Here is a 121,896-nt window from a genome sequence, read left to right on the forward strand (position 1 = left end):
ATATATATATATATATACACACACACATACATACACACACATACACACCTATATATATGTATGTGTATATATATATATGTATACATACACACACACATATATATAATTTTTGGCAATTTCATTCCTGTATAAAATAAGTTGAGTCATTTTTATGCCCCTCCCCCTGCCCCCCAACATTTCCTCTCTCTTACACCAAAGAAACTGGTCTGGCTGCCTTTTGTGTGTGTGTGTGTGTGTGTGTGTGTGTGTTTCCTGCCTCTAGACATGGTTTGTAGACCAAGCTGGCCTTGAACTTAAAGAGATACACCTGCCTCTGCTTTCAGAGTCCTGGCTTGTATCACCACATCCAGCGAGACTGAGACTTTAAAGCTTCAATTTCTTTCCTCACTTTTCCCTTTTCTGTTTTAAATCTTCCCCTTAAACCTTTTGCTTTCAGGCCTCAAGTGTGCCAGACCTAGCGCCCTACCACTGTGCGACATCCACAGTCCTATCCTACGTATTTTAATCCTGGATTTGAAAACTTGTTTCCTTTCACTTCTCCAAACCCCAGTACGTGCACACACCCTAGAATGGGGACAGATTTGTGTTTTGCTCTCTGTTGTATGCTCCCAGCATATGGCACTGAACTGGGTACCAAGGAGCTCAGCACTTATATGAATAGGTGAAGAATATAGGCAATAAACAGAATCGACCGCTCCAGGAGCGCCACTTACACCAGAGTTCTGGGAGGCAACCCGGGAAGTCCAGTAAATTGATTTTGTAATTTAGGATTTCTCGGTGCTCGAACCGGCTGCGGTTGTATTATGTCTCTTGAGACGTGTTTATTTGTGCAGTTTGCGAACCTGACGCACACTTCTGTGCAGGCTGGAAGAGTTCTGTGCAGCCAGCAAGAATGCAGGTAAGTCCACATGCTTTCACTTCATCAGCAACTCATGCTACTCTTACTGTCCGCGTTCTCTTGAGAAATGTGCACATGGCAATTCAGGTATTTCTTCACTGGCGATTTTCCTGTAAGGAGGATGAGCTCAGCTGTACTGGTGGTAAAGGACGTGCAAAGACCGGGAAACGAATTAACGCTCACTTTTCCAAAAGTATCAACTTCCCACTCTAGATCAAATCCCGCGCTCTTGCAATGCTCAACCTGATTCTACCACCATACCGCCCCCGTCAGATACCTATCTATGGAGGGCGGGGCAGAAAAGACACGTCCTAGCTTCCTCCGAATCAGTTAAGTTTCGTAGAATTTTGGTTTCCTACATTTCAGCTAACATTAGTGAAAACCGCCGACCACATGACACAGTAGCCACACACGCGGGCAGAAGAGGAAGCAAAACAAGAAGAAAGCCGGCGCTCCAGTAGCCACGTGAGGAACGAGTTCCCGAGCGCCTTCTCTAGTGATGACTTCAATTCCCGGCCTGCCCCGGGGCGGTTACTATCGGAGGACTACAACTCCCAAGGTGCAGCGGACCAGTCCGCCGCAACCTCCCACTCGCCCGCCTGCCGCTTGTCCCGCCCCTCCCCCGCCCCGCCCAGCCGGATCGGCATGCGCCTGCGCAGCGGAGGCCGGAGGAGTCTTACCCTAATGTAAGATGGTGGCCCGTCTAGCCGTGGAACCCACCGAAAGCTGAGAGTCTCTCTCTCAGCCGTAAAGGTCGGACTCACTGAAGCAGTCAGGCCCGGTTCTGAAGAGTTTTTTCGCCGACTCTCGTTCATTGGTCTCCTGTGAGGACTCGGCAACGCGTGGAGTCGGCTGAGAGAAAAGCGAGGCAAGGCAGGCGGGTGAGTGTCTGCGGGGCTGGGCTTAGGGGAAACCCGGCGCTGACCGGCTACGAGAGAGCGGAGGCTTCGCTGGGACTGTGCAGGCCGCACCCCCCTTTCTCCCCACCCCCCCACCCCCGCCCGCCTCGTCTTCACCCTCCTCCTCCTCCTCTGGCTGCCTCCTCCTCCTCTTCTTCCTCCCTCTCCCCTCTACGCCACAGCAGTTACCACCAGGAAAAGGCAGCCGGGTTGGAGGCAGCGCGGCGGCGAGCGCCGGCTCTCCTTGGAGAATTTCTTCAATTGAGGACCCAAGAGGGCTTCTCATCACCAGTTTTCCCCGCATTTTTCTGGCAACAGTATCCTTAGGTCTTGGTCCTCCTGTTTCCCCAGCCTCCTTTCCCCTCTGACGTCCTTTCCTACTGGCCCCGGTCTCCCAAGCCAGAGCCATCATTTCCACTCTGACGGGTGTTGCTGCTCACTGCCCACCCGTCCTGCTTGGTGGGTTTTTTGCCCCTTTTTGCCCCATCCCTTCCAGAAAGGCTGCTCTGGATCTAGCCTCTGCCCCCCTCTGGTGCTTGCAGTCAGCCCCCAGTCTGTCTGCCAGACCCGAGTTGATTCCGATGTGCAAGTCTCCTTTAACCACATCTGTCATCTTAAAGCCACCTCGTGAGTATCTAAATCATGTTGCCGCTCCGTTGCTCCGTATAACCCACCTGTTTCTTAACCTACTTGAGAATTGTCGGTTCCTTCCGTCTTTCCAATGCAGATTCTTTGAGCACACACTCCCAGGATAGGGGAGATGATGCCCGTGTTGTTCCTTGAAAAGTAAAGGAAGTTAGGAAGTGAATGAAGTGAGTGGGAGACTATTAACGTTAAGAGAAAAGAGCTTTCTTCGGGCTACTCGGGAAAGGAATGTTTTGCTTTTTTGATCTTTTTGTTGCTCATTCGCTATCCTTTTTTACCCCTCTTTTCATTTTCGACCTTCTCCATGCTACTCAGCATTCTCCTGAATTGCCATTCTTCAGGATACTTTATGTTGTCTCTGATTATACCCATAAAGATCAGCTTAGCATTTCAAAACCAGGCGAATCTATCGCACGCGCGCGCACACACACACACCACTTCATCCCTGAACACCACATGCAAATACAGATGGTATTTTGATTAAATGTGGGTTACAGATTCCTTTTGTATCAATTATTGGCTGCGTTATATTGATGTTTATGTTAATTGATAACATTTATTTGTGATGGGTGTAAATTTGACTTTTTTTCCCCTCTCTTTTGATCTGGGAAATTCCCTCTTTTGACATTTCTAGGATAGGAGTTATCAGAATAAGTTGTATGGAAAAACACATTGGGTATGTATGAAGAGAAGTTGATATTTTGGGGTAAACTTAAATTCCTTTTTTTCCATAGAAACTATGGGGGCTGAGAAAAGAAGTCACAAAGCTGAGCATACGCATGCTTTCAATGGCACTTAGCTGTTACTACCTGTAGTAAGTAAGAGCTAGAAACTGAAGAGCAAGGGGTGGCTTATGGTCTCTACAGTAGAGTGAAAGCAGAATTGAAATGCACTAGTTTGTGTAATCAGAAGTTAGAGTCTTTGCTATAATACACCACAGTGACATAAAGAATTACCAGAACAGCAAATAAGATTATATAGGTCAGATAAACACATGTCAAGCTTGAACATAAGACATTGTGTTATTAATATGTATGTGAAAATATTTAAAGTCACAGTAACCGTCTCATAATGAAGTAGGTCGCTTATTGGGGGGAAAATAGTAACCACTTAAGCGTAAATACAAATGCAGATCGTCTAGTTACTTTCACACATTACTAAGTTATTGTAAATCTTACATATTTCATCTATAAAGCTTGAATAGTCTTATATTTGATGTTACATTAAGTTACTGTGAAGTTTTTAAAAATGTAAACGAAGGTTAGAAAAGCTGCTCATAAAACTCCTCTCCTTCCTCCTCTTTTCTCCTCCTCTCCCTCCTCCCCTCGGCTGGCTTGTCTTCTCTCTTCTTTTTTCCTTTCTTCCTTTCTCTCTTTCTTTTTTTTTTAAGACAGGGTCTTTATGTAGCTCTGACTGACCAGCAATGTAGATCAGGCTAGCCTTGAACTTGAGGACAGGTCACCTGACTCTTCATCTTGTCACTCATGGCCAAAGCTCTTTATTTCAACCACTTAAGCCCCAATTTGGCAAAACGGAATAAATCCCTATTCTTCTAAAAATTGGAAGCATTTTATATAAGCATCCATTGTTTTTAGTTATACCTTGAAGTTAAAAAGAAAATAATACTTTTCGTTTAGTTTACCAATAACTTGTCTTTAACTCCAAGTAAAAAGTAGATACTGGTGGAAAAGCCTGCCACTTTGAACAGTCTTGTCTAGATACTCTTGGCAGTCATACTTGGCTGGATTGAAAGCAGTATGTTCTAAGGAGAAGACTGTCTGGTAGAAGTGGGTGAGTGATCTTTTTAATACATCTTTTCTTTTGTAAAGCTATTTGGCTCACTAAATATCCTAAATAATTTCTCTTCCTCCTCTGGGGTCATCAAATTCTTGCTTCTAGCGTAGAGAAGATGTAAAAAAAGTTCTTTGACACATTGACAGGAGGAAGTAAGCTGAAGTTTATAAATATTTTTGTGTAGTCTTTATTTGTAACATTTAACATGGAGGCTTCATACTTGATGATTTTCTTTGATACTTTGTAGTTCTTTCTGCAAATTGAATAGCCAAAGTCTTCAAATGAATAGATTGTTTGTATAAGGTTTTTAAACATGAGTTAAAGTTGGTTTACCATATAATTTTTTTGAAACTTGCATCTACAAACCTTTAATTTGATTAGGATGAGAGATATAATCAAACACCAAAATACAAAATAAAATTGTTTTGTGACACTTGTCAACTTCCTTCTAAATGGAAATACTAGAGGTAGCTTGCAGCCCATTACTTTGTTTTTGTTGTTCTGAAAGAAGGTCTTAACTATAGCTCAGGCTATCCTGGAACTGGCTGGGTAAAAGAAGTTGTCTTCAAGCACAGGGCAGTCATCCTGCTTCAGCTTCCTTAGGCTGGAATCACATGTGTGAGCTACCATGTAACCAGTACTGGATAACTCACTATTTTGTAAAAGACAGAGGACATTGCCAAAAGATGAGCTCTTAGCATTAGGAGAATTTTACTTACTTGTTAGGTACTAGGCTAGACTATGGACGTTAAGTGGCCTCCTGCATATTAGACAGTGGCTTTCAGGAGACTGTTTCTGTATAAAGGATTTTGTGTCTTAAGAGAATGAAAAATAATTCATTTAATCAGTTTAGTTTTAGAAGCTTTTCTTTGCTTCCTTCCCTCTCCCTGGTTTAAAGTGAGGCAGCACTTTTCACATTCATGATTTTTTTTTTAATGTGACTGCAGTGATTCTTGACTCAACTCTGTTATTGTCTTTGTAGACAGTGTGAGATAGGGTAAATTTGTGAAAGCTTTAGTTTTTGCTAAAAATTCACATAGTTTTGTCATTACCTATATTATCACCTTGACTTTTTGTAAAGGAAGTGTAGTGAGCTAAGTTGGTTTTGAAACATAAACTGTAGGGAAATAGGTTATAGAGGTTTTTGCTGTTCTAGAAACAGTATAACTAGAATGTACTACATACATTCCCCAAAGGATTTTTTAATCTAAATGGAACTTGTAAATGGTTTTCATCCCACTGGAATAGCATGTATCAGATAAAACTTGGTAACACATTCTAACATTTTATAAACTTTATGTTCCCATAGAGTTAGTAGGAAAAGTCTACAAATAACCATTCTTGAAAAAAAGTTGCATGAAACCTGGTAATTTAGAGATTTAATGTATTTTTGTTTCTCAGAAGTTGAGAGTTCACTAGTTATGGTAGCATAATCTATTACTTTGATCAGGTTGTGGGTATTTACACAGTTTATTTCAAAATAATTTTTAATCTCATTTTGTAGACTTCTTTAGTTGAAAGATTGTGAAGTATTCTTTCACAATTTAAAAAAAAATGTGTGTTTCTGTATGTGTGCATTTGTGTGTTCATACAGATTCATGTGTGGGTGGGCCAGACAACAATTCAGGTGTCAACTTTAGGAAGGTGAACAGAGTCTCCCATTGCCTCTAGACTCACCAATTAGGCTAGACTGGCTCACCATTAAACTCCAGGGTTCCTTTTGTCTTTGCCTAGCCAGGGCTGGGATTGCAAGTCCACACCATGCCCAGTGAGTGAGTTTTGAGGTCCTCATACTTATAAAAGAAATGCTGTATGAGCCATCCTCTCCCATCCTGGTTCTTTAAATTTGATGGGCTTGTTTGCTTGTTTTGTCTTTGTTCCCTCCAAAGTTGTTTATGGACAATTTTAGCACGTTTTTTTGGGTCCCTTATAGTTTAGTTTGTTTAAGTATTTCCATGCTAAGGAACGTATTTCAGGCCTGTGCACATGAAGCAAGTATATTACCACTTGGCCTCATCATTGTAATTTACTAGCATGATTTTCTTTAATTGGAAGAGGAAAACCCAGAGTAAAGATGTCCAAGTATCAGGCAGTCTGAGATGTTTTTCCTTTTTGTCTCAGTATATTCAGTATATGAGGATGGCTTCTTCGGCTTCTTCATTATTAAGCTGTTTGTGTAGGAAGATTCTCCTGTTTCAAGCTTTGCTTGCCTTACTTGGGTAAGCCTTGCTATTCTCAAAGCATATGTGTTATATATCTGTTCAAAACTTTTTATTTATTTATTTATTTATTTATTTATTTATTTAATGTAAGTACACTGTTGCTGTCTTCAGACACTCCAGAAAAGGGAGTCAGATTTCGTTAGGGATGGTTGTGAGCCACCATGTGGTTGCTGGGATTTGAACTCCGGACCTTCGGAAGAGCAGTCGGGTGCCCTTACCCACTGAGCCATTTCACCAGCCCCTGTTCAAAACTTTTTGTTTATTATGGTCACTAAAAAATCTTTTAAGAAGTTAAGCAGTTATGGAATAGAATTAGAAATCAAAATGACCAAATTGGCTTGTGTGCAAAACAATGTGTAAAATGTTGTGTAAAAATAATGGTTAAATACCAGGCATAGTGGCGTATACCTTCAGTCCCAGCACTTAGGAGGCAGAGGCAGTATAGGTCTCTGAGTTTGAGGTCAGCCTGGTCTGGATAGTAAGTTCCAGGATGACCAGGACTACACAGTGAGACCCTGTCTCAAACAAACCAAACCAAACCACACCAAAAAAAAACCAAGGTGGAGGGGAAAAAGCTCAAACCCAAACTTCAAAAACCCAATGTAATTGAAAAAAAATTGCTTAAAACTAGTAGGTTTGTATTACTGTTTGTAGAAGGAATTAGCAAAATATGACATGGACAAAGCAGTGACTGAATTTGAATGGTAGCTATATCCAAGGGACATAATATCCCCTAATAGTAACAGATACCTTGTCTAAGCCAAATATCTAGAAATTCCTGAGCATGGTTTTCCTTCTCTCCATAAGATGTTACTTTCTGATAATTTAGAAACCTGTTTCATTCATTCCCTGTAGGGCACCAGGTGTCTTTAGATTTTGAGTTAACTGACATTGGCTGACTTAGGTTATTTAAACAGAGATTATTTAGTGAGCCTTGGTTTTAGCAGTATTTTCTCCACCAAAACAAAAAAAAACAACAACAAAAAACCCCCAAAACTTAAAAAACTTTTCTGCCTTCCATATTTTATGTATGACTTTTTTTTTTTTTTTTTTTATGTATGACTTTTTTTCTGATTTTTTTTTGAAGATTTACTCATTTTATGTATGTGGATACATTGATATATCTCCAATTTACTGTTCATTAACTTGTAGAAAAAAATAAAAGTGCTGCAAGTTCCCTGTTAGACTTGATCTTTCTAGAAACCTTTCTTTTATGGTCAGTGGAGAGCTAGATATTTGCTGGGTGAAGAAGTTAGTTACAATCTAGGCCTGGTGTACAGATCTGTAGTCCTAGCTACTTTGGAGTGAGGCAGCATGATCTTGGAATTCAAGAATGACTCTGTGTGTGTGTGTGTGTGTGTGTGTGTGTGTCTGTCTGTCTGTCTCGCCTTGCTCTCACTCTCTTGCTCTCTCAACTGTAGCTAGGCATGGTACTATAGATCTGTAATGTCAATCTGTAATGTCAGAATTTAGAAGCTGATTTGAGCCTCAACAGTGAGACCCTGTTTCAAAAAGCCAAACCAAACCTTTTAATGTGCCCCAGACCCATTTCTGTGCACCAGGATCCACAACAGCAATCACCCTTTGAAAAAAGGTATTACAATGTGTTTTATGTATATTTAAAATGAACTTACGACAATATTAAGCTTTTTTTTTCTTTTTAATGGGGGCAGGGAGCTGGGATTTGAATTTAGAAGTTATGTACTAGGAAAGCCTTCTACAAGTCAGCTACAGTCCAAGCCCAAGTCTTTTTAAAAATTGAAACTTTGTGAACACTTTCCACAAATACAAAGTAACTGTGGATTATGGTGTAGCTGTCACTGAGCCTCAAAGATTATCAGCTCCCAGCAGTGTGGTCTCATCTCTGGCCCACTCACTTTACCTTTCTCCCTGCTACTCTGCCCTGCACCACTTTGAATCAGTCCTGGCCATCACATTATTTTCTTTTGTACTAGAACTCTTTCAACAATAAAATACTTTGAATTTTAATCAGGATCATGCAGACGGCTTTTCAGATAGCTGAGTGCATATTATATATAGACCCACATGCTGGAAAGTGACAGTTTGCATTTATCTTGACAAGAATACTTTATAACAGTACAACCTGCACTGCCCAGAGAAGTGTTCAAATAATGTATACAATACATAAACTCCAGGCCATTGCACTTCACATCAGAGCTGTAGGGGTGAGGCTTCCTGAGAGAGTGGATAGAGATAACAACGAATCTGAACTCTGTGTCTTCAGAGCATCTCCAGAGGAGCACTTTGCACACTTCCTGAGGGGCATACAAGCACGAGGGGATGCTTGGAGATGGGGATCAGCATGTTCTGAGGGGAAGAAGTCTGGTTTGTGGAAGAACATGTTAACCTGAGGGAATTGTAGCAGATCGTTTTATATAAGTAAAGTAAGGTTGGTTTTTGGAGTATATGTTTAGAATAAGCTTGAATTCAATGTGTGAAGCAGTTAAGAAGCCCCTCACTCTCACCCCCCCAAAAAAATTGGTAAGGGTCGGGAGTTACATATTGGTATGTTTTAGAAAGATTAATTCTTTCAGTACAGTGCTAAATAACACAGCACAATACTGTGTTTGGAGTTAACAGCCATTTTTTTTTTTTTTTAAAATATTAAAGACCAGTTGAAAAGCATTGAGGTGGAAATTCTGCAGGGTTTGGTGGTAATTTTTTTTAAAGATCTATTTTTATGTATATATGTGTATGTGCTAAGTGTGTATAGGTGCCTCTGGAGGCCAGAGAGGGTGTTGGAATTCTTAGAGCTGGAGTTATGGGTAGTCATGGCCTCCTGATGTTGGTATTAGGAACTGAGTTTAGGTCCTCTGCAAGTGCAGTAAACAGCCAAGTCCTGAGTCTCTTCTCTTCAGCTTCTTACGTCTCAGAGTGACACTGTACTTAGATTAGAGCATAAGACTAAGAAATTGTGTTGTGCTTGTCTTTTGTAGTATATACAAGGCCACTCCCTTATCTGCCCATAGCTAGAATCTCATGTTACTGAGGCTGGCATGCACTAGCTGCCACTATAGGGCAGTAATTGTGGCTAATATAGAAGCAGGTTTTCAGAAAGGAAGTGATAGATACATGATTACTCAAATAATCTAAACAAAGAAATTCAGTTTTTTAAAAAAGATTTATTTATTTTATATATATGAGTACACTGTAGTTGTACAGATGGTTCTGAGCCTTCATGTGGTTGATGGGAATTGAATTTAGGACTTCTGCTTGCTCCGACCCAAAGATTTTATTTATTATAAATAAGTACACTGTTGCTGTCTTCAGACATACTAGAAGAGGGCGTCAGATCTCATTACAGATGGTTGTGAGACACCATGTGGTTGCTGGGATTTGAACTTAGGATCTTCGGAAGAGCAGTCAGTGCTCTTACCCGCTGAGCCATCTTGCCAGCTGAACTTATGATGATGTTTCTACCTGTACTTCCTACGAAGGTGCTGAGATTACAAGTGTGTGACACAATGCTTGCACTACAATGAGAAATTTTATCTCATCTGATTCGATGTGTTTATTAGTACAGATAAGATATATCATGCCTTTATTTGGATAATTGCACAAAAGAAGTATTATTGGGTATCTTTAAGGTTCAGTGATGGTTTGATGAGGCAGAAAGAATGGCCGAAAATTCTGATGAATAAGGGCATTAAATATTGAAGGCTCAACGTCCCTTAAGAATGAATAGGATTTTAAGGTCAGCAGGATAACATATTAGATAAAGACATGTGAAATGAAAATTTATTCTTTGATTTACTTTGATATGCTTCATTTTACCAAAGTAATATTGGAGGCTGGAGAGATGACTCAATTGGTAAAGTGCTTGCTGTATAATCATTAAGGACTTTAGTTTCTTCAGCACCTACATGAAACAAAACCAACCAAACAAAAGAGTGAACGTGTTGGGCACCTTAACCCAGCTCTGAGTGGCTTGAGACCGGAGCATCCCTGGGGTTTGCTGAATCCGTAAACTCCAAGTTCAGTGAGAAACTGTGTCTCAGTGGGTAAGTTAGCGAGTGACTGAAGAAGATGCCCGATGTCTATCTATGGCATCTGTATGTACCTGCACACATACACATATACATGAACACAAGCCAGTGCTCACAGACTTTTAAAAATCTGGTTGAACATCAACTTTTTTTTTGGTGGTGGTAGTGGTAGTGGGTATGGTTGCTGTTCTGAGACCCTTGTACCTTTTATTTAATTTGTTGACCCTCATTAAACCAACTTCAAATACTGTGTCTTTCTAGACACATTGAACTACATCTCCCAACCCCATGCTAGCGAGTGCTGTAACATTGAACTACATCCCCCGGCCCTTTGCATTTGCTTTCTTTCTGGAGGGAGTATCTTATGGAAGTCGGGCTAGCCTGAAAAGCACTTTTATCTTTTTAGAAAACACTTTGTTTATTTATTGTATACTCGTGTGAGCATATGGATTCCATGGGGGTGCATGTGGATTTCAGAGAACAGCTTTTGAGAGTCAGTTCTTTCCTTCTACCATTTGGATTCCAGGGGTCCAACTCAGGTCATCAGATTTGGTAGCAAGTACCTTTATCTACTGAGTCATCTTACCAGCTAGGGCTGGGGGGATGGGGGGGAGGTATTTTGTAGTAGAGGATAACCCTTGAACCCCTGATCCTCCTGCCTCCACCCCTACATACCCCTCCCCCCAAGTATTGGGATTAAGGTATGTGCCACCATGCTCAGCTCATTTTGTGTTTATTTATTTTATATCTTTATTTTGTTGTATGAATGTTTTGCTTTGTGTGTATGTCTGTTTGCCATATGTGTGCCTGGACCCTGTGGAGGTCAGAATAGGATATCAGATCCCCTGGAACTGGAGTTCCAGGTGGCTGTGATCTGTTGTGTAGGTGCTGGAAATCAGATCTGAGACCTCTGCAAGACCAGCCAATACTCTTAATATCTGAGCCATCTCTCTAGCTCTCTTACTTTGTGTTTTAGAATGTGTTTATGTTCTTTTAGCTTTGTAAATGGTAGATGAATATTAAATATATTTACTTTTATTTCTTGCTTCCTTTAATATCTAAGGTATTATATTCTTATGCTGAATTTAACTTGTAGATCTCAAAGATTCTTACAGTCAGGCTGAAACTCTCTGAAGCCCAAGGTGCTTAGAATTTTAAATTTATACTTACTTTTACCAGTAATTTTCTTTCTTGTGTTATAAATATTAGGGCCTGTCTTAATGCCATGACTGTTGTAGCATTTGTATAATATTAATAATGATAGAAACCAAGATGTAATGTAGTACATTATTGAGAAGTACAAATTGATCATCACTGACTTCAGTTTACAAAATACTCCCAAATCTGAAGCTGGAGCACTAATCTGAGAGCCAGAGTTCCACAGTGCCCTCCCATTACAGAGCACAGTCAAAGGCAGGTAGACACACTGAAACCAAAAGCTTTTCCTATGATATCATCAAGTCTGTTCGTTTAAGGTCTATATGAAATAAAATGCATTTTATGTTTATAGTTGTACTAGTCTTGATTTTTGACCTGTCTCATTATGTGTACATAATGTCTATATTCTCTAGACTCTCCCTAAAATCTGAACTCTGAAACACATCTTCTCTAGGCATCTTAGGGACATGAAGCCTATGATATCTGCTTGACACGTCCCCTATCCTTCGAGCTCCTTCATTTTGGTAATGTGTAGAGCTAATTATCTTGTATTGTTTCAGTTTTGCTCTTTGTGACAGGTTCTTGCTGTATAGTCCAGGCTGGCTTTAAACATGCTGCTTCAGTTTCCATAGTGCTGGGATTATGGACATGTGCTATCATGTCTAGCTGAACTATTTTGGCCTTTTAAAAAAACCCCTTTTTCTCTATTTGGTCATGGTTGTTAAATATAAATGCTACTTGCCTTCTCTTTGGGAATGTTTTTAAAAGCAGGGCTTTTAATGTGTTAATTTTGTATTTTAAGATTGAGTCTGAGAAGGAAAATCTTTTTCTTTTTTTTTTTTTTTGGTTGGTTTTTCGAGACAGGGTTTCTCTGTTTAGCCCTGGCTGTCCTGGAACTCACTTTGTAGACCAGGCTGGCCTCGAACTCAGAAATCCGCCTGCCTCTGCCTCCCAAGTGCTGGGATTAAAGGCATGCGCCACCATGCCCGGTGGAAAATCTTTTTCTTTGTGTATATTTGTGTATGCTTTTCTGAATGTATGCCATATAAGTGGATGTCTGCACAGGCTGGGGGCGGGGGCACAGGATGGAGCTGGAGTTACAGATGGTTGTGAAACACCTGACATGTGCATGGTAAAAGTCAAACTTGGCTCCTCTGAAAGAATAGGACGTCCTCTTAACCACCTAGCCATCTTTGCAGCCCCTTGATTTTCCTCTTATTTTCAAGTATATAGGTGTTGGGCAAATTGCTACACACACAGGTGTTTTGCATGGCAGGTAGGTTGGTTTAGACATTTGTCTGTTCATATTACAGTGAGGACTCAGGCATTCTTCTTCTTCTTACTAATAACTCTAAGGCAACAAGAGAATCTTAAGGATTATTACTGTTTCCTTTCTTTTTTCATTTTGATATTGGGGATTCCCCATATGTACTGATCATGTGTTCTGCCAGTGAGCTACATCCCCAGTCCTAGACTCTGCTTTTTATTATATATTGCTGAAGTCTAGAACTGTGAGTGGTAAGTCATGCTCATTTTTTTGTTTTGTTTTGTTTTTCAAGACAGGGTTTCTCTGTGTAGCCCTGGCTGTCCTGGAACTCAGAAATCCACCTGCCTCTGCCTCCCAAGTAATCATGCTCATTTTAATCCAGCCATCAAGAGGCAGAGGCAGGAGGATTGTCAGAAGGTTGAGACCCAGCCTGATTTACATACTGAGTTCCAAATCTATAGAGTGAGACCCTGTATCAAAAAAGAAAGAAAAAGGTGATTTTAAAAACTTGGAATGTGGAGTTTGAGATAGATGGCTCAACAGATAAAGCATTTCCTGTTCTTCCAGAGGAGCTGTTAGATTCCCAGTACCTATATCAGATGGCTTACAACTGCCTGGAACTTCTGGTGTCTGTCTGTGTATCTGACTGACTGTGCATGAATCTATTTCTCTTCTCTCTGAACTCTCTCTCTCTTTCTCTCTCTCCTTTTTCTCTTTCACACACACACACACACACACACACACACACAAAGAAAATATCTAAAATAATAAAAAACCTTGTCATGATACTAAAATAAATATGCTCTTAAGTATTTGGGATAAAGGACTAACATAGATGATTTTTTATTATGTTTTTGTTTTGAAGCAAGGTTCTCATTATCTAGCCTAGAATTAGAACATCATCTAGCTTAGAACTCATTATATAGACGAGGGTAGTCTTGAACTCACAGAGATCCATATGCTTTGCCTCCCCAATGCTGGAAATAAAGGTGTGTATTACCATGCCCAGTCTTAGATGATGTATTGGTATTTACCTATATGTATATTTAAGGATTGTGTGGGTGCTGCTGCCAGAAGAGGTATCACATTTTCTGTGACTGGAGTTACATACGGCTATGAGCTGCTTCGTGGGTGCTGTGAATTGAACTCGTGTCCTCTTACAAGAACACTTAGTATTCCTAACTGCTGAGCGGTCTTTCCATCCCTGAGGTAAATTTTTAATAGTTGAATATTGTATTCAGTTAGCCTGTAGTTTTCAGTATGAGTCCTTTGAACCCTTTGGTTTTATTCATTATTTCTGTAGGCAGGTGCAGTTTTGAATGAATCAGACAGGGTGAGTTGGCTCTACCACTTACAATCATTTCCTAACCTAGGACAGATACTTAACTAAGTCTCAGTTTTATCATTTATATAAAATATCTAGGATTGTTTTGTACAATAAATGAGCTAATTTATTAGAATGGTATTTCTAGTAAGATATTCTATCCAGGGCACAAAGTAAGCCCTCGATAAAGGTTTGCTGTTAGAATACATTTGAAAGAAACAAGAAACTTTCAACTTTGAAGTTAAGTCTTTATATTCAATACACTTGTTTTTGTTTCTGTTTTTGTTGTTTGTTTGTCTTGTTTTCGTAGGAAATGGATGTATGTTTCCAGTAGTTATTTGGGCAAATGGAAATACAAGCAGTGTGTTTGAGGAATGATCATAGGACTGGCTTGCAGGGATTCTTTGGAATCAGGGAGTAATAGAAAACAAAATTAAATAGATAAGATAAAAGATGCTTATCAAGTTTTGAACTAAGGCTGCAGTATGTACTAATGGCTGATAGAAGGAATCACTACTCTTTGTTGATGGAGGTTTTAAGTCAGGAGTGTGTAAAATATTCAGTGGAAAGTTTTGGTTTGTTTACTTTCTCCAATTCTGGATATTGAACGAAGGGTCTCACGAATGCTAGGCAAGTCCCAGTCCTACAAGACCATTCTGAGTGTCCTTGTGGCACACAGTAAGCCCTCAATTTATATCAGATAAAAGAGCTTTAAGAGAGACTGAGGGCCGGTAAAGTGGCGCAGGCTTGTTATATAAGCGCTGACGAGGCTTGGGCAGGAAGGGGAGAAATTAATGTTCTATGGGTTACTCCTGTGAGAGAAATCAGAGATCTGAAATCGGAAGACTCAGAATAGAGAACCGGGGTAGTTTCAGAAGGAAGGAGGTTGGCATAATCCAGTACTATTCAAGGAGAGTGAGGCTACAGAAGGACTCCTTTGATTTGGTAATACAGTGACCACAGATCATTGGACACTTGAGCAGACTGGGATGGAGAGTTAGATCTAATTGTCGGGAAGTTAAGGAGATAGTAATGGAGACCAACTGTGGAAAAGGTACTCAGTTATGAAAATGGTAAGAAAGCAACTTAGAAAAGCGCTCCTAGCTCTATATACCTGGAAAGTTTCTATTTATTGAAGAAGAGAATGGGAAGCAGTTTGTACTGAATGTTCTTAGGTTTCTTAGCACAGAAGTGTTCATAGTACACATGCTGGTCCAGTGCTCTGCTTCTTGGTAATTATGTGATCTTGGGGAAATTTGTTTAATCTCTTTGTGTCTTTATTTTCCCATTTTTACAAATGGAGATGGGCCATCAAGATGACCCAGTGGGTAAAGATACTTGCTACCAAGCATGGTGAACTGAGTTCAGTTTTTGGAACCTATATGGTAAGAGGAAAGAACTAACTTCTGCAAGTTGAATTGTTGCTTCCACATGTTTATCATGTCACACATTCACTTATCCTACAAATTAATAAATGTATATTTTTTAAAAGAAGCACCTCAGGAATGGAGAGGTATGCCAGTGGTTAAGAGCACTTAATGCTCTTACAGAGGACCAGGGTTTGTTCCCAGCATTATACAGCTTTCTATACCTCCAGGTCCAGGGTGTCTAGTGCTCTCTTTTGACCTCCTCTGGTACCAGACACACATGTGGCACACATACACATGTTGAACCAAAATATTCGTAGCGTTAAAAAAAAATAGGCAGCCGGGTGTGGTGGCGCATGCCTTTAATCCCAGCACTTGGGAGGCAGAGGCAGGCGGATTTCTGAGTTCGAGGCCAGCCTGGTCTACAAAGAGAGTTCCAGGACAGCCAGGGCTACACAGAGAAACCCTGTCTCGAAAAACCAAAAAAAAAAAAAAAAAAAAAAAAGGCAACTCTAAAAACCAATTTTTAAAGAGGCATTTATTTTACAGACCTGTTGTGAGGCCTAAATTATTTTTTTTTTAAAAATGCATAAAACATTGTGCCATTCGTGATACATAGCTGGTAAGTACTAGCTATTATTATCATCTACTGTTGAAAAGAGGTTAAGGCACTGAAGAATTACAGAAAGGCCTACAGCCTTCTCCGGCTATTGCCTGTCTGGAAAACACTTATTTTCTTCTTCTTTCTTTTCTTTCTTCTACTTTTCTTTCTTTTTGTTTGTCTTTCTAGACAGGATTTGTGTGTGTGTGTGTGTGTATGTGTGTAGTTATGACTGCACTGGCAGGCTCTCTGTTGATCAGGGTGGACTTGAACTCAGAGGTCCACCTGCTTGTCCTTTTTCTAAAATATATTTGAGCTCAGAAGTTAGTATCCTTGGGTCTAGTATTAAGGCAAGAAAAGGTTGAAAATTTTAATCTTAAATTTCTTTACCAAAATTCTTCCAGGTATGGCTGGAGAGATGGCTCAGCTCTTAAAAGTACATGAGGCTTTGCAGAGAACCTGAATTCAGTTCTCAGTACCCACTTCAGTTTTAATCCCAGGTCTGGGACTAAAAACATGTGCCATCACTGCCCAGCTTTACTCTTTTTTTTAATTCCTTTTCGAGACAGGGTTTCTCTGTGTAGCTCTGGCTGTCCTGGAATTCACTCTGTAGACCAGGCTGGTTGGTCTTGAACTCAGAAATCCGCCTGCCTCTGCCTTCCAAGTGCTGGGATCAAAGGTGTGTACCACCACTGCCTGGCCTAGCTTTACTCTTTTTTTTTTTTTTTTTTTTAAAGATTTATTTATTATATGTAAGTACACTGTAGCTGTCTTCAGACACTCCAGAAGAGGGTGCCAGATCTCGATACAGATGGTTGTGAGCCACCATGTGGTTGCTGGGATTTGAACTCTGGACCTTCGGAAGAGCAGTCGGGTGCTCTTACCCACTGAGCCATCTCACCAGCCCCTAGCTTTACTCTTAAAATACATTTGTTTGTTTGTTTTAGTGTGTAGGTGCCTGTGGAGGCCAGGAAGAGGGTGCTGGAGCTGAAGTTAGATGCAGGTGATTAAGAGCTGACCTTCTATAGCTATAGCTAATATAGATTTGAGGAACGAAGAAGATGGGGAGATCATATAATTTCATATTCTTAGATGCTCAATGGGAGGATAACTTCAGTAGGTTAAAACAAAGATCTTGTTATTTACTGGACTTCAGTACTCTTTATTTTGTGTGTGTGTTGGAAATTCTTTAGTTTGAAGCTAGGCCTAATTTCTACTGGCTCTGCTTACCTAGATTTTTATTAATCCATAGGAATAACTTTTCAGCCTACATATCACATTGATCAGTCTTACAAAGAGTCTGTCTCTTTTAATTACTAATTAGTATTTTGTGGTAAAGATGAACCACTGTGTAACCGTGCAACAGTGTATCTGATATGGGACAGTTGAATTGTATTCAGTGTTTAGCTCTTACTAGAAAAGTTGTTATAAACATTCATGTTCAAATTTTTACATGAACTTAAGTTTTCATTTTAGGATATATGCCCCAAAGTAAAATTGCTGGGACATCTGTTAATTACATGTCTAGTTTGATGATAATGATGATTGATGGTGACATGGTCACCTGTATCCCAAGTTTACCTGGAACTTGATATGTAGTTGAAGTTGACCTTGAAATTGTGGTCATTCTGCTTCCACCTCATGGGTACTGGGATTATATGCACATACCAACAGACCTGGTTTCATATGGTTAAGGATTGAACCCAGGGATTTGTGCATGGTGGACAAACACTACCAACTAAGCTATGCACCCCACTCTGTAATTAATGATATTATTTACCATGTCTCTTGTTGATTTTAATTAATTTTTTATCTTGAGTTCCTTATATATTCTACATATAGAATCATCTAGGAGAAGGGCCTTTGGGAATGATTTTTAGTTGAGGTGGATAGACCCATCTATTTTGTTTGGGTGGCGGTGCCATTCCCTGGCTAGGGTCCTGGACTGTAAGGGAGCTGAGCAGCATGTCTGTGTTCCTCCTTTCCCTAGCAATAGACGAAGTGTGACCTGCTGCTTAAGCTCTGCTGTCTTGACTACCCCACCATAAGGGGCTGCATATAAAACTGAGTTAGACAAACCCTGTCTCCCTGAAATTACTTTTGTCAGGGTATTTTATCACAGTAATAGGACAAGACACTGAGACATTTCATCAGCATTCTTACTGTGGTCATGTTGATAGGTATGTCATTATGTTTTACTCTGGTTTGAGATCCCGCATAGCTAAAAATACTGAAATATTTTGTTTGTTTTGTTTGGAAGTCTGGGTTCTCAATCAGGCTAGCTTTGAATTCACAGTCCTCTTACCTCTGGAGTGCTAGGATTATAGACATGTCCCCAAAACCCAAGAGACATTGGCCTTTTGTGATTTTTTTTTTTTTTTTGCCTGTTTTTCAATTGGATTGACTTTCTTCTCTTGAGTTTTGAACATTCTTTGTTTTTTGTTTTGTTTTGTTTTGTTTGTTTTTTGTTTGTTTTTTTGAGACAGGGTTTCTCTATAGCCCTGGCTGTCCTGGAACTCACTCTGTAGACCAGGCTGGCCTCGAACTCAGAAATCCACCTGTGCTCTGCCTCCCAAGTGCTGGGATTAAAGGCATGTGCCACCATGCCTGGCCCCATTCTTTGTATATTGTAGGTACAAAATCTTTGTCAAAAATTTAGTTTGCAGGCTGTCTGTGGTACTCATGTCTGTAATCCTACTACTCAGGAGATTTCAGAAAAAAAAGAAAAGAAAAAAAAAGCTTCAAATTTGAGGCCAGCCTGGGCTGTATAGTTAGTTCCAGATCAGCCTAGGCTACAGAGTGAGACCTTGTATCACACACAAAAGAGTAGTTTGCAAGTGTTTTACCACACTTTCTAATATATCTGCATCATCTTTAGTGCTATTCACAGAGCAGGTCTTGCTTCCTTCCTTTTTTTTTTTTTTTTTTTTTTTTTAAACAGCCCTTTCCCCACCTTCAGTAACCCTGGCTGTCCTGGAACTTACTCTGTAGATCAATCAGGCTGGCCTCAAATTCATTGATATGACATCCTCTGCCTCCTGAGTGCTAGGATTAAAGTTGTGAACTACCATACCCAGCAAGAGTTATTTTAGTTCTTATTTTTGTTGTTTCTTTATTTATGTGAGTACACTGTTGCTGTCTTCAGACACACCAGAAGAGGGTATTAAATCCCATTATAGATGGTTGTGAGCCGCCATGTGGTTGCTGGGGCTTGACCTCTGGAAGAGCAGTCAGTGCTCTTAACCACTGAGCCATCTCTCCAGCCCCCTATTTTTTTTCTTTTGAATGTGGTGTAGTGGTGACTAAACCCAGGGCCTGGAATATCTAGACAAACAGTTTATTCCCAGCCCCAGTCTACACTTTAATCTGGGAACTGTGTGGCTTCTATCTCGTGTAGTACAGATTGATTAATTCTTTTCATGAAAATTTTAAGTTTTGATGAGGCTTTAAGTTTGTAGATAAGACTTTTCCTCCAAGTAACTTTGACTACTGCTGCGTTTCTGAGTTTTCCTTTAAGTTAAAGGGCATTAGGGCTGAGGTGACGATGTACTTATCTTGTGTGTGGTGGTGGGAAGGGTGATGGGGTTTTGAGACAGAGTCTTATGTTACACTTTCTGGCCTTGAACTTCTAGTCTTTCTTCCTGCTTCCTAGGTGTTAAGATTATAGGAATGCCTCATCACTATACTTTAGGTTTAAATGTGCGGTCCATTTCAAGTTGATTTAATTGAATGCTTTCTGCATAGTAAGATTACACACTCCATATCAGTGCTCCAGCATCATTTGTTATAAAGCCTTTCTTTCCTCCATTGAATTTCTTGTGTCAAGGTGAGAAACATCAGTTGAGCATATTTGAGCAGCCTTTTTTTCTGGGGTCTCTACTCTGTTATCAGTCTGTGTATCTCTCTCTCTATTGGTACCACATTGTGTGGAATAATTCTTCCCACTTGGCTGACTATACAAAACTGCTTTAGGTCTCCTAGGATTTTCCCCTTACCATATAATGTTTATGATAAACTCCATCTGTATCTGCAGACGCTTTTCTGTTTTATTTATTTATTTATTTATTTATTTATTTTCTACGAATTGCATTATCCCTGTAGCAGAGTTTGATGACTGGTATCTACTGTATTAGGCCTTCCAGTCAATAAGCATGCTAAGGCTCTTGAGTTATTTAAATCTTTTATTTCTTTTATCAGTTTGTAGCTAAGGACCTCAAAGGTAATGGGAATACACTCTGCCATTGAGCCAATATCCAAAGCTTTTCTTTCACTTTCATTCTTACTTAATTTTCAAGATGGGTTCTTGGTAAGATGTTTGGACTCCCTTAATCCTCCTCATGAAACTTCTACCTTCGCTTCCCCAAGTCTCTGGACTGTAGGCCTCTACCACACTAGGTGGACTGGTTGCCTTGTTGTGACAAAACTCCTGACAAGAGCAACTTCAGGAAGGAGGGTTTATTTCCGTTCACAGTTTGAGGGTATATTGTTAATGATTCAGGGAAGGCACAGTAGCATGATGTGGCTGGTCATATTGTGGGCATTAGGAAGCAGACTGATAAATGCTGGTACTCAATTTGCTTTCTTTTCTCGCTTTTTTAATTACGTTGGGGATGCTAACCCAGGTGATGCTGCTGCTCACATGCAGGGTGACTGTCTCTTCTTTAGTAAGACCTCTCTGGTAACACTATTATAAATATAACCAGGGATGTGTTTCATAAGGGATTACAAATGCAGTCAAGCTGACACGAATAACCACTGCACAGAGTTTAGTTTGTTTGAACAATATAAAACATGTGGTTTTGTTTGTGATTAGGGTATAGAAATGTGTTTAATTTTTGTATATTGATCTTGCATCTTGTGACCTCCCTGAACTTATTTAATAACTAAATAGTTATACCATCTGCACATAAAGACTTTGCAACAACAACAAAAAAATGCTCACCAGTTTGGTGTAGTTTTTTATTTTCTGTTCTTTATTGTGTAGCATTCCATAACTGTTGAGTAAGATTGGTGAGAACAGCTGTTTTTGCTTTGGACTTGAGTTTACTAGGAAAGATACTGTTTTTATCATTAAGTGTGATGTTAGCTTCTTAGCTGTGACTATTGGGTGTATTTTTTCCCATTCTTTGTCAGGCTGAGAGGAAGTTACCCTCCTTTTTCTAGTTTGCTCAGAAGTGTGTACTGCTTCCTTCCCCAAACCTGGGCATCACATATGCTAGGCAAGTGCTCTTTACTAGGGTAGGCCTGTGCCCCAGGCCATGGTGAGATTTGTTAAAATGATTTTTTAAATATTATTCTTGTTTTATACTGTGTGTCTGTGTTTCATGGGCAGTGCTTCTGGAGCCCAGAAGACAGTGTCAGGTCACCTGAAGCTTCATTTGAAGGTGGCTGTGAGCTGTGTTCTACGTGAGTCCTGTGAACGAGATTCAGGTCTCTGAAGAGCAGCAAGTACTTTTGACCATAGACACATTTCTCTTGATCCATCGTGGACTTTTTGTTTTTGTTTTTCTTGTTTTCAAGAGTTGAGACAGTGATTAAGAGTGCTGCTCTTCCAGAGGACCTGGGTTTGATGTTCAGGTCATTCATGGTACCTCACAACTGTTCATAACTCCAGAGCAGGGAATCCAACATCCTCTTCTAGCTTTGCAGGTACCAGGCATGCATTTGGCACACAGACACACATGCAGCCAAAACACCCATTACATACAATTTTTTTTTTTTAATAAAATAAAAGTTGAGTCAGCCTTGTATAACTGGAACAAATCCCATTTTGTTATGGTTTACAGTCTTCTCTTTACATTCCTGGGTTTTAATCTCATAATATTTTGTTCAAGATTTCTATATATAAGTCCATGAGGGATGTTTGTTCTGAAGTTCTTTCCCTTCCTTCCTTTCTTCTGTTTACAGTGTCTTTGTCGTCATCATTATAATATTATTGTTATTTTCTTTTGCACTACAGGGGACCAGACCCTGAGCTTTGCACATGCCAGGCAAGCACATTACCATTGAGTTATATTCCCAGCTAAGTTAGCAAAAATGAATTTGACTGGGCCAAGAGATCTTTGTTTGGGAAACTTGTTAATTATGGCTTCTACATCTTTAGTGGTTATAGGAGTAACCAGATTATCTGTTTTATCCTGGTTAAGTTTTGGTAGCTTGTTTTTTTTTAAACCTCCCCCCACCGTCTGTGTGTGTGTATGTGTGTGTGTGTGTGTGTGTGTGTGTGTGTGTGTGTGTGTGTGCTGAGGGTGGTTGGGTTGGTTTTGATTTAGTTTGCTCTGGTTTGGGTAGTACCTGGGATTGAGCCCATGCCAGGCAAATGCTGCATCACTGGCTTAGATGCCCATCCCTGAATAATTACATGTTTGTTTGTTCGTTTATCTGTTTGTTTTTGAGATAGGGTATCATTATATGACCTTGACTGGCCTGGAACTTGCTGTATAAGCCAGGCTGGCCTCAAACTCATAGAGATCCACTTGCCACTGCCTCCCCAGTGCTTATATTAAGCATAAGCATATTGTTGGGAATAAGTGAGAGAGAAATCTGTATCCCTAAGGTATGGAGTACAAGAGGAATGCTTTGTGCAGTGGTTTAATAGTGTAAAGCAGCACAGTGCAGTGGCAGTCTACACCTTTAATCCCAGCACTTGGGAGGCAGAGGCAGGCGGATTTCTGAGTTCAAGGCCAGCCTGGTCTACACAGAGAAACACTGTTTCGGAAAAAAAAAAAAAAACCCAAAACAACAACAAAATAGTGTAAACCAGCAGGCACCAGAACCACAGTGGATAATATTATGGGAATTCAGAAAAACAGTAGTCAAAGAATGGGAGTGAGATCCATTTGTTTAGAGTTGTGAAAGGTAATACTTGAATGAGTGGTAAAGGAAGGTTAAGCAAATCCAAGGAACACATCTGAACAAGACAGAGCCAAAAGGAACATGAACAGCAGCAGTGAGAAGATGTTCTTTGAGTCAGTGGGATTAGGCAGTATAAGAAAGATACTTTCCTAAAACCCCAAGGAAGGATTTAAGTTTGAGCAGAATAAATTTTTTGTCTCATTTGTTGATGTTATATGTGGGGGCGTTTTCTGCATGTATCTGTGCATTATCTGTATACCTAGTGCCACCAGAGGGCAGAAAAGCGTTGGATCGGATAGGGCTAGAATAACAGCGGTTGTCAGGCTCTATGCGGGTGCTTAGAATTGAACCCTGGCCACTAGAAGAGCAGCCAGTGCTCTTTAACTGTGGAACCATCTCCAGCCCCAGTTTAAAGGTTCTTAATCTGAAGAGTAACTTGAATGTATTTTTAAGGCAGGGACATCACCTTTCATTAGAAATACACCACCATTCATTAGAAGTACAAAATTCCATAGTCATAGTAAGAAGGATTTTTTGACAGAATAGTTAAGCAATTAATATGTATGATCTTTTGACAAGCTTTTATTTGAAGAGAATTAGACAACTGTACAATATGTGAATTATAGAACAGAGATCATCAGAGTCAATGCAAATTCCATTTGTTTGTATATTAGTAATACAGTTGAAATGGAGACCAAAAGGAGATTTCTTGAAGAAATAAGAAATAAAGTCAGTGGATGTAATGGCCAGATATAGAGGATGATGGAGAATGCTGAATCAAAGATTATGATCAAATTTTGGCACTGGGCAACAGAAAACTGGGTTTTCCATTGACAGGAAATCAAAAGCCTGGGTGTTGTAAAGAACTGTGATTCTTTATTCTTAGATTACTAGAACTTTTGGTCACAGAAAATTACCATAATAATAACTGGAGAAAATCTCAAAAAAAGAAGTGGAAAAAGAATTCTTATAATTCAAAAACCCTAAAGTAAATGTTTATTATTTTCATGTTATTTTGATTTTTTAAAAAATGTGTGAGCTTGTATTTAGATCATTCTTAGTAGTTTAAAGATATTTTTATACTTTGGACATTTATTTGTATATATATCTTTTATATTTTTTATAACTTGTAAAGAAATTTTCCCATTATAAGTATATTCACTCTCAAATTGTAAATATTCAAACATTCAAAATAATTACAGTCCTTGCACATTAGATTACAAAGGATTAAATTGTTTGGCTTTACTGAGAATGTAGATTGTTATAATTTTTTTTAAATACTCCGACATTGTTGAAACAAAAAAGTTTTTTACTTATTGCATATTTTTGATAAAACAGTTTCATTATTAATGATTGGTTCTGTAGATGCTCTAGCTTTATGTCAATTATTCCACAGACCAGTTGTCAGATTTGCCAGTTGTGTTGGTATTTTCAGAAAACAATTTTTCTAATAAATTTGGCCAAAATTTGATCATTTTGTGAGAGAAATTTTAAGTTTGTATTCTTTTTACTACTTTAAAGGTTACTTTCTATTTCTCACCCAGTATTCTTATTACTGGGATCCTTCTGTCCATTTCAAAATGCAGATAATGGGCTGGTGAGATGGTTCAGTGGGTAAAGGCTCCAGCCAGCTGTCAAACCTGTCTGAGTTGAATCTTTGCGATTGACGTGGTAGAAGGAGAGAATCTGCTCTGAAAGTTGTCCTCTAACCTCCATGCATGCACTGTGGCACACAGACACACACACACACACACACACACACAGAGACAAATGCAATTTAAAAGTTAAGAAAAAACAAAACAAAACAGGAACTGGAGAGGTGGCTCAGTGGTTGTGGATATTGGGTGCTCTTGCAAATTCAGTTCCCAACACCTATATGGCAGCTCACAACCCTGTAACTCCAGTTCCAGGGACTCCAGTGCCTTCTTCTGACCTCTGAGGGCCCCTGCTTGCATGAGGAGCACAGACACACACTCAGGTGCATACACATTAAAATACAATAGTTAACTAAATAAAGTACATATATTAACTTTCCATTTAGACTAAAGTTTAGCCTTAGCCTTTTATATCTGATGGGATGCTTTTTATTAGCTATTGAAGATAATCAAAGACATTTGGTTGGCAGTTCATCTCAACATTATTTTAACGAATTCTTGCCTTAAAAACTCAGGTTCATGAGCCATTTAAGTTTATTAATATATATAATTTTCAGAAAACATTTCATAGTGACTGGGGGGATGGCTCAATGTATAAAATGCTTGCCACGCAATCTGTGAGGTTGGAGGGTTGAAAAAGCTGGGTGTAGTGTGCCAATCTGAAATGTTAGGCAGGGGAGGTGGATCCAGGAAGATTCTTGGGCTTGCTGGTCAGCTCTTTTTGCTGAATTGGTTTTCCAGGGTTAGTGAAAGTGATGGGAAATATTTGATCTCAACTTCTGGACTTTGCATACACATGCACAGACATGCATGCATATACCACAAATAAAATTTCAAAATCAATACAATTTTCACTAACAATCTAACATACAGGGATGAAGAAATGGCTCAAGAGTTAAGAGCACTGGCTGTTCTTCTAGAACCCCCAGGTTCAATTCCTAGTACCTACATCATGGTTCATAACTGTCTGTAGCATTCCTTTGGTGCAGATATGAATACATGCAGGCAAAACAGCCGGATACATAAAATGAAATTAAACAAAAAAGCAAGCTAATATACATGTGTATTAAAATTTTTATATAGCAACCACATCATTAAGAAATATTCCTATATTAAAGTTGAAAGTATTTTAGTTGACACTCTGGAGAATAACAATATTACCTAATTACTGAAATGATGAAATAATTCATTCAAATATGAATGGGAAAGCTGAACATTGTGGTACATTATAAACTCAGTGGTGTACACACATGCAATACTAGCACTTAGAAGCTAAGTCAGGAAGATCAGAAGATTTGAGGCCAGCCACCCTCTCTCAAAAAGATAGCAAGGGGTCAGTGAGATGGCGCAGCAGATGTTGTCATTTGTTGCCAAGCCTGCTGATCTGAGTGTAGTCTCTGGAACCCATGTGGTAGAATTCAAAAACTCATTTTTCCACAGCTTGTCCTCTGACTTCCACATAGGCTGTATAGACAAGCACATTGTGCTTGCATACACACATACACTTATTTTTAAATTTAGATTTACTTATTTTATTCTATGTATGTGGATGCTTTGCCTGCATGTATGTTTGTATATCATGCATGTGTCCAGGACCTGGAGAGGTTAGAAGAAGGCATTAGATACTCTGGAGCTAGAGTTAGGGATATTTGTGCTGGGAACTGAACCCTAGGTTCTCTGCAAGAACATTAAGTGCCATTAACTGCTGAGCCATTTTTCCAGCCCCATATAAGTAAATTAACAAAGCAAAACAAAACAAAACTTGAACATTTGAAAACACTCAGAAAGTGTTTTAGGAACTAAAGATATGACTTAGAAGTTAGGAGCACCAGCTGTTGTTTCACAGGAGTAGAGAGTTTGGTTTCCTGCATTTACATGTGATGGCTCACAACTACCTGCAGCTCCAACTCTAGGGGATCTTTTGGCCTCCTTGGGCATCTGCACACACATGGAGACACAAACACCACAATCTAAATCTTACTGTGAATAGTGTTAAGTAAGGGCTAGCAAGATGGCTTAGCAGCTAAAGGTGCTTATAGCTTTAGCTTGGTTGCTAGAACCCAAGTGGTACAAGAAGAAAGCTTGACCATAGGGTGAGTGTGTTTCAGCAAGTAAAATAGTTAAAAAATAAAAAAGTTATGCCCCTGGCCCTACTGGACACAGGTGGGAAAGCTGGCTTGGTCCTGAAGGTGTGAGAGCTGGAGAGTGTGCCTTGGATCTTGCCTGGGCAACACAGTGGAGCTGGCCTTGATGGCAAAGGCACCAGTGAGCCAGCCCCTCACAGGTTGCAGCACTTGGGAGTAGGTCCCTTGACAGGGCAGCACAGTGGAGCTGGCTATGGAAGCATCAGTGTGGTTGAGTCAGCCCAGTCCTGAGGGCATGAGAGCAGGAAAGCTGACCCTGCCTCCTACCATTTGTTGGAGAAGGGGGGAGGGGATAGGAAGATGCCTTGGGATGACAGCTAAGTGATCAATTTCTTTCTCTTAGAGCTTAGGGAAAACCCATGGAAGATGGGTGTCCTAGCCAGAGCAGTGCTGGAGAGCTTAACCTAGTGGTGCAGATAAAGGAGAGCCAGCATGCTGACAAGCTTGGCTACCACCTCGACCCAGATCCAGGGCTCTGAGTTGGCCCATCCCAAAATCTATGCAATCTGTAAACAGTTGGGAGGAGTGAAAGGGCCTTTCCTGCTGATCCAAAGCTACAGGATCTCCATGACCCTGTCCTGTTGATCCAAAGCTGCAGGATCTCCATGACACAAGGTGACAACAGGATAACCGGGAGGAGTTGCAATGAGGATCCAATATTGATGGTGTTGAAGAAGCCAGAGATCTCCAACCAAACCAATGACACATTGCATTGAATATTTGTAATTGAAAATGTGTGGCAACCCACATACACATGGAAACTGAACATCACTACTCAATGATAACTTGGTCAAAAAAGATAAAGAATTTAATGAACTTAATGAAAATGAAGGCACAACATAACCAAACTTATGGGACACAATGAAAGCAGTGCTAAGAGGCAAATTCATAGCTCTGAGCGCCTCCAAAAAGAAACTGAAGAGAGCATACACTAGCAGCTTAACAGCACACCTGAAAGCTCTAGAACAAAAAGAAACAAATACACCCAAGAGGAGTAGAAGACAAATAATCAAACTGAGGGCTGAAATTAACCAAGTAGAAACAAAAAGAACTATATAAAGAATCAACAAAACCAGGAGTTGGTTCTTTGAGAAAATCAACAAGATAGATAAACCCCTTAGCCAGACTAGCCAGAGGGCACAGAGACAGTATCCAAATTAACAAAATCAGAAATGAAAAGGAAGACATAACAACAGAAACTGAGGAAATCCAAAAAATTAATCAGATCGTACTACAAAAGCCTATACTCAACAAAACTGGAAAATCTGGATGAAATGGACAATTTTCTAGACAGATACCAGGTACCAAAGTTAAATCAGAATCAGATAAACCATTTAAACAGTCCCATAATCCCTAAAGAAACAGCAGCAGTCATTAAAAGTCTCCCAACCAAAAAGAGCCCAGGACCAGATGGGTTTAGTGCAGAATTGTATCAGATCTTCAAAGAAGACCTAATACCAATACTCTTCAAGCTATTCCACGAAATAGAAACAGAAGAAACACTATCCAATTCCTTCTATGAAACCACTGTTACACTGATACCAAAACCACACAAAGACCCAACAGAGAAAGAAAACTTCAGACCAATTTCCCTTATGAATATCAGTGCAAAAATACTCAATAAAATTCTCACAAACTGAATCCAAGAACACATCAAAACAATCATCCATGGAGATCAAGTAGGCTTCATCCCAGGGATGCAAGGATGGTTCACTATCCGGAAATCCATCAATGAAATCCACTACATAAACAAACTCGAAGGAAAAAAAACCCCACATGATCATTTCATCAGATGCTGAAAAAAACAGCATCCCTTCATGTTAAAAGTCTTGGAAAGATCAGGAATTCAAGGCCCATACCTAAACAGAAAAAGCAATAAACAGCAAACCAGTAGCCAACATCAAACTAAATAGAGAGAAACTTGAAGAAAGCAATCCCACTAAAATCAGGGAATAGAAAAGGCTGCCCATTCTCTCCCTATCTATTCAGTTTAGTACTTGAAGTTCTAGCTAGAGCAATTAGACATTAAAAGGAGGTCAAAGGGATACAAATTGGAAAGGAAGAAGTCAAAATATCACTATTTGCAGATGATATGATAAGTGACCCCCAAAATTGCACCAGAGAACTCCTTCAGCAAAGTGGTTGGATATAAAATTAACTCAAACAAATCAGTAGCCTTCCTCTACTCAAAGGATAAACAGGCTGAGAAAGAAATTAGGGAAACAACACCCTTCACAATAGTCACAAATAATATATACCTTGGTGTGACTAAGGAAGTGAAAGATCTGTATGACAAGAACTTCAAGTCTCTGAAGAAAGAAATGGAAGATCTCAGAAGATGGAAAGATCTCCCATGCTTATGGATTGGCAGGATTAATATAGTAAAAATGGCCACCTTGTCAAAAGCAATCTGCAGATTCAGTGCAATCCTCATCAAAATTCCAAAACAATTCTTCATAGAGTTAGAAGGAACAATTTGCAAATTCATTTGGAATAACAAAAAACCCAAGATAGTGAAAACTATTCTTAACAATAAAAGAACTTCTGGGGGGAATCAACCATCCAAGACATCAAGCTGTATTACAGAGCAATAGTGGTAAAAACTGTATGGTATTGATACAGACAGGCAGGAAGATCAGTGGAATAGAATTGAAGACCCAGAAATGAACCCACACACCTATGGTCACTTGATCTTCGACAAAGGAGCTAAAACCATCAGTGGAAAAAAGACAGCATTTTCAACAAATGGTTCTCATTCAACTGGAGGTCAGCATGTAGAAGAATGCAAATCTATCCATTCTTATCTCCTTGTACAAAGCTCAAGTCCAAATAGATCAAGGACCTCCACATAAAACCAGATACACTGAAACTAATAGAGAAGGGGGAAGAGCCTCAAACACATAAGCACAGGGGAAATTTTCCTGAACAGAAGACCAGTGGCTTATGCTCTAAGATCAACAATAGACAAATGGGCCTGATAAAATTACAAAACTTCTATAAGGCAAAGGACACTGTCAATAGGACAAAACAGCAACTAACAAATTGGGGAAAAGATTGTTAATCCTACATTGGATAGAGGGCTAATATCCAATATATATAAAGAACTCAAGAAGTTAGACTCCAGAGAACCAAATAACCCTATTTTAAAAATGGGATGCAGAGCTAAACAAAGAATTCTTAACTCAGGAATATCGAATGGCCAAGAGCACCTAAAGAAATGTTCAGCATCCTTAGTCATCAGGGAAATACAAGTCAAAATGACCCTGAGATTCCACCACATACCATTCAGAATGACTAAGATCAAAAACTCAGGTGACAGCAGATGCTGGTGAGGATGTGGAGAAAGAGGAACACTCCTTCATTGCTGGTGGGATTGCAAGCTGGTACAACCACTTTGGAAATCAGTTTGGCAGTTCCTCAGAAAATTGGACATAGTACTACTAGAGGATCCAGCTATACCATTCCTGGGCATATACCCAAAAGATGCTCCAATGTGTAACACAGACACATGCTCCACTGTGTTCATAACAACCTTATTTATAATAGCCAGAAGCTGGAAAGAACCCAGATGTCCCTCAACAGAAGAATGGATATAGAAAATGTGGTACATTTATATAATGGAGTACTATTCAGCTACTAAAATCAATGATTTCATGAAATACTTAGGCAAATGATAGATCTAGAAAATATCATCTTGCGTGAGATAACTCAGTCACAAAAGAACACACATGGTATGCACTCACTGATAAGTGGATATTAGCCCAAAAGCTTGGAATAACCAAGATACAATTCACAGACCACATGAAGCTCAAGAAGAAGGAAGATCAAAGTGTGGCTGCTTCAGTCCTTAGAAGGGGAAACAAAATAATCATGAGAGAAAATACAGAGACAAAGTGTGGAACAGAGACTGAAGGAAAGGCCATCCAGAGATTGGCACACCTGGAGATCCATCTCATATACAGACACCAATCCCAGGCACTATTGTGGATACCAACAAGTGCTTGCTGGCAGGGGCCTGATAAAGCTGTTTCCTGAGAGGCTTTGCTAGAGCCTGACAAATACAGAGGCTCGCAGCCAACCATTGGACTGAGCATGGGGTCCCCAATTGAGGAGTTAGAGAAAGGACTGAAGGGGTTTGTAATCCCATAGGAAGAACAACAATATCAACCAGTCAGACACCCCAGAGCTCCCAGGGTCTAAACAACCAACCAAAGAGTACACATGGAGCGACCCATGGTTCCAGTTGCATATGTAGCAGAGGTTGGCCTTGTTGGGCATCAATGGGAGAAGAGGCCCTTGGTCCTGTGAAGGCTCAGTGTAGGGTAATGCTAGGGCAGGGAGGCAGGAGTGGGTGGGTGGGAGAGCACCTTCACAGAAGCAGGGGAAAGAGGGATAGGATAGGGGGTTTCCAGAGGGGAAACCGGGAAAGGGGATAACATTTGAAATGTAAATAAACAAAATACCAAATAAATAAATAAATAAATACATAAATAAAATGCACGGCCGAGGGTTATACTGTGGGTCACTGTGATGTACTGCAACTTCCAAGATGAGATGTTTTTCTGAATGCTTTTTGTTTTTGTCTTTTTGTGTGTGTTTTTATTTGTGGGTGGAGAGGTTGCAAGAGTGAAGGGTAGATATGAGGGAACAGGAACATGAGTCGGACTGGGGTGCATGATATGAAACTCAAAGAATCATTAGACGGTTTTAGAAATAAAAGTTCAAAGTGTTGATCAATTGTGTTAAGTCATATTTATACTCAAACACCTAGAAATTACAGACAGGAAGGTTTGGAGTTTGAGGTTAGTCTGTGGTACAAAGGAAGTTTTAGGCCATGAGCTGTATAATTAGACCCTGTCTCAAATAAAAAATTATAATGACTAAAAAAAATTGGCAAACATGTTTGTTAGTGTATTAATAAATACAGGCATGCCTATAGAGGAATGTATATCTTATCTATTTATAAAAATAGTCAGACATGTTAATAAAACATTTGATTATTATAAATACATGTAATAATTTTGATATGTTAAGATAACATACTGATATAAAATATCAAGCTCTTGTCTCTATGCTCTCAGATAAACATGTAAGTTTGATAATTTCAGTAGTTTTTATTGTTTAGCAAAATACGTTTTAGAAAATACATAAATATATGTGTTAAAGGGTATGAGTCAGAGGATTGAAAACAGAAGGATTTGTTAAATTCTTTGTAATTGGTGCAGATAAGGGAGAGCCAGCATGCTGACCAGTGCAGCTACCACCCAGGCCCAGATCTGCACTTCCAGAGGTCCTGAGTTCAATTCCCAACAACCACGTGGTAACTCAAAATCATCTGTAATGGATCTGGTGCCCTCTTCTGGTGTGTCTGAAGACAGTGACAGTATACTTACATAAAACAAACAAATCTTAAAAAAAAATTTTGTGTGACCATGTAATGGAATATGTTATGCCAAGAAAAGAATGAAGTAGGAGTATCCCGCAGGATAGAACTTCCAATGTGTGTTAAATATAAAAGAGAACAGTGTGCCAGTTCTTAAGGTTTTTAGTGACACAGAGATGAGTTCTCGAGTGTGTTTACATGTAGTTCTGTGCATGTCTGGAAGAGTGCACTGCAGCCTTCATAGCAATTGCCACCAGAGTTCCGAAATACAGAATGTAAGGTCAGAGGGCATCTTGTTTTTGTGTGTTTGTTTTCATCATCCAGTTAGTAAAAGGAAAAATACTTTTGTAGGACGAGAAATTAAATAGGTGTAAGAAAAAGTGAAAAAGAAATGAAAAGTGATGAAGTCAAAGACTCTTCTGTTGTTAAAACTTCATTTTCTTGTTTTCTGTCAGTTTTCTTATTTTGTCTTTTGTTTGTAATTGTTTATATTGTTTGAGACATGCTTTGAATGTGTGGGCTTTAAATGTGAAGGCTGGCTTTAACACTCCTCAGACTACAGATGTGGACCACCACTCCTGGCTGCATTTTTAAAACATTAACTTTAAAGTTACCATAGCATTAGTGTTTTTTGCTTGTCACATACTGTATTATATACATTAAGAAGTGAAATGGAGGCCAGAGGTACATTTACAGCAGCTTTTTTAGCAGCCACTTAATACCCTTTATAATTATGAGGAGGCAGTATGGTTATGTATATTAATTACTATGTTCGTTGTCTGGTCTGATGGCTGATTTGTGGGTTTCCTGGTGACTTCTTCCCTCTGCAGTTGTTGATCTCTTTCAGGTTTCTATAACTATAGAGATTGATGACAGTCTACTGTTTTAGAAAACCTTTCTGCACTGACTTCTGCTTTGTTTTGAGACATGTCCCCCACTGAGATATTTTCAACTGTTTTTTGGTCTCCCTCTTCTCTCACCTCCAAAATAGACTTGGTGAGCAGATGAACTTTTTAAAAAGTTACTTTAAACTCATTTATTAGTCAGTATAGCAACATAAGCTTTCTCCCATTCTTTATTTTTAGATCTATTTATCTACCTACCTACCTACCTACCTACCTACCTACCTATTGTGTATAAGTGTTTTGCCAGTATGTATGTATGGCACCACGTGTGTACCTGGTGCCCACAGAGGCCAGAAGAGGGCATGAAACTGAGAAAGTAAACATACACATGGTCATGAGCTGTCATGTGGGTGCTAGGAATTAAACCTAGTTTCTCTGCAATAAGTTCCCTTAATTTTTGAGCCTTTCCTCCAGCTTTTACTCTTTTTTTTTTTTTTTTTTTAACATTTGCTATATGTGTGTGGCTGAATGTATGTATGTGTATGCAATGCCCTCAGCTGTCAGAAAAGGGCATCCTCTGGTAGGTGTAGCTACCCAGTATGGGTGGGAAAAGAACACAAGTTGTCAGCAAGAGCAGCAAATTCTTTTACCTACTTAGCTATCTCTCCGGCAGCTCTTCCCAATTTTTTTGTTTTGTTTGCTTGTTTGTTTGTGTTTTGTTTTTTTGAGACAGGGTCTCTCTGTTGGCTGCCTTGGAACTTGGTCTGTAGATCAGGCTGGCCCCAGAGATTGCCTGCCGAGTGCTGGGATTAAAGGTGTACAACACCACTGACAGGCTTCTCCATTCTTATTACAACAGTTTCGTTGGGAATCTTTTTTTTATACTATAAAATGAACATTTAATATGTTGATTCAGTTTTTAACATTTCTTTTTCTTTCACAGTACACACACACACACAGTGTATTTTGATTTTTCCCCCCACTATCCTCTCATTTCTCCCTCCTTTTCCCACAGTGCCTTTTCTTCCCAGGTCAGATCTTCCTTACAGTTTTCTGTGTCCCCCAAACCCAACCCCCTGTACATGTGCTCTTGTGCACACCCCATGGGACTTAATTGGGGCTGCTTGCATGAAAGTGGGAGGGGAAATACCAGTTGTTACCTGTTACATTTCTAAGGGACGTGCTTTCCCTTCCCCCATCACAACCATTAACTAGTTACCTATCTCTTCTGGGAAGGATGAGCTGGCTGTCCATGATGAAGTGTTGCTGGGCTCATTCTTCTGAAGGCCTTGTGCAGATCTCATGTGGGTAACCGCTACTGTGAGTTCATGGTTGTAGCAGCTATGTTATGTCCTAAAAACAGCATCTCACAACGTTCCTTACCATCCTTTGACTTTGATACTCATGTTTTCCCCTTCTTCAGCAGTGTTCCTGAGCGTGGCAGAGAGGGTAGTAGTACAGATGTTCCATTATGGCTAAACACTCAAGTGTCCATTATTTACTCAGCATTGGACCACTTAGTAGTCTGCAGTAAGCTTCACCCTCCTCCAACTGAAGCTCCTCATGTTTCTTCCTGAGAGCTTTATTTTGCTTACTTTATTCTTTTTTTTTTTTTTTTTTTTGGTTTTTACGAGACAGGGTTTCTCTGTATAGCCCTGGCTGTCCTGGAGCTCACTTTGTAGACCAGGCTGGCCTCGAACTCAGAAATCCGCCTGCCTCTGCCTCCCGAGTGCTGGGATTAAAGGCGTGCGCCACCACGCCCGGCGTGCTTACTTTATTCTTTTGCTAACGTGGTCTCACTAAGTAGCCTACTTGCTATGTAGACCAAGCTGGTCTCAAACTTGCAGTCATCTTCCTGCTGCTCTCCCCCACGTTCTGGGGTTATAGGCCTCAACCGCTGTGGCTGGCTTGTGTGTTACTTTATAAAGAGACAGCTATAGCTGGAATCACAGGCATGTGCTAGCATGTCTGATATGTATGCTAGTTTTGAATTTTATGAAATTCTTTTTTAACCTCACATATTACACCAAGACAGCCATATTTTTTACCCTGTGTAATTTTAATTTCCAGCTTGTAATTTTTGTGAATTAGATGAAAGACTAAATGAAGCTTTATTGCTTAGGTGTTCTATAACAAATTGTAAGGTAGTTCTCTTTGCTGTGTAGGATTGTTAACTCTGAATCCCAGAATTTCTTCCATCATTTTACATTTTGATGTCTCTTATTGAAACCTCTATTTCAGTGATGAGATTCTTTTTGTTTGTTTCTGTTTTTGGATTTTTGCGACAGCATCTCTCAATATTATCCAATGATGAGATTTCAAAATACAAAATTATTTGCTTTTGACTTTCCTTTTGCTTTGATAAAGCTTAATTTTATAGATTCCATTTATCTATCTATCTATTTATTTATTTATTTCTAACCACCCAGAAAATATCTGGGAAATATAGCAAGTCAGTTCAGATGCTCCAAATTCAGGTCTTTGTACGGACTTAACCCAGATTTTAACTCTGTTAAATTGAAATATGAAAGTGCAATAACTGCTAGGCAAAGTTGAAGCAACCAGTATTTCTTTTAGTTAAACTATTAACTTAGGCTAAATTTCCAGACATGAAGTTATTTGACTGGAGGATATTATCACTGGTGTGGACTTTTTGCATGGTGTTGATTCTCAGATACTTATGATGCCATTGGCAGTATGTAATTTTAATGTGTTCTTTAGAATTATATATCACTTTTAAAATGTTTTAGAGTAGCAGTTTCTTAGAGGTTTTGATGTGAAAGTTGCTTATGTTTGTGTATTACTATATTTTTGCAATTTAATAGGAGTAAGGCTTCAGAAGTAAGTCACAAACATGTTAGCTTTTCTTCCCCTTGTGGTTCTAGGGATGGAACCCAAGGTCCTTGGGCATATTAGGCAGGTACTCAAAACTGTTAACTCATAACCAGAGCGTTTATTAATAATGCAGCCTTCTGTGCTATGCACTAATGTGTTGAGTCAGAACCAGTTTAAATAATTATGATAGGTTATTAGCATAATGAAATAAAGTGTTCTTGGAAGGAAAGCCTTGAAGAGTATTACTATCCTACTCTTAGAACAGAAGACATTGTTCTTTTGTCTTATGTCCTTCTAGAGTCTGAATAGAATAATAGCCTATTTTTATCTTCAGTTTCACACACTGCTTAAGTCTATCTTTGATTGAGACAGTTTAGAAAATTGCTTTTTAATTATTTGCCAGGTTAGTAATATATTTTTCTGGGAAGTGACTAAAAAAAGATTTTTGTTCAGTGTATTAGTTTTTATTTATTTTTATTTAGCCAAGAACATTAATAGAGCTCTACTTTTCATTATTGCTATTTTAAAAAATTTATTCTTATTTTAAATTATTTGTATATATGTGTGTGGGAGGGGAGGTATGCACATGAGTGCGGGTGATTGTGGAGTTCAAAAGCAAGGGTCAAGGCTCCTGGGCTGGTTCTGAGCTGCCCAATATGAGTGCTAGGAACTGAACTCAAGTCACTGTAAGAGCAATATGTGTGTCCTTAACCACTGAGCAGCTCTGTAGTCCTTCTCATTATTACTATTGTTGTTGTTATTGTGTGAGTGGTTGTCTGTGTTGCGGCTCACTCATATGACGCTCAGAGAACAACTTTGTGGAGTTGGTTTTCTCCGTTTATCTCAATGTATGCTCTTAGCATTGGACTCAAACAGTAAGTAGGAGCCAGAGAGATGACTTGCCTTGTAGGTTCTCAGCATTGAACTCAGGATGCCAGATTTGCAAGGCAAGTCATCTCTCTGGCTCCTACACTGTTTCTAAAATGGCTTTTGACTGTGAGAGTTTTAAAAATACCCCTTTAAGTGAAGATATCACTAGCTCATTTATCAGAAAATAAGAAACACCTAAATGAGAAGTTAATTAATATTTTTATTTTCCTATTCATGACACCTTTAGGACTTGTATTCAAATTTTAAGTTAATCACTTCATTAAAGCTTGATTCTGTAGCAAGCTAATTATCTTTTTTTTTTTTTCATGTCCAAAAGAAAATATACTATGCCAGACATGATGCTGTGTGTATTTAGTCCAAACACTGAGGAGGCAGAGGCAGGTGGATCTCTTGAGTTTGAGGCCAGTCTGTTCTGAATAATGACTTTCAGGCCAGAAAGGTCTACATAGTAAGACCACGTCTAAAAAAATTGCATTCTTGTCTTTCGAGATACTCATTTTAACTTTTTTCAGTTGCTTTCATAATTTATCAATTACATATTTGTTTTTCTTTATAATATCTTGTAGAACCAACTGTATATTATAGGTTTAATTTAAAAGGGTTCAGTGCTGTGGGACATTTTCTGCTATTATATGTTAGTACTGAGGGTCACTGAAGAGGTTTTACATAGACATAGTCTCTTTTGGCTAGGTGTAGGGACACTGTCTGCAAGGCACTAACTAGTACACACTAGGTTAGTGACATTAGACAGTTTAGAAGAAAATGAAGCACCTAAATTGTACCCAGGGCAGTATAAAGATCAGAGAAGCGAAAGAAATACTTGTTACCAATTTTGAAGGCTACTATACTTTAATCTCTTTATAATTTTGTTTCTCAAAATGTCATTTTATCTGGGCTGGCAGTCTTGGTGAGTAGTAGAGCTTGTGCTTAGCATGCACAAGGCCTGGGTTTAGTCCCCACCATTAAACTTCCCACATGCACACACGCATGCACGCGTGGATGCACAGATACACACACACACACCAGTTTATGCCCTAAATTTTTTTTTTTTTTCACAGTGATTCTACCACCGTAATTTCTTTTCTGGTACTTATTTCCAATTTTAGTTCTAGTTGTGAAAATGCTGCTTTTAGTCATTTCACAATTTTTATGAAAATAAAAATTTGCCAAATGGTTCAATTTAACAGTATTTGTAGACTCTCAGGTTTGATTAAAAAGCAGTGTCTTAAAAGGCAGTTTGAGGGGGACTCTGAATTGTTTGGACAAGTATACTTGCTTTTTAAAAACGTGTCTTAAACTTATTTCTATATGTGATTAGTGCAAGTGTGCAATGGTGTGCACGTGCAGGCCAGAGGGCAGTTTAGTTTGTAGGAGTGGGTTTTCCTTCTACCACTCCTCCATCAGGGTCCTCAGGGATCAAACCTCCATCATGAGGCTTGGCAGGCAGTGGCTCATCTCCTGAGCCATCTTGTAGCCCTACTGACTTTTAGTCAACCAGAATCCCTTCACTGTTTCTACATGTACCTTTGCTGAAGACTAGCTGTGTAGGAGACTGACTCAAGTGCTTGGGCTGGTGGTAAGGTATGTCCCAGAAGACTATCCTCCCTCCTCATGGTGTAGTTTCCTTCAAATCTCCATGGCCAAATCGTACAACCAAATTCTAATGGAGAAGGCTTAAGCCTATAGAGATTTTGTAGCTTAATCTTATTTAAAATTGAGGTCTTACATACAGTGAAACAAGCTTTGTGTTAACTATGTTGTGATAGTGTGTACACCTGCAGAGCACACACCTCTGTGAAGATTTAGAACATTTCTGTCACCTAGGATGCTCTGCACACTGCTTCCTGCTCAGTAATATCACCTGGATCCTTCTGCTTCTGCCTTCGGAGCTTAGTTCTGCCTGTTTATGTAAATAGGATAATTTTGTGACTGGCTTCTTGTACCAATCATAATACATTTCACACCTGTTCATACATTGTTTATCAGTTTCTTTCTGAGGAGTTTTTTTTTAATATTCTTTTGAAAGATGTTTATTGATTTACATGGTGGATTTTCCCCCCTTTTTGACTATTATAAAAAAGATATTTATGGACATTTGTATATACTAAGCCCTTTGTGGATCATATTTTTATATTTTATTTTATTTTATTGGCTAATATCTAGAATTAGTATTGTAGGTCTTGAGTTAAAAGGCATACCGGGGTTGGAGAGATGGTTCAGCAGTTAAGAACACTGGCTACTTTCCAGAGGACCCAGGTTCGGTTCCCAGTACCCACATGAAAGCTTACAACTGTCTGTAATTCCAGTTCCAGGACATCTGACACCCTCACACAAGACATAAATGCAGACAAACACTGATACACATTTTCAAAAAGTATGTTTGAAAACTATTTTCATAAAACTAGTATTTGGAGCATTGTGATAGAAGTGATGGAAATGAGCAATGAATCTAAAGGCTATGATGGTGCTTAGGAGATGAATTCTTAGGTAAAACTGTTTTCTTGTGGACCTGAGTTTCCATCCTCAGTACAGACATAAAAAGCTGAGCATGACCATGTGTGCTTTTCCAACCTCAGCCACTTGCAGTGCAGAGACAGGCTGATCACTGGGACTTGGGCTCCAGGTTCTGTGAGAACTCTGTCTTAAGTGAATAAGGCAGAGAGTCAGAGAACAGGACACCCGGCCTTCTCCTCTGGTTTCTGTATGTGGATGGGTCACATGCCTACACATGCACTTTTTTCCAAGTACAAAATAAATCCATGGAATAACTTAAGATAGGAAAATAAAAATCACCAAATTCACATTTTTATTCTTACTACTTCTAAAGAATATATTAAAGATCCAATGAAGAGGCTGTGTCAGCAAAGACTCTTTATAAATGGCAGAAGATATGATCTAAACTAGTTTAGACAAAATTTGGAGGGAATTACATGAATCAGAAAATCTAGGCAGTATCATTCATTCTGAAAGCTTTAAAATATTGTGAGGGCATCTTTGAATAAATGAAGTATCTGGAGTATGTCTGGAGTTTTTGGCTCTTCCTTTCTTCATCATGTGGTCTGTCCTACTGAAGCAGTTGTCAGACTTACCTATTTCTTTTCTGTCTCCATTGCCATGATACTGCTTATTTCGCTCTGTGTTTTTCCGAGTGTCATTTAGAAGTTTATATACTTCCTTTCCATTGGAACGCTGAAAGTGTGGAATTACTTCAGCTGTGGTTATATATGCTCTTAGCTTTTTACCTTAATCTGTGTAGGTTTAATATCTAAGATGCTAATAGATACAATATTAGACGTAAGTCTTCCCACTCCTGTGCTAGGATTCAAGCCCAGGGCCTCACACATATGAGGCAGATACTCTAGTGCTAATCTAGATTCTTAGCCTAGGCATTGGGTTTTAAAGTGGTATTATTGCAACATACAGTGAACTCCATACTAATTTGCTACGAGGAAAAGTAGAACATTTCTACTTTTCTTCTATAAGTTAAAAGTCAAGGGACGAATATATGAAAATTGAGGCAAATTTCTAGTCATATTTGAGAGTGGGGAAAAGTTTATTCCTTTGTCCAGAGTCTATAGATTGCTTCTAAATTGGAGGAAACACGTTATTTTTTTATTTACTGTTCTATTGCTGTGAAGACACCATGACCAAGGCAACTTATAACAGAATAAATTTAATTCGGGCAACTTATAACAGAATAAACTTAATTCAGGCAACTTATAACAGAATAAATTTAATTCAGGGCTTGCTTTCAGTTTCAGGGGATGAGTTTATGACCCTTGTGATAGGGAATGTGGCAGCAGGCAGGCAGGCAGGCAGGCAGGCAGGCGTGGTGGTGCTGAAACATCTGATCCACAGATCGGAGCCAGAGAGAACAAGACTAGGCCATGCATGGACTTTTAAAATCTCAAAGCCCACCCAAAGAGACACTTGGTCCAACATGGCCACACCTCCTAATCATTCCCCAGTTTACCAACTAGGAATCTAGCTTTGGAATAATGAGACTGTGGGGGCCTCAAAATCTCTTATCTATGCATCCCTCCCTCCATTTGTCTATCTATGATTATTTTTGATTGTGCATATGTATATGTGGGTATTTGCATGTAAGTACAGTTGGCCTTGGAGTTCAGAGAAGAGAGCATTGAATCCTCTGGAGCTGGAGTTATAGGCTGTTGGAAGCATCCATTTGGGTGTTGAGAACTGAACTCAGGTCCTTTGCAAGAGCAGCAAGCTTTTCTGACTGCTTCTAGATCTGTATTTTATTTGTCTGAGTTAACAGTTGACTTTAAATCTTGACAAGAAAGTGTATAAAAGTGTTGGATAATTTAGTTAAAGTACCAACATTTTTCTCCTTTCCCTTTTCTTCATTCTTAAAAATTCCACCTTGTTTTTTCCTGTGATGTTTAGATTTTTTTTTTTTGAAGATTTTTACATATGGGCTGTTGACTAATGAAAGTTGATTCAGTGTGATGAGAAACTTGTGGCATCATGGAGTAGATAGAGTACTACAGTAATTTGTATAGCGTTGTTTAGATTATGGCTAATAAGGTTGAAATTTCAAACAACCTGAAATTTGCCTGTGTAAATAGAATGAGGATACAGTCAGTATTAACTATTAACATTGTCCACAAACATTACTTGCTAGCATCATTATAAATGTCTGCTATGTCACTATTGCATACACCAGCAAGATTTTGCTGAAGGGACCCTGATATAGCTGTCTCTTGTGAGACTATGCCGGGGCCTAGCAAACACATAAGTGGATGCTCACAGTCATCTATAGGATGGAACACAGGGCTCTCAATGGAGAAGTTAGAGAAAGTACCCAAGGAACTGAAGGGGTCTGCAACTCTATAGGTGGAACAACAATATGAACTAACCAGTACCCCGGAGCTTGTGCCTCTAGCTGCATATGTAGCAGAAGATGGCCCAGTCGGCCATCATTGGGAAGAAAGGGCTCTAGGTCTTGCAAACTTTATATGCCCCAGTACAGGGGAACACCAGAGCCAAGAAGTGGGAGTGCGTGGGTAGGGGAGCAGGGCGGGGGGAAGGTATAGGGGGCTTTCAGGATAGCATTTGAAATGTAAATAAAGAAAATATCTAAGAAAAGAAAAGAAGAGAAAAGAAGAGAAAAGAAAAGAAAGTCTGCTATTAAATCTGACATTGTAGATGTGCTTCATATTCCTTGTTAAGCTTAGCCCTAAACGTTTAGCACTGTATTTGATACCTTTGGAAATGATACTTTGGATTTGTTTCCCAGTGTGTATTAATAATTTCAAAATATTATATTTGTTTTATATATCCAGTGATTATAGTAGATTTTCTGTGGTTGTTACTTTTTTTTTTAACTCAAGGAATACTACTTTTAGATTACATTTTTACTTATTTTATTGCACTAAGACTGTTCACAATGTTGGATATATAAAGAACAGACATCTTTTTAAAAAACAACTATTTGCTTGTTTTGAGATAGGCTCATATATTCCAGGCTGGCCGCAAAACTGGTTGCATAGCTGAGGATTACTTTAAACTTCGTGTTGTTTCTGCTGCCCAAGTTTTGGGATTACAGTTTGTGTCAGCAGCTGGTTGTATGCAAGGCTGGAGATTAAGCATAGGACTTTTAAGCATGCTAGGCAAAACACTACCACCTGAACAACATCTCTATTCTTTTTAACCTGAAGAGCTTAAGTTTTAACTAGGAAGTTAACAATATAACAATATAACCAATTCATTTTCCTTAATTGATTTTCAGAAAATTAGAATTCTTAAGTTGTTTGTTAATATCCTGTGACTTATTTACCCTTCAAGTCTGAAGAAAATGCTTAATTAATTTCCATAGATATTTTTTAGTATAAGACAATTCAAGATTTTTTTTATTGGCTATTTTCTTTATTTACATTTCAAATGTTTTCCCCTTTCCAGATCTCCCCTTTGGAAACCCTCTATCCCATCCTCCATCCCCCGCCTCTATGAGGGTGCTCCCCCCCCCCCCCACTCCCATCTTCCTGCATTCCCCTACACTGGGGCATTGAACACCCTCATGACCAAGGGCCTCTCCTCCCCCTGATGTCCAATAAGGCCATCCTCTGCTATGTGTACTCTTTGGTTGGTGATCCAGTCTCTGGGAGCTCTGGGGGGTCTGGCTTGTTGACACTGTTGCTCCCTTCATGGGACTACAAAACCCCTCAGCTCCTTCAGTCCCTTCTCCAACTCCTCCATCAGGAACCCCACACTTAGTCCAATATTAAAAGCAGTAAGGGGGCTGGTGAGATGGCTCAGCGGGTAAGAGCACCCGACTGCTCTTCCGAAGGTCCAGAGTTCAAATCCCAGCAACCACATGGTGGCTTACAACCATCCATAAGGAGATCTGACTCCCTCTTCTGGAGTGTCTGAAGACAGCTACAGTGTACTTACACATAATAAATAATAATAATAAAAAAAATAGCTTTAAAAGCAGTAAGGGAAAAAGGTCAAGTAACATATAAAGGCAGACCTATCAGAATTACACCAGACTTCTCCACAGAGACTATGAAAGCTAGAAGATTCTGGGCAGATCTCATATAGATCCTAAGAGAACACAAATGCCAGCCCAGGCTACTATACCCAGCAAAACTCTCAGTTACCATAGATGGAAAAACTGACAAAACCAAATTTACACAATATCTTTCTACAAATCCAGCCCTACAAAGAATAATAGATGGAAAACACCAACACAAGGAGGGAAACTATACCCTAGAAAAAGCAAGAAAATAATCTTCTTTCAACAAACCCAAAAGAAGATAGTTACACAAACATAAAAATATCATCAACAATCACTATTCTTTAATATCTCTTAACATCAGTGAACTTAATTCCCCAATAAAAAGACATAGACTGACAGACTGGATACATAAACAGGACCCAGCATTTTGCTGCACACAGGAAATGCACCTCAGTGTCAAAGACAGGCACTACCTCAGAGTAAAGGGCTGGAAAACAGTTTTCCAAGCTGTTCCCAAGAAACAAGCTGGAGTAGCTTCCATAGATTTTTATAACATCACTGACATACTATTTAGTCTAAAATCCTACATTTGAAAGAATTAAGAATAGTTAATGCTGGAAACTAGAGAGTCTGTTCAGTGGCTGCTCTTACAGAGGACCTGAGTTCAGTTACCAGCATCCATATGGTGCTAAGGGATCCAACATCTGCTTCTGATTGTGTTCCTAAATACAGGGTATCTGCAGTAACTTTGTAAGTCCACAATAAGACACATAATTTATTAGGGTATGTACACACACACACACACACACACACACACACACACACACAATGTAATCCTATGGCAGATTAAAACTTAAGAATAAAAGTTTAACAAATTTCAACTTTATTATTATATTTTATTGAATTAAGATTTCCAAATATCTGTTAAGCTTCTCTAGCTTTTTGGAATGGCAACAGGATTAGCCTAATGTTTTTAATGTAGACATTGTTGACTTTAGGGAAATATTTGGTACATAGACTTGTTATTATTTTTATCAGACTGAGGGAATTTTCTTTTTTTCTTTTAATTTACTCAAAATTTAATATGTTTGTGTTTTGGAGATGGGATCTTATGTAAAACACGGATGACTTTGAACTCCTGATCTTTCTGCATCTGCCCCCAACTCCCTTCTTCTTCTTTTTTTTCCCCTTCAAGACAGGGTTTCTCTATGTAGCCCTAGCTGTATTGGAACTCACTTTCTAGACCAGGTTGGCCTTTAACTCAGTGATTCCCCAGCCTCTGCCTCTGCATCTGCCTCTAGGCCTCTGCTTCTGGAGTGGTGGAATTAAAGGCATAGAGGGACCACCACTAGCAGGCCTCTTAAGTGCTGCTGGATTGGAAATATCACCTACTACGCTCATTTGTGATGGTTCTTGCTGAATAGTTTCCTCTTCCCCTGTTGTTTGGAAGAGCTTGTCTAAGTTTGATACGTTTTAAAAATATTTATTTAATGAACATGCATGCCTGTATGTGCATAGGCATGCAGGTGTCCTCAGAGGCTAGAAAAGGTTGTTGAAGTTCTTGAAGCTGGAGATAAAGGTGGTTTTAAGGTGTCTGGTGTAGGGTGCTAGGAACTGAATTCCAGTCCTCTGCAAGAATACCTAGTTCTCTTAAGCTGTCTCTCCAACCCTGATAGTTGACATTTTAGAGCAAATTAAGTTACATTACATATAAAGGATAACTGTTTGCCTTTCTTTTCCCTCCCTTCCTCTTTTCCTTTTTCCCCCTTTCTTTCTTTTTTGGAGATAGGGTTTCTGTGTGTAGCCCCGACCGTTCTAGAACTCATGCTGACTTCTAACTCAGAGATCCACTTGTCTCTGCCTCTTGAGTGCTGGGATTAAAGGTGTGTGTCACTATTATCTAGCTTCCTCTGTCCATTTTAGAAAATTACTTTCCTGGTATCTAGGCATTTTCTTTTTAATGTTAAATCTACTAACATGCAGTTTCTTTAGTATTTATTGATACTTTAAAATATTTGTTATATCTGTAATAATGTAATTTCTCTAGTCCTCCTCTCCATGGTCATAGTTCTGAAATAACGTTAATGATAGAATTTGTAATTGTCATAACTTTAGGTTGTATTAGAGTACATATCAGTTACCATGTGAAAAGGGTTGTCTTTTTATCCTTGGGTTATGAAGAGTTTTATAAGTTTTTTGTGTGTGTTTGTATGAGGCTGCGTGTACCCATGCATGGCATGTGATAGCCAGAGGAGAATGTTAGGTGTGTTTATTATTCTCCATCCTATTCCCTTGAGGCTGGTACCCTGACTCAATCTCAGCTTCTTCATTTTCACTACACCAGCTGTCTAAGGAGCCTCTGGGACCTGCTTGTCTGTGTCTACCACTGATGAAGTTAAAGGCATGAGAGTTAAGTCTGGTATTTCTTGAGATAGAAACAATTTATTATGATTTATTGAGGTTATACATAATTTTGACTTAAGAAAAGCCTTGCACTTCTGAGAGTTCTATAACGCGATCATATTTGGTTTTGCTAGTATTGTGTTTAGAATCTGTGTTTAAGTCTGTTAAGTTTCTTTATTAGGATTTTTGTATTAGATTTACTGTCTAGTTTCCTCTAGCTTTATTTTCTTCTGCTTCTCTATTCTTGTCCCTCTTCCACTTCTGTCATTTTAACTACTAAGTACAAAGTACAGCATGTTTATGGTTGTTCAATATAATAAGATTTTAGCCCTTTAAGGAACATAATTCTTATAAATCTAATTTTCTAACTAGAGCAAGTTTTCATACTAGGGTTGTCATCTGGGTTATTAGAAACATCAGGGAAATCCTGATTCTCAGCAATGTGGATCTGTGCTTAGCTAATGTATTTTTATATATTGCTCTGCTGAAGTAGGATTTTCTTTTATAGATTTATTTTTATTTTTTAAATTATATATGTCTGTGCCATGGTCTTTGTTAATGTGAGCACAGTGCCTACAGGGTCTAGAAGAGGGCATTATCCTCAAACTGGAGTTACAGGTAGTTTTGAGCTACCCAACTTGCATGCATTCTGGGAAAGAAACTGGGTCCTTTGCAAGAGCATCATGCCCTCTTAACTGCTGGTCATGTCTTTGTCCTACCCCCACATTTTGTTCACTAATGCTCCTAGAAGTGTGGCGGGTCTTACCAATAATTACATAATTTCCCTAATCTTCCAACATTGGTGAGGTAATAGTACTAATGTTCTAGTCACTATGAAAGTCTTAGTTCTTCTTAATATTTATATTTTTATTTCTTATTTTTTAAGTGTAGTAGCATAGCTTACAACTATTTAAAGCTTGTTTTGTTTTGTTTTGTTTTTTGGCTTTTCAAGACAGGGTTTCTCTGTGTAGCTCTAATTGTCCTGGAACTCACTCTGTACACCAAGCTGGTCTTCAACTCAGAGATTTGCCTGCCTTTGCCTCCTGAGTGCATCCCATTAAAGGCGTGCGCCACGATCACCTGGCTATCTAAAGCTTTTTATTGTAATTGTTTATAGCACTGGTTTTAATTTTTAATTATCTTTATTAGTTCACTGTAGTTTTATAGTAATGTAATGAAATAGAATGGTTTTTAACATGAGAAGATTATAATTATTTTACTAATGTAATAGTATTAATATTAGTACTAATATTACTTTATTAATTTACTACTAATAAATAAGTAAATTTTATTAATTTGCTATAATAGTACAGGTATTACATGTATCATAAATACTTGTAACTAAATATCAGCTTAAATTTCAGTGTTCGCTTTGGGTATTTGCTCTTCATTCTTGTCTTCCTATTTTTCTCCACTCTTGTCATGTAAACCGTTTTCTTTTTAGTTACACCTAGTATTTTCCTTTATTATTTCAAACTCACCACTGTTTAACTTTTTTTGTTAAAACTTGTTTTCCAGACCTTCATTTTTCTGAACTCTCATTTCTCACTGTTTATATTTTATTTTTAATTTTACTTTTCTTTGTACCACCAAAATTTTTTAGCTGTTGTATTTTGAGTCAAGATCTCCCAAGCCATCCTTGAAATCCCAATGTAGCTGAGGTTGAGCTCCTGAGAACGTCTGATCTTCCTGCCCACATCTCCTGAGGGCTGGAATTACAGCAGGGTACTCACTATACCTGGTCAGTGTAGTGCTGGAAATTGAACACAAGGCCTCATGTGATTGATTTATAAGCAAGCATTCTACCAACCACCCCATACCCTAGGCCTTAGTTTTTCTATATTTTACTAGTTTATTTTTTTCTACAAAATACTGGGCTTCATTTTGACAAATTTTTCTGCTTCTTTAACATATGAAACTTCACCCAATTCTAAATTTAGTGTTAATTTTTTCTCATTCGTAGTTTTATATGAGTAGTATGGTTTTTAAATGTTTACTGAGAGTGATGGTTTATATATGCTTGGCCCAGGGAGAATTAGGAGATGTAGCCTTGTTAGAGTAGGTGTGTCACTGTGGATGTGGGCCTTAACACCCTTGTCCTAGCAGGCTGGAAGCCAGTCTTCTGTAGGCTGCCTTCAGAACAAGAGGTGGAGCTCTCAGCTCCTCCCACATTATGTCTGTCTGGACACTGTCATGCTCCTGCCTTGATAATAATGGTCTGAATTTCTGAACCTGTAAGCCAGCCCCAATTAAATGTCATCCTTATAAGAGTTGCCTTGGACATGGTGTCTGTTCACAGAAATAAAACCCTAACTAAGACACCGAGACTCCAACATTAACATTTTGAAAATATTTAACTAGTATTTATGAATATTTTGGGATATAGTGGTACCCGATATTTGAACCATGTGGAATTCAGAAGGGTCTTGTTTTTATTGTATGTGTTAGGTAAGTTGTACTGTAATTTCTTGATATTTGTCTAATCATCAAATTTCTTCCAAGTTTATGAAAATTTTTTGTTTATGTGAGACAAGATCTGGCTATTTAGCCTAGATTGGTTTTGAAATCTTAGTAATTCTACCTTAGTGTCCTGAATGCTAGGAATACAAGTGTGTGCTTCTACATTGAGCTTTTCATGGAATTTGCTTCTCCGCCCTCCTTTCCTCCCCCCTTCCATTTATTTTCTCTAGGTATCCTGGGCTGTATTGGAACTCACTCTGTTGTCCAGGATAGCCTTGAGCTCAGATATCCACCTGCCTCTGCCTACTGAGTACTAGGGTTAAAGGCATGTACCACCCAACTTTTTCCCCCCTCCTTCTCCACCTCTTCCTTTTTTTTTTTTTTTTTTCTTTTTCTTTTTAGATCTAGTTTTGTGTGTAGGTTTGGAACTCTTATTTAGGTCAGGATGGCACTTTCCTTCCCAAGTACACCAAGGTACATGTCGCCAAGACTGGCAAAAAGATTTATTACTTATTTGTGTGTATGTGAACATGTGTGTGGCTACTCATGGAGACCAGAGGAGAGTAATGGATCTCTTAGAGGTATAGTACAGAAGTCTGTGAGCCAATCAGTTGGATGCTGTTTCTCAGTGGTGCTACTTGAAAAAAATATTAGAAGCCATGTATTGACTATTCCTTTATACATTTGAGCTGATTGGTTTGCATTGCCATGAATTTACAGCATTCTCCCCACTTCTTTTATTTGGGGATGGTAGTTGATAGACAAATGTGTCTCCCAGTTAGAATCCATCTATTTTTATGGTATAAGTAGCCCTGATTTTTCTATTTGTTTGGTTAGTTTTTGTTGTGTTTTGCTTTGCTTTAATTTGCTGTGTTATGCTGGAGTAAAACCCAGGGTCTTGGGTATGTATGTTAGGCAAATCCTGAACTTCTGTGTAGGGTTTTGCTTTTGAGACTATCTTGCTGTGTATAGCCCAGCCTGGTCTCTGCCTCTCAGGTGCTGGCATTATAGGAGTGTACACAACTCCTGGCTATTATGTTTAGAGAAAAGGTTTCTTTTGGTGTTGAGACTTTTAGATATTGTAGCCCAGGTAGGCCTTATTCTTTCAACAATTCTTCTGCCTTTGCCTCAGGAGTACCTCAAGCATCGATATGTATGTACCTAGATACTGCTGGAAATGTGCTGACGTATTCATTCTCTTCTGAGACTTTGAGACTTTGCATGTGAATACAAATTTGGTAAACAACCTTTTCTCCTCCCATTTTAATCTATTCTTCATAAATTTTACACCAGGCACCCCAATTCCACTCTCTTTATCCCTCCATATCCTCCCACCACCCTTGCAAACTCCTCCAAAAGAAAACAAAAAAACATACAAAAATCTTGTCATGGAAGCTGTGGTGAGTTACAAGGTATACCCTTTTGCCCAAACAGTTTATTTACAAATGTTCATTGAACTGAGTCATTGGTTTGGTTTGAGGCCTCTGGCTTCTGCTACACTATCAATACTGGGTTCTCATTTACCTGTGTCATTTCCTGCAACTTTAGTTTTGCAGGACCGGCCCCCAGCTATTCATAGATGGGATAAATAGATGTTGGGGTGAGATAACTCAAAGCCCTGGATCTGGATCTGGATGGTAGCTGAGTTGTTCAGCTGGCCAGCTCTCCTGGGCCTGTGCCACCAGGGTCAGCTCTCCCACCCCTATGCCAGGGAAGAGCAGGCCCAGCACTCCCTCTCTCACCCTCTTAGGGCCAGCTCTCCCATGATGCCAATTGAGGGGCGTGGAGCTCATGAGGTGAAGTATGGGCCTACCTTGCTGAGTAGTGTAGTAGTCAATTTCTTCTGGGCCTACACCACCATAGATGCAGGGTGGGGCCATCCCTCCTGAATATTGTAGCTTTTGAGGGGCAGGGCCAGCTCTTCCATATCCATGCTACCAAGGCTAGTTCTCCTGCACTGCCTAGATTTGGGAAGAGCCCAGCTATGCATATACCTTGGACATCAACATTGCCCTAGATGGTGGCCCAACTAGGGACATACGCTTGGTCTTTGGTGGTAGTAGACCTCTGCTGCTGTAGGGCCCCAGACTCAGACATGACCCTTGGCAGCAGCATGGGCCAGAACATCACCATGTCCTCAGCTCAGGCTACTCACAGGGTGTTCCTCTCCACCCTCACATCTCCACTTCTGCCTCCCTTCATAGTACACAAACCATTCCACTTCTCTTTCTTACCTCTCTCTCCCCCACATACTAGCTCATCCCCATGGTTTCTGCTCACTTGAGTCATATCTATTGGCAGTACAATGAATTAGTCCTCCATAGAACAGAAGGTTTTATAATTTTTTATTTTGTACTTTGATGTATGCCTGCACGTGTGTCTGGAACTGGAGTTAAAAAGAGTTGTGAACTGTCATGTAAGTGCTGGAAATTGAACCCTGGTCCACTAGAAGAGCAGCCAGTGCTCTTAGCCACTGAGACATCTCTTCAGTCCTACAATTTTAGTTTAATGCTATAAAACTTAACATTCTAGATTTTACTGAGTCACAATAGAAAGATGAGAAAAATAAAAACATTTTCCTTATTTTTAAAGGATTAATATCTTTTCTGTGTTTTAGGTCTCTTAAATATTTTATTATTTAATTTTATCCTGAATGACTGCCTAACAGTAAGAAATCTAATAAAACTGAACATTCCATCAAATTTCGATATATAAACTTGATTCTGTATGTTTGTTTATGAAATTTTAAAGCCTATTTTCAGGTCTATATTAAATATCACAAGTAGATAACCTTATTTTTGCTGTATATGAATTCTGTCTCAAGGTTACATTTCTTCATTCCCCCTTCCTGTGCTTCACTCAGCCAAAATAGTTGAAAAGGTAGACTTTCCTATGAAACAGTGTTCACTCTTACGTCACTGAAGTGGAGGCAGGATGTCAATCATAAGACTAAACCACCAACCAAAGAGTACACATGGAGGGACCCATGGCTTCAGCTGCATATGTAGCAGAGGATGGCCTTGTTGGACATGAATGGGAGAAGAGGTCCTGAGAAGGCTCCATGCCTCAGTATAGGGGAACGCAAGGACAGGAAAACAGGAGTGGGTGTTTGGTGAGCAGGGGGAGGGAGGATGGAATAGGGGGTTTTCGGAGGGAAAACCAGGAAAGGGGATAACATTTGAAATGTAAATAAAGAAAATATCTATTAAAAAAAAAAGAAAAAATATTTTGATTAAAAAAAAGGGATGGATCTACAGTAATAGCTTACTAAAAAGAAAAAGCGCTTAATTAATTGGCAGCATACTCTGTGATCAGAATGGTTTAAAACAAACAAAAACTGCTTGGAGGTTCAGGCTAGAGTTATTGATACCCTGATGTGAGGCAGGATCAATCCTTGTATGTAGCCTTGCTGTCCTGGAACTCAGCGCAGCCCTCCTGCTTTACCCTTTTGAAGGCCTGAGGGTGTGTGCCAGCATATCATGGTGTGGGTTCTCATTGCCACCCCAGGCCTCACTAGTTGCTTCTTTTGACCTCTTGGTCTCAGAAAATCCTCTGGGCTTCAGGTTCTCAAGTCTTTGTGACCACAGACATGCGCTATATTTAGTGTTTCTTGAATTAATATTTTCCATTTTGTTCATCGCTACTGATAAACCATAAATTGATATAAGCAACAATACTTATAAGAACAAATTTCTAAGTTCAGGAAAAAGGAAAAATTGTCATTACCTGGACACAGTTCTTTCAAGTACAGAGTTGGTTCCATTCTTACAGACTTTTAAACAGGGATGCCCTTCTTTTATGTTGTTTCTCTGGAATCCACGTGTTATTTTTTTCTGAATTGAAAATAACTGATACAAGCAGTTTTCTCTTTTAACTTGCACAATTGTGGTAGAAAGCTAATTAGTACTACACTTATTAGTCTTTGCTTTAATTCTGTGCAGATTTGATTTTATCTTATCAATAATACTTTCATCAAGCTTAGCCTTTAATTTCTTAAACTCCTAGCTGCCTTCTGAGAGGACATTAATAGGGACTTGTTGATTGTCAATTATATGTTTGCTTTTTTGGTTTGATTTGATTTGGTTTGGTTTGGTTTGGTTTTGGTCTCATCAATCATTTTATTCTTTTTTGTTTTTTAGTTATAAAGTTCTAATGTTTTTCCTATTAGAAAAGCATGTATTCATTTCTACAAGTTCAAAAATAGAAGAACACTTAAAGAGGAAGCAAACTATCTCTGACCCTGTGAATAAGTAACACATACTATTTGCATGCATTTCTTGTGAGTCACTTCTTTAGGATTTTCATTCCTTCATACATAGTTCTAGAAAGCTGTAATTTGCAGTATGTGTCTGTAGTGCAATATAAATAGATGCAGTCTTTTAATTCAAGCCAAGTTTATATATACAGGGCTTATTATATAGCGAAAGAGTTGGATAGTAATTCTCCAGCTTGTTCTTTTTAAAGCCTTAATAAAGAATAGATCTCTAAGTCAGCTTAAACAAACTTACTAAATTGTTGTGTCTTTCTTTCTTTTCTTTCTTTTTTTTTTTTTTAAAGCCTGGTTTTCACACTATAGCCCTAGAGCAGCATTCCTGTATCATCCCTGCCTCTACTTACTCATGCTGGAATTATAAGCATTCTCAGCTTTATTGTTTCATCTAATTATCTATTAATCATCTCCCCTTTGGTAGATGCTATGTTGGCAGTATTTTGCTCTGATATAATGATTGCTGGCTATAATGTAATGTTTGGTATATGTAAGTGTTTATGTAGAAGAGCTTCTTTCATAGGCAGTATATTAAATTTAAAAAGGCCTTTATCTACTTGCTGTCCTTCTGTCTGTCTGTCTGTCTGTCTGTTTGTCTACTTTTAAAGATTTCATATGTGCTTGGTGCCCTCAAAGCCAGAAGAAGGTATTGGATCCTCTGGAACTGGAGTTATGGATGTTTAAGAGCTACTATGTGGGCGCTATGAACCTAACCTAGGTTACTTGTCTTTAATTTTGTTCATGTTAGTAAGTCAACTGTATCTTTTTATGGGATCTCATTTTGGATGAACTGGGCTTAAGTTGGGGGGAAAAACTGACCTATTTTTCTAACATTTTAGTAGTTTACTATACCAGATAAGTGTCCAGTCAGCTTTGAGTATTACTTTATTTTATTTATTTATTTTGGCTTTTTGAGACATGTTTCTCTATGTAGTTTCTCTATGTTGTCCTGGTTGTCCTTGGAACTCTCTTGTAGACAAGACTGGCCTCAAACTCAGACCTGAGTGCTGCAATAAAGACTTGTGCCACTACTGCACAGAGGTTTACTTTATTATAATGTAAGTTAGAAATGTACCAGTGTTTCTTACTATTTATAAAATGATTCATCCTATCTGTATCAATTAGTAGTGTGATTTCTGTTTGAAATTAAAATTTTACTATTTATTCATGAGCCTATTTTCTTAGTTTTTAGGTTTTTTTGATGTTTTCTCTACTTTTGTGTAGTAAGAAGTTACAGCTTCTTTTTTTGTTGTTGGTTTTTTTTTTTTGTTTGTTTGTTTTTTTGGTTTTTCGAGACAGGGTTTCTCTGTATAGCCCTGGCTGACCTGGAACTCGCTCTGTAGACCAAGCTGGCCTCGATCTCAGAAATCCACCTGCCTCTGCCTCCCTAGTGCTGGGATTAAAGGCGTGCACCACCAAGACAGATGAGTATCTGATAAGGCTAATCATCATATTTTCCCTCAAAAATGACAGTTATTCTCAAGTACTCTTCACTGTAACCTTTAGAAGCGCTTTGTCATGTTATGTGTGTTGTTAAAACCATTATGATGTGATTTTGATGAGGAATTACATCAAGATGTAGATTAGTTTATAGCTTTTCCAGTTTGACCTGCAAATAGTGATTTTAACATACTTTTAGCATAGAATTGTTAACTGTGGTTCCATAACTTAAAGAGAATTCACATTTCACAAAGCATGATTTGAATAGAAAGATCCATTTGTTCTCTGTCTTGATTTCTTACAGGCTTTTTATAGCACTTACTATAGGAATGTTTTATAAATCTATTTCCTTAGCAGTTTCTTTTTACTTGCATAGTATTACATAGTTGTAAACAGTTATGCTATGCGTGTTTAGTTTCAAACTATATTTTTCTGCTAATACCAGATGATATTAGTATGTAACTGTGATTAAATCCCATTTTTATTGGTCCCCTTTATAAATTGTGATACATTTTGGCATATCATAGTTATGTTTCTTTACATAGGTGGGTGTATTAGCTTTTAAATGAAAGATAGTTCAGTCTGCATGGTTGTAAACTTTTTTTTATTATTATGAAAGAGCATGAGTATGCTGGCTTGCACATGTCATGGTGTGTGTGTAGAGGTCAAAGGAAAACCTTACGGAGTTGCCTTTCCCCGGTGTGCTCTGAGGACTGCGCTCAGGTCAGCAGGCTCTCACAGCAAGCAGTTTTACCTACAGAGCCATCCCATTGATGTCAGGGTTATTTTAAAGCTGAAGCTGCATCTTATTTTACTTATTTTTCCTAAAATGTGTTATAAACAGTGATCAGCATTAAATGTCTTAGCTGGAAAAAGAACAGAACAGAGAACCTTTTACATCTCTCTTGCATCTGAAACTTAATAATGCCAGTTCTTTTTTTTTTTTTGATATGCAGAAAATTTCTGAAATCTATCCATGATTTTAGCAAAAAGTTAGTATTTTTCCTGTAGTAAATGGTATGTTTTTAAATTTCTCTTTTTGCAGGTCTTCAGAGTTCTATATTTTAGCTCTCAGTGCTGAATTACCTTCTCCCTTAAATTATTATAAACTTTTGCTGCTGTCATATAAACGTGAAGATGTCTCGCAGTCCTGATGCAAAGGAAGACCCTGTGGAATGCCCTCTTTGCATGGAGCCCTTGGAAATAGATGATATTAACTTTTTCCCTTGCACCTGTGGCTACCAGATATGCCGATTTTGTTGGCATCGAATTCGCACTGATGAGAATGGGCTTTGTCCTGCATGTAGAAAGGTAAGTGCTTCAAACCCACTGTATTCTGCTTCATAGGTTTGTACTGTCCAGTATGAACTATATAATTCCACCCCCTCCTCCCCCCACCGTGAGTATGAGTGATTGGTTTTAAAACAAACATCGTGCGATCTTTAAGAGCAGTGGATTGAGAGCCAAGGCCAGATGTTGCCTTTGTTGTGTTAACTAGCTATTTGGCATCAATAAAGTCATAAAATCTCTCTGACTAAGGAGATAGACACAGTCTTGAAGCTTACTGATTGAGATGATTGGTAAAGAGCTACTGAGTTTGGATATGATAATATGGAACTAGAAAACCATGGTCTGTATTCATGTGTGGGGTGACTGTGCTTTAGTTTTCTAGTACTAAATAAGAGAGGTGTTTACTAGGGTTAGGAAGCAGAGAAGGGCATTCTGGCACTCAGTAGAGTAGACCTTTACCCTTTTTTTATTTAGTTGTGCACCCCAGTCCATGGGACGGCGCCATCCACATTAGGATAGGCCTTCCCTCCTCAGTCCTTTTTGGAAACACTATTAGAAGCATGCCCAGAGGTGTATCAGATTGGCATTGAAAATTAATCATCATATCACCCCTGGGATCTTTACTTCCTTTTAAGTAACTGCCTTTCATTTATTGCATTATTAGTAGTACTGATAACTGATTCTTTATTACTTACTTGTGTGGGGCATATTTTAACTTTTTACTTCCACAGAAACCCTCTGGCTAAATGTGATTCTCATTTTACAAATGAGAAGGCTAGGTCAGAATGGTCATAAGGTTTTAGAGCAGGTTGGCTGGAATTGAAAGCCTGGCACTGTGATTCCATATTCTTGTTCCCCCAGTGACTCTGATATTAGCTGTAAGAAGGAAAATACTTCGTGAGAAGAAAAAGACAAAAACATAAAGAGATTGCTCGTATTTTTTTGAGGGTACAATGATGATTGTTTTATGAGTATTATTTAATCTTTATATCAATATTAGGATTATTTGTAATTTATACATGAGAATAGTGAGGTTTAGGGACTGAGTTGTTTAAGGGCTTATGACCAGATAATAATAGAACTAAATTTGAACTCTCGAGCCAGAGTCTAAATATTTATGTTCTGTGTTTCTTCCTATTAGACTAGGAGTATATTTAAAAACAGAAAACAGGGCCAAAAAGGATATGGGCTGAAGATGTGGTTTAGTAGGTCAAGTACCTGCGATGCATTCCTGAGGACCAGAGTTGGATCCCTAGCATCCGTGTAAAAGACAGGAATGTTTCTATGACCCTGCACCTGAGAGTGAGGGAGGATCCTAGAGCTTGCTGGCCTGCTAGGAGCTTCAGATTCACTGAGAAACCCTGCCCCAAAGAAATGCTTCCACACATGTATACATACCTGCACATACAGACAAGTAGGTAGCTTAATATTGTAGCACATAGAAGGATGTCCTTAAATATTTGTTGATTATAATATACAAAAATCCATATTTTGTTGAAAGAATTATTTTGTTTGCCTTTTTATACAGGATCTTAGTAACATAATTATCAAAGAACTGTGCAAGGTGTTATGAGAATACCAAGACTGAGTAGTTGGTTTTGTTGCTGAGACATGTGTGTGAAATGTGGTCTCTGTTAAGCTTTAGCACTTTCAAGTTTTACTAAATAAAAATATAGTTTAAACAGTTGAACCTGTCAGAAGAAGGGAAACTAACAATCACACACCTGCTATTCAGAATTGGATATTTATCATTTATTCAGTTTTCTATTTATTTAATGTTGACTTTATCTTGTTTATTTATAGCCATATCCAGAAGACCCAGCAGTTTACAAACCACTTTCCCAGGAAGAATTACAAAGGATAAAGAATGAGAAAAAACAGAAACAAAATGAAAGAAAACAGAAAATCTCAGAAAATCGAAAACATTTGGCTAGTGTACGTGTTGTACAAAAAAACCTTGTGTTTGTTGTAGGTCTGTCACAGCGCCTAGCAGACCCAGAAGTAAGTCCTCTTCTGCCTTCACTGTCAGTCATAGTCTTACTGTGTCTGCCCGGCTTATCTGAGAGTAATAGTTTGCCCTGGTAAAGTCTAAGACTCTTCTGAAAACAATAAAGTTTTGGAGAAAGTATGAATAATAATAATAATGTTTATAAACCAGTTTACAAAGCTAGGTGGTGCACTCATAATCCCAGCACTCAGGAGGCAGAGGCAGGTAAATCTCTGTGAGTTCGAGGCCAGCCTGGTCTACAGAGCGAGTTCCAGGACAGCCAGGGCTATACAAAGAAACCCTGTCTCAAAACAACAAGAAAAATCCAATGACCAGTTGTGATCTTAGGCGTGTCTTAATCTTCCTGTGTTTCAGTTTCCTCGTGAAACTAAGGGCTTGAACTAAAAATCCTTTTAGTGATGTTAGCTTGTGACATGGTAATGATCCTGTCACCCTTAAGGCTAATATGAGCTGTGACTAGGTTTGGGCTTTTTTGGTTTTTGTTTTGTTTTGTTTCCCCTTTATCCCTTTCCTGTGGCTGTGTGGACCAATTAATTGAAGACAAAGTTTCTTGACCCTAATAGGAAATCTTAACCAGCTGTCCAAGTTGGTGTGTGTGTGTGTGTGTGTGTGTGTGTGTGTGTGTGTGTGTGTGTATGTGTGTGGTCAGAAGAAGAGTTTGTAGGACTCAGTTCTCCTTCCACTGTGTGGGTTCTGGGGTCATATTCAGGTCAGCAGGTCCAAGAGTGAGTGCCTTTAGTAGCTGAGCGATCTCAATGCTCCCCAAGTAGTAACTCTTGTTCATTCAGAACTGCTGTTCTGTATTATCATTCTTTACTGTTGTCATTCTAAGCAAAATTTAGGGAAAGAAGGAGAATTTGACTAAGTGAAATGAGAGACCAAGTCCTTTGTGGTTCAGTCCCTGATTAGTGGCTCTTAACCTTTCTTTCCTCCTCAGTTAGGCTAATCAAAGTTACTCTGAGCTCATGCTTTCTTGTAGGCTTTAAATATTCATCTGTTAATTTTTAATTCCACTATACCCTGAAAGACTTACAAGATTGTTGGGAAAGAAAATTGAAGCTTGTGTCAGCTAGAATGTTTGCTTCAGTAGGAGAGAGCTGAATTTGAGGTCTTATAAAATGAGTCCTTGAAGTGAGTTTGAGGTCATGCTCCTCAGGATGTGAAGGATTGGCTCTGCAGTAGAGCACTGTGGCACATACCTGGCTGAGTAGTGGAGTGCACTTAACACAAGGGTTATTTTGGTTTACAGTTTCTGTCTGAGGTTTTAGTCCATTGTTAGCTAGCTCCATTGCTATGGGCCTAAGGTTAGATAGGTCATCCTGCCAGAGACTGAGTATGACAGAGGGGGCTACTCATCTCATGCAGCGAAAAGGCAGAAAGGCGGACAAAGTAAGGCTGGGAACAAGATACCTTTCAAAGGTACACCTCAGAGACCCACTTCATCTGCATGGGACCCACTTCAAATAGCTTGCACTGCCTTCCAGGTCATAGTTTTCATATCTACTGAGACCAGGCCTTCAGTATATGATCTTCTAGGGGATAACTTAATATCTAACCATAACTGAACCTATTGTCTCTTTTTGTAAAGACTAGAAAAATATATGTTCACTAATTGATGAGTTTATACTAAGGCTTTAAAATTCCTCTGACTCAATAGAGAATCTTAGGGAGCTGTTACTTGGAACAGCCTCATGAGCATTAGAACTGGATGCAGCTCAGTAATTCCTAGGGTCTGGATCAGCATGATGCCCCAAGAGTAAGAGTGGTTGCCGTGGAAGTCTTATGACCTGGCCTCAGTCCCTGGAGCCCATGGAGTTGTAGAAGGAGAGCATTAACTCTGTCAAGCTGTCCTCTGACCTCCACACGTGCCATGGTTCCTGCTCTCTGCCGTTACCACACACCTAGGATTCTAGGTCCAGGGAATGTGCTAGTGTTTTATATCATCATCAAGAGACCTGCTTCTTTGCAAAGCGGTTGGTCAAGTACTCATACCTGTAATCGGACGTTCAGGATACTAAAGCAGGAGGGTCGTGGGTTTGAGTCTAACCGGGCTACTTAATGAGTGCCAGGACATCCTGAGCTAAAGAAGTAAGATCCTGCCTGTCACAAGAAACAAAACTACAAGATTTTAAACAGAAAAGGAAATATTAAGGAAAGAGTTCATTTTAGACTCACAATAACACTTCAGCAGTCACTTCTTCCCTTTTGTTTGTAAGCTTCCATTTTTCTGCTTTCTTCAGGCAGACAGAATCCTACCTCTTCTGTGACCACTTCCCTTGAACACGGCTAAAACTTTGCTCTAATTTGTCTCTTTGTCCCATTCAATACTGCCTTTAGGAAAATGTTTTATTACTCTGTGTGTGTGTGAGCATGTGAGCGTGTGTGTGTTTGTGTGTGTGTGAGTATGTGTGTGTGTGTGCACACGCTTTTGAGGGCATACACACTCACAATGTGGAGGTCATAGATAACTCTGGAGCTGGTTCTCTCTTGCCTTTGCTCAGCTTGGCCAGTGTGCACAGCGAGAGCTCTCACCTGGGGAGCCAGTGCTCCAGGGCCCACTCGCACCCTTTGTTATTTTTCCCTAACTTCCTGATTACTTTGTCTTTCTGAAATTGCTACTTCAGTAACTTCCTGGGACCTCGATTTTGACATGAGAGCTTTTGGGTGTGAATTTACCTTTTGTTTATATATCTTTAGCTTAACTAGTTCTAGTATTGTAAACAATGTGGAGCCACATCTAGAAGTAGATTGATTACCACATGTAGTCTTTTCTTAGTCAATAGAAAAGAATTTAGGAGCTATGGTGATTTGATGACAATTAAAAGGTAATTATATATCTTAAAAGTCCTAACATTTCAGGTTTGTGGAGATATTTATTCCTAATTAAATTTTGAATTTTGTGAATGCATACAATGTTTGATACTGAAGATAAATTAGGTAGCAAGCCAGACTATACTCAATAGCAAGTTTACAGGCTAGTGGAGAAGACAGAATTCAAGTGCTCACCCATTCCTGAGAATTTATGAGAAGAGGAGTTGGAGCTGGAGCGATGGGTTAGCAACTAAGAGCACTAACTGCTCTTGCAGAGGACCTGAGTTTGGTTCCCAGCACCTACATGGTGGCTCACAGCCATCTGTAACTCGACTTCCAAGGAATCCGACTCCTCTTCTGGCTCTGAAGGCACTGCATGTACATGGTGAGCGTACATATATGCAGAGAAAACACACATACAGAAACAAGCAAAAACAAAAATCCTCTCCAAGAAAAGGATAATTCAGATCAGCTTTGAGAATTAATAGTATGAGCTCGGCAGCAAATACGGTCAAGCAGTGTCCCTCCCAGGTATGAGGTAGCTTCAGAGAGCATTCAAGAGTCTGCACAGCCGTTTCATTTCTAAGCTGGTAATGGAGTGCCTTGTTTGTTATGGCAGGTTGGTCTTCTCCTATTTGGGTATGTTCTGTCCTGATGGCTGCTTTGTTAATCCATTCCTTATTCACTTGTGCAGCATCTGATTGCCATCTTTTATTCTTCTTTGTAGTGTCCATGAATATTTAAGTTCGTCCCCAAAGAATACTGCTGCCTTCGTTTTATCAGTTGTTTAGCCAAACTTGCGTGTTTGTGTTAATATGGAATGTTTAAATTTTTTGCATTTCCTTTGCTGTAAAAGCCTATTTTATGTTATTGATGTACACATCCATGTTTTTGTCATTTAAGACCAGAGTCTATTGTTGAATACTTGCCTTGAACTCTTGAAAATTCCCGTCTCAGCCTTCTGTTTTGTGAGCCACCACACCTAGATTTTTATGTAATTCTTTTCACTTGATACTAACACAATTAAGTTTTTTATTTAAAAATGTACTGATTACCTATACCGTGCAGGCACTGTGTAAGACACTAAGCATGCAGAGTATACAAAACAGTGCCTGCTTATCTGCAGAGGTTAACAGTGTTGTGTGAGGAGCACTATGTTGCTTTAGTGGCACACAGGGACAGCAGCAGACCGTTGCTGGGAAGGTATACTGGTCTTCACTGTCTTTCGGTAAAGGGCTCCTGCCCAAGTGTTTTTGAATGAGAAAGACCTCTTTTGAATTCTTTGGGAGCTTAGAGTTAGTTCAGTGGTTGAAGTAAGTGGAGTGGCCCTTAGTTAGTATGACGGCTTTGCCAACAGTGCTGAGGAGTGTACATTTTATTCTAAAGGCAGTAAAAAGCTGTTGGAGTTTTTCAATAATAGAATGACATGTACCATTTTGGCTATCAGATGGGCGTATCAAATGTGATTTTATATCTTTCTTATTTGCCATGAAAGTGTTATATCCAGTTCTTTGCCAGAGACTATTTCCCTAAACCAGTGGTCTTCAACTCCAAAAGTGGTTCATTATCCACAAGCTAATATTGTATATAACATCTTTTTTTGTTGTTAGATCACATTCATTTGCATTTTACTATGCATTTTTGTGTGGTATAGAGTAGTTGAATTGGAGTATTTTGGGGAAAGACTTGTATTGATAATTTCCCAAAGCCCCCAAATAACTTCTATTGTACAAGCAGAAACCACTGCTCTTGAGTGAAATATTACCCATCTTTTTCTTAATGACCTCAGTTAACCCAACCCATCAAGAACATTTGACACAGATACCACTGCTTCCTGAACAATGGTCCCCTGTGTTTGCCCTTGCCTGTACTCTTATGAGACTATATACTCTTATTCCATAGCCAAACAGATTCCACATTTTAATCAGAGTAAATCTCAAATCCCTTTGAAGGACCTACATGACTTTATGACAGACTACCTCCCCGGCCATATACGCCACTGAATTTTTTTTTTTAGATTGATTTATTTATTTTATGTATGTGGGTACACTATCACTGTCTTCAGACACACCAGAAGAGGGCGTCAGATCCCATTACAGATGGTTGTGAACCACCATGTGGTTGCTGGGAATTGAACTCAGGACAGCTGAAAGAGCAATCAGTGCTCTTAAGCGCTGAGCCATTTCTCTAGCCCCCTGAATTTTTTGTCTTAATGAAAATAACACAGGTTTCCTTGCACTAGCCTAAGCCCTTGAACTCCCTTGTGCTCTAAATGCTCTTGTACCAGGTGGGATGTCTGTATCCCAGTTTCAAGAGACAGCATATGTTTCATAAAAGAGAAAAATAAAAACATCTATGCATATAATACCTTCAAAAGACAAGAATGAAGAACTCCTTGAGACAAGAAGTATACATATGACTAGGACACAGATTAAAAACTAAAACTATGAACAAAATCTCAAAAAGAAATTCCACTTTCCTTGAAAAGACTTACTAACTGGAAACAATTCAGTGTTTTAAATAATCATTAATACACTTAGAAATAAGTTTTTGATGGAATAATCTCTCTCCCTATATATTTCAAAACATATATATATCCAGGAAACAATGATGAAAGGACCTTTTCTGCATGTAAGTGCTTGGGCGTAGGCACTCTTGAGCTTACCTGTGATCTGTGGCCTTTTCAGCCAGAAGCGTCAGTTATACTCTGGAATTGACTATGTCAGTTCTTAGGCCCCGCCTTAGACCTATTGAATCTGAATTTCTTTTTAAACTTGTCTCTCAAATGATTTGTGTTAATATTACATTTCTTGGAGTAGTGTTTTTACACTTCAAACCACCTTCCATCTAGTTGGTAGAATCACTAAATGCAGCAGTTAAAAGTACAAATTGGTACAGTATATGTTTTGGCAACCTAAGTACCATAAGGTGATAGGATTTCTGTAAAACTACTAGTAAAATTTCCAAGTATGTATAGTAACCTCTTAATTACATATTATCTGTAAATTCAATCTATGTCAAAACTGGGGAAATACTTTAGATATAATAGGAACTTGCTCACTTCCCTTAGCGTGTCTTATGGGACATTCAGAAGGTATATAGGAACCACTGTTGGGTAGGCCTAGTTTGAGCCATGGAAGAATCCCTGGCTTTCATCTTCTGGATGCTAGGGCTGTTTCCTTCTTTCTTTAAAGTCTCCCCCCCAAATAAAACTTCCACAGATCTCTAAAGTGGCCCCTTCAAGGCTTCCTTCATTGAGAATGGCTGCTATAAGCTCACTTATGGTAAGAGCTGCTGACGCAGAACAGCTGTGTGCTGCCAGCCTTGGGGAGCAGGTATTTTAGCTACGAGGCTGTTAGCTGAACTGGCATTCTTCCAGCTGGAATACTGAATTCAGTTTCAAATTCTACTGGCCAGAAAACCCCCTCTCAGACAATTTTCTTCTCCATGTTTTAACTCTGAAACAGTATGGGGACGAAGTGCCGTTTCATTGGCTATTAGTATTGTTCTGTCAGTCAAGAGGGGGAAAAAAGTGGAAACTCAGTGTAGTCACTTTTTGATCCATTAAAAGTGGCTGTACATAACCTTATATTTGTAAACACCCAAACTATAGTGAGATTAGTGTGCATTAAGTTGAATACTGCTAAGAATTAATGGCACAACACAGACTGTTCATTGAGAAAGTGGTTGCTGTGTGTAAAGTTCTAGGAAAAGAACAAAATTTAATGTTGAGGTAATTATTAATCATGGGAGAGATTTTGTATCATGTAAAATTCTGATCATATTAACCAAAACCAAGGTTATGTAAGTTTGTAAGAAAATCTAAAGAATACTGTAGTAATCAAATTTTGTTATAGCAGAGGTGAGAGAGATACGAGGGAAGTACACATTAAGAAGTAACTTAGGTAATTAGACGAAGAAATGTAAGTTTTCCAAATGTAACTTAGCAGTAAAGATTGCGGGGAACAACCTATGAGACAATTATAAAATAAAATTTACTGACATAGAAAATTATATACACAGTGATAAATTGTAAAGCATAGAAAGTTGAGGGGACACTGTTAACAGGTTTGGAATTTATAAACAGTGCCTTAGTATAATATGCAATAGATTTATGAGACATAAATGTCATTGCTTATGCCTGTTCTTTGTATTTCTGTCCTTAAATATAATTTTGATCATTACTACCTCATAAAAATCATCTCTTAGTGAAAATATAGTTGAATTCTATGAAGGTAGTATCCCATAGATTACTAACACAAATATTAGAACATAATAATGCAAAACTTCATAAGTCTTAGTTCCTATAGAGTGCTTCAAAAAGAATAACTCTTAGATTTAAAAAAAAAATCCTGTAATTTAGCTACATAAATGCTCTTAGGAGGTAGTTACATTAATCGGAAACTTTAAAAATTATCATTGTGTTTTTCATTTAAAAGGGATGGTGGTGTCCCCATTATAAGGCTAAAAATGATGAAAGCAGAGACAGTTTATGCCTTATTTCTTCTTCTTTTATAGGTTTTAAAACGACCAGAGTATTTTGGGAAGTTTGGTAAAATACATAAAGTTGTCATCAATAATAGCACATCCTATGCAGGCTCACAGGTAACGCATTACAGGGTCTTCTGCCTTTCCTGCCTAGGTCTGGGCTTGACATGGACTGTCAGAAGGAAAATTCGCTTTCTGCAGTCAGAAAGCTTGAGGGTCAAAGGAGTTAAACAGTATAGTAACCGCTCTTGGTGAATTTTTATGTTTATTTGATCCCTCAGGACTTACAGTGAATTACTTGACAGAATGAGAGGGAAATAGAAAAAAAAATTATCTCTTGGGATTAAAGGGTGTGTGGTGGGGAGTTAGTCTACTACCAGGCAACCTGATCATTAGATAATGATTAGTAATCAGAAAGAAGTTTTAGATATTAAAAACTTAATAGAGCAACTTTGTCATACTGGCATTAGTTAACAACTTGTCCAGATTGTATTTATTTTTTAGAGTATTTACTTTGATATGCAGCATGTTTAAAATTTAAAGTTTCACTTCTAAACTTTTTTGTAACTTTGATAAGCCAGTCAAGCTACTTTAAAAAAAAATAGGGAGGAAAGAAAAAAAAAAAGGGAAGATACTATTTTTAAGAAAAATTAGTGTTATAATCCACTTACAGCTTTTAATGAGCTAGAAAAAGAAACATCAAAAACTACTACTTCTAGTTTTTGCCACTATCATGAACAAGAGTAGTAGTAACGAAATGCCCTTAGAATTTTGTAGGCAGGTTGTAAAATACTTTTCTTTTTCAGTATTAATTTGAAACTAATAACAGTGTAATGGGATATGTTTTGCTTTAGGGTCCGAGTGCCAGTGCTTATGTAACGTATATCCGGTCAGAAGATGCTCTCAGAGCAATACAGTGTGTCAACAATGTGGTAGTAGATGGCAGGACACTAAAGGTAATACATTTCTCTTGATTTTTTTTTTTTTTTCCTATCTTTTAAGAGGAAGGGATAAGATTGGAAAGCAGAGAAGTATCTGGCATTTAAACAGTAACTTTGAAGACATATACTTTAAAGATTTGTCTTTTAGGTTTCCATACTAACCTGTAATACACAAATTATTTACTACTAACTTAGTAGGGTCCTATTTTATTTACTGGGAATACACATTATTTAGGAGATAATCCTTTAAAAATTTGGTTTTCATGTCTTTCTTATTTTATGAAAACACAACTGTTCTCATCAGAAAAAGATAATAGTTCTGACTTGGTTTGTGTTTGGGCAATTAATCCCAATCAAAGTAAATGAAGAGGGATGACAGAGTGAGAAAAAGGAATCCCTCTTCTTCTGTATTGAACAACTTAAATTTGGAACAGGTGCCTAGAGAAGATTTGAATTTGTAAAATCTGGAAACCGTATCTGCTTTCTTTAGATGTTCTAAGTAAACGTCTACAACATCTCCACTAGTAATAGTTCAGCTTCCTAGTGCTCTTAGTCATGTTTTATTCTGTGTCTCGTTTTAGGTGAAGTAAAAACATTAATCATGGAAATTCACATTGTGGTATCAATTCATATTTTGAGTCTTCTTTCTCCTGCTCTCTCTTCTTCCTACAGGCATCTTTAGGTACAACAAAGTACTGCAGTTATTTCTTAAAGAACATGCAGTGCCCAAAGCCTGACTGCATGTATCTTCATGAATTGGGAGATGAGGCAGCCAGCTTCACAAAAGAGGAAATGCAGGTAGTAAACACATTTGAATAACCAATTTAGTACAAAACGACGTTTCAAGTTAAAATTATGAAGACAAAGACAAAGATTGGGGTTTTGAAAACCCAATATTTCTTTAAAGTAGCATTTTTCCAGTGTATCTGTGGACATGGTTACAATAAAATGAGTCTGTGGTCAGCTAAGTTAGAAAACTACCCTAGTAAATTAGCAGATTCATTTGCTGCAATATGTTCCAGAGGCTTTACTGTGCTAGCATATATTCAAAAGGGAACTTAGCTGACCACAGGAAACCCTTCCAGGAGTCTACTTTTAGGAGAAGGTCAATAGTATGAGGGCCAAGGAATTAAAGTAATTTGTTGGGGTGTTTGTTTGTTTGTTTGTTTTTGATACAGGGTTTCCCTCTGTATCTTTGGCTGTCCTGGAAATCACTCTGTAGACCAGGCCATCTTGGAACTCACAGAGACCTTCCTGCCTCTGTTTCCTGAGTGCTGGGATTAAAGCCGCTATCGTGCCCAACTGTAGTTGTGTTGTTGTTGTTGTTGTTGTTGTTGCTGCTGCTGCTGTTGCTTTTGTTTGTTTTGGTTTACTTCTATTCTCTATAGAGTGTTCTAGAAAATAATAATCTGTCCAGTGATGCTGATATTATTTTCAAGCAGTGAGTCTCCTTTGAAAGTGTCCATAGAGTAGTCATTGTCCTGTAAAAGGTGACTTGAAGGCTTAATATCCTATCTTCTGTTTTACGTTTCCTCTTCTCCTGTCTCCTTTTAATTTGTAGTATAAACATGCTTTTACAAGTAAAAAGGTTGACCATACGGCATATTAAAATGAGGAGGATACCAAAGCACAATGCTGCGGTTCCCTTTTGTAGATGAGGACTTCAGATTGTTGCTGAATCTTTTGCTGGACTTTTGCAGAAATACTTCTCATTTAGAAGGTGGGGGGCATTCATTGCTACTTTTTATTCTAGGTCAATCTAGAAAATATATGAGCTCCTTTAAATGCAGATTGTAAACAGCATGAAGTTATGTCTCTTTTGACTTGGAGTTAGTGCAGATTAAGTCCCATTATAATAAACAGCTTGATGATTCTTGACAGTATTGTCTTTGAAATTCAAAAACAGTGTTAAAAATAATGGTACTCAAGAGGGAAGACAAAGTACATATTTTTCAGTTAGTACTTTAAAGTTTTGTTTTGTTTGTTTATGGGTGATTTTTTTTTTTCAAAATGAAATGTTTTCTGAGTATGTGTGTGTGGTGTGTTTTGGGTATATGAAGGTACATGTACCTGTGGAAACTAGAGGTACACACGGAGTATCTTTCTGGATGGCTCAGGGTCTGTTTGGTTGATCTGAGACTGGCTGCCCAAGAAGTCCCTAGTATCCTACTATTTTTTCCACTCTGTTTTGTTTACATACAGAGACCTGAACTCAGTTTCTTATGTTCGCACAGCAGCACTTTGCCCACTGAGTCAGCTCTCTACCTCCTGAGTTAACCTTGAATCTAGATAGCTTTTCAACCTGGATTTTAAGGAGCATGTACTTAACACCCACATGCTGTTACAGTGAACATTTGCCTAAGGATTTCTAAATCCAGATTGATCTCCATGTAAATTTGTCATTGAACAGTAGGAGAAAATGCATGTGGTGGGATGTTAACTGCCTGTATGAACTGCACCATAATCACTTATGAATCAGGCCAAGCCATAATAACTCCTGAAGTATTGATTACAGAAAGAGTTTTAAGGTGGTTCAAGGTTTAAAGATGAAAAATTTATCCCCCCAATCTTAAAACATTTTACGTGAGTTTAAAATTTATTCTGATAGTTTTTTTGCTGAAATATCTCTCAGCATGGACAGAAACTTTGAGTAAGCTGTGTCATAACAAATCACCAAACCCATCTTCCCTGTTACTATACAGCTCAAAACTGAATAGCTACCGTGCGTGGCAGAGGAAGAAGCAGTGCCCTGTGTGCTGTAAATGATGCAGTTGCTTGTGCTCACTTAGATGATTCTATCCTCCCTCATCACTTGATTTATTCTGTTGTATTTTTATTTTGCCACAAGATATACTTAAGTCACAGTTTTCAAATCATTAATATTCCCATAGTAAATGAAATGTCCTTTTATTTAAGACACACAAGCAATGGTAAACAGTCACTCAGAAGTGGTTTTATTGTTATTTACTTTTGTTTACAGCTTGCTTTTTCAGTGAATCTTTGCCTGATTTCTCCTGTACCATTTGTGACATTGTCTTCTGATAGGAAGATACCCCAACCTCACTGACAGGTGTTTTTTTTGTGTATGCATCGGGTACTAGCAAGTTTTCTGCAAAGGCCAGTCTCATAAAGTATCTTAAGATTCCTAGGCAGTTGTAGCCTCTGTCACTGTCTTCCACTATCCCTAATGTAACACTTTACTCTGGCATTGTAGCAAGATAGCCTGTGGACACACTGTATAAAGGAGTAACTAGAGTGTGCCCAGTGAAGCATTGTTTCTAAAACAAGAGACTGGCTGTAAACTGCTCAGTCCTGGTTTAGAGTTAAGACATGAATTTTTATTTTGTTGTTGGTAGGGAGAAAGTAGATAATAAAAACAAGTTAATGGCATTTTTACCTGGTGTCAAGATGAAGGAAAATATAAGAAAATTGTGGATTCATTATACTATTGATCTCTAAGTATAGCCATCTATTGATAAATTTCGTTTAATCATAGGTGGTCTAGTTTCCTTCTGCTTCCTCTGACAAACAGCATGACCAAAAGCAACTTATGGGAGGAAAGGAGGTTTTTTTTTTAGCCTAAAAGTTTTATTTTAGTTCATCTTTGAGGGAAGTCAGGGTAAGAACCCATGGAGTAATGCTACTTCCTTTCCTACTGACCTGCTTATACATAGCTAGTTTTCTTTTATAGCCTAGGAATAGTACTGTCCATAGTGGGCTGGGCCAGCCTCTCCTACACTGGTTAACAAGCAAGAAGCATGCCCAGAGGCCATTGTAATCTGGACAGCCCCTCAGCTGGCCTTTCCTTCCTAGGAGAGTTTAGGTTGTGTCAGGTTGACAGTTAAATCTAACTGGGGCATCAGAAAACTTAGAAACTGGAAGTAGTTTTAAATTTGTATTATATTTATTCATTTATGTGTATATGAGTGCACACATGTACACGTGGCATACCACATATGTGGCAGTGGGAGGATAGCTTGTAGGAGTTGGTTCTCTCCAACCATATGTTTTCCAGGGATCAGATTCAGGTTGTCAGGTTTGCCAACAAGAGCCTTTACCCACTGAGCTATCTCAAGGCCTTCTGATGTATTGATATGTGAAATTGTTCTTTTCATGGGATGCCGAAAGAATGTTTTGGCCTATGGAATATCTGTAGTTTACCTTGACTGCAATAACTTGTTTTTGTTGAAGTTTGGTAACATCATTCTCATGTTTCTTTTAACTCTGAAAAAACTAATATTCCGTTTATGGTACTTTTAATAATTCAGAAAGGAACCAAGTATTTAATACCAGATTTTTTTTTTTGAATCCTACTGCAGTTTTATTTTCTTCTTTCATTAGGCGGGTAAGCACCAAGAATATGAACAGAAGCTCCTCCAAGAATTATATAAATTAAATCCCAATTTTCTTCAGCTATCTACGGGTTCAGTTGATAAGAATAAGAACAAAGTGACACCATTACAAAGGTATGATACGTAAGTACTGATTAAATATTGATACTCAGATGTCCTTCCTGTTTGTCATTTTTTTTATTGTGTATGCTTTTTAGGCAAAATTATAACAAGATCTATCATTTATGCACTGTTCAATTATGTAGAAATGTCAGACCATAGTTTCTAAGTGGGATTTTTATTTGATTTTATTTTGAGATAGGGTCTTAAAGTAGCCCTCGTTTGGCCTGGAACTCACTGTATAGACCAGGCTGGCATTGAACCCAGAGAGAGCCTCCTTCCTCTGCCTTCTGAGTTCTGGGATTAAAGGCAAAAACCACAAGGCATGGCTAAGTTTGAGTCTCTCTTGCTCATTGCTCCCTGTTAACACTTCATTTTCTTTGATGCCTTCACTTTTGGCTCTTATATCTATACAGACTACTCTGAGCCCAGGACACCTTTCACGTTGAAAGGAAATCAGAGATCTGGGTGTATTCTAGCAGGCTAATTTGGGAGGGTTACAGGTTTGAGGTCACAGACTGGGCTTCATAGCAAGTTCTTGGCCTTCTCAGGTGTGTGAACCCTATGTTGGGTAGGGCAAAAGTAAACCAAGGAGACTTAGATACTGAACACTCTTGCCATCCAATTTAAGCTTTCTCCCTGACCTAATAGGAGAAAACATGTTATAAAAGAGGAAGTGGTAGTTTTCTAAAGTGTGTGTGTTTCTGTTACAGGTATGCATGGCTGTTTAGTCTAGGGAAGCAATGGTATTGTATCTGTGAGGAGAATATCAAATAGTCTTACCTGTGGCAAAAGTAACCTTCCTGTGTACTACGTCTAACATGGTTTTGGGTGGTAGATACTGGGATGAGTGTTAAAACAGATTTATAGTTTTTAGTGCAACGTCTCACGCTGATTTAGTGATCTTCCTTTCTTCAACTCTACTTTGGCACAGGTTGTCAGGAAATTATATAGCTAAATCATAATTTTGGGATTTTACTGTGTCCTAAATATTCTTTAAGTGATGTTTTAATGTTCCGCCTTAAATAGTAGAGTCTATAGTCTAGTAAGATAACCAGCTTTCAAATGTATCAATAAGAATTTCACAGATTATTGTTAGAATCTTTCGTCAAACATATTCTTATGCTTAGAATTTAAAAGCAGGTGCCTTTGCCTTTTGATGCTGAATATTAATTCAATATTTACAACTATTTAAATGTGAATGTTTACTTTTATACACTTAAACATAATGGATATATGTATATAGATATATAAGTAGAATTCAGCATAAAACATAAAGCTACTATATTTAACAGTGTGAGTTTTATTTACCTTGAAGTTAGGAATAGGAGCTAAATCCAACCATATTTTTTGGTTTGAACAAACTGACCGTCTCCTTTGATAATTTGTACTACTCTTTCTAGATGATGAACCATGTGCTATTGCTCATTACCTACAGCGTCTGGGAGGCTTAATAAGGAAATGAGATCGTTGTAGTAAACATTTCTGATATACTCAGCATTTCTATACTCAATCATCATTCTTATTAAAAATAGTTTTCTGTATGGTTGCATTGCTTAGAAATGATGGAATTCAAATGCTGAGACTAGAAAACAAGGAAGCCACACAGCTGTAATGCATAAGGATGGGTATTGGGGGCTTTCGTGTAGATTGGGACATTCTCTGTGCAACAACCGAAGAGTATAAAAGGAATGATGCCTGGCTGGGTTACTGTGCTTCAGACACTGAGTAGGCCTGGTGATAAGAGTCACAGTGTATCACAGTGTGGTAAGAGTCACTGTGATCAGGGCTTGACGTGGCTCACACAGTCCTTGTGGGAAAATGAAGATGTGAAGTTCAGGCTGAAACAAAGGGAAGGTGTAAATAAAATTTTAATGTGCTTCTTTTATCTTCATGCTCCTGTGTGGCAGATACTGTCGTTATTACTGCAGATAAGAAAACTAACTGAGTTAAGTGCTAACGAGTATTCCACACAAATGTACTGTAGAAACAAGATTCTAACCCAAATCCCTGTCATTTTAAAGACTAGACTCATCTCACTTTGCCTTCATTTAACAGGTTTAATTAAACTCTGCCAAAAATTTAAAGGAGAAATTGCTAGAAAAGAGTTTAATGTCAGTCACATTAGTTTTATTAGTGAGACCTTGTCATAACCAAATGTATTTTGACTGAAAATCTCTTGAGGTGTATTAAGAGTTGTAGCTTCCAAAGAATCGATCAGTGTTTTAAGCTTCCTTTGACCACAGATAGAGGGTGCCAGTATATTATCTAGTAAAGGGTTTGAAAGGAAAACTTTTACAGGGAATCTACCAGTTTTTATTCCTTGGAGAGGAAGTGTATATTATTACCATCACCACCACCAGAGTTACTGTTACCTTTTTGTGGTGCTTTGGAACAAATCCAGGGCCTTATGTGTGCTCGGAAAACACTTCACTACTGACCTTTTTCTTACTGAAAATTAGGTGTGCTCTCCTAGACAGGAGCCATCTGAATGCCTTACTAATAGATTATTAGAGTGGGAGGAATTAGTGCATTACTCCTGTTCTCTGAATTCCATGGCATTACTTGGTACTTCTAAAACTCAAGAAAAAAAAAGGCATAGTTTGTCAAAAATGTACAAGATGCTCTCAAGCAAAGCTTGTTAAAGTATAAAGAGGTATTGAGATACCTGTGAACTCTGAAATTGTATGCAAAAATTTACGTGTCCATTATTTTTCTATGGAGGCTTTGCTGTGCTGCCAGCAGAGGGCTAGAGGTAAGTGGTAGAGAGCAGGGACTCTCAGTGCGTGCACAGCAGCCACAAAAGTGGCCTGCATTTTATGGGTCTCCCGAAAGACTTTCTTTTATTACACACAAATGACTTACAATCTCCATTTTTATTTATGCATAAAACCCAGAATTATTTATTAATTAAATGGGTGACAGTCTGCTAAGCTTGGCTACTTGATATTAAAATTGGCCAATTGCTAGGGGTTTGGTTTTCTGTTTTGGATTCTGTCTTTTAGTTTCTGTCAGTGTCTGACCTGTTCTGACTTTTATGTAGTTACTACACATCTGCATAAATGGTGGCGACCCGCTAAGTGGCCTAGGGGATCGTAATTACCCGTCTTAAGTTCACTGGATTTATTTAGAAAGTTAGACGAAATTGTAGGTAATTGCTCCCATCTCCACTTCAAAGTAACTACTACCAGAGACTCAGTGGTAAAAGTGAAGCGGTTTATTATGATCTTGCAAGGTGGGACAAAAACTCAGTCAGGCTAATTAACCACTCCGATCCTCCTCCCCCTCTATCTCTACTTCCTCTCCTCTTCCTCTTGTTTTTTTGTTTTTTGTTTGTTTGTTCTGTTCTGTTTTTGGAGACAGGGTTTCAGACATGGTCTCTTCCCTGTAGTCCTGGCTGTCCTGGATCTCACTGTGTAGGGCAGACTGACCACCTGCCTCTGCCTCCCCAGTGCTTTTGCCACCACTTTCTGGCAAAATGATTATTCTTATGTCCCCAGTGCGAGTGCCTTCCCTTTCTTGATCATATGCTGGATATTCAGGGCGTGCCTTTATGCTGTCTGATTTTTATTACCCACTCCCTTCAGTGCGCATGCTTTGTCTTATGGCCTGCACTTTTCCATCCTGACATTAAACTTTAGGTTTTAGTGAAAGGTAGCTAAAGTCCTGACAAACAGGCACCTACTGTCTGGACAGGGAACCCCTGCTTATATATACCCTAATCCCATTTGAGGACTTTTATATTAAAAAATACCACTGTATTCTTGTTCCTCAATGAATAATGTAGGCATAAATTTTTTGCAACCTACTTTTAATAAACGTTCAACCTCTCCTCTTGCCCACCACCCAGCAGGGGCAGTGGAAGAGAAAAGTTACTAGGATACGGGGGAGGTGGACCTTTTTAAGTAATAGTTCCTTGGGTGTGAGCTCAAGCTTCTGGCGCAGCAGTTCTGTCCCATAGCAAACACCAAATACGACTCAGCAGCTGCAGACCAGTCCTCTCAGCAGGCAGACACCAGGCCTGAACCGGCAGCTGTAGTTCAATCCTGAAGAAACTGCAAGGCTCACTAACTGGCCCTAGGCAAGGCCGTGGAAGCCGCAAGCTGCCACAGGAACTCTGCAAGCAGTTCTTTGACGAGTTTCTCTCTAGAGAGTTTTCTCTCTGGTGTCACCACTAGTGGAGATCAACCATGCTATGTAAGGCAAACTATACATGCATGTCATAAGTGAAGAACAGCAGGCAGGACAAACCAAACCAATGCTCTCTTCTCATCTCCCACTGTCTGTAGGTTCATATTTGTACTCCATCATCCTGGGTCCTTTCACCTGTGTGCTCCAGCAAAACATCATTTAACATAACTGACTTACCAAACAAACTAGAAGTTTCTACTTGAGAGTAAAGAGAGGAATGGTTGAAGATAGGGCACTGAGGGACTGGGGAAATGGCTCAGCAGATACTTGTTACAAAATCATGAAGAGCAGTTCAAGTATTAGGCACAGCTGTAACCTCAGTGCTGGGGCTTGGGGAGGAGATACTTGATTACTAGTAAACAGGTCTGCATTTTATGCAAAAATAAAGATAGAGACTGTAAATCTCTTGTCCACACTAGAAGAGAAATGTCTTTCCTCCACACCAGCCTCGCTTCTGATTCATTAAGAGAGGTGCAGAGTGATGAAATAGGTGATAAGCAGGTCACACGAGTTCCTTCTTTGGGTGCATGTGGGAGCATACACAGAAGTGTATACACCACACATAAATACAGAAATAACAAGTTGTTTTTTTTTTTTTTTTAAAGATAAGGTTCTTCAAGTCCTTATTTTCTAGAAGAGAAGGTACATAAAAAAAAAGTGTATAAGTCAACTTAAATACATCTTTTTGAAAGTTAAACTTCATTACAAAGATACAAGATTAAAATAAATAAAGGCTTACCGGCTGTGTAGGAAGGCTTGTTGCATCTTTCAATGTCTTTCAAGTTCAGTATTAAGAATAATTTTTAGGCCGGGTGGTGGTGGCGCACGCCTTTAATCCCAGCACTTGGGAGGCAGAGGCAGGCAGATTTCTGAGTTCAAGGCCATCCTGGTCTACAGAGTGCCAGGACAGCCAGGGCTCCACAGAGAAACCCTGTCTTGAACCCCCCCCCCCAAAAAAAAAAGAATAATTCTTAGCCAGGCGAAGTGGCACACACCTATAATCCCAGCATTTGGGAGGCAGACTGGTGGGTCTTTGTGAGTTCAAGACCAGCTTGGAAAGCCAAGATTATGTAAGAGAGACATCCTGTCTGAAAGAAGCGAAAGGAAAGGAAAGGAAAGGGGGAAAAGGGGAAAAAGGGGAAAAAAGGGGGAAGGGGAAAGGAAAAAGGGAAAGGAAAGGAAAGGAAAGGAAAGGAAAGGAAAGGAAAAAATAATTATTTGTGTCTGCCTGTTGTTATTAAGGCATTTATTTTCATTTTATGTTAAGTAGCTCTAGAGATTATGAGAAAACCAATTAAAGCATTTGCCCAGCTATAAACACTCCAGGTTTGCTGAGGTATTTATTTTCTTGCATGTAAAGAGCTAATTGTGCCACTTAAAAGTTGGCCATATTTTAATAGCATAGTAGGTTAAATATTGATATGTATTGAAGCTTATACAAGATTAAAATGTATTCTATAATGCAAGTTTTGCATGTCATTAATTTTAAATATATTATTTGTGGTATCAAACATTTAAATGTCTCCCAAGTTTTTTTTTAAGACTTTGGTAAACATGAAAAAATGATTTTATCTAACTAAATTTATCTGAAAAAGAAAATATATTCATTTAGTAACAGTATATGTACATTTGTATATACAGCAACATGCCATTGAAATTTGGACTTGCTCATTTTTTGGCATTTTTATTTATTTAAATTTATGTTCAGAGTGTAACTAAAATAAACTATGACTGTTTTGAATTACAAGCAAGGGTACGAGACCTTCAGTTTTTTTCTCTCCCATTTTCAGTCCCCTTTGTGAATTTTTCTTTGGTCCTCCTACTGTATGATTGTCTTATGTTAAAAAAAAATTTTTTTTTTAAGCCTCCATGGAACTATTTTTTGGTTGGTTGACATTGTCACTAAGGAAGAAAGTTATGTGAAAATCTAAGCATTGACTTTTGGGACATGTTAGGAGAGGACTATTTTAAGATTGCAGCAGAAGCCAGTTATGTGACTTACACTGCTTGTCTACAGATAGTTTTGAGTTTTGGGTTCTGTATCTTTAAAATAAAATACTGAAATTTGACTTTGACTCCTTACAGTTGTAAAATCTAGTAACATGAGAGACTTGGTAGATTTGATCCTTTTTCACTGCGTCCCCTTTCTCTGTTCCCTCTGTTGTTGGATCATCGGTGACCAGGCACCCTAGTTTGCCTTCTGATGCTTGGATCAACACTGAGAGTAGAATTTTGTAGCTTGAGGAAAGGATTTACTTCATCTGTCATGACCACAGAAAAATGCTGTTCATAGCTTACTTAGCTTGTTATTTTATACAACCTGAGACCATCCACCCAGGAGTGGTACCATCTACAATGGGCTGGGCCCTTCCACATCATTAATCAAAAAAAAAAAAAAATACTCTACAGGCCAGTCTGGTGGAGGCGGCTTCTCAGCTGAGATTCCTCTTCTTAATGACCATGGCTTGTGTCATATTGACAGGAAGCTGACTAGCATGCCAGGTGTTTGAATTTAAACTAATAGGGCCAGAATCTCTATAGATAATGATGGGATATGCTCTATGCTCTGAATAGAGTAGACACACACTTATATATTTAGCTTTTGAAGAGGACCTCAGCACTTGATTTCTTCAACTTAAATTTCAAATGAACTTTGGATTATTTTAAAGATATTTATTCTTGGAAAGAAATGTTAGCAAAACCTTTTATGAAAATGTGTTTATAAAGTTTATCTATAGGGGCTTATACATACTTTTCTGGAAATTATATTTATTTGTATGTGTTTGTACATATGAATATACATATTGTAGAGAGAACTGACTTCAGCAAGTTGTCATTTGTCATCCATGTGCTTGCATACACACACATACACACACACAAATAAATGTTAAAAAATGTTAAATATTGCTTATTTCCAGGAGGTCTCTTCCTCTGGCCTCTGTCTTCCTTTATTATTTCAAACCATATTTTTGTTTGTTTGTTTGAACTAATTCATTCCCTATTATATGAAGTCATTTGACCTATGCTATTCCTACCTTTAATACTCTCTTTTCTTCCAATTCTCCTCTTAGTGTATAAACTTTTTAAACATTTTGTATAAACAATTTGATAACTGGCCTAGTAGACCATCTAGCAGAGTCCAGTGTATCTAGCAGCATCTCTGAAGAAGATCCACTTGGGATTCAGATTGGATACTTGCCCTTAAGTTTGCTTAGAGCAGTTAATTGTGGTTCTTGTCTGTAAAGTGACTATGCAGGGAATAAAGTAATTTTAAAGCTCTGTAATCTTAATTTGCTTCCTTATTTCTTTGGACACATCTGGGTAATACTTTCGTTTGTGGTCTGAACTAAGTGGAATTAGTTATGAAAATTATGTCGTTAGATTAGTGTTATAGTAGGGATTTTTATTTTGTCTTTGAATGAGACACATTAAATGGACTTTAATTTACAATTTCTGTCTTAACCATTGTACTATATTTTCTCTATATGAAGATAAATGTTAGTATTTGGTCAGAAAAAAATGTTTTTATTAAAGTATATATTGTTTATTTTGCTTGTGTATGTGTAATATGCACCCTCGAATTCTGTTCTAGAGACAGGATTAGTAAACATAGAAATACTAAAAGAAATGTGTGGATTCTAAAAGCCTATAGAGAGAGCATTTCCATACTTTTCTATCCTCTGTCAGACAGAAAAATACATTAATTACTGCCTCAAAAACTATAATGGATGTTTTTATTGCATGCACAAAACTAAATGATAGATGAAGATTTACTACTAATTGGAGTAGTGTCTGGTGTAGTCTTTGCAGTACTGGAGATGGGACCCAGGCCTTTTCACACACTAAGCAAGTGCTGTCCTATCAAGCTTTATGCCCAGCCTACCATCAGATCAGTTTTAAACAGCTCTCCTGTCCTTTCTCCTCCCCGTGAGTCATTTATTTCAGCCGTAGTTTTGGGAACTATAATTAGAATATGAGTTTCTCATGGAGTAGAGAAGGTTGAGACTTTCCCTTCTATTTTTGAACCCTTCATATCTTACATAAGATCTTGCATTATAGTATCTCAAAAACATGAAGATAACAAAGTGTTTATTTTTACTTTGGGGAGGTTTTTGTTTTTACATTATTCTAGAATGATTTACTCTTCCTTTTACTTAGTTTGTTTTCTTTTGCAGCCCCATTGACAAACCTTCAGATTCTCTCAGTATAGGGAATGGTGATAATTCCCAACAGGTAAGATTTTGATAAGTCTTCTCATGAAAGTTTGATAAGTCTTTTCATGTATCTGCTATACCCTAAAAGCAAAGTGCTCTATGCAAGCAAATTTTCCAAATTGAAACATTCTTTAAATACTGATTCAGTTTAAAAACACCTTGATGGAGTGCTTTGTTAAATGTATTATAGTTAGCTTCTTTTCTGTATACAATGTATAGTGTATAAGTTAAGATAGTCCCTTATATTTTTTTTCTTTTTTTAGAATTATTTATTTTACGTACTTGAGTACATTGTAGCTGTCTTCAGACACACCAGAAAAAGGCATCAGATCCCATTACAGATGGCTATAAGCCAGCATGTGGTTGCTGGGAATTGAACTCAGGACCTCTGGACGAGCTGTCAGTGCTCTTAAGTGCTGAGCCACTTCTCCAGCCTCCAAATCAGAATTGCATTGATAACCACAGGGTGGTACGCAGTATCATACTGCACCGGTATCTGTCATGTTGAGTTCCAAGTTGTTCTGGTCCCATAAAGGGGTTCCAGCTACCTTGCCTTCTGGGTTCTTGCTTTAGAGTTATTTTGTGGATATATTCACAACCAACAACTCTCAAGTGGAGTTCAGGTGACAGCTTGTGGGATTCAGATCTCCTCCCACCTGAGTCTGGGGAATCAAATTCAGGATGGAAGGCAAATATTTTTACCTGCTGAAGCATCTTTCTGGCCATCCACCTTAATTTTTTAGTTTATTTTTTACAGTGGGGTCACTGGACCTGGAGCTTACGATGGCTAGCCTAGCTAGCCAGCCAGCTAAGCCCTTGGTGTTCAGCATGTCTTGTCCTCCCCAGCACTGGGTTATGGACCTGTGCCTCCACACATGTGAGCACTGAAGACTCAGGTTCTCATGTGTAGTAGACCCTTTATCTACAGAGTCATCTTTTTATATTGGTAACAAAAATATTTTTCTAATCTCTTGTATAAAGAACGGCCAATTTCCTACAGTGTAGGTGAAACGAATAGAACTAAAATATAACATTTTTCTAAACTGTTTACTCACAAATTCTATAAAATAACTATGTGGAGGCTCAGGATCATTCTACCATTAGTTCCAGAGGATCCAATACTCTCTTGACCTCTGTGAACACCAGACACACATGTGGTGCATATACCTACACACATGAAATAATATAAATCTTAAAAGAAAATTTTTTTGGTTAAATAAAACAAGTTAAAAGTAGTTACAAAGATGTAACAGTGTTGGTATATTTCTCTCTCTCTCTCTGTGTCTCTGTCTCTCTCTGTCTCTCTCTCTCTCTGTGTCTCTGTCTCTCTCTGTCTCTCTCTTCAATGGTCTTATTTACCAGCTGGCTTTGTATTTGCTATGTATTGACGCTGGCTTCGAGATCCTGAATCTCTTGCTTCCGCCTCCCAAGGGCTGGGCTTACATACTTGTATAACCATGCCCAACAGGTTTTTTTCAGCCAAAGTGTTATATTTTCAGATATATCTAAGGACACACAATATTTGGTACCCATCATCATATTTTGGTCACATCATATTTTGATCACATCATATTTTGATACCAGATTTAGAAATTTCTTTTTTAGAAAATACTTAAGCTCTTCAGCAGTTAGAAACTTTTTTTTTTTTGAAATATAATATACCTATTTCTGTTGCTATCACCAAGTTGTATCTTAATGCATTATACTTCTCACAGATAAAAGTAAGGCTCATAAGGCCTCAGTTTTTACCCCAGGTGCTCACATAAAAGCTGAGTACAGCTGCATATGTCTATAAACCTACCATTAATAGGCTAGGGACAGGAGGATTCAGCAAAGTTGCCTAGATGATCTCCAGGTTTAGTAAGAGACCTTGTCTCAGAAACTAAAATGGAGCATGTGTAGGAAGGTGCCCAGTATACATTTCTGGCCTTTTATGACCTTAGACACGTCTGAGAACTCATATGAACACATACAAATACACCAAAAAAACAAAATAAAACACGAAGAAACTTATAAACTTTGAACTGAAATGTTTTTGCTGTGGCAAAAATGATTTTGTTGTTGTTTTGGGTTTTTTGTTTGTTTGTTTTTGGTGTGGTGCTGGGAATTGAGCCTAAGTGTTTTATGTATATTAGGCAAGTGTGCAATTATATTCTGAACACAATGACAAGAATTTAAATATCTTTTTTCTCTTGACTTTCTATTAATACTATTGAGTTGATTAAAACAGCATATGTTGGAGTTAACCTAAAATCATGTTTCATGTATTCCTCTGTGAATGTTGGTGACATTAAATACATTTTCAGTAATCGTAGCGATGCTTTTTGTTTTCCCAAGACAGTTTGTATAACTAGTGCACAGATAGAGGAGGAGCGGTAGGTATATTATTGCCCCTCAGAATGCACAGACATAGGTACCTCAGAATCACATACAAATTTGTCCTTATTATAAGCACAGAGTTTCCTTTTTTGATTTTTGTTTGTTTGGTTAATTGTTGTTTTTGTTTTTGATGCTGGGAATTGAATGTAGGGTGTTATTCATACTCCCAGCCTTCAGATTTTTTTTTTTTTTTTTTTTTTTTTTTTGGTTTTTCGAGACAGGGTTTCTCTGTATAGCCCTGGCTGTCCTGGAACTCACTTTGTAGACCAGGCTGGCCTCGAACTCAGAAATCCGCCTGCCTCTGCCTCCCGAGTGCTGGGATTAAAGGCGTGCGCCACCACGCAGAATTATTTTTTAATGATTGTTTGAGAAAACCTTGATTAGATATTCCTTTATTTTTGTTAAAAACTCAAATACTTAGAATCATCTAATTTGCAGAAAATGATAGACGTTGGAGTCAGTCAGCCTTACTATCCTTTGTCTTTGCCCCTAAGGGTTTCCTCTTGAGCACTCGCTCTATAATGAGATCCTAGACGGCAAGAATTGGGAGGCAGGGTTGGGGAGTTGGGAATGACTAGAAATACAATTGTAAAAGACTATGAGACCAGCTTCATCTTTGCAGATACACATTTCTTAAGTACATGTGTAAGTTAATGAACTGTTTGCTTTTCTGAAATTCCATACTTTGATTTAAGAAGTCAGTTGTTCTCGTTTGAAGACCACTATTTAAAACCATTTGTTTGCAAATGTTTTAAATTGTGGGTTATTAAGATATAAACTTATATCAAATTCTTCCTTTTTTTTCTTTTTTTTTTTTTTTTTAATTTAGATATCTAACAGTGATACGCCTTCACCACCACCTGGTTTATCAAAATCCAACCCTGTCATCCCCATCAGTTCATCCAATCACAGTGCGAGGTCTCCTTTTGAAGGGGCAGTAACAGAGTCACAGTCATTATTCTCAGACAATTTTCGCCACCCCAACCCTATACCAAGTGGGCTTCCTCCTTTTCCCAGCTCTCCACAGACACCCAGTGATTGGCCTACAGCTCCAGAACCACAGAGCCTCTTCACATCAGGTATGCAACAGCAATGCTTAGTGTTAGTAATCAGACTCTTAGAAATTGACAGACTTATGGGATATGTTTTAGTTGATATACTTCTATCTTCTTATCTCTCAGCTCCCTTAAAAAAAAACAGGAATTAGATAGTATGCAAGTTGTTGTGTTGCCTAGAAATTACTGTGTTAGAAAACAGATTTCTCTAGAAATCATTTGTCATGGTTTCTCAAATAAAATCTCACTGCTCTGGCTGGGCTTGGTGGCACATGCCTGTAATCTCAGGAGAGGCAGGCAGATCTAGCTTCTTCTGCAAAGGGAATGCCAGGACAGCCAGGGGTCTACAGAGAAACCCTATCTCAAAGAAAAATCCAAAAGAAAAAAAAACAAAAAACAAAAAGATTATTGATCTTAGAGAAACTGAGGACTTTTTACATAATCAAATTTAAGATCTTCTCCCTAATTGACAAATAAGGAATTTCTTTAGTAGTAAAAACTAAATTTTGCTCCATTTATTAAAATTATTTTTACCATGGTTTATATTTGTATAAAAGTTATGATTTTACCTTTTGGAAATTTTATTTTAACTAATATCCAAGGCACAATGTCAGCCACATTCAGGAACTTTGGTATCTTTTTACTACATCACATTCAGATGAAACTAGACTGAGGAAAGATGTGAGAATGGTTTACATTCTCTTCCTTGAAGAGGCGTGACTTTCCATCTTTGTCTTGCTGGTTTCAGAGGTGTCAGCCAATCTTGGTGTTGAGTGAATGGCCAAGCAGAGCATTTGGGATTAGAAAGCAGCAAGCACACCACTTCTCTTTTTACTCACTTACATTTTCTTATTAGTCTGAAAGATGGCATGAATTCATATCTTCAGTAGCACTGTGACATAGACAATTAAAAACATATAATCAAGTTTTTAGTTAATTTGTCTTAGTATATAATGAGAATGGACCTTACTAGCTTTTAGACTATATTACTTTATTGACATGCTGGTTTTGACTATGAATGGTTGGATGTGATCTGGGTAGCGGGGGTGAGGAGGTTTCTTTCTCATCAGGACAATCAATCTATATCATTCATGTTTTGAACTTAATTTACCAGTGAAATGCTACTAGAAATTTATGAGGTCCTCTGGAACTAATGATCTTACATAATTTTTGCATGTTTGTTTTTCTGTTGTAAAGTAGCCTGTTTAACATACATTGTATAGATAGACTATTTATTTTGTATTTATCACTATTTTTCTTCCCAACAGAAACAATCCCAGTATCATCATCTACAGACTGGCAAGCAGCATTCGGCTTTGGTTCTTCTAAACAACCAGAGGATGACTTGGGGTTTGATCCCTTTGATGTCACTCGAAAAGCCTTAGCAGACCTGATTGAGAAGGAACTATCCGTCCAAGATCAACCTTCCCTTTCTCCCACATCTCTTCAGAACTCCTCCTCACACACTACAACCGCCAAAGGTCCAGGTCCAGGCTCTGGATTCCTGCATTCTGCTGCACCTACAAATGCCAACTCTCTTAATAGTACCTTTTCAGTCTTGCCACAGAGGTTCCCTCAATTTCAGCAGCACCGAGCAGTTTATAATTCGTTCGGTTTTCCAGGCCAGGCAGCCCGCTATCCTTGGATGGCCTTTCCACGCAATAGCATCATGCACTTGAACCACACAGCAAACCCCACCTCAAATAGTAATTTCTTGGACTTGAATCTCCCGCCACAGCACAACACAGGTCTGGGAGGGATCCCCATAGCAGGTAGGTTCATTTAAACCCTCTGAGAATATGTGTATCATTCTTGTCTTCAGGGTGCTGGGTGGCTAGGGAAGAGCTACTGGGTAACAAGACTACGCTATAGTCTTAGAAATTTCTATGAAAAACCTTATATCTTTAACCTAAATTTTTTTTTTGATAGAATGAATGCCTTGTAATATGGAGCTTTATAAGGATGGTGGAGTATTATACCTACTTATTGTTTGGAAGCATTTTATTTAATAGGATGGTTACCAAACATTCAGATAATATGTAAACACAAAAAAGGAAAAGAAAAATACGGGCTCGGAAATTATGGTATTATAAAGGCCAACACCATAATAAAAATAGCTTGTGTTATCTTCTAAAAATAAAATGGTTAAAATTTTTTTAGTCAAAATTAATGAGAGCATGAGGGATAAAGCCACTCTAACTGCTATAGCGATGATTTATTTTGACTGATACATACATGCACACATCAAAACTTGCCATATGTATATATAACTTAATATTTGAGAACTTCAATTATCAATGTTTTATAAGCCTATTATATGTCACAGACATACTTTCTGTGGAAAATTGTTTAGGAGAGATTGTACCCTGTTCGTTGGATATGTTTTTATTTCTGGGAATAATAAATCAAGATAAATAAGGTAATGCAGGTATAATGCCAGATCACTTCTGGTTGTGTGTTGCTATCTTGAAGGTTTCAGAGTTTTAGCGTGTTTAGATCGTACATAACATTTTTAAATGAAGTTTTGGGAAAGAGTCATTCTGGTTAACTGTCTTCGTTTAATTTGGGCTTTAGAGATGCTGTGATAAAGCTTCTTCCCTCCTGGTTCCCTTCAAGTAGAACAGAATAGTTCTCAGCCCGTTGTGCACTTACACAATAGTTTGGTTTTCTTCCTCTGTCGTGGCCTTCAAATTAAAATGTGTCATGGCATAGTATTATTATAGTAATATACTCTTAACAGTAAGGTGTTCATACTCTTGTTTACAGCAAGTTTGATAAGTAGACTTAGAGAGAACCATCAGAAATCATTGGCTATATTCCCTTAGAGCCAGCAACATTTCATGTTTTAGACAAGTAGATAGATCTTAGTTTGTTGTTATGGATATAGTGAATTTTAGCAGTTGAAATATACTGGAGATCACCTGCTATAGTAATTTGCACATTTGGTGGGTTCAAGGTACTTGCTTATTGAATTATGAGGTCTTAGGGAGTGACTATGTCTTAGGGAGCCCAGGGTAGCTGCTTTCAGTCCATTCCTTTTGTCGGCCACTAAGGTTTTCTTTTCTCCCTGCTTTTTCCTTTGCTTCCATTCAACATAGCACACTAGAATGCAATTTTGTTTGCATTTGCTTTGTTTTTAATAATTTAGAAAGGAGACATTTCAATCTTTAGTGATGTGCTTTTTAGCTGGTCTTAATATTAAAAGTTAAAAGCTCCCTCTTAAATAAAGTAATGAGCCAATTATGGTTAACATTTCAGTTCCATTTTGCCCTAACTATAAACTAGGTTATATGAGGAATACAAAAATGCAGATGCTATTTCAGGTAGTTGTTAGTACACTTGAAGACTTCAAATGAAAGTCTTATGCAAAAGTGGCGAGCTTTATGTGTGGTTCTGAAATTGGAGAAACAGTGTAGTTAATCATTGTTGGGGAGAAGTTTTTTGAAGAAGTAGGAATTGTTCTGTAATGTGGTATCTTGAGTTTGGGTTAGCAGCAAAAGAGAACGGTCTTTTATGCTGATGGAAACTTCCTGAATAAAGGCATAGAGGTAGATACTGTGTGCCATCACAGTAAGCAGAGGGTTTTCTATAACAAGAGGTGCTGTTTAAATTGTAGGGATGATATGGAGAAGATGAGGAGCTCTGGTAGAGAAGACAGTGGGTACTTGATGCTGGACTTTTGATTGAGCCATACTTACTTGGTATCCTTGTTTGACTTACTGTATGTCTGTCTTTACTAGGGTGTCTGTTCTTCCAGTTTCTGAGCCATTTGTTTTTTAGCACCCAAGAACATTCCAGAAGTTTTACACAGTAGATATTTTTGAATATTAGTAATGAGATGTGTCTGATTTGTTAAGTGTAGGCCTTTTTGTGATAGTCTTCAACTGAAATAGACACTTAATTTTTAAATGTAGCATTAAATTATAATTCTGTCCTTTGTTTTTTCCTCCCTTTGACTATATTCAATCACAGAGCATTGAAAACTTTTTTTCAGAGATGCTAAAAAACGAAGGTTAATTCACCAACTTTAATTCTGAGCCATTATTGTATTCGGTATGGGGTGGGAAAAGTTATTCTAGATTTTCAATTTTTGGCTATGATTCTTGCTTGGTATTTATAACTAAACTTGTTAATAGATTATTTTTAAAGTACTGAAGACTAGAGAAACTTAGTTTTAATTTACAAAACTATTTAAAGTTGTTAAGAGTTACACTAGAATCCTATTAGAGCTAGTTAATATTTGACAGATGTCTCAGAAAGTAAATGTACTAATATAATAAGCCTTAGAATAGTTACATAATTATAACTAGATGATTTAGGATTTTCAGTAACTATTATAAATGACAAAAGAAAAAATCTGAAAAACTGTATATATTTATAATGCATAAATATCTGTCTCTCTCAAGCTCAGATGTATTTGAATTGGATGACTGGAAGGAACTCAAATCATCTATGCACCCTCTAAGTCTTTATCCTGGTGCCCTGTTCAACAGAGCTATTTATTAATGCTTCAGTAATGGAGACTACACGCTATGGGGCCTCCTAAAATATACTTCCTTCAGACTAAGTCTATCCTAGAAAAGAAAGGTCTACATACTTGCTTTTCTGTATAGAGCAAAATAGGGTCCTGACCTGTAGGAGCAAATCAGAGGTGCAGCCATTATGTCATGCAGATACCACATCTGTTTACTATATATTTGTATTTGAGTTTTTATTTTTGATTTGTTTCAGTTGGTTATAAAAGCACTGACATATGTGAACCCTATCATGGCAGAACAGTTGCCAGAGATATAACAGAAAGCCAGCTTCCATTCCTTTGTCTCACTGAAAATAGTTTGAGGTTTTAAGTTGGTTATTGCCTTCAGCATTTAAGTATTTTAGCAGCATTATCTGTGCTTGTGTATCTGGTTTGCTAAGTTGAGAAGATTTTTGAACTATTCCTGGTCAGGAGTTTTGATTAGTCAGTAGGTAGAAAGGATTCATTTAGATTGTTTTACTATTGAAACCATGTGCCTTTGTTCTAAAAAATGACTTGCTTTGTCTAGTTCCTTCATTTTAGCAATGTCAAAGCAAACCTAAATAATTTAAGGTGCATGTTCAGTCAGTAAGCTAGGGTCACAGCCCAGATCTCAAAATCAGTAATGGAAGTGGTTTTTGCCTTGCTACACTGATGCTCTCCTTCACAATTGAAGACCACAGTATGTGCTTCAACTTGGCTTTCTCCCAGTAGTAATTGACTTTTGCTCTCACATACTTGCAAATCTTTTTTTTTAAAACCAGTAGTATTTCTTCATGAGACAAATTGGCCCAGCTTAGGCATATGACCTGTAATAAAAGAATACAAAGAAAATAGATTGATACTTATTAACTTGAAAATCAGTCTCTTGCTTAGGTCCTTATTAGTATCAATGTTCTCACCAAGTAATGAAGTTTCAATTTGCTTTGGCATAGGCTCCTTGCTATGTACTCTGAGGGTTTAAGAGCGAGTGTTAATTGAAATAACCTGTTCTATAGATTGAAAGACTTTCTGCAGTTTGTCAGTTATGCTGTCTTTCCAAATGTAATTTTGCAGATTTATTTTTCAAAGAATTCTTTGCTAAAATGTTTTTTATTACATAATGCTGAAAATTATTCGGAAAACAAACATTAGTAAGTGTAAGTCTGTAAGCAGTGTTGTTTAAGATATTGTTCAAAAATATATGAAATTGTTTAGGCTTTAGATTTTTCATGTTTTTGTTAATTCAGATTTTACTTATCAGGGCATTTTTCTTTCAATTTTTTGTTTTTATAGTAACTTCATGTGAGTTTTGTATCATGCGTAAAGTAAGTTCCTTGTAGTGAAATAATTACCAGTTAGGAAAACTAATCTCATTCATGTCTAGTTTTCTGACTAGAAGTAGTCATCTTACTTTTCAGTCAATTGGATCATTGTACTGTTAATATTTTACTATTTCCTAATTACTTCAAATATACATAGTAAATTTCATATGCTACATATTAATTTAATTCATTAATATAGTATTTCATTTCTCCTCATATGACTAATGTCTTTGAAATATGGACTTATAATTTCCTCTTTTAAAATCATTTTTTTCTCCTACAAGTCAAGTCTTAATTTTTTTTTCCCCAAACAAATGCTTACTGCTAAGGAATATCTATATAAGGGGTCCAATTGGCTTGGAAAAGAATGGCTTTCCTGGTCTTTCTTTTTTCTTTTTCTTTCTTTCTTTTCTTTTCCTTTATTTTTTGTTTTGTTTTGTTTATTTTTGATGGTATATTTATAATTTAAATCTATTATATTTGATTTTACCTTAAAATAAGGGAGTGTTTAGAGCTTACTTTTTAGGTACTTAAGATAGTATTTTTTAAATTCATGTCTTGTTTCACACCCAGATTCCAACCATTAAGCATGTATTTTATATATGTATCAATATTCCAAATATTGCAATCATTTTTAAAGGGACTGTTAACAAATCTAGTCACCCGTAACTAGACCATGACTGACTTTTCCACAGGGGAAGAAGAGGTGAAGGTTTCGACCATGCCACTGTCAGCCTCTTCCCATTCATTACAACAAGGACAGCAGCCTACAAGTCTCCACACTACTGTGGCCTGACACCAGAACTGAGAGGAAAGGAGAGGATTAGACTCGGGGTGCTTGCATGGGCAACTGGATTTTTGCATGGTTCCTTTCTGACTTTGCATTTAATGTATACACCCAAAAGAGCCAATATAAACGTTCCTCATGGCGACAACTAGCGTGGACCTCGTAGTTGCTAAAGTATTTCTTCATTAGGCCTTTAACATAATTTATTAGCATAATAATTTTGCCATTGTTTCTCATAAGTGATACTATTTTTAACTCTTATAAATAAACTTAGAGTATTAATTAAGATCCCAGAGGAGATTAGCTAGACCTGTTCCTATTTGACTCTATTATTGGAAATATACAAAAGTAATGGTAGTTCTTTGTTTTTTCGGTTTGTGAAAAAAATGGTAATATTTTAATCTACTCCTGAAATTTTTGAAACATTAAGATAATGTCTATTGCATTATTTGAATTCTTGAAAAGAAAGAATACATATAAAACAAAACTGGTGGTGTCATTTAATGCTCAGAAAGATGTTGTCAGCTGTTTTTTTTTGGTTGCCTAGATTTATATCATATATTATGCATTACATGTATACAAACTGTTTTGTTCTTTCTCATTTGCACATTTGCACTTTTATTTTTGAATGGTTGTTAATTATACATAGATGGTTAAAAGGTAATATTATGGCCTAAATGCAATATCATCTGATTTCTAATGCACTGCCTAATATACCAGGAAATGCCTCAAAACAGAATTTCAACTTGTAGTTGAGTTATTAGAAACTTGACCATGGGGTAAACATAGTATGTAAGTAGCAGCCATAGTAGTGTAACGTTTTTATTGAACAAACAGTAGTTCAATAGAATCTATTTGGAAATTTCATTGTTAAATAATTGACATGTGATAAAAGTAACCGGCCAGAATAAGACTTACAGTAGAAGAAGGAAGCTGGGTGTCTTGTAAAAATGAGACCATATAGGTTGTAATAGATAGCCTTAGATGATGAGAGATCAGTGAGTGGGGTACTTCATAAGGCAGAATGTAAAGTGATGCTTTGATAATGCAAAACTTCTTGAAATAGTTTTAAAATGATAATAAAAAATAAACTGAACTTAGTTCTGAGCAGTGGACAAAATCTGATTTTAAAAAATTACCATAATTTGCCTAAAAGCATTTGGGGAGATGGAGAAAGCCAGACTTTTTGAGATTTAAAAAAACAGTTTAAAAAGTATGCCTTAATTTGTTTAAAAAAAAAAAAAGAACCATGAAAAGCGTACTGTGAATACCAAAAAGAAGTCTTAACAATACTACTAATAAAAAACATCTTATTTGAAGATGATGCTAATGTTATATGGCATTGGCATTTTTGGGTTGTTTTTTAATATAAAATATGGGAACTTCCTATTACATATAACAAAATAAATTGCTTCATCCTGAGGTATAGTGGAGTAAAGTGGAAATTTATTTTTACATATGTATTTTTTAATTTGGTTGAGGTCACAGAATTGACCAATTCTCTACTCATCTAAGTTGTTTTTAGAGTTCAGCATAAATATCAATTTCTAGCCTGCATTGAAAAGTGAATTTACAGCAACATTATAAGAAAACTTCTGTCTTTGAAAATACTAAAACTGTATACTTATTAAACTTCAGCCTTTTAATCAGACCTTAATTCAATTATGGGTTTCATTTGACTATAACAGGTCAATGTTTGCTGTGTGAAGTTCTGTGGGGTTAAGGCTTCTGGGCTTTGTGTGTTCTGGGTTAAGGCTGGAAATGCTGCTTCTTTTAATGATGCTCATTGACTCTTAGCTCTCTCCAGCGTTGATTGGCTTCCTTCTCTTGCAAGCACTCAGATGATTGGCTCCCATCTACTAACTGCTTGTGCTGGGAGGGGTGCTACCGGGCGAAGCTGCTTTCCTTCCCTTTCTCTGTTCCCTTTCACTCATAATTTGTACAGAAAATTTGTCCAAAGATTTTTCAGACTTGCTCGTAGTCCCCAGTAAGAGATCCAAAGCTGTCTGTCTCCTTTCTGTCTATTCTCCCTCTACTTCTGATGTACCATGAATTTGGGAAATGCTTTTAGGCAATTAGAACTCAGCATTACAACTTCTGTATATGGAGTGCTTAAAAACTTACTTTTAAGTCATTTTGTTGTTGTTTTTTTATTATTTCTAGACCCATAAGGCCTCACTTTTTTATTTAATGTGGTATTTTAGAAGTCTTTAAAATCATAATTTACTCAAATGCATGGAAGAAATTATATAGTACATAAAAGAATCATTTTATGTGATGGACAAATATAATTAAAATCATGGAAAGAATGAGAAATTCTAAGAAACTTCAGGTTTGTCAATACATTCTTGTATGATGCATCTTACACTGGGATACTTTTTAATATAGATTTCACCCCTTTGGCCACTGGCCATTATAAAGTGACTAGACTTCCTTAACACAGGTGTTTTTAACCTGGATTCTCAAACTCTTGGAAGGTCTGTGTGAAATGGTGGGTTTGTGTGCCGGTACATTTGCTTGTTGTTTTTCTGAGGAAGATCCATAGTTACTAGATTGATAAAGAGTTGGTGGCATTCTCCCTCTCCAAGAGGTTTCAAATGGCTGAAACATGACAGCTTCAAAATGCCTTGAGCCCCTGGAGGAAGTAGAGTCCTGCCCTGACTTTTAGTTCTGGGATGTGAATTGCTCTCTTATTTTCTCAAAGATTGCAGTGGAGAATGTTTTGATAAACAATGATTTCCTTCTCAATCTCCATTTGTTTCTTCAGGTTGCTCTGTGGTACATTTTCCCCTTTATTTCAGCAGATCATTGATTAAATATTAGTGCTCTGTAAGGTGACCTGAGCTAGGTCTTGAGGGACAGCAGTCCTGTGCAGGGTTAGTCCACATTACTTGTGTCAGGTCAGCCCTTGACACTCTCAGCAGCCACAGCAGTCCACAGTTATCCCGTTACTCATCTCAGCAGCTGCTCTGACAGTGGCAGCAAAGAATGGGAACTACTGATATCTCAGCTCTATAATGGAAACTGATTTGGAGGGAGACTTAAAAAATAGAAACGAAACACTAGAAAAAGACATACCGATCATATTCTATTTTATGTGTGTATGTGCTGCAGTCTCAGCCTCCTGGAAACCAAGTTATGTGCTGCTTTGAAGGAAGCAACATTAGTGCATTCTTGTCTCTGCATACTTGTACTGACATAGTTTATTTGTATGGTATTCCAGCTACCTTCAAAACTGCCAGAACTGCTTTCTGCTCTGGCACAGGTTCATAGGGAGGTACGGCCAGAGAGGAATTGCTACAAAATGCCCAGAGAACGGAAGGCATTATAGGAGATTTGAAATCGCACAAAATCGATCACTGTTGTTTGTAAGGTTTTAGATTTTCTTTTTTCTTTCTTTTTTTGATCATGAAGTTTTCTGAAATCTGTTTAATTGGCATAAAAAAATGAAACATCATCATCTTAATACTGCTACTACTACTACTAATAATAATAATGTATGTCTATGCAATAGCCAAAGTTGGATATCTGGTGATCAACCAGTACATCTGCTCTTAGTAAATGTCTCGCTCCATTGCAGAATGAACACTTGCCCTGCTTCCTGAGGTTGAAAAGTGGCTGTAGTATGTGCAGGCATTCACACATATATGTTTAGTGAGCAAATCAGACATTGTGCTGATTTAAAACAAACAAACAAAAAACAATAGGAGCTAGAAAAAGAGCTTGTTTAATAATAATAATGTAGGATTTGTTCCATTTAAATTAAAAGGGAAAGATGGTCCAATGAAGAACTGAGCTGCTGACCAGAAGGGCTGGGAAATAGACTTGATGAGGTGCATGGCTCCAAGGAAGCTAAAGCCTTGACAATGGGGAGTCAGGAGGGGTGGATGTGGTAGGATATTGGCACAGTGTAGCTTTTTTTTTTTTTTTAATATTTTATGTTTATATGAGTACACTGTTGCTGTCTTCAGATACACCAGAAAAGGGCATCAGATCCAATTACAGATGGTTGTGAGCCACCTCGTGGTTGCTAGGAGTTGAACTCATGACCTTTCGAAGAGCAGCCAGTGCTCTTAACCGATGGGCCATCTCTCCAGCCACAGTGTAGCATTTTAAGAGAAGTAATTTGGGAAGGTATTTCATTGCAATTAAGACAAATTAGAATCTAGTTTCAGGATGCCATTATTGGCCAGTGCAAAAAGATGACTTGGACTAGAATAGGTTTGGCTAGATCTCTACTGATCCTTCAAATTGTATTAAAATGGTCCAAAATAGCAGCTAGATTTAAAAAACACAGAACCAGGATCTTATTGTCACTCATTGAACACTAAACTGTTGTTTTGTGTGAAATCTAAATCACTAACTCACAACATAGGTAACAGAAAGTACCTACTTGGCCGCTTGGCTGCAGTGTTGTTGTCGATGTTGTTGTTGTTATTGTTGTGGTTTTTATTACTATTATTCTAGCTAGCCTCAAACTCACTATATTGCTAAAGATGACTTTGTGCTTCTGATCCTTCGACCTTCATCTCCTCAGTTCAGAATACTGGGATTATAGGCATGTGTCATCATGCCCAGTCTTGTGTGATGCTAAACATCAAACCCAGGGTTTCATGCTTTGCCAACTGAGAGCTACATCTTTAACCCCTATTCCCATCTCCCTGTGATGTCAAGTCCAGTTTGGTCTACATAGTGAGTTCCAGGACAGTCAGGACTTGTAGTCAAGTCAGTGAGGCATTTCTTACAAGTGTATGGTGTGAGTGATGTGGAAGGGCAGTCAGGGACATTGGATTTCATAACAGAACAGGATTAGTGTTCCGTGGATGACAAGTAAGGAGATTATTCTGGTTAGTGTGATGACTCGGTGCCAACTGATAGATGAAAATCAGGAAAAGTAGTGGATTGTATGGTTGGAAGAACAGCTGGCTTTTGTGACCCCTGTATGGTCTCTACCCTATTTTCCTCTAGTCTTTTTTGAGAGTAGATCTAAAATGTCAAGAGCATGGTGTTGCCTGTTGAATCCCAAGTCTGGTTTCCTCTAAGTTGAAATGATCCAAGGCAGACTTCCTGAAAGAGTGATAGGGGACCATCTGAGGGCAGGGCCTGGGAGAAGCCAGCGGTGAGGTGAGTGAGGCTTGAGAAAGCTCAGTGTGCAAAGGAGCTGTCATATGGGGATCTGAAAGCATGAGCACGGAGGAGATGTGGGGCAGGATGAGTCCGTTAATGAGCCCTTTGCAAAGCCAGATGCCTGGTTTCAGAGGCAAACTAGCATAGGCTCTCTGCTTACGAAGGCAAGATACTCCACACGGCTGGACTAGGCTCTTGACTACGGTGAGATGTGAGTTGTCACATGCTCCTGCATTCTAACAGTCAAAGGCTCTGCTTCATGTATATAGCAGGTTGAGAGCACAGCAGTGGAGTGGAGGACTTAATGGTTACCGTAAAACACAATACAAGTGTTTTGGTAACTTTCCTCCAATGAGATTATACTGTATGAACAAATAAAATCTACAGTTTTGAGGGCTAATATATTTTGGCCGTTATGCTTTATATCCTTAAGTAGATAATCTTCATGAAAAGTTACTGAAGTGTAGTAAGTGGATTGGAAATGAAGGTGTGTGTATGTGCATGTGTCTTCATCTAGTTAGTAGCAAATACGCTGCTACTTTGGAAGCAGCTTTAGTTTTCCGGAATGAGTGGTTTTTGATAATTAGATTTGCTTCCGTATATGTAGGATGAGATGCCAGCTGTGTCTTACTGCTCAACAATACTACATTCATGCGGACTGAGAAGACACTGTTGTGGACTTCCTGAGGAGTCTGTGATTTGCCTCTAATGTTACTATCTTAGTTTGATTTCTACTGCTCTGATAAAATACCCCAGCAAAAGCAGCTTAGGAAAGGGAGGGTTGTTTCTGCTCACAACTCCAACTTAAAGCTCATCACCTGGGGGACTTAGACTGCAGGGGCGTGTGCAGCTGTCATGGTTTACCATGGTTAAGCAGAGGGGGGAGTTAACCATGCGTGTCATGCCCAGCCAGTGTTCTCCATTTTTACACACGCCTGTACAGAAACTCAGAAAATGGTGCTCCCTATGTCTCCGAGAGGTCTTCCCCAGCAGTTAATGTAATCTAAATACCCCCACCCCCACCCCCAGTGATGAGTTCACAGGTCAATCTGATCTAGGTTTACCCTCGTTGAGACTCTTACCTGGCTGATTTTAGAATTTCTCAAGTTGGTAAAACTAACCACCACACCAGTTTTCATTACTAGTCATAAGGGGAAAAAAAATCTACTTTATACCTGTTAGGCATCTAGAACTGAGGTAAGCTTAAGTAAACCACTTGAAGACTTGACTCAGGTACCCAGAGTTTGTAAAGTAGTATGAAATGTTGGCTTCAAGAGACACTCCATTCTTTTTAGCTTCTTTGTGACCACACTTCCTAAACAGCTCATTGATCTCACTCTTAGCCCATTTCACACAGTTTGGAGTTTTTTTTTTTTTTTACTTTATCTGCATATATTTTATGCTTAATTTACTCCCGTGCTATGAGTTTTTGTTTCTTCAGTTTCTTCTGGGATATCTTTTTCTTCTGTGCAACCTCCTCTTCTGGCTTTGGAACGATCTGTTCCTTCTCAGTGAGGATCATCTCAATGTGGCAGGGGGAGCTCATGTGTGGATTAATCTGGCCATGAGCTCTGTAGGTTCGTCGGGGGGCATCTTAGGTGCCTTGTTCACCTGGATGTGTTCAATGACTAGAGAATCTACGTCTAAACCCTTAAGTTCACCATTGCTCTGCATTTTTTAAGCATGTGCAGCAAAAATTCAGCACTCTTTTTTTGGCCACCATCCCTGTGTCCAGCCCCACTGTTTGGCCTGGGCGCACCTACCGACTCCACCATTATACCGCCAGAATGGCACACATTGCTTCTTTAAAGTGACATTCTTCAGATACCTGGTGGCTTTGCCGATATGCATACCCTTGATGACCTGGGCAGTTTCCCAGGTGTTCTGAAAGTGAACATGAAGGTTGGAACTTCTTGAGTTGGATATTCTAAGGATTCCCAGAAACTCCGCACTGACCTTACAACGGTGCTGCCACAAACACTTCTTTTTAGTACTCAGACCTGCTGTTGCGTTCTTAAACTCAAAAGCATTACCCCTAACACACACACACCTCCCCCTCTGTGTACTTTATAAAGCTTTTAAAGTGCCCATGTCTTTCTTTTCCATAGATGTGAAGTTTATGTAAAATACAATGAATTGTTTAAATATGTACAGGACACTGGCCCAGTACTGCTCTTTAATTGTCTCAGTGAGAATTTGGGCCCCTTTATTGTTAGGGCAATGTGATAATGGCTGTACCTAGATTCATATTTTACCCAGTAAGCTAAAAGGCAAATAAATATCAAGCTTTAATATACTCATATCTCTCTATGATGGTACCACTTCAGCTTAAGTTTTGTTTGACAAGTTTTCATCCCCATCCTAACCGCATCCCTTAACAAAACAAACCCCAAAAGAGTAAGGAGCCAAAGCCTAGAGATCTTTGATTTCTTCTAGGAACACCTGCCTGCATAGTTTGAAATGGCAGTCACAGTCTTACTGTCTTGAGGATGCTTACTTAGCATCATGCAAGAAAGGGCTATGTTAGCCAGATTGTAAAGTAGACTGTTTGTTCTCTGTGTGGGCATAGCATGAGGCCTGTCTGCATGTATGCTATTGTGTCAGTCCCCTACTTGATTGATGACTAGAGCAGAGAAAATATTCTCATACTATATTTTGTGACTTCTCATGTATTTATTCCTGATGTTTCATTTCATTCATATATTTGAAATTAATGCTGTCTTTTAAAAATATTTTGTCATTTTCTTAAGTGCTTTTAAAAAAATAATAATACTGTTTAAATGTAGAGAGGTTGTAGAACTTGTCCTCAGCTTACCCTAGCCAGTCCTTCCAGATTTGTTTTTTTCCAAATAAAGATTTTTATAACCTTTTCTTATCAAAGTTTATACTAAATGAGACCATCCCACGTCACTTTTTAGAAAAACCTAAATTTTTTTGAAGATTTATATTACAAGCATGAGTTCCGATAGCTACCACAATCAACAGCAATACTCCTTGTAAGGATCGAGTAATAAAGAATCCATTCTCAGAAGGATTGTAATTTTTCCCCTTTGTAATCACATTCAAACACCAATTAGAGTTCCTTTAGTTCTGTCTGTATTTTCTATTACACACACATACAGCTCGCTGGAAAAAGAACTTAAAGATTCTGGATGTGTTTCCTCACTGAATGTTGTGTCTTACAGTTTAACTATTCTAGAAGTTTTCTCAAGGGCTTTTAGCTGACAGTCAATGAAAATAAAAAAGGCTTCCAAAATGGCCATGGACCAGCAGTTATCACATGGCCTATAAGCCATCAAGTAAAATGTGGCCCAGTGATCTTGGAGGAACTTGAAGAAATGGGGTTTGGGGCTGGCTGTGCCTTTCAAGTGTTCTTCATGTAAACTTCATTACATGATTGCCAATGTCAGAATTGCCAAAACAAAGTTTAAAAAGTGGTGGAATTTAATTTGCACAGAACATGTCATCAGTACCAAAGAGCACTTAGGACCAGCATGCATTATCACTAGACTGCTGGTAGTTGTAATACTGTGAAGCAGACAAGATCTCTGACAGCTGTGCAGTAATGGCTCTTAAGGTACATTGCAGCAACACCAATGGTGCTGAACACAGAAGAAGCAGTGTTCTCTGCCACACCTCGTACACTGAGAGATGCTTTGCTGGCTTTTTCAATCAAGGACATTGTGGCTTTTAGCCTACTGGAACAGGAAAACCTGCACAAGGATTTAAAGGTGATAGTACCATCAGCGTCTCCAAAGGGGGAAAAAAGTCAAGAAAGCTGCCTCTGGTGAACTGCCTGCTGCGATTTCCTGGTATGGCAAAGTTGAATTCCAGTGACTGGATTCTGGATTTACATTGCTGTTGGTCTCGGAACAGAGCAGAGTGGTCTGGAACTTCACTGCAATTGCTTGAAACCGTGGTCGGCACATTACGTGTAGCTGTTGCCAGAAGTCTGACTCCTGAAGCCGTGTGGTTGTTTATTCTTTGCTTTGCATTATTTTTCCCCTCTCTCCTTGTTAGGTCTATAAGTTGACTACCCAGTTAAATAAAGGTAAACCAGGCCCTGGGTTGTGAAGCCATCAGGCAAGGAGGAACATTTTGCATTCACCTTAAACTGAGTGCTGGGTTGCATGCTCTTGTTCCACTTACGTGTTTGCTGTTAAAAGAATATGCTTGTTTTGTTTTGTTTTACTAGAATCCATAAGTATAGCACTCGTGCAAGGCCCTGTGTTTGATCTCTAGCTCCTACTCCCCCCAAAACTCACCATGCTTATGGATTACTGCTCTGTCTATCTTAATTCTAAATGCCCACTAAGGCAAGATTGTTTATAAGGCTTATTTCCTTAACCCTTCTAGATTTGATCTCTAATAAAGCTTGCTGTTGTCTTCACATGGTCCAAGACAATCCTGCTAGATATAAACTCTTAAAGCCTGGCATGTTGCTTTTTTGAAATTGTTTTGTTTTGAGACAGGTTTATCCTTTTTAGCCCTGGCTGACCTGGAACTTGCTTTGTAGACTAGTCTGGCCCTGAACTCACAGAGATCTACCTACCTCTGCCTCCACACCTAGCCTCTCAATAAACTTTTAAATTTATTTAATAAAATAACCATGGGTTTAAATAATCCCCAGATATACAATTTAGGTTGTAATGATTTCAGATTTTAATTTTTGAACACCTTATATGCCATTCTTACAGCTTGTGTGCTCATCTTTTTCTTTGAACAAAGAATCACTTCTTGCTCCATGTAATTTACCACAATTAGTGGGGAAGTCAAAACTGGATCTTAATTCACTATGTAGAAAAATGACCCAGAACTTCACCATCTTCTGAGTGTTGGGATTACAGGCACGTGCAAACATGTCTGCTTATATGTAGTGCTGGGAATCAAACACAGGGCCTTGTATATGCTTAGGCAAGCACGCCATCAGCTGAGCTACACCCCTAATCCCATAGCTAGACCTTAATGTTTGCTAAATGTGTACTTTCCCTACAGAGCCGATAGTCCTAGGTTGATTTTGTTTTTGTTTTTTTTTTTTTTCCTTTCCTTCTATTATAAGAAAGAATAGTGTCTATTGGAGATGTTAGATGTCACTCAGTATATGCTGTTACAGGAGCCATTCTACTCTCCAATCCGTTTATTTTCAAAAGGGAGTTTGAGATTTTAAGTGATCACATTCTTTCCTTCCTTTTCTTTTGAATTAAAACAGCACATTTGAATAGAAGGCATAGTCTGGGTTTTGGAATTGACTGAAGAGCAACCACTGTGTTGTTAAATGTTGAACCAACAGATTTTTTACATTGGAAAGTTTTGATACTCAGTTTTGGCAAGTTTTTAAGATACTCTTTAAAAACCATGTAATACTTCTAAAAATCTTTTTTCACCTAAAACATTAGTTCTAATTTAGGCAAGTTTTTAAGATACTCTCTAAAACCGTGTAATACTTGTAAATCTTTTTTTCACTAAAACATTAGTTCTAATTCAAGGTCCAGAATACCTGCAGTAAGAGCTATAGTTTCCGGCTTGTATTGCAAGTGTACTCACATAACCTTCCTTCCCTCTTTCCTTCCTGCCTTCTTTTTCAGTGAGCTCGAATATTGACTGAGAATTGGTTCTGTCAAGACCATCTCTGGCAATCTGTTCCAAATTCAACTATAATAAATCATAACTAAGGATGAACACTTACATAAATACATATTTTTAAGTGATTTTAAAATAAAGTCTTTTTAGTGGACTGGTGGTAAGCATAAAAATCTTTGAATTCATCAGAGTCTTTTGAAATGCTGTCCTGCACAGGAGGATTGGCTTTTGTTTACTGGAAAGGATGTGTTCTTACTAGGACAGACTGACTGTGTGTGTGTGTGTGTGTGAGATAACAAGTTTAATAATTACAATTACATAGCATAAACATACATGGTAGCAATCAATCAAGTTATGTGTTGTTCACGAATTGCCCTCTTCTTTACATTGAAACATCACTTGAAATCAAGCGGAAAAGGTTTCATTTTAGCCTTGTAAATAAATAAGAGAAAGGAAAAGCAAAATAACCTTTTAAAAACAACAAAGCCTGTGTGCTTTAGTTTCACAGCTGAACTGGAAATTAGAGATTTCCCATGTCCTCCGTGTCCTCCATTGTTGGTGTGCTCCCGTTGAGGGACCTAGTGATACAGCACCATCACCCAGAGTCCTAGTTGCTGAGGGCTGCTCACTCATGCTGCTGTACACACTACAGAACTCGACAATTGTGAGTGACCTGTCGACCATTGAACTAGCCTGATACTCCTCTGTACTGTGTTCATGCATCACCCCCCTTTAAGTCACTGGGCTGTGCATACTGTCCCTGTAGTTTTACCTGTTCCATTTTGGTCTTTGGAATAGCTTTTTAGCTTATCTTCTTTCCCCTATTAATATACATTTGTTTCCTCTAGTCTTTGTTCCCTTACGCACATATTTAGTGAAATTTCAGTATGCACATGTTTGTTAGCAGAAAATGGGCATTTGTTAGACCAGCCAATCCCAAACCTTAAAAATGCCTCTGGATTTGCAAAACTTTTCCAACAGTGAGAAACGTTTGGAGCGTGTGAGTGATTTGTTACACTGCGTCTGGAGCTGTGTGAGTCATGGTTATACCATAACTATACCCATTCCCCTCTGTTTAATATGAAATTATGATCATGTTCTGAATTTTTTAAGTGAATTACAATAAAGTAAACCATTGTGATGTCCAGAAATACTTCAGCGTGCCACTCCTAACAAGTTATGAAGTTGCCAGTTATGATAATAATGTTTTGGAAAAATTAATAATTTTAGTTGTCTCATTTGAGATCTTTGTTAATTTATAAGCCCTTAAGATAATTCTGTGCTTGTAGGAGGTGTCTGAGAGTCAGATGAGGCTGACCAACCTTCACTGTTGTAATAAAAGTGAACTGTATAATCAAGATGTAATAAAGGCATAGCTTTAGTGACTTAACCTCTAGATCATTGGAAAACCTCTTAATCATAAGAACTGTGAACATCAGAAATCTTAGAGACTTCAATAGACAAAACCATTGAGAATTGCTGCAAAGTCAGCAAAAATATCCAACTTAAGCGCAAAGCTAAAGAGAAACTTGTACTCCAGGTTTTGTTTGTTTGTTTGTTGTTCTTAAGTACCTTAATCAACACTGAACAATCAAAAGCTGTTGCTGGCTTTATTGGGAAAGTCATTCAGCGGGGACCTGAGAAGCAAGCAGAACAGCGTGGCTATTGCAGGAGTGTAGGAACAGGGTGTACAGAGTCGACATTCCATACGGGTTTGGGGGTTGCTTTTGCTTCCGGAGCCTGCAAAGCTCCGACCTCCTTTTTGTAAGAGCTCAGCTTTGGTATCATCTAGTGAGACTAAACTTGAACTGTAACCTGTCTCTTCCTCACATTAAGACCTCCTCCCCTAGAATGCCAACTGTGTCTTATTCCTGGGATTGCTTTCCAGATATTCTGCTGCCGTCACGAACATCCACATGCACACGCACGCGCACGCGCGCGCACACACACACACAGTTGGTCCTTACTGAGTTAAACACAATTGCAAAAGTTTCTATAAAATATTTGAATTTTCAGAGTTCTTTAAGTATACCAAGGAGCTGTTTAAGACCTTTGTTTTTCTGATCGGGATCTCTTTAGGACAGCTTGTAATTGCCATTTTTCCCCCTCATAGTTAATCCTTTCATCTTTTCCCATTTGTACCTTTTTTCAGTGCTGCTTGACAAATCCATGAAGATTGATACTGCTTGCTTCTTACCTTTTGGGTGTAGATCAGATTCTCAGTTCAGCCACTCACACATAACTTGATTCCCAGTTCTCTCTGTAGCTCTCTGTAATATATATCAACAGTGCCTTTCTTAAAGCATGCGTACATCAGATGGTAGTAATTGACAGATGGTCAGATAATAATACATCTTTTTCACGAGAGCCATTCTTATTGCCAGTACTTGTCCTTATATTTTAGCTTATACAGTCCTTTTATAAAAGCATCTAGAAAAAACGGGGGGCTCAGCTAAGGTTGTGTTGTTTCTGATTTAGACATGCACATTTGTTTACATAGCGTTTTTTTAGATGTTCAGTACCGGTTTTCTTATCAGACACCACAGGTCTACTAAGTAAAATCATGCTCTGTCCCATGCACATTGCTAGACAGATAAGATTTTCCCCCTCATGTACTCATTTTAGAAAAAAACAGGAATGTATACTTGATAGATTTTATGTGATGGACTTGATCTAGTTACAGTGTATTCTATTTATATGTTCCCATCTTACAAGTTTGCCTAGGAAAAGGATACATAATTACAAACTGATAGATAAAGACTTCTTTAGTTTGGGTAAGGAGCATAGGGATTTTAAGAAGAGATACGGTTTTCACTCCCAGTTTTGTCATATGTAGGATTGGTTTTTTGTTGCTGTGTTTTAAACTTTTATACATTTTGTTAAATATACAGAAAAGTGGTAGAGTTAAACAAACCAAGCACTATGATAGAGACTGACACAGTATCTAAGGTGTTGCATAAACTTGTCTGAACTCTGTTGTTAGCCATGCTAGACTTAACCATTGTTACCCCGAAAAGGGAATTATTAAAAGCAGCCCGAACCACTCAATTGAGGCTACGTCATATGCCGACAATTAAAGAACCTATCCAAACAGATTATTTTGACGTGATTTGCTCTTCATGGGACGTCTTTTTGACTCTCATTGGTGACTGTATTCCATTCTCTTTGGGGCTTGATGTGTCAGTGGGGTGAAAGAAGAGCTAACTGCAAAGCCTCAGGTCTAGGCAGGCAACATCAGAGGAGAGAAGTCACAAGACACAGGAAAAAGCTATTTCCTTAAAAGTAGTTGTCAGTAAAAGATACCTCCATGACTACCTGCTCAGTTTCAAAATACGTTTAATCTCATGAATTTTTCAGTCGGATTGGAGCTGGGTCGTTCTTGACAAATTATTGCTTATTTCCCAGAGGACTGTCTTTAACAAAAGTAGAGCAGTTGTTGGTGTCAGTCAGAAGAACCCAGGCATGCCATTGCTGCAGTCTACCTCTTGCTCTTGTGTGTCTTGTCTCAACAGTGGCTCTGTGGTCTCATCTGTGAGGACTGATACCCTAGGATGCACTTCACTTTGTGCCTAGAGAGCCACTGCCTCTGCATCTCCACTCCCGATGCTGCTTAATCTGTCCTTTTTGCCAGGAGAGCCTGTTTCTCCAATAAAATGGGTGGGAGTGACGTGAACGTCGAAATGTGAGCCCTGCCTTTTCCTGTGGCTTAAAGTTAGTGACCTAAGATGGAACAGGGTTTTTTTTGTTTTGTTTTGTTTTTTGTTTGTTTTTCATTATTCCACACTTAGCTTTTTATTTTTTTCCCATTAGCATGCATAGAGCATTATGGATTCTAACTTTAATTCACAAGAATTACAATACTCTTATATTACAGATAGATAGTATATGTAAAACCTATCTTTGCTAATCTTTTCAAATATAATTTCATCAGATCTCCCTTGTGCAACTAACTTTTATATACCATCTCATTTTCATTTTCTTATTATTGATATTTAATACAAAAGATACATACGTTAAAAGTAATCACAGAAGGAGTCAGAAAGAACCTGTATCATGGTATAAATGTACAGCTCAGGGAAGGGAGGAAGAGAGGAAGGAAGGAAAGAAGGAAGGAGAGAAGTGGACAGAGGGAGGACAGACAGACAGACCAATCTGTCTAGGATGTCCGAGAGGGTTACTAATACTTATCAGTGCATAACTAGAATTCTCTTGCCTGTGAATCATTGCTCTCCCGTGGGAACGAGCTTCACCCATTCTTTTTCTGGCCTATTTTAGAAAAGTTATTTACAAATCTGGAAGCACATTATTCAGTGCCATTCGTCCCATTGCTTAGTGAGGGTCAGACACTATTTACCAAACCAAGGAGGAACTCAGAGACAGGTAGGAAAGAACAGACGTGAGTGAATGATTACAGGGCACTGTGGTGGTGACAAAGGTAGCCCAGTTATTCTTTACTAAAATGGTAAATCCCAAAGAAAACCTGAATTTTTACAGTAGGTAACGGTTCCCTTGTTGGGCAGAGTTAGATTTCCTTCCTCCTTACTAATTTGGAAAGTATCTATGGGGGCGTTTTATCAGGTTTATTCTCTTAGAGCAGATGTAGACCTCGAGGTGCTAACATGGTTCACATCTTGAATGTCTGCAATTTTGTAATCTGTTTCAGGGAAGCTGTGTTCCGTGAGTGCTCAGGTGGACTCCATGTCTTCTTGGGTGTAATTTTTGTGGTCGGCATGTTCCCCACAGGGCTTTCCCTAACCTGGCCCTAACCCTAACCTGCTCTGAGGCAGCGTTCGGTTTCATGCTTGTCAGAGCTCTTGTCTGTGAGCCTTTTCTTTCGTCGGCTTCTCTCTCCTTCCGTCATTGGGCTTTGTGTTGCTATCCTCTGCTTCAGGTTCCTTCTGATCCCTTCTGTGATTCCTTTTTGACATACGAATCTTTTACATTTACTCTATAGTTTGGTTTTTGTTTTCTAGATGGGTAGTGAGTGCTAGGTACCCGGGCTGGCTGAAACTCACGTTGTAGACCAGGCCAGCCTCACATTTATGGTGATCCTGTTGCTTCTGCCTCTTGTGATTTGTGGTAATCCTTTTGCTACTGAGATGATAGGTATGCACACAATACCCATCAGTGTGTTCCTTGTTTATATACACGTTTGCACATAGACATCCTTGATAAATTAGTATCTGGAAACCTTCTTGAACTCAAGATGATCTTATTCTCCTCCAAATAGGCTTAATAGATCCTTACAGGAACATTCTAGAACAGAAAAATGCGCACTTTGTAAAACACACCTGCTTATGCTTTTGTGATTGCCCAACTCCTTCCGTTCTTCACAGGAGGCTCTTTCTTTCTTTCCCTGATCTTCCTTGGGTACCAGTGATCCCATTGTGGGATGGCAGAATTACTCACTTCCTTTTTTGTGCCTTATAGAACCTGTTTGTTTCTACCACAGTATGTATTGTTACACATCCTGATTATATTAGATATCTTTCTTTCTTGTACTCTGTGTAGCTGCCTAGACCAGCACTGATTGGTAGTAAATTTTACAGAAACAAATGCTTATTTTGGTTACTGATGCTGACATTTTAAAATTACATAACCTCTACTTAACTTCACTGGGCTGGAGTAATGATGGCATAGAACACGGTGAGGGAGGAGTGTCTGAAGTAGTGGTGAATGTTCCTTGCAGTTCTTGGTTCCTGTCCTTTATACAGAATAGCGGAAGGATGGCTTTTTAAGAAGCATGTCTGGCTGTGCATGGTGGCAAACACCCTCAGTCTCAGCACTCCGGAGGCAGAGGTAGATGGCTCTCTATGAGGCTAGCTTGATCTACAGAGAGAATTCTAAGCCAGCCAGGGCTACATAATGAGACCCTGTCTTTTTAAAAAAAAAAAAAAATAGCATTTTTATTAAACAATACTAATGCATCGGGTCTTTTAAAGTACATATTTTAAGGTGCGTGTTGGGGCATATGATTAGTATTAAAATATCTTAGTGGCTCATTTCTTTCTTGGTTACGTTGAGGGAAGCTTTTTGGACCCTTAAACCTCCACCTGGCTTCGGAAAGGTTTGCTTGTTTTTGAAAAGCGCTGTTTTTCATTGCATGCTACACTTTGAACTTTGTACAGGGTCTTCAAGTCTGCAGTTATCTCGAGATAAGGAAAAGCTGAGTATTGCTCACACTGTGTTATCTGGAATAATCTGGGTGAATGAAAAAAATGACAGCTTTTTGCGGGGAAACTGCGTAAAAATTGATTGAAGACCTCCATTCTAATTAGCAGAATGACAAGAGATAGTCTAAAATGCCCAAAGCATGTCCTGCCGACCCTGATCGCCCATTGGGGCCACTTTGCATAAACAAAGCTTGACTTTTAAAGATTTTGTTAAGGCATCTGACATTCCCGCTTAGAGCTCTTTGTCATTTTAATTAATTTCTTTCTTCCTTCCCTTCTTCCTTCCTTCCTTCTTCCCTTCCTCCCACCCCCACCTACCTCCCCACCCTCCATTCTTCCTTTCTTTCCTTTTTTCAGTCTACAATCTTATTTTAGGACCATTAAGTCTGTGCTTAGTCTGTGCTCAGGCAGCTCAGCTCTGCCATACTGGTCTGTCTTGTTTTATAATAAACATAGTCTTAGAAATTTGAGTAGAAACTCTTATCATTTAAATGGAGTCTTTTTAATAAGCTGATTGTATTTATGTCTGAAAGAATTTCTTGACAGCCCTAGGGATAATTTTAGTTAATAAATTCTGGTGATTTTGCTGCTGTCCTGAAGAACCTCTTACCCATATACAAAACTTAAGTTGTAATATGGCACTTTTTTCTATCCTTTAAATTTTGGTTTGGCATATTCCTTTATATTAGAGTCACAAGAAGATAGGCTGTTGAAGTTTGAGGGAGCTAGGCTTTCATGCAGTAAATACTGATAAACTGTAGTGAAAAGGATTGGAGAGAGCAGCAGTGTGGTGACACTTGGAGGCCGTTTCCTGTGCACCACTGAAAATGTACGCTGTAGGGCAGAGAAGAGGGAAACGTGGGAGGAAAGGAGAAGTGGACTGACTCACCATGGGAAAGAGCATGAAGATGGACAAACGGGATGAGTTTAGGACTGCTTCTGAATGGAACTCAGTGATGCCTTCTCATGTGGGCTGTCAAGCCACTCACAAGTAATTTAACTTGACATAGGCTCTCTGGCCCCAGTACTATAGTCATTAGTTGAAACTTAAGACTTTGGGCCAAGTTTGTAGGCCAGCTGCTCCCACCAAAGCATTGTATCAAACTACTTTAGTTGATAGGGCCTATGTGTTTATAGAGTCCTGCCAGCACTAATTAAATACTTTAAAAAATAAAGTGAGTATTTACTTGGTCTTTTCAAATTCTGCTTGTAGGGTGTTCATGGCAGACATGCTAAGCAGGTTGGCCACACAGTACCTCTGTGAGCATGGTGGCTGCTATAGTTCCTAAGACGAGACCTGTTCCCAGCCAGTAACTATAGTTCCTAAGACGAGACCTGTTCCCAGCAAGTAAATATGCTGCCATGGCTCACTGGAAAGTGACCAATAGAGAGACATTTGTTGTTAGTCACTTACCAAGAAATGACTGTGCTTTTGATGATGTTTCCTTCTTTCATTCTGTCTACCCAGGGGTAAGGCAGTAGAGACTGGGTAGGATACAGGCTTGAGGTTATATTGGGAGGCAGCCCTGGTGCTGCCTCCTACAGCCAAGTGACAGCTTTCAGCCCAGTCCTTTGTTGAATAGACCTGCTGACTTCTTGCAGTGAATTTCTGGTGTGAATCCTTAAAAGATAATTCAGTTGCATCAGATTTGAGTCAGTGGTCCATGTGCTGATACTGTTTGGGGGAAGACTTTATTATTGGAGCCTCAGAAGCAAAGGAGCCCCCTTCCTTTGCCAGTGGTTCTGATGGTGACTTTGCCTCCGCCTCCCTCCCATGACACTTAGAATGACTACGGACAGGAGGGAATGGTGCTGGTGAGCATCCCAGAATATGTAGGGCAGCAATCACCAATGAGGATTGTATTGTGGCGTCCAAAGCCAGCTGCCAAGCCAGGGTGTGGCTCAGCAGTAGAGCACTTGTCTAACACCACCGCTTATTACAAAAACAAGCCTTGCCTTGTTTCTAGGAATGGTCTTAGTCTACTGAGTCTACAGTCAGAATGAATCTGGGTCAGGGTGTGAGGTAGTGTAGCTGGAGCTGTTTTGATGAAGTTAGTTAGCATTACCCGGTTTCCTTTCTTTGCATTAACTCTCAGCTCAGCCCTAGAGAAGGGAGCAGGGGAGGGAGGTAAACTTTTCCTCTTAGCTCTTTAGAATGTGTTCACATTCCACGAGCTAAGGCTGTGGGTCCTGTCCTGGGACAGACATGCCCCCTCCCTCAACCATCCACACTGTAAGCAACACGCTATGCTCTCAGGCTCCCAGAATGGTTAGGGCACTGGCTTTGCTTTGAGTGCGTATATGGGGAGATGTTGTTTGTTGGTTTTCAGTAAAGATTGTTAAAAATTACAAACTGAGAGATTGTTTCCCAAGCTACCTTACAATCAAACTATACTGGGAAGATCCTAGTTTCCGGTTGTTTGTGTGTTGCGTACCACAGATGACATCTTTGGCTGACACTATTACTGGATTGTATTATTTTGTAGAGCAAATAGCCTTTGATTAAAAAGAAAGGAAACATGGGCTTTATTTGTTTTATTTTTAAGTGGTTCTTGGTTGGCAGCAAAGCCAACACCTAAGGTAAATGGCTCTCCTTCGAGCCTTGCTTTGCTGCCTCTGCTTGTGTTATGATGCCACTTCATAGTAAAGTCTCCTGAATGTGTTACTCTGTAAGTGGAGGTAAGTGGTCTTCAGTTTCTCTCTTTTGACAAATGTAAGAACATAGAATGAGTGGGGTAGGGGAGAGAGAAGCCGGGCATCGGCGTGGGCACCTTACTGACCTGGACCATCCAGACCCAAGAGCATCCTGTAGTCCTTCCTATGTAGCTAGCTATATGGCAGTTTTATCCTTCCAAGGCTGTCTTGTTTCCCTTCCACGAAGGTTTCAACTGTTTCTTATGCATAATAGAGCACCATTCCAGAAGCTAGACTGCCTTCTCTACCAGGCCATCTTGTAATTGACACATGTATGATTTCAGTTTTTTATCAGAGGGTCTTATTCATGCCTTGTCCAAGTGGTGGAGCTAGAGGGAGAGACTGACAATTATATTCTCAATTATATTAGAACCTTTAACTCTAGGGATTGCTGGATCCTGGGGGTAAAGTAGAGTTGATTCAATGCTTCCAAGCATGCAGGAAGCCCTGGGTTTGAGTAATTCCCATACTCCAGAGCCAGAAGCAAGAGGAGCAGTCATTTGTGCCTTCATGGGGAGTTCAAGGCCAGCCTGAGATACAGGAGACCCTGGTCTCAAGGGTGGGGGTGGTTTCATGGGGCTTAGGGTATCAGTGATAGAATGCTTACCTAGTAGCTCACAAGAGGTCTTGAAGTTGACCTCCAATAACACAAGGTACAGGGAGTGTATGTGGAGGGGTGTTTCTCCTGGCTACAATGCTAGTCTGTTTCTTAAGGTACGTTATTTCTCTGTCCCCACCCTGAAAGATGGACCAGTGATACTTCCTTGGCTTTTTTGTTTGTTTCTTAGTTTTTGTTCTCTTTTTAATTGTGGACCTCATAGAACCTTGGGTTTTCCCCTTAAATATTTGACTCATTTAAAAAAAAAAATCAATTAATAGTCTATACAAAGTAGACCAAGTGAAAGCTTGTTAAATAATTTGTTTTTTAAAATATATTCCTCAGTATCTGGATTCAGGTTACCAAAAATGAGTTCTATAAACATGGGCAGCTTTTTTCTCTTTTGGGGCGGTCTTACCAGCTTGCCCTGGTTCTCATGCCTACTCAGCTGGAGAGTATTAGCTAGGATTTAGGTGTGCACGGCTAGTCCCTGTGTGTCCTTTATCTTTTAAGTCCTGCCTACCTCACAGGGTTGTTGTGAGGATCAAATGAAATCAATAACTATGCAGTACCTTGTAAATTGTACAACACAATGCAAATGCAAATAATATGCAGGTGTGAAAAGGACGAGGCTTAGTAAATAATAGCAGCTGTGAGGGAGGATAGTTCAGGTTGAGGAGTCCCCACCACCATTGTGGTGTCCGCCTAAGTGTACAGTGCCTCTTCTCCGTTTCCGTCAAGTTTAGAGATGATCTCACTTGACTTAGTTGTGTTTGTCTTTTATGAAGAAGGTTAGTACCATGAGATGCTTCATTTGCTGAGACCTAGTAGAATCTGGCCTAGGTCAGTGATGGGGCAAACAAAATTTGAAAAGAATTCTGACTTAACCAAAGTGCATGGCCTGCCTGCCTAGTCACCGTCTCTGCTGTCATCTCCCTCCATGCTGCCTGCTGACCAGTTCTGTAGAAAGAGATATTGTTGCTTTTCAAAAACTGTAGTTGGTTATTTGATTCATTCTCAATAAAATAATTATTCTAAGAAGTTGTTAGACTTTACCTTCCCAACCCCAAATATCATATGTGAGTTCTAAAAAGTTTAAACAACAGTTTATAAAAATTCATTTTTACACTGCTAGTCTCTTCTATTTGACACTATCCATAAATAGACTCTGAAAACTATAAGACTCCCCGGCTCAGCCCCTGTTTGCTGTTCTTCAGGGGAAATGTCCTTTCTAAATTCAGAAGCCTGCGTTATCTGCTTGCTTCCCTGAAATGTATTACCAATTTTATAATCAGGAGAACTTCATTTTCTTTTAATATTAGATCATGTTTATTCTTCATTAAATGACTTTCTCCCATTTAATAAACTCAGAAATGAGCTTCTAGATTGAACTTCACAGGGTTTTTTAATGGTCTACGTCAGCATCGGCCGAGCTGGCTTAAATGCCTCTCGGACTGACAGCTTATCCTTTAGCGGGTGCTGGCTTGTCTCTGGAGCACTGAGTCTTGCAGCTGGATTGTTGATTTGCACCACCTGTAGAGATCAGTCTAGAAAGGGAGCAGCAGGCCCTCCTGTCCTGTCCTGTCCTCCTGAGAGAGCTTCCCTGCCCCCTCACTTAGGTCCCGAGCTCACAAGCACAGACCTAACCCAGTTTGTCTCGGTAGGATAACCCACAAACGCTCAGTAAAGAAAAAAAAAATTCCTCTCCCGCTTAACCACTAAAGAACAACATATGTTTCTAACGTCAGCTTTTTATTTTTTTTTTTATCTTTCATTTTTTGTTGGTAAATCTCCCAGACAACAACAGTTCTGTAGAGAGTTTAAATATGAAGGAATGGCAGGACGGGCTAAGGGCACTTCTACCCAACATTAACATCAACTTTGGTGGACTGCCCAATTCTTCTTCCCCCTCCAACGCCAACCACAGTGCACCAACGTCCAACACTGCCACCACGGACAGCGTGAGTTGGGACAGCCCTGGCAGCTGGACAGACCCAGCCATCATCACAGGTAACTTCCTCCCCGCCCCGGCCCCGCCCCCTCAGCTCCACCCACAGGCGTCAGACTAAGTCAGAGCAGGGGTCTCTGCTGCACAAGTTCCTTTTCACAAAGCCTGGTTTGTTCTTATTGTCGTGGTGAACCTGTCAGCCTAGTTGTGTTCCGAGGCGCTTGTGCCTTGGTCACTCCTTATGCTCTAAGTAGGTGTTACCGTCTGGCAGCACGCGTGTATTTTGTAGGCCTCAAAGTACTACAGGATCTAACTGAGCCATCTTAAGAGAAACATACTCCACTCTTTATAAAGCTCTCTATATAAGGCTGTCTGTGTCCAGATCCCTGCTAGAGGCGGGCGGGCGGGCGGGCGGGCAGATGGGGAAACACACCATTTACTTTTGGGAGGCCTGGGGATCTTTGGCGGGGAGGTTGCTTGTTTGGTGGGGATTTTTGGTTTTGTTTTTTTGCTGTTCTGCCTCTGAAAGTGAGGGACCAAGTTTTATGAGGGTTTGTGTCACAGTAAGTCTTGGTCATTGCTGGAGAAGGGGGAGGGAGGGTGGCTAAAGGATCATAAGGCTGAAAAGGTTTCATTTGGAAATTGACAATTGTAATTTATTTCTTGGATGGCCAGATCACTCTTTTAAAGTTTACCTGAGTAACTTGGCCCTCTTTCCTGACAGACTCACCATTTTCTTTTTGTCTCCTGTTTCCTCTGTAGGTATTCCAGCATCTTCAGGAAACACTTTAGACTCTATTCAAGACGACAATCCTCCACACTGGCTAAAATCCCTACAGGCCCTCACAGAGATGGACGGCCCCAGCGCTGCCTCGTCACAACCCCATCACAGCGCCCCCTTCAGCACACAGATCCCTCTGCACAGAGCCAGTTGGAACCCCTACCCACCTCCTTCAAATCCCTCCAGCTTCCACTCTCCACCCCCAGGCTTCCAGACAGCCTTCAGACCCCCCAGCAAAACCCCCACAGATCTGCTACAGAGCTCTACACTGGACCGCCACTAAGCAAAGAGGGAATTGAAAAGGGCAGGATTTGTCCCACCCTGTTCCCCCTTAGCCCACTCACAGCTCCCTTCTCATCTCTTAACGTTCTGAAGAATCCAGTTCCTGATTGGTTTTTTTTCTCCCTACCCCCAGATTCGATGCGATCACAGCGTCTTTACCATCTTTTCTTTCATTGTAAAAAGTTTCGGTTGATCCAGCATTTGAGTGAGTGACACTGTTGAATGTTTCTGGGGGGCAGGAATTGCCTTTTTAAGCAGAGGAAAAAGAAAATCAAAAGGCAGTCTCAATACTTAGAAAATTACTGTTTGTCTGTCGCTCATAATGACATAATCTGCTTAGCAGAAAATGACAATTAATCTATAGGAAAGGTCAAGTAAATGTATTATCAACTGCAGAATTGAGAACACGGCTGATTTAAACGAGATTGCTAAGTTCATGGGGGAAAGCAGTGGTCCTGGCTTCCATCTTGTATTCAGCTTTTCACTATTGCAGGAAAAATGCTTTTAATTTTAAATTCTTTATTGAATTGATGGGGAGGACTCAATTGTGTTGTTAAGCAAAGGGATTTATTGGAAGTTTCTGAGGAGATAAATTGATCTGTAGTCATAACTGGCCTACTGCTGAAGAGTTTATAAAGAAGGAAAAGTAAGTTTTTAAGGAGAAAAAAATTTGGCTTTAGACTTAAATTCAGATGTTTTAAAGGAAAAAGATATTCACAGATTTAATACCAATCCTTTATAAGAGCTGAATTATATGTGATTTCCTCAGTCTTTCTCCTCTGTCAGAATCTTTTTTTTCTTTGACCATAAGTCCACCTGACAGGGCACTCTGAGCCAGCACTGCTCTGGGGCCATCAGATCACCAACAGAAGCAAATCTCTGACCTCTTTGCCTGCAGCTTTACTTAACCCTGTAGTTTCTGGACGTTTGTGCAGTATTGAAAAGACAGGAGAAAAGAAAACAAACCTGGTTATAACCTGATGCTAAAACTAAAAACAAGGAAATGTACCTCTTTCTTCAGAATTAAAACTAAAATCTTAAATAAAACAGAAAACTTGATGGTGACCCTCGGATGATTCTTGTTTTTGTTTTTTCAGTTTGTTTCGTGTGGGTTTGGAATATTTAATGATGCAGTACCATATGAGTTTCCATTAGATTTTACATCTTCAGCTGTGGAGCGTGGTTCTGAGGAAATCAGAACATAAAATAAGAGTTGTCTTTGTTAGCCACTGCTAGTTTTAAGGCTCAACCCCTCTTGCTCTCAACGCTCCTCTTCCAGTGGCTAAGACCTCTCTCTTAGAGATGCAGAGCAGACCTTGATAGCTGAAGCCACTCATCAGGAGTGAGTAGGAGCCTGACATGCTGAGATGGGTCTCCAGGAAGAGTTGGAGGAGCGGTGGTGGGAGCAACAGCATCCCAGTAGCATCACCCTCTGAGCTGCAGGAAAGAGACACAGCAGCCCTGGGGTGGACAGTCCAGACACCTGTCTTGGCCAGCCAGAGTAGGGGGGCCTGACTAAAGTAGTGGAGGCTCTCACTAGAAGACTGCGTTCAGTTGGCAGTCTCGTAAGTAGTATCCAAAGAGAATCTTCTATAGGACAAATAGAGTAGATTGAATTGTATACAATGTGTTTTGGAGTGGACTTGTTTTTTTTTCTCTTAATCTTATCTTTACTTCATTTAAAGAAAGCAGTTTTTTGAGTTTTTTGTTTTGTTTTGTTTTGTTTTGTTTTTTGCATATACACCTATAATCTCATAGGCTGAGACTGGAGGATTCCCATGAGTTCCAGGCTAGCCTGGGGTATAGAGTGAGACCCTGTCAAAAACCGTAACAAAGTAAAAAGAAAACAGTATTTTAGATAATAAACAGTATATTATTAAATATCACCACAAGTACAGGCTACACAACAGGGTAGGAAGAACCCATTTTGTAAACAGAAATGTTGCAGTGATGTGAAAGAACTGGGAACTGCGGGCTTTGTCCTGGGACCTTCACCTTTGTTTCCTGAACCTGCAACCCCTAGGAAACAGACCTTTTCAGAAGCAAATGGGGGAATCCTGCAGTTGGTACAGCAGTAAAAATGATGCCTTTTCTGTAAAAGAGACATTCTGCCTTGCTATAATTGTGTATGATTAGTGAGTCATACCTACTCCATAAAGGTGTGGCTACTGTGTAAGAAGTTACAATGGCCTTGCACAAGTTATAGCATATTGGGCACCTCTTCTGTTTACTTACAACCCACAAACATTATTCACCATTATGTTTGTTCTTCTGTCCTTCCTTTCTTCCCTGCTGCCAGCTAAGTTGCATCCACAGATAATGAATTGTTTCATTTTTTAAAAGCTGAGTACTGAACTAGGCCTAGCAGCGGCAGAAAAACTTGGCCACAGTCTCTGGTAAGGGCCTTGGAACACACTAGAGGTTCTGGGGCCTGGTTTGATGTTAGCTTCTCTGCTAAGTTAAAAAAAAACGTATTTGGGGAAGACAGTCAGGTTACAGTGAGCACTGGAGAGCAAGACTCACCAGTTAGAGTATCTAACAGGTCAGCTGCGTAAGGCCAGTCCTAGATGCTCGGCGGAAGTAGTCTACAGGAGCTCAGGGTTGTCTGTGCCCAAGTTTGTCTCTCTACTGTCTCCTCTTCAATTAAGGACAACACTTAGGGCTTGGGTGGGTGTGACTGATGAAGGCATAGCTGAGAGAGAAGACACGTGGGACAGAAAGTACCTCAACCAAAATGGCAGGCATCCAGTGCTTCAAGAGGCAGTGGAAACTTGGGTATGGACAACTTCACGGTCACTGTCTCAGTCGTGTGGATCTGCTGTATCGGGTGTTCCTAAGGTCCCTCTCTTCGTGGGTTCTCTGTTTCTTACATTCTGATTCTTCTTCCCTCATCTTTTATCCCTCCAATTTCATAATTTGCTGGAATGATATATTCCAGTAATATTTTTTGAGCAAAACAACATTTTCAAAATCTATGTGTATAAAATTAACCTTCTTCAGTTTGGGTGGGTGGTGTGATAGATGCAGGGTTCTGAGTAACATATTTTTCTCTTCAGAAGTTCGAAGGCATTACTCTATCGTCTTGTTTCCAGTATCATGGTTGGAGAGCCAAAACCACTCCCGCCAACTTGTATGCAATCTGGCTTTCTCCCTCTTGTCTACTGTGGTCTGAAACTCCCAGTGTTGTCTTCAGTGCTGCTCTTTGTTCTGGACACCTGGAACATACAATGAGTTTTAGAGTGTGGCCACTATGGCTAGCTCTGGGAAATATGTAGTGACTTCCCTAGTGAGTTTTTTGTACGTACCTTCTTGGTTTTCCTTTTCAAAGAAAAAAAAATAATACTGAAAATACAGAGCTTGGGGCAAGTCTTGTGCTTGTCTTTTGCTCATTTTCCATCCCTGCCGCGTGCTCCACTTTCTAGGAAGTCTCCATTTCTTTATTTTTTTCTTGTGTCTGTCTGTCTTCAAGAGAACGGTTTCACGTATCAGCTTTGGTCTTTGTATTCCAAGTTAGGAGCTCCTTAGATGTTCTTATTATTACTTGGTTTTCTGTGTAAGAACAAGACCAAAAAGTGTGACAGAAGTATTTGAAAGCACGAGCGGGTTGTTAGCTTTGAGCTTCACTTGTGGAAGACCTGGCGTTTTCTACCACGTAGTGCCTATTGGCCGAGTCTGTAGGCCTTGACTTTGCTGCTTAGAATCTGGAGGCAGGAGTCTTACAGAGTGGTAAGGGTCTGACTGCTAGCGTTTCCGGGCAGTTTTGGGGTGGGGTGGGAGGCTCTGTTTTCACTGAACATACATACTGCTCCTCTGATGCAGAGTTGGGGAACGAACCTGGATAACTGTACAGCTAAGTTCCCATCATAATCTCACCCCACCCACTTTACCCTGAGGTGCCTGCTTCTACAAGGTTCTCTGCTTTTGTGGATTCTGTTGATGTTAGTGGATTGCGTCTATCTACTGTTGAAGGTTGGACTTTTTAAGTTAGCTGTAGCACTTCACTAATCTTTGTAGCCACCAGCCCCACCCTCATTTTGGTGGACTTGGAAGCAGAATTGCAGTCAGATATGTCACCTCAGCATCTGGATCTTGGTTTTACAAACCAGGAGGCATAGGCTACTGGAACTTTTATAAAAGTCAGCTTTGCCTTGCGTTTCTAGTGGCCATTCAGCAGTCATCATTGTCTCAGTGTTGCTTTGTTTAAACAGCACCTACCTGTGTCACTTTCTTTCAACCTTGAAAGTATTCCTTTTTTAAACAACATCTTTCCCAGTGAAGTTCTTTTAATGTACAATCAATAGTTAGGAAATCACAGAGAATTATTAAATTGTAAGCTGAATGAATGTTCAAGACACATTGTATGTTTTTAGGGAGGGTTGTAAGTCAGCTGGGTGTGGGTCATTTTCTAGACCTAACTAGATTAAAGAAATAGTGGAGGTTATAACAGAAGAAAAATAAAAGATAGCCCGCTGCTAGCTGTATGGGAATTGTATTTTGAGAGAAGGTAATACTGAGGATCGTGTATTCACTCCCACAGGGAATCTGCTAGAATAGCCACCTACAGTCAGCGAGTAGTCTGCAATAGTTTGTTGTCTGCATAACACAGAGGTTACGGGTACACCTGTGCCTGAGCCTTTCCGATCATTTGACTTCAGACCTGCATTAAGTTATGTAAACCTTTAAATGAAAGCACATGGAACTGAATTAACTTTGAGATGGATCCATTCAAACGGTGTCACTTTAGCATGAATGACTTAGAATTTTTGTCACAAAAGTTGTCACTCTGGTAAGGACTCGATCAATTTACTAAGAGGAGGAATCCCCTTTGAAAATTGTATGTGTGTGCGTGCGTGCATGAATTTATTTGCACACACTGATCTGAGGAAGCAAGTGTGTAATTTTCAGAAGTCACTCGGAGCTGGGCGGAAGGGTTATACCTTGTGTTGGGAGACAACTGTGCCTCTTAAGCCTTCAGTCAGAGTTGAAGAAAGCAGTTAAGGCTTAAGAGAAATTAATAGTGCGATAGGCCTTTTGGTATGTGGTCTGGGTAATTTGAACATTTGAAAAGCAAAACACTGCTAAATGGGCTTGCTTTGCTACAGATCAGAAATACTTCTCATACCAATTCAGCAGCAGGAATTCGTCGTGCAGAATGCAGACAAATAGGCCCAGCATTCCTGTGTGTGGGATCACAGATCTTGTAGCAGTGCTAGAACTATTTGTTACACAAACGGCTTTCTTCTGGGACTTTGCTCCATGGACTTGGCCAGCTGTTTTGCTTGTGTTTAAAAATGACAGAGATAAGGTGGCAGCAGGAGAGCCATTTTCCCTTTGTTTGTGGCCATGAGTAAAAGGGGTAAACACTTGATCATTAGTTTTGTTAGGAATTAGAGCTGGGCGTGATGATGCACGCCTTTAATCTCAGCACTTGGGAGGCAGAGGCAGGCAGATCTCTGAGTTTGAGGCTACTCTGGTCTACAGAGTGAGTTCCAGGACAGCCAGGGCTACACAGAGAAACCCTGTCTCGAAAAACAAAAACAAAAACAAAAAAACAACAACAACAAAAAAAAAGGAATTAGAATGAGTTTCCGAAGGGCAAGAGGTCAAGGTATTTCAAAGAAGAGAGCTTTGGATAGATGGAGGCTTGGCTGGTGGGCAGCTAGGGAGGACCCTGAACAGTGACCAACGTGAAGATCCCCAGAGCATGCTTAGGCATTTCTTCCTAGTCTGGAGAGCACTCAAGGATTGTGAGGGGGATTTGTAAGGAAAATGGGCAGAAAGAGGAGGTGGACGCTGCATTGGTTGGTAGGCACCAGACAGTTCTAAGCAGAAGGAAAATGTGATAGGATTGTGCCTTAGGAATGGATACACAGCCCTCAGGGGGAATGGCAAAGAGGGGTTTCTTTGGGTCAATGAAAAAAGTCTGGGGGGGGGGGGTGTCTGTGTTTGCCTAGGATGAACTCTCTGTGCCCACAGGAACTGGAACTTCATCTGTATGTGTGTTTCATCACATTATAAAACCGTCCTTTCTGTGTTAAGTTTAAAAAAGCCAGATAGATGCTCCAGGGGAAGAAGATTTTGACAAGGGGCTTGAGAATGGAAAGAAGGGCAAAGAATTCACGAGACTTAAAAATTCTTTTGCTAGTTACTAGACACAAAGGATGGAAGATAAACTATTTCACAGCCTTCTTGGGTTTCTCCCAGGTCCTGTCTGCTCCCTGAGAGCAGAGAACACACCTAGCCCATTACGCATTATAGTCCCGGAATTGTTACATTTTATTGTTACTCATGTATTGTTCATAAATGAAATAACCTCCTGTGAAAAGGAACCACTGTGGTTCAAAAAGAACCCAGTTCTTATCTGGGGAACTGTTGGTTTGATGTTCCAGCAGGCCAGCTGTAGATTAAGGATTTGGAGTCCGCTCTGTAAGGGGAGAGGTGAGGCAAGAGCCTGGTGGGAAGTAGAATGGATCGGTGTAAAATGAAGACTGGACTACCAAGCTGAAGGAGGATGCTTTCGGGTCCCAAGCTACTGAAAATTGTGTTCGTGTCGGGTTTCATCAGGAACCCAGAGAAGGAATCGGTCAAAAGGCTTTCAGCTTTGGAAATGCAAAGGATAGAGAAAACCTCTACCCCCAACTCCCTGCCACACAGGTCGAAGATACCCAGGAGGACCCTGGGAAGAAGCTACCAAGACACCACCTTTGGCAGCAGCCACCTGGAGAATGATGACATCTCCTGACTTCTGGATTTCACCTGGGTGCCGTCTCTGGGATGCCATGGACGAGCATCTAAACACTGATGCAGATGGGAGAGGATCATGGAATAACGGCAATTGTCGGGAGACAGACAAGCTGGTGCCTGTGCTTTGGAGTGTCTGTAAGAAAGGTGTCATCATCTTTCTTGTCAAAACTGCCCCACGGACTTTCTCATCCCCAAACCTTCACAGTGTGGATCCACTGACCCGAAGCCTGGGACTGTAGAGGACCCCGGGCTCCTAAGGGGTGTTGTGTGTTTTATGTTGTCCGTGCCTGTGTTCCTAGCATCCTTGTTCTCTCAGTCCAGAATGTATACCCCCTTCCTGTTCTCACTCCCACCCATCTGCTTGAAGATTGTCCTCAAATTCCATTGCTTAGTGGTTGTTTCCATTTATACTTTTCATGTGCCTTTATTACACTGTAACTTGGTTCTCCATCTCTAAAACTTGACCCACTGTATCAGTGGGTTCTACATTCAGGAGATGCATCTACAGAAATGCTAAGAAAAGAAGTTTCTCTGAACTGAATATGTAGACTTCTGTGTCATTCCCTAAACAATACAATGTAACTATATAGGTTTTATATAGATATTTGTTGTAAGTAATCAGACATGACATATCATTATATCAGGGAAGATATGCATAAATTATATGCAAACACTAAAGCATTTTAATATAAAGGGCATGATGAGCTTCCGTAGACTTTGATAATCCTAAGAGAGCCTGATATCAATCTCTCCCTATGAGCACAAAAACACACACACCCAGTATCAAGGGTCAGCTGAATATACCCAGTGCTTAGCATAATTCCCAACATTCTTTTGAATGTCTGAGAAGGAAGGAAGCTTTGATTGATGGGGCAATATTAAATCTTGCAAGAGATCTGCGATCTTTGAAGGATTGCAGTAGGTGGGAGAGTGAGGGACAACAGGAGCTGCCTGACAGCGTGTAACGACAGCATGTGTGCAAGTCAAGGAGTCCATAGCCTACTAGAAGCTAGAGGAGCTAGTTATTTGGGAAGAGTTTGAACAAGAAAGCTAAACTGATGTCAGGAACGTATGTGGGCTCCGTCTTAGGAAGAGAGACGCTTTTCCCTCCTGGATGGTAACAAGATAAATGCATGGTTCTGAGGTAACGGTGGGAAGCACTAAGGTCCCATCGACTCAGTATAACGAAGAGGCAGAAAGTGGAATCAGGAGCTTGAGAAGGGAAAGAAGCTTAACGCTTGGGGAGAACAGGCAGGTGGCAAGAAGCACCACTGTTCACGTATACCTAAAGCAAGCCCGGTTATAAAAATGGAACAGTGGCCAGAAAGTGTCCGTCTTAGAGAAAAAGGAAGGCAAGAGATGGTGGCAGGAAGCTGAGCTTGGGCCATTGGGCCATTGGGGGTGTCCCAGCATGCACCCTGTCTAGATCATACAGGGCCAGCAGCAGAATTGCCCTTAACTGCTACCTGTATGGGGATTGGTGCCCACAATCTGGGTACATAGAAGTTACATACCCACCATGCAGGGCGGACAACTCTAGGCAAGTTCACCCCTTTGTGACTCCTCAAGTTTATGATTACTTGGGATTGTTGCAGAAGTTAATAGCAGCTAGACTTTAAATAGCTAAAATAGGTGTAGAGTTTAACAATGTGTACAGTGCATCACCACAGCCAAATTCTGTTACATTGATTTTCTTCCAAGGATGTATTTATTTTCTTCATAATATTCCCATCAACCACTTCTCTTTAGTCAATAAACAATTTTTGAGCAAGGAGGAGGAACTTGCTGTGGGATGCCATAGGAAAACTCAGCAATAATACAGCCATGACTCCTAGGATGCCCATGCAAGTGATGGAGAAGGCCATGGATCAATTCTGCTGATACAATGTCATGGGAAAGACAAAGGATATTGGCCAACAAAACCCACATTTAAGGCTGGCGTAAAACAAAACACCTTAAAAAGACGATAGAGTTGAGAATATCTACAGATTGTGATAGATCCCAAATGTATAAATGACACTTATAAAGCCTATCTTTTTGTTTTAAAGCAATAAAAACTGGCCAAAGACAACTTGTGGATTAGGATCACGGAGAATGTTTGGTTCTTGTGCTTAAGAAACATAAACCATCGGTGAGGTTGTAGGACGTGTGCATCTCACTTACCTTGGCTGTTCAGAAATGGAAATCACCCACTCATTTTACACTAGTGCTTCCTCTTCTGATTCATGCACACGATAAAAATGTTCACTACAGCATTATGTATAATGAGAAACTTAAACGCCATCTCAGTACTCGCTCCTAGTAAATCCGTTAACTCCTGCCACGTGCACCTGAGAGAAGCCCTTGTTTCATGGTACTCAGTGACTGAGGACAGGGGTGTGACGTGATGTTTGTAGGTTGAGCATGTGCCGAGTGATTCATAGCCACAAGCAGTTCTATTAGGTCCCAGGTGTGGCAGGCATGTGGGACAATAAGTGTGCTGTCTCTGAGGGGCTGAGTGTATACAAAAGTGACAAGGATATAAAATAGCACCAGATGAGTTGATCTGCCCCCAGTTGCCATGGAAGAGGGCTGATGGTTAGGGCATGGCTCTGAGCATCCCTGGCCTGCATCCTGTCCTTGTTTAGTATGTGAGAGTGGTTATGATGGTGGAACGGAGGCAGGAAGAAGGATAAGGGAGAAGCAGATGGAATCCACAGTAGGTGCTGTTGATAGTCACAGATTCAAGCTGCTTTGATGTCATTGTTGGTGTCACTGTTTCCAGTGTGGTGACCCTGGGCAAGGTAAGATGTGTGAACCTATAAACAAACCCCAGGCTAACAGGTTGTATAGAGCTGTTAGGGTCGTGAGGAGGCTTAAATACAAGACTCTGTATCAAGTACTTAGCATTTTACCTGATCAGTGAATATTAGAAATAATTAAATGACCTGTTACTGCTGGTACAAGAAAGAGCTTAGTGTGAGTCAGGGCTACACACGAGAGAAACCTGTCTCGAAAAACGAAAGAAAGAAAGAAAGAAAGAAAGAAAGAAAGAAAGAAAGAAAGAAAGAAAGAAAGAAAGAAAGAAAGAAAGAAAGAAAGAAAGAAAGAAAGAGGAAGAAAGGAAGAAAGAAAGCAAGCGAGCTTAGTGGATTGCAGGAACTGAACTAGTGGAAGAAGAGGAACAAGAAGAATCGGGCCATTTTTGCAGGCCCCGATAAGACCTAGGAAGAAACTCACTAGCACTGTGAAGTGCTAGTGAAGGAAGGGAACAAGGACAACAGGTTAGTGTAGAAGTCTGCTTTGTGCTGTGCTTGCAAGATGCTTGAGACTTAGAAACAGTTTCTTTGGCCTTGGAGTTCCATTTGCTGAGTCTCTGGGGAGTGGCACATGTCATGGGAATAAAGGGTCAACAAACAGCTTATGCCATGGGCCAACAATCAACTTAGAGAAAAAGAAAGACTTAAGGCTCCCAAACCCACATGTAGTGGGTACCTCCAGTTGCCCAAGGACTGCCCACAAGGCTCTATGCCTCCTGAAGGCCCCTCCATCTTCCAGTAGCACCACCCTGGGGACCAAGGGGCACTGAAGGACACTCAGCCAAGTGAGAACAGAAGGTAAAGGGAAGTCTTGTTTTTATTTAAAAGCAAGATTGAACTAAATGACCTGACATTTTTTCCTAATCTAGAATTCACTTGTAAGTAATGACACCAG

At 39.0% G+C, this 121,896-nt stretch overlaps 1 protein-coding gene across 8 annotated transcripts; it reads left to right on the forward strand.

Moving 5' to 3' along the window:
• The first annotated feature begins 1,569 nt into the window (after nt 1-1,569).
• Nucleotides 1,570-112,518, forward strand: Cnot4 (CCR4-NOT transcription complex subunit 4). Of its 8 annotated transcripts, none has more exons than XM_021164397.2 (12): nt 1,570-1,779; nt 54,887-55,152; nt 56,935-57,132; nt 64,469-64,555; nt 65,293-65,394; nt 66,052-66,177; nt 69,721-69,854; nt 78,197-78,254; nt 81,444-81,693; nt 82,938-83,441; nt 110,246-110,458; nt 111,159-112,518. In XM_021164397.2, the coding sequence occupies exons 2-12, from the start codon at nt 54,979-54,981 to the stop codon at nt 111,458-111,460; spliced, it is 2,148 nt and encodes a 715-aa protein (XP_021020056.1). In that variant the 5' UTR covers nt 1,570-1,779; nt 54,887-54,978; the 3' UTR covers nt 111,461-112,518. The 8 variants fall into 8 exon arrangements, with proteins under 8 accessions (XP_021020056.1, XP_021020057.1, XP_085696864.1 ...); XM_021164398.3 differs by having other exon boundaries at nt 69,721-69,845; XM_085840738.1 differs by having other exon boundaries at nt 56,935-57,066.
• Nucleotides 112,519-121,896: the final 9,378 nt, after the last annotated feature.

The sequence above is a fragment of the Mus caroli genome, unplaced genomic scaffold (genome assembly GCF_978045245.1).
Source record: "Mus caroli unplaced genomic scaffold, Mus_caroli_1 scaffold_7, whole genome shotgun sequence".
NCBI lineage: Eukaryota > Metazoa > Chordata > Mammalia > Rodentia > Muridae > Mus > Mus caroli.

Bases quoted from the DNA above. Each gene is read 5' to 3' on its own strand.
- Cnot4 (XM_021164397.2), top strand. From the start codon at position 54,979: ATGTCTCGCAGTCCTGATGCAAAGGAAGACCCTGTGGAATGCCCTCTT. The intron at 64,556-65,292 runs GTAACGCATTAC...GTTTTGCTTTAG, and splicing joins CATCCTATGCAGGCTCACAG to GGTCCGAGTGCCAGTGCTTA. The intron at 83,442-110,245 runs GTAGGTTCATTT...TAAATCTCCCAG, and splicing joins GGGAGGGATCCCCATAGCAG to ACAACAACAGTTCTGTAGAG.